This window comes from Mustela nivalis (genome assembly GCF_964662115.1).
Source record: "Mustela nivalis genome assembly, chromosome: 8".
Classification (NCBI taxonomy): Eukaryota; Metazoa; Chordata; class Mammalia; order Carnivora; family Mustelidae; genus Mustela; species Mustela nivalis.
The window spans coordinates 134,585,177-134,729,355 of NC_139027.1; the positions used below are offsets into that span (position 1 = coordinate 134,585,177).

At 45.3% G+C, this 144,179-nt stretch overlaps 1 protein-coding gene and 2 long non-coding RNA genes across 7 annotated transcripts in view; 1 reads left to right on the plus strand and 2 right to left on the minus strand.

Moving 5' to 3' along the window:
* Nucleotides 1-18,130: 18,130 nt before the first annotated feature.
* On the minus strand, nucleotides 18,131-105,551 carry ZFP64 (ZFP64 zinc finger protein). 5 transcript variants are annotated; one of them, XM_082744951.1, is made up of 9 exons: nucleotides 104,817-105,551; nucleotides 100,995-101,228; nucleotides 88,439-88,600; nucleotides 86,736-86,798; nucleotides 83,077-83,328; nucleotides 31,966-32,115; nucleotides 31,691-31,753; nucleotides 22,167-22,418; nucleotides 18,131-19,409 (listed from the first exon to the last, which is right to left on the minus strand). In XM_082744951.1, exons 1-9 carry the CDS (start codon nucleotides 104,860-104,862, stop codon nucleotides 18,700-18,702), a joined length of 1,932 nt encoding a protein of 643 aa, XP_082601077.1. In that variant the 5' UTR covers nucleotides 104,863-105,551; the 3' UTR covers nucleotides 18,131-18,699. The 5 variants fall into 5 exon arrangements, with proteins under 5 accessions (XP_082601077.1, XP_082601076.1, XP_082601078.1 ...); XM_082744950.1 differs by having other exon boundaries at nucleotides 100,995-101,234; nucleotides 104,817-105,544; XM_082744949.1 differs by lacking the exons at nucleotides 18,131-19,409; nucleotides 22,167-22,418; nucleotides 31,691-31,753; nucleotides 31,966-32,115 and adding an exon at nucleotides 75,504-77,358 and having other exon boundaries at nucleotides 104,817-105,515.
* On the plus strand, nucleotides 38,742-43,986 carry LOC309871690. Its single transcript, XR_014315440.1, has 2 exons — nucleotides 38,742-39,532; nucleotides 43,645-43,986. It is a non-coding gene; the product is annotated as an uncharacterized lncRNA (long non-coding RNA).
* Nucleotides 105,552-142,272: 36,721 nt separating the features above from the next.
* LOC309872325 overlaps nucleotides 142,273-144,179 on the minus strand; it is a 3,488-nt gene continuing 1,581 nt past the window's right edge. The window contains exon 2 of the long non-coding RNA XR_014315783.1: nucleotides 142,273-144,179. This exon is cut by the window's right edge and continues 971 nt beyond it. This is a non-coding gene — a long non-coding RNA (uncharacterized lncRNA).

Here is a 144,179-nt window from a genome sequence, read left to right on the forward strand (position 1 = left end):
AGCACCAGCCCCGCAGACGCCACGAGCCAAGGCACTTAGTGACATCTTAAGGGGAGGCGAAGAACTGACAGGGTGTGCGGTCCTAAAACTCACAGGGGCCCCTCCATATCCACAGGTCCTGTCCTTGGAGGGCTTGCCCTGGGGAAATATGAGGAGTCTAGATTTTAAATGGATATTTGAATATACTTCATAAAGACTATATATTTGCTATGCAATTTTACCCAATCCCCATGATTATGTAGTACTTACTATCCATAAGTTTTTATAAATGCGGCGGAGGTGGTCATTCATTTATTCATTTAACAAGTGTTTACTGAATACCTACTACCTTCTAGACACTGTTTTAGGGCTTAGGTATAAGGAATAAATGTTAGAGTCCTAACCCCTTCCCTGAAAGCATGTATATGGATATAGGAAGCAGATCGCTAAACAATCCGACAGTCAACAGGTAAGTGAAATGTTAGTCAATTGTGCTAAGTGCTACTTTCATTTAGTTAAGTATTTGACCACCTTTGTGTGATAGGCACAGTTCTAAATCCTGAAGATGGGAGAGGGAACAAGATAGCGCCAAAGCTTTAAGAAGACAAATTCTAATAAAAGGGAGGGACCCTTAAATAAAGGCATTGGGGAAGGCATCTTCAAGACTGTGTCCTTTAATCTGGGATCTAACAGACAGAAAGAGCTAGACTTGGGCAATGGGAGGAAAGATTATTCCAAGCAAATGGGGCAGCATGTGCAAAGGTCCTGTGGTAGAACAGAGGTTGGCAGATTTGAAGAACTGAGAGGAACACGGTGGAGTATGTAGTGAGCAAGGGGAGAAGGCAGCCACAGTGTGGAGTGAATTTTTGCTCATCAGAAGTTGGAAGCCACTAGGCTAAATTGTCTGTTGCCCTTTGGACATTTCCCAGAATCCTCTTCCCTATGGGTTCCAGGTTAGAGACTGCCGGTGGGAGGCATTGTAAGCCAGTTGGGATCAGGGGTGAGAGTGGGGTGGAAGAGGCTGAGGCAGCTTCCTGGAGAACTTCGTATTAACTGTGGAACTACCTACTGAAAGCTTTCTAAGAGTTCATAGTGCCTTTGGACAAGGTTTTGAAACCACCCGTGAAGGCAGGCCAAATCCACCTCATTGCCCATTTTGTAAATCAAATTTCTGTGGAACATGGCCATGTTCATTTATTTGTACTGTGTTTATATCTGCTTTTGTGCTATAATGGGCAAATCAAAAATAGTGACTTTCTGGTCCTTTATTACAAAAAAAGCTTGTCAACCCTGTACCAAGATGTGGCAGGCCAGTAGTGTTGGCGGCTGGCCATGAGCAAGGCTTCAGTTCCCCATGCTCAAATATGTAGTGATTTCTGTGGTCTCAACCTGACCTTGACATCCACCAAGGTTTTATGCAAAGGGATGATAAGGTCCAAATTATGTTCTAAGATTACGCTTGTTACACCATGGTGGGTGAATGGGAGAAAGGCTTTCTGGGGACCCACAAAGAGGGGATTATTCTGATGACATGTGATGGCTTACCAGGGAGATAGCGGTTGGGGAGGGAGACAGGACAGGGGGTGGGAAGGATGGAGGGAAGATGCAGGGTACGGTTTGGAGACACCCAGTAGCAAAAGGCACACCTAGTGCCCAGACTGATTTCAAATACCCTTTTTCAATAAAAGAAACCTGTGGGTTTTTTTTTTAGAAATGGCTTATTCTACTGCTGGGGCAGGAAATGTACAAGATGAACCTGGAACATCTTGTGAGGCCAGGAAGGAAGTGCTTAAAAAATGATGGGGGTGTTTTGAAAGGACACAGGAGCCAACATGAAGACCTCCCAATGGCCAAAATCTAGACCAAATGAGCAACCAAGTACGTCATGAGAGCAGTGACCGATTCAAGTCGATAGCTGAATACATAAATGGGACGAGAGGACAGTACTTACAGAAAGTCTGTATGATAAATGTGAAAGTAACGACAGAATTTGAAAAATTGTCATTTGGCAAACAACACAGCAATAATCGTGGTGACCACAGTGCATCGATGGACGCTAAAGTGTGGGGCAGGTTGGGGGGCGGTGAAGGGAAACTGATGGCATCAAAGAATCTCCCCACAAGGTCCTTATTAAGGACAAAGGGGAAGAAAGTAACCTTAGAGTGGGCAGACCTTACGGACATGGCCTTAAGACTGCAGTGTAGCAAGTTTGTAGATTATGGGGACTGGATCCTCAGATCTCATGTTTTTTAGCCCTTGTCAACACATGGCATCACCAACTGTAAAAGGTTTGCCAGTCAGATGGTTGGAAACTGTCTTACCATGCCATTTTCCTGAGTCAGGCTCGGACCAGCCGCTTGCCTACAGTACTGACCACATGTCTGTCCCTGTTGGTTGTCTGTCCACAGCCTTTGGCACATTTTTTTCCCTAGTGGGTTGTCTTTTTCCTACTGATTTGAAAGGGCGCTTTGTGGATTCTGGATCCATCATTTGTCTAACACAGTTGGGAAATAGTTCACCTGGTATCCTGTTTGTCTTTAACTTTGCTATGTGCCTTATTATTACTACTACTTGGTATTTTGAATCTGGAGATGTCCAGTGGCTTTGATGGCTTCTGCGTCCTTTAAATATATTTTTTAGGACTTGTTATGTAATTAAAATTTTTGAGGGGGGTACAGAGGAAGAGGGAGAGTAAGAATCTTAAGCAGGCTCCACGCTTAGCACAGAGACCAACAGGGGTTGGGGGTAGGGGAGGGACTTGCTCTCACAGCCTTGATATCATGACCTGAGCTGAAGCCAAGAGTCAGATGTTTAACTGACTGAGCCACTCAGATGCTCCCAGGCTTTGTTATTTAATCAGTGGGGATTTTCTTTTGTAACTGAAGTAAGGAATCCAGGGGCGTCTGGTGGCTCAGTGGGTTAAAGCCTTTGCCTTCAGCTCAGGTCATGATCCCAGGGTTCTGGGATCAAGCCCCACATCAGGCTCTCTGCTCAGCTCAGCAGGGAGCCTGCTTCCCTGTTTTCTCTGCCTGCTTCTCTGCCTATTTGTGGTCTCTGTCAAACAAATAAATAAAATATTAAAAAAAAAAAAAGTAGGGAATCCAAATTGACTTTTCTCCCCTACTCAATAGTCAATTCTACCAACCACATTTATTGAATTGTCCCTCATCTTTTTCTTTTTAAATTAGATGTAAGATTGAAATCTTCTACAAATTATACAGTAATTTTATAATAAAATACCCTAACTTGAAAGAAATAAAATCCTATATCAAGTACTCTCTCTCTCTCATGTCTCTGTCTCACAAACTGCTTAATAAATATTGCAGAACTGGGGTGCCTGGATGGCTCAGTGGGTTAAAGCCTCTGCCTTTGGCTCAGGTCATGATCCCAGGGTCTTGGGATCGAGCCCGGCATCGGGCTCTCTGCTCAGCAGGGAGCCTGCCTGACTCTTCCCTTACTTGTGATCTCTGCCTGTCAAATAAATAAATAACTCTTTATAAATAAATAAATAAATAAATAAATAAATATCACAGAACTGAAGGCGTCCACTTTTGTTTTCTACTTAACATTGTTACGAGTGGTACCCTCTTCGTGTTAGCTATGGCACCATTATGGGCATTTGGGGGTAAGATCATAATCTTTTGTTTTCTTAGTGTTTAGTTTTTCCTCGAGGTTTTACAGAATCTCATTCTATGGCTGTAAGACCAGTGATGCTGGGTGCCAGGAGTCTCAGTTTTATAAAAATGACATCAACAAACCACATATAATCTTCAGGCTCTCTTACGTCCTTTTTCATCGCTGGATTATTCACATCACACATTCTCAGCTATTTTTAAACTGAGCTACTTTGCAGCGACCTTGACTCTTTTCCCGAAGAATTAGACGAAGTCATAGAAATGACTGCATGAGCAGCCCGTAAGAGAGACTAGATAAGTATTTCTCCTCCCTTCTTTTTAAAGACGCTGACTTGAGGGGCTTGCTGGGGTTAGAGTCCCTCTTCCCTCCCCCAAGGCTCCCATTCATCTTCTGAGGTAAGGAGCTTTGTCAACGGCTGCACATTTCCGATTTTTGAGTTGCCCTCAGAGTTACTGAAGATCCGGCACAGCTGTACATTTACTTTATGGTAGCCCCTGCCCCCATACCCTTTCCTTGATCAGTGCTTTGTTCAGCTATCAAAAGTTACATTTAAATACAGGAGTGGAAACTGTCTCTGAGGCTATTAGCAATGAGAGCTAATCAATTGGAAATGGCTCCCTGCTGGACAATTTTCCAGCCGAGTCATCACCAAAACCCAACTCTGCTGGCAGCTTTTGGTCATCATGAACATCACCGTCCAATTAGAAGTTACATTCCAATGACTTATATACAAGCAATATTTCATATTGATTAAGCCAATCAAGACACATGGGAAAAATTCCCAACATGGGGGCAAAAAGTCTGGGTTCCTAATAATTTCCCTTTTTGCTGGTGACTAGAATCATATGCTAAATAAGGTGATGAAATTACAAAAGATTGTATGTCTCTACAGTGTTCATTCTGCTGTCAGATTAAGTGATGGATACATTTTCTATTTGTGTATTGATACCTGGCCATCAAGATACTCATAATCCTTTTTTTTTGTCATTCTTTTATTTACTGTACTACCTATCACTTTATGCAAAAATATGACCATGTATGGATTCTTTTTTTTTTTTTTAAGATTTTATTTATTTATTTGACAGAGATCACAAGTAGGCAGAGAGGCAGGCAGAGAGAGAGGGGGAGGCAGGCTCCCTGCTGAGCAGAGAACCCGATGTGGGGCTCGATCCCAGGACCCTGGGATCATGACCTGAGCCGAAGGCAGAGGCTTTAGCCCACCAGGTGCTCCACCATGTATGGATCCTTAAAAGCTCCTCTACTAACCCCATTAAAAGTTACTAATAAAATAATGATAATCGGCTTATCTAAATTAGTATGGTACTTTGCAAAATAATACCCAATTTTGGAGCAGGGGAAGTAAACTTGGCCTCTCGGTATTGTTAATGAGTATAAACTGGTCCAGCCTTTGTGGAAAGCAATTTGGCAACATTTAGCAAGTGCCTTAAAATGTTAATAACATTTGACCCAGTAATTCAATTTCTGGGAATCTTATCTGGAGAAAATAATCCTATATCGGAAAGAGCTTTATGCGTTAAGATGATAAATACAGCATTCTTTTTTTCTTTCTTTCTTTCCTTCTTTCTTTCTTTCTTTAAGATTTTATTTATATATTTGAGAGAGAGAGAGAACACAGCAGGGGAGAGTGGCAGGCAGAGGAGGAAGCAGGCTCCCCGCTGAGCAGGGAGCTGGATGTGGGGCTCCATCCCAGGACTCTGGGATCATGACCTGAGCTGAAGGCAGAGGCTTTAACCCACTGAGCCACCCAGTACCCCCAGCATCATTTCCAATTATTAAAAATTCGAAGCCTGAATGTTCAACAAGGATGTAATGAAAAGTAACCTATATTTGTAAGCAGGATATAATAACACGGGGGAAAAGTTACATTTTAAAGAAGGGAATAGAAGCATTTCAAATTGTGCATATGGTAATACATTCGGCAATGATGTAAAAACATAACAAGCACATCAAAACGCTACAGAAATAGAGCAAAAATGTCAGGAAATGTTGCCTGCGACTTTAGGACTAAAGGTGATTTTACTTTTCAGTATTATTCTGCATTTTCTGAATCTTCTACAAGCATGAATTTAACTTAGATAATGAAAATGATCACATTGCAAGAGGTTAAAAATGAACATGTTAAAATTTAAACATTTAAAATTTAACATTCAAATATTTAAAACTTAACATTTCCTTCTCATGTGAAATCTCACTAATAAATTGTGTTGTCCCTTGTACAATTCTCCCTGTTTTTAAGAGATGGAGAATATTCTTTAGAAATATTTAATCAGAGGAAAGCATAAGAGTGGGAGGTAAGTTACAAACAGTGAATAGACACACTCTGTGACAGAATTTTTTTTTTTTTTTTGGACAGAATCAAGGTCAGCTGCTGAAACGGCCACTGTACGGAGTAAACTTCTATTTTATCCTGAAGTTAGAATCTCAGAGAATAACAAAGAAACCCATGAAGGTGATCGATTCTTCTAGGCTCACATTTGGAGAGATGAGATTCTGCGCAACTCACAAACTGCCTTAGAACGTTTCCCATTTGTTGTCCAAGCTCTCCAGAGACTGGCAGGAAAGGAGGTTAAAAATGTCCAAAAGTGGGTGGCGAGGGGTGGGGAGACACAGGTGCAGAGGCACCGCAGAGAAGCAAAATACGAGAAGGGAGGTGTTCGTAGGACTCCTAAATTCCAAAGGATTTTACCTGTTTAAATTAATGTATTGTATATATTTACAACGTGGACATCAAAGTGAATAAGTGAGAATGTGGGAGATAAACTTAAAAGCCATTTTTGTTATTTATGTAGTCCTTGCTTGTTGTAAAAAGCCCAACAGAAGGCTATTAAAGTAATAAAATCTCCCCTCTCCTCACACCTGCTTCACGGACCAGAGACAACCACCATTCAAGTTATTTTGTATCCTTCGAGGCAATAGGTGCACACAGAATTTCTCTTTTGAATGCTACAGGGACTACTGTACAGAGAGCTCTGCAACTTGCTGTTGGCTCACTTAATAAAACTGACCTTCAACCATTATCCATATCAGCACACAAGGGTCAAAATTACACCTTTTGAAGAGGGGGAAAAAAAAAAAAAGAACCCATAAGGGTTCATGTGTCAGCCACTGCATGGCTGTGTTATGATTTTGCTTGCGCTCATGGAAGTTTTGGCTGGATGCTGCTAACTGGGCCTACGGACAATGTCACTTCAACCGGCTTAATACACATTCACTTGCACATGTAACCAAATTCATTCCATGGGAGAAACTCCTACAAGGAGCATATCTGGGTCAAGGAGAGTCACCTTTTCTATTTTCTTTTTTTAAGATTTTGTTTATTCATTTGACAGGCAGAGATCACAAGTAGGCAGAGAGGCAGGCAGAGAGAGGAGGAAGCAGGCTCCCTGCTCCCTCGATCCTAAGACCCTGGGATCATGACCTGAGCCGAAGGCAGAGGCTTAACCCACTGAGCCACCCAGGCACCCCTCGCCTTTTCTATGTATGGCTACATTCCTCTTCCGGTGAGTCTCCCTCTAGCAGAGCCCAAGACTCTCTTGCCCCACGTCTGGCCGTGGAATGGAGTTTGTCTGTGATACATAGACGATTTCCATTCTATTGAGTCCCCATATTTGCAAGGGACAAGCATCTTTCATTTGGCCAAAGAGAAGAAAATAAAGGGCAAGATGTGTATACGTTTATTCAAGTCTGAGCACTGGAAATGACCACTGACAAAATAGATAAAATACAAACGTAATAGAATTAATTCCAAAGTCACACATAAATGATTTAAGGAAACTCTTGCACAGCCTCGTAGGCGTGGGTAAAGAACTATGTGCAGTTATTAAGCACTCATTTACAAATACAAATCATAATTAGCCAGCTCGCGGTCTGAGGCTTATCATTATGTGCCAACACCCTCCCCGCTCTCTACACAAATTTATTTAATCTTTGTGACAATTCTGTGAGGTTGGCGCTATGATTATCTTCATTCCGTAGATTTAAAAAAAAAAGGGGGCACAGAAGTCTCAAGTAAGATGACCAAGGTCATGCAGCTAACACAATGACAAAGCCAGAATTCAAAGCAGGCATCCTGACTTCTGCCTCTGGGCTCTAACCCACCATGCTATATTTGAAGTTCACATTCAAGAAATAAGGATGCACTTGACAGTTCTCCACGAAGCTTTTCACTGTAGCATTTCCAACAGGGAAAGTTCCTGACCTGCCTTTGGGTTGCAGGTGCTCCAATATCAAGAAACTAACAATGGCTAGAATACAGGTTTTTCATTTTTATTTTGCTTTTCAACATTTTCCCTGATGACCACATACGGCGGGGTCGTAAGAAAACAAAGTTGCTTAAAAACATCGACAGTTCTTGAGGACAGAACACTTTCCGTAGCAGAAAGTGGTTCATCTTTCAAATGCCTAATTTACCATCCCTACCAACGGCCACCTGGCATCAGGAAGGTTTCAGGACACCAGACCACAAAACCTTGTAGGCACCAGAGGCAGAGTTTCAAAATTCCTGATTATAACATGTCATAGCGGCGTTTCACATACTTGGCATACAAATCTGGAAGATACTGCTTTTCTTTCTTTCTTTCTTTCTTTCTTTCTTTTTTTTTTTAAAGATCTTATTTATCCTGGAGAGAGAGAGATCACAAGCCACAAGCAGGAGGGAGGGGTAGAGGCAGAGGGAGAAGCAGGCTCCCTGCCGAGCAGGGAGCCCCACTCGGGACTCAATTCCAGGATCTGGGACCATAATCCAAGCCAAAGGCAGATGCTTAGCCGACTGGGCCACCCAGGTGCCTGACAATTTAGTATTGACTTGAGCATCCTAGTGTCTGTATCTCCGGTGGAGGGGTATGACGTGGGCAAAACAACCTTACACACAAACCCTAAAAGCAGAATCCGACAAGAGCTATTGTCTGCTTTGGGAAGGGAAAAGGAAGAGGAAGCCCTTCCAGTCCCGCAGGATTAGGAGGCGGCATCTGAAACAGGCTTTCAAGGATGGCAAGAATTCCAACAGAAAATGTGAAGACCAGGCTAATAGCACCGCCCAGGGGTTGCTGGTACTCTCCTCCCTTGGATGCTTTTGTCTGTTCTCACTCTTCGGCACAGCAGGACACAGCACCTAAAATCCACTGTCCCTACTAGCACTTGGATGGAGCAGAAAGACCGAGAACAGCACGGTGGTTAATACTCAGGTTTGGGTTGTGTGGGGTTCTAAGCCGGCTCCGCCACTCATAACCTTTGTGTCCTCGGGCAAGTTCTGCAGCTCTAGTTGAACTCGTGTAAAATGGGGATAAAAGGGGTTTTCTGCCCCCGCACCCCATACAGTTCTTGTGATGATTCCATGACTTCCAGTAGGTAAAGCTTATGAGAGCATCCGGCACGCAGGAATCCCAAAATAAAGGCAGGCTCCTGCCAGTAGAGGGGGTGCCTGCTGTTAGGGGTTGGGCCAGGATGGGCAAGCAAGCCCCTTCCGTAAAGACCACGATCTTTGATGGTTCAGGCTCTGCAGGACACCTGCTCCCTGCCTCTACTAGACCACTGGAACTCAAAAGCAGTCACAGACAAGGCCAATGAATGGCTGTGCTGTGTTCTTTATGGACACACATTTGAATTTCATGTAGTTTTCCCATATTGCAATTTTTTTTTCTTTCAACCATTAAAGAAAATCTGAAAACTATTCTTAGCTTAATGGCTGTACAAATACAACCACTTTGTACCGCGGGTCATCATTGGGGGAAATTGGGTGAACTGTGCAAGCGCGTGCTCTGTATTCTTTCTCATGACTGCAGGTGAATTTATGACGATTTCATCCGCATGTTGAGATTCCAGTAAAAGTATAAAAAGAGGCAGCAGGCCAGATTTAGCTCATGGACTGGAGAACGCTGATTTCTGGATTAGCTTCTAGGTTCCCTGCTCTTTTCGAACAGGATTACACACCCCATCCTTGGCTGAAGAATGCTGTGTTCCTCCCAGTGCATGGAAAATGTATCTCCCTGCCCCTCGGGTGTTGGGCTTGCTATAGCCAATGGGGTATCAGCCAATGGGATGTGAGCCGAGGCTTTATCCAGTTTTGCCATTTTTGCTTTGCCCTGTGCCTTGCTCCCGTGACTGGCCAGGAGGAGATCATGACCATCACTGACCCAAGGAGAATGTGGATATTCAGTGAATAGACCAGAACCCAGCCCGAAACCTGGAGCCTGGTCTGGTTAACCTAAAATTGAGCTGTTAAGACAACAGCTGAGAAAGTAAATGTTTGCTGAGAGTCCCTGTGTTTGGGGGATGGTGGTAGTTTGTGATGCAACATTATATCAGCCATGGTTGATTAATACACCACCTAATGCTCTGAGCCGAGCACTGGGGCCTTGCTTTCTGGCTTGAAAGGTCTTTGTCAGGGTGTAGGTTTTTCTTGCTTCACCATAGTCTCTGTTTTCCAGATGAAGGACTATGGATTTGTAGCTTAACTAAAACATGTAGGCTTCTTTTGATGATTGACCATGCCCACTGGATATAAAAATGCCAGGAAGTCAGCAGGGGGGATGTGTGTCCTGTTAGTTTTTGCCTAATCAAGAGTAATTTTTTGAAACTTGAATACTTGTAGAGAAGAGGAGCGGACGTTTGGTCCAGAGATCCTTATGAGAATGGTCACAGGAAATGTGCCACGACTCGCAGGGAATACATTTCCAAGGTGACCAGATGGCCCTCTGCAATAGCCGAGTAGTGCATGTCTGTCGGGGGTGAGGCTCCCATGCAGACGGGAGAAGTAGAAAAGGAAGAGGGAATGGAGAGAGGTCATTCGCAAGACAGGAGGCCAGGATCACCACTGCTCGGGCCGTGAGGGTAGACGGGCGGCCTTTAGCACCATGCCCAGGTGCTTCCTGTGCAGGCAATGGGGAAAAATGCAAGGAAATGTCTGGGACTGCTACCTGCGAGTGACTAAGGAGTTTTCCAGGAGCTCGATCTGTAAAGTGGGGCCAGCATCACCTATGTTGGAAAGTTGCTGTATGGAGTAGAGGTGTTTGAGGTCTGGAGCACCAGCTGCCACTGGTGGCTACTATAAATTACTGTTGGCGGCTAACCCAACTCAAAAACAGCCGTGACGACAAATTTGAAATCAAAACTTCTAAGGAAACAAAGACACAGCTAATGATGACCGCCTCTTGGAAGGGACGAAGAGGGACCCAGATGAGAGACTTCTCACAGCACATCCTGATGTTTTTCCCCCTAAACCACATGTACATATTACTATTTTAAAATATAAAAAAGACGCTAAGAATGCAAGTTTCATTTACAATAAATGACTTTCCTAATTAGAAAGTTTGACACGTCATCTTTCCTAAATCAGTGAACATCTGACAACGTAAATGCACTGCATCTATCCCTTTGATGCTAGAGAAATGCTAGAGTCTTTGATTATGTGGATCCCTATACGAGATTTTGTATTTTAATTGTATTTTGTATTTTAATTGTATTTTAATTGTAATATAAAGGCAATGTTTGGGAATGGCACACATCAGAAGAAATCGTATTCAAGCATGCTTTTCGTGTCAAAAACAATCTAAGAAACAAGAGCGATTTAAAATTAAATACCACATTTTACAAGTTTTTCTGACCAGCAGTGGTTGTAAACTACAGCTCAGGGGCCAAATCCAGCCAGTTACCTGTTATTTCATAAAACACAAACAAACAAACACCCTTTCTACTGAGAACTGTAGGTCTGTATGCAGTTGTACAAAGTAAGAGAGAGATCCCTTGTACGTTCCGCTCTGGGTTTCCCATGGTAACCCCCCACTTGTTTTTGCACAGTCCATGAGCTAAGAGTAGTTTTTAGATTTTCAAATGCTTGGGAAAAAAATCCAAGTCTTTTGTGACGTGATAAAGTACATGAAACTCATTTCACTGTCCATAAAGATTAACTGAACACAACTATGCATTCCTTTACTTACTGTCTATGGCCACCTTTCTGCTACGGGGTCAGAGTTGAATGGTTGCAACAGAGATGGAATGGCCCACAAAGCCCAGGATATTTACTACCTGCTTTACAAAAAGTTTACCGACCCCTGGGCTAGAAACTGGGCTAGGGGTCAGGGAAGAAATGAGGATCTGGAATAAAGATATTTCTTTCAAAGGCTAAACATTTATCTAAAGGACATCTGTACCATGAATGCCCTCAGATACTGGTATTAGAAAGGTCTTCAACTGGGGATGGGTGGACAATCGGAGAGGCAAATTGTATCTAATTTTTCTCAAAATCCAGAGATGTCTTTTTTTTTTTTTTTTAAAGATTTTATTTATTAGAGAAGGTGTGAGAGAGAGAGAGAGAGAGAGAGAGCGAGCGAGAGCGAGCATGGGGGGTGGGCAAGGGGCAGAGAGAGTAGACTCCTTGCTGAGCAGGGAGCTGATGTGGGACTTGATCTTGGGACTCCGGGATCATGACCTGAGCTGAAAGCAGACACTTAAGGCACCCAGGGGTCCCCAGAGATGTCAGTTTTAAAAGAACTCCACACAGGGAATCAACTTCTCTTACCTATAAAGGGATCATTATAAAAACTAAAAGAAATGGGGAGCCTGGGTGGCTCAGTGGGTTAAAGCCTCTGCCTTGGGCTCAGGTCATGATCCCAGGGTCCTGGGATGGAGCCCCGCATCGAGCTCTCTGCTTAGCGGGGAGCCTGTTTCCCCTGCTCTCTCTGCCTGCCTCTATGCCTGCTTGTGATCTCTGTCAAATGAATAAATAAGAATCTTAAAAAAAAAAAAAAAGAAAAAAGAAAAAAAAAAAAAACCTAAAAGAAATGAAGGTAGGTTGTTTCAAATCCGTAAGTAACCACCAACACGCATGAAACACCATTCCCTCCCCTCCATGCCCACACTTGTGACAAGCGCAAAGGACACCAGGTCTGAATACTAGAATTAACTGTTGTTATTCACCTGTTACCCACCCAGCTTTGGGCAGACGCCTGCCCTTAGCGAAGCCTGTCTTTTGCAACCTTCCAAGAAATATACGGTACAAGGTGAATGGGGGCGGTGGCTCTAGAACTTCAGAGTTGTCCGATAAACCTACAGGGTCTGTTTTCTATGAGTCAAAGTCCGTTAAATTAACATGTGAGGATCGAGCCCCTCATCAGAAAAAGACCGTACACCATGCTACAGAGGGCTCATTTGGTGAAGCCCTCCTACTGCAAGGTTTTTGGGGCAGGGGTGGCGGGAGTGGGTTGTTTTTTTGTTTAAGATTTATTTGAGTGACAGCACAAGGGGGAGAGGGAGAGAGAGAATCTCAAGCAGAATTCTCCCAGAGCCCGGTGGATTGGGGGGCTTCATCCCAGGACCTTGAGATCATCATCTGTGCTGAGACCAAGAGTTAGACACCCAACCGACGGCACCACCCAGGCACCCCAGGCTAAGTTTTCAAATGCTGGTTCTACTTGATCTGGTTATGACAGAAGCAAGTGCAAATTCAAATTTTACAATGGACACCAGATTTGAGAAACTGCATTAGCATTAAAGGTCTCCATAGAAGGTCAAGAGGACCATGGATGGAAGTTAGAGGGTCCAAGGACTTGGGCAGGAAAGAAGAGGAACTCACTGCACAAGCCTTTAACTGAAATCGAGCATTTCTGTTAATTCTGGACATAGGTACCAAACCACGGTGGCATTAGCAAGTCAAAGGAAATCAGGTATATGCATACAACATGTGAAATAGAACTTTTCAGGCTCTAGTTATCTTGAAATACCATCACTTCAAAATAAAAGTAGTTATTAGATCTGCTGCTAGAACTTATTTAAGCACTAATAAGTGTACATAATTCAAAAACTATTTTGATAACTATTTTAATATAACGGTTTCCCTTACAAACAGATGCACTGTTTTCTTCTTTTAAACATCACTCAGGGGGCGCCTGGGTGGCTCAGTTGGCTAAGCATCTGTCTCTGGCTCAGGTTATGATCTCAGGGTCCTGGGATTGAGACCTGCATTGGGCTCTGTGTTCAGCAGAGACCCTGCTTCCCCCTCCCTCTGCTTTTGGGCTCTTGGCTTGCTCTCTCCTCCTCCTCAAATAAAATCTTTAAACATCACTCACAAGGGAGTCATAATTTCATTGGACTGAAAGACGTCTGGGCCTCAAAAAAAGGAACACAGGCCTTTAGCTAAGTCTCCCAACAAGGCAGTACTGGGTATTAGAAGGACTTCCTCCTGCAGGCCTCCGACATGGGTTCAAATCCTAACGCTCTTTAGACACTACAATTATGTAACCTGCCTGCCTTGGAAGGTCATGTCGGTCATTCCTGTAATACTTGCGCCAGCATGCAGTTGGACAGCCTAAGGACATTTCTGTAATCATCTGATAACCATAACTGAGGTTGTTTTTTTTTTTCCCCCAATCGCACCATAGACCTCACCATTCTTGCAGAAAGAGCTTATCCTTTTTCTGCCTTAACACTTGGAACTCAAATGGTTCTACCTCTGATCCCCCCACCTCTGCCAAGGGAAGACTCCCCACCCCAAATACTTGAGTGGAGAATGAGACTGCCAATGCCATGCGGGGACGTGAGCCTGGTACACACGGTGTGACCATCCCGCACTAGCTATATTAACTTTTTCTGAAGATCGGTTCCCTTATTAGGACAAATGCAAATGCCATTCATGGGGGAGTCGGAATGGACTCATGCAGAGGAATGCGTGAACACTATGGTTCCCTGGGCTCGGTCCTCCGATGCAGAGCCCTGCCGGCCAACCATGGTTACAACAGTCTCTGGACCAGCCACACAAGCCGGTGTCCTTCTCAGGCAGATTCTTTTTCTTCCTTCGCAGGACCAGCTACATAATTTGCACGGTCTGATGCCGAATGAAAACGCAGGACTCTTTGTTTAAAAATTAAGAATCTTAGGATGGCAAGAGCACAGCATGAAATTAAGTGGGGGGACCTTTGTGACAGCACAGGTGGCACGCTGGTCCCCGAGGACAGCTCCACTCCTTCAACAGGAGCAGCGGTCTCCGGCTGCATGTTAGAATCACCTGCAGAACTCCAGAAAATACCATTCCTTTCTTGTCCCCCAAGGTAGATTCCATATACCTAAGAGCTTCCCAGGTGACCGTGGCCACTGTTGAGCCCACCAGACTAGAGGGACAGAACACCTTGGACAAGTGCCATGGATGTTAGATGTCAAAAGCAGGCAAAGACAGGCCCAGCAAAGCCCTAGATAAAAGAGTTGTGTGCTGAACACCCTGGGCATTCGGGATCTGAGCCACGTGATTCCCAGGAAAGTCCCCTCCAGTGTTAGGAGGCTGCTCAGGGCAGAGAACACTCGTGACCCAGGGTCTCTTTCCAGGTTTGAACTTGGCACAGGCTACTCCAGAGCCACCATCTCCCAGTCCCCTTCACGACAGCAAGGCTGGAGGACCAGCCAGGTAACCAGGTGAGTCTAGTGAAAGTTTACGTACAGCTTGCTGGCAGTGTTAAGGGGAAGGGGCTTGGCCTTTTCCACCTGGTTGGAGCTTAAGGCGGTGCCACCTTGGGCCACGTGCGGAAGATCTAGAGGGGGAAGACAGAAGCCAGGTTCCCCAACATCAGGTCGCAGTACTAGTTCTTGGTTATTTTCCAATCTGTCTCCCCCAAAATGAAACAAGATACAGGCAAACAGGTAAGCCAGCCTTGGTTTTGCTTTACAGCAACTGATTTGATCATGAAGCCAAATGCCTGCAGTGGTACATTTAGAGGAGCAAACAGAATCCGAGTCTCTGGTTGGATGTCAGCCACAGAGCTGGGGCTTCCCACTTCCTTCCTCCTCAATCCCATTAACTTCTGTCAAAAGGCTTCTTTGGGACTGTCCACACCACACTGCTCAATTTATTACTTCAATAAAATTTTTCTCTGAGACCCAGCCTAGCAGCTACCCTGTCAGGGGCTGAAACCCAAATCTGTTCTAGAAGTTTCTTTACCCTTCACACGGTTTCTGCTTCTGGACAAGAGGCAGGGATCAGGGTGGGGTGGGTGAGACAGTTCCTGCAGGTGCCGAATAGAAAGTGGTTCCCCGAACCTCCCTGATCAAGGTCAGTAGTTTAATGCAATTTTACGTGAAGGTAGGATCCAATTCTGCCCCTGAACAGCTGGCCTCAGTTCCCAGGCCAACTTCTAATGCTACTTTGCAACAACAAAGTGACTGACCTGCGGGCCACAGTTTGCCAATTAAAATATTTCTTGATTATGGAATTTCTGGTGCCCTAGGCAAAGGCCTCCCCTCCCTTGCCCAGTCCCAGCTCTGGATTGCATTGGGAGAAAGCAGTGAACACAGGTTAAGTTCTCAGCATAATGTCTGGCTCCAAGTAGGGACTCCTGTTGCCACGGCAACAGAAAAAGGCTCATCTTCAAGAAAGAAATGAAATGCAAGGACAAAAAAAATCATGCTCTGTAGTGCCTAGACGGCAGCGAGAAACTGTAAGCAGGAAAGAACATAAGGTCATCTTGATTTCTGGACTCTTCCCTGGGATTTTAGAGCCGGGGAATAATGAATAAGGGTCAGAAGGACTCCGTTTTCCCTAATGCCTAACCTTGTTGCATGAAGCAGCCCCCCACCTTGATGAGACCAGGACATTTAGCATCCTCAGTATCTCTTTCCCACATTTTCAGCCCACGATCATTCACCCTGTTGCTTGCACTCAACAGTCCAGCTCAGGGGTCCGCAAACTAGGCCTTTCACATCATGGCCTTTTTCGTAAATAAAGTTTTATCAGCACACGGCTATGCCCATTCGCTTACCTACCATTCCCGGCTACTTTAGTTACAGTGGTAGAGGTGAGTAATTGTGCTACAACAGTAGAGATGAACAGAGCTGAATCATTTCATCAGAGACAAAGGCCAACAAAGCCCAGAATATTTACTATCTGGCCCTTACGATCTGGTCCCGGTGAAGTAAAACTGCTCACACACTCAGTTTCCCCTTTCAGACCCACACTGACCTTGCAAACGGAGGCAAAGAAACTTGGCCTTTCTGGTCTGCACCAGGTCAGCAGCCCCTTAGCCAACCCGGCTGTTCCCCACAGTTCTGTCACTATCTGTATATTTAGAGACTCATTCTAGAAGGGTTTACTCTTCCACTTCCTCAATTGTTTTATAAAGTTTTATTGGAACAGGTAGGTTCATTGTTTCTCTTATAGCCTATGGCTGTTTTTGAGCAAAAGCCAGAGTTTCTCACAAGAGAGATGTTATGGCCCTAGAATGCCTCCAGTATTTACAGAGTGGTCTGGAACTCTTTGCAGACCTTTGCTCTATGGGGAATCCAAATTTGCCAGGTGATACAGAGGGCGGACCAGAGACTCACGAAGTCCATACAGTTGGAGGGGGAAAAAAACCTTCTAAAAAGGCTTTTCCTGTTTATCTGAAGAGCTGTGACAGGAAAAGTTCGAGGGACGTTTATATGATTTCTATCTGTGGGTTCCCACTTGAAAGGTCAACAGCCCACTTGCTACTAGAACAGAAACACGGATAAGAGTCATGACAAACAGAGGTGACAACAGAATCTGTACCATGCCCAGGCATTCAGTCACCAGACACTCCCGGACCTTAGAAAACAGTTCCAGGGGCGCCTGGATGGCTCAGTGGGTTAAAGCCTCTGCCTTCGGCTCAGGTCATGATCCCGGGGTCCTGGGATCGAGCCCCACATCGGGCTCTCTGCTCAGCGGAGAGTCTGCTTCCTCCTCTCTCTGCCTACTTGTGATCTGTCAAATAAATAAAATCTTGAAAAAAAGAAAACAGTTGCAAAGCAAAGATTAATTCTATCATGGGTTTCAGACATCACATTCTCCTTACACCGAGATCTGACAGTGTATCAGTCATTCACCCGCTGCCACCCTCCAATCAGGTATGTTCAAACAACAGAATTCATAACGAAATAAGCTACACACCTCCCATAAGTGAACTACGTATTCCGTCGTGTACAATCTATAGAAGTTTCCTCGTCCTTTTCCTCCCAGTCTACCAAAAACAATGGATTTACACGTTTAATGTGATGAGGGCATGTAAGAATTTCTATTACTTGTACTTGAAGAAAAGATGCCGAACAACAGAACAACCGTGGGTAAGTTACATACCCACTGGCACTCCAGAGCCTCCTACGTTTTGGCCAAAGTAAAACGTCCGCCTATAAGAAGTTTGGATTTTCATTTGTTGGTTCGGCGAACACCAAATGCTGATTGGGATGAAAGACCCTCAGCTCTGCCTGTGTCCTGCATCACATGTCCCGGAACCAAGCCCGGGGCCCATGGGTGCCCCAGGTCTTTTCTATACAAGCACAGAAATGCAGCTTCGCAAGGCACAGGAGTGGGCTCAGCTACTGTTTGCTTGATCTTTGGCGCCACCTTCAGGTCAAACTGCATTTCTCATCTCCGTGGCACTCAAGACCGAGAGAATCCTGCGAGCGTCTAGAACGCGATCTCGAATCGGGTGGCCATGAAGAACCCCACTGCATACCCACTCGAATGGAAGGAAGCAAAGAAAAATGAAGCATTCCCCTTACCTCATTCTACAGCGCAGTCTGCCTTTTTATTATAAGACAATGATAAAAGGAACCACATGAACGCGTAAGGCAAACACTCGTCACCACCACCCAGGTTAAGAAATAGAACTTCCCAGAGGCCCCCAGGTCCTCCACGGAGCGTACCCCCGCGGCCGTCCTAACCATTCCCACTATACACATCAGGTTAGTCCCCCACGTGGTCTAAATAGTTTCGTAATTCCATCGCAGGTGGGTCAGTTTTAGGATCGGCCTCCATCACGAAACCATCCCTACGGGACGGAGGGGTGCGCGACGGACCTCCCCACCCCACCTTGGAACCACGGGGTCAACCTGGGGAGCCGACATTTGGAGGGGAGACAGCAACGGGGAGGGGAGCCTCCACCGAGCTGCTTTGGCGTCAGCTCTCAGGCCGGTGACCGCAGCCCACGACCTCGAGGCCAACTTTATAAAGGTGGAGCATTCCGTCCCCAGAGCTGGGGACACGGAGTCTGGCTCAATGGCGTCCCCTCGGAGGGCTGCACTGCAGCGTCTGTCCGGCGTCCGGCCAGCCCACCAGCCTCTTCGGCTGAACTAGAGGCACCGGCCGGGCTCCAGGGACGTGTCCAGCTGCCCCGCGGAGACCAGGGTGCCCAGCTGCCCCGAGGCACTGCTTTCGGGCGGGAACGTGACCAAGTCCGAGTTCTTGTTCTCGCTCTGCTCGTTGTGCTGCTTCTTATGGCATCTCAGAGAGTCGTCCCTGACGAAGGAGGCACCGCAGGTCTCGCAGCGGAAGGCCCGCTGGGTCACTATTTTGGCCACGTGCTGGGAGCCGCTCCCTCGGGGCCCTTCCTTGCCCTGCGGGGCCTGGTTCTCCGTTTTGGTCTCGTCCCTGTGCACCTTGTCAATGTGCTTGGCCAGGCTGCTGGGCCGCTTGGTGTCGAAGCTGCAGAAATCGCACTTGAACGGGCGGTCCTTGCAGTGCACGCGGCTGTGCACGCGCAGGGCCGCGGCGCTGGAGCACGAGTAGCTGCACTCGGGGCACTTCTCAGGGTGGTCGGCCTGGTGCAACCGGCTGTGCTCCAGGAGGTCGGCCCGGTCCCGGCCCTGGAAGGAGCAGTGCAGGCACTTGAACGTGTGCTTGATGCGGATGTGAGACTTGAGGTTCGCCTTCATGGTGCAGCGGACATCACAGAACTCGCACTTGAAAGGCTTCTCCCCCGAGTGCACGATCATGTGCCTTTTCAAGTCCGAGCTGATTTTGAACTTGGCGCTACAGAGCCAGCACTGGAAGGGGGTGTCCCCTGACAATGGAAGGGGCGTTTCCATTAGAGCAGACAAGGACAAGCAAAGAAGTCCCCTCCCCCCTCCAAACATGCATCAGAACACCAAGTGCAGAGAGAGTTGGGTCTTTGGACTCCAGCGACGGGTAACTCCCTGACACCACCACTTACCATGTACGGTAACTTCTTTTATGCTCACATCAACCTTATGAGTGGGTCCTATGACCCCCACTGAGCAGATGGGAAAATGGAGGCTTCAAGGTCAAATAGGAGGGATTTGAACTCAGGCACCAGGGCATCCTGGCCTCTTCGTGAGGCCACTTTACTTTCGACTCTAGCTCTCATTTAATCTAATACCCCAGAACTGGACATGGAGGAGGTACGGTTTTGTTACAACTGCTGTAAATCAAACCATGACGTATTACCGACTCCAGTGTTTACGCTCTATTACGTCAACTGACTGGCTTGTATTCCTGAAGTCTCATAGTTACACAAGACTGAATTTTATATACAAAATACAGGAATACGGCAGCAGGTGACCAATTCCTGAAAATCCACGGCCTCCTCTGTACTCTGGAGCGCTGTTAAGGACTTTTAGTGCCTTTGGAGGTCACTACCCTAACAACTGTCCTCAGCTGAACATAAGCAAAGATGATCTCTCTTACCCTACACGTCCAGCCTCTCCCCACTGCTGGGTGTGTATTATATTCCTCTAGCATGAACCTTCTACGTTGGGTAAGAGCCTCCTAACTTTTAGTCCATCAGCCTGAGAAGTTTCTTGAGGATTCCCTCGTCTTTACCATACTACCTCTTCCTACTTGTTGGGATTTTGACATTTAAGTTCAAGAGCATTTGCATTCTGGCCAGTGAATTCCCATGCTTTAACGAGTTGTTTTCAGTGTTAGAATCAAACTCTATTTTAGGACTGAGTATAGTTCATTCACTGGAGGCAAATACTTCACCAGAATTCTGCACACTTTAGAGGGTCACGGTCACCCCTGGGCCATTTGACAATGGTGTCAGCATCAAGGTCACATTATTTCTCTTATCTTACATGCTCATTTTGGGTCACGGGTTAGCTTTATTCTTGATGGGACTATGCATTCGGGGGAAAAGAATCTTATCATCATCTCAAAAGTCACCCAGTCTTTTAATTATGGAACATTGTAGATGAGATTTCTTGTGGATTTTGAGTTTTTAATTCACTGAATTTCCTTTTAAGCCTCAACATAGGAATCATCCTCATACTTTCCTTTACTGAAACCTGTTAGCAATATTCAAATGGACATCGGATAGGCCACATTTTGTTTTCTCCCTGGAGAAGAGTTTATCTTCAGTAACTGCCACTAGCGTGACACCTGGAAGTTTGATTTATTATTTTTTTCTTTTTTCTTTTTTGGTTTACTTTCTACTCATACACTTCAGGATACTGGTATACTTCAGTTTAGCTGGGTATAGAATTCTTCATCCGAAATCATTTCCCAGCTTTGAGGGCACTATTCCACTATCCCCCTAGAAGCTAATACCACGGGAGAAGATTTTCTAGGTTTGACTCTGCCCATCCACTCCATCTGTCCTGCTTGGCATCCTTTCCACTCTCATGGCTCTTTAGAATCAAGATATTCTTTCTTATTTGATTTTCTCACTTCTGTTTCCCCCCCCCCCTCCCCAGACCTGGCCAGTGGCCAAAAACTTCCAGTTTCTTATTCTTTCTTAGTTATCCAAATCAGTTTTTTTTTTTTCTCTTCTTCTAGGCTCTGGAAAATTTCTTTGCCTTTGTAGCCAGCAACTTCAGTTTTAATTCATACTTCGTTCTCACTACCTTTTCATGGGACTCTTCTTGGATGCAGCGTTTCTGCTAGTGGGTAGATACCAATTAGAACTGAAGAATTCTTGTTTATGACCCAAGGTATTCTGCTAACTCCAGGATTTGTTAGATTTGGGGCATCTTAGACCACTCGTCTCCTGCCAGTGATTCATAATCCATAGGGGACATTTAGATTTAGAAAGAACAGACCAGATTAAGGACTAGGTAGAGGCGGCCACAGGTTTTACGTGCTACTGGGCAGTGTGGGCCATGTTGCCAACAGGCTTTCGCTTCTCCTCTGAACTCTGTGGCCTTGGCAGTCTACGTGCCAGTTCTGAGTCCAGAGCTCTCAGGGTAGTGAAACATGGGTTCAAGAGGCTGTGAGGGAGCCACAGAGTTGGGAGCCATTTGTCTGCTGGAAGAGTTTTTTTTTAATTTTTTTAAACTTAGTTTCAGATGTCAGCATATCCCATCTGCTTGCCTTCTTCTACGAATTCACTGGACAACCTCATTTTCTGAGCCTTATGAGCCCCCAATCCCCACTTCTCTGTGCCTCGATAAACTGGTTGATTCTATTGTTATTCAGTGGGGTCTTACAACGGAAGAGAAAGCTTTTGGCAAAGTCTGATTTCTAACACTAGAAGCCTGTGATTTGTAGGTCCAGTCAACTAATCCTGCTACATTTCAGAATTCAGCCATGTGATCAGTTTACGTGAAACGACTGAGACACCTCGTTTAGACGTCAGGCTTTTGAGAGACATCCCTTGCTTCCCTGTTGTGGCCTATGTTGTCGAGTTAGGAAAAAACCGAGCTGTCAGACTTTCACGTTTTACGGAACATTGGTTGTCTGGGTGAAAAACCACAGAAATGCCAACTCCTTTACATTTGACCACCAAGTCCTCTCGGTTGCTTGCATTTTAGCGAGATGGAGGTGAAGAAGTAAGGCACAGGTCTCTGGGCCAAGGACCTACCTGTGTGGGACCGCAGGTGGACGGTGAGCTGGCTGGAGTTGCGGCTGGCGTAAGGGCAGAGCTGGCACTTGTAGGGCCGCTCGTCCGAGTGGATCCGCAGGTGCTTCTTGAGGCTGCTGCTGTCTACGGCGGCGTAGTCACACAGGTGACACTTGTGGGGCTTCACGCTGGTGTGGCAACGCATGTGCATGGTCAGGTTGTCTTTCCGGCTGAAGCACTTGTCACAGAACTCACACTTGTGGGGTTTGTCTCCTTCAAACACATAAGGAAGATTCAAGGTTTTAAGGGTTTCTCTGTTAAGGTGACTGCAAAGAGATCGGACCAAGAGGGTAGCCGGGGCCGAGGGGTCTGCCTCTTCCTTCTGTCCCAGTGCCCAGATAGGAAGATACTGGAGTATGTAGTTCAGCGCGTTGGGAAACGAGAAGGTGTGCTAGTAATGGATGGCTCACAAATTATAAAGAATCGTAAGGAACAGGTAAGATCAGGGTGAAGGCCAAAAATCATAGGCCAAACCCTGTCTGGGGAAATGGAGAGTCGTTACAGAAATCCTCAGGATCAGATACAGGGACCTTGGAACAGCTTTCATGGTTCGCACCGAGTGGTCAGGTTGCCTCCTCCCTCAGTTGTACCAAACCATAGCAGCAATGATTTTAGAAAATGAGGGTGCTTACACCACAGAAACAGTGCAAAGCCCTCAAGTAGTTGGAGACACTCCAGAGAACAGAACCCCATGGCCAGAGCATTTCCTCCAGTGTTCTGTCCCTCCCCTACAACCATTCCAGAATAAAAAAGTCTACCCAATAACCAAATGCTTGGGGGAAAGCCAGAACCAGGAAGACACACCCAACTCAAGAAGATGAAGATCTAAAAGCAAATACTTTTCATCCCCCCCCCCTTTTTAAAAAAGATTTTATTTATTTATTTGACAGACAGAGATCATAAGCAGTCAGAGAGGCAGGCAGAGAGAGAGGGGAGGAAGCAGGCTCCCTGCTGAGCAGAGAGCCCGATGCGGGGCTCGATCCCAGGACCCTGAGATCATGACCTGAGCCGAAAGCAGAGGCTTAACCCACTGAGCCACCCAGGCGCCCCTCATTTCCCTTCTTAAAAAGATTTTATTTATTTATTGGACAGAGAGAGACATATAGTGACAGAGGGAACACAAGCAGGGGGAGTGGCAGAGGGAGAAGCAGGCTTCTCGCTGAGCAGGGAGCCCGATGTGGGGCTCGATCCTGGGATCCTGGGATTATGATTTGAGTCAAAGACAGATGCTTAATGACGGAGTCACGGAGGTGCCCTGGTTTTCATTTCCATAGTAATTCTTATTCTCCTGGGACTCTCAAGATTCCAAGTTGATGAGCGGAAAGGATGTCACAAAAAGGACTTTGAAGATGGAGCCCAAGAATCTCCCAGAAGGCTGCCCGAAAGGGAAAGTACAAGACACGAGAGCCAGCTCTAGACGGTCCAAGACAGAACAGAGAAAACAGGTATTTCTCAACACAAACGACAGTCCGGAGTCTTCAGATAGCTTATCTGCAGACAGGGAGATACAATTTCAGGAGCCCACGAAGGAGCTCTTACAGTTTCAGAAAGAAATGCTCAGATCAGCATGTAACTCCTCAGACAAGGGAAGCAGTGTCTGCAAAGTTCTAAAGAAGTTACTTAAATAGAGTCCGATACTTGAATTAGCATTCCGTGGAAAGAGAAGAGAAAGCCAGCTGATGACTCAGAGCAGCACACTTGAACTGTGCACATCAGAGAAAAGGAAGTGGATAAGATGTGGGATATAATCAAGTGGAAACTATTGCTTCCAAGCCACAAGAGAACCATACAGAAAGGCAACAGAACACAAGTAAAAGTCAAGCTATATATAAGTAAGAACAGATTTAGTTTCCCTGTTAAAAGCTTTAACATATTTTAAAAATCAGCGTAATGCTCCTAAGGTACATAAATATTTTAGGAAAATGCTAAAAGATAGGAGAATTGAATACTGGATAAAATAGAGAGCCACTAAAAAATACATACTGAAAAGATAAAAACAAATAGATGTAACTCAAACTTATGAATCTGATATTGTTTCCCAAAAGGTTTTTCAAAAGTCAGGGCATATTTTAAAACAGTTTTTTAAAAAGATTTTATTTATTTGACAGAGAGAGAGAGAGAGATCCTAAGTAGGCAGAGAGGCAGACAGAGAGAGAGAGGAGGAGGCAGGCTCCCCGCTGAGCAGAGAGCCCTATGTGGGGCTCGATCCCAGGACCCTGAGATCATGACCTGAGCCAAAAGCAGAGGCTTAACCCACCATACCACCCAGGCGCCCCTTTAAAACAATTTTTAAGAAAATCAGATTACAAACTCTCTAGAGATGGGCAGGGAAAGCTGTGTGTGTCAAAACTTTTAGCCTACCCCTGTTTTCAGAACAGTGTTTGTAGACATAAGTTCATTTTTAACAAAAGGCTGGAGTGAACTATGCATTTCAATCAATTAGAAGAAATCAAGATATACAGCTGTTGATCCACATAAACAAAATAATGGTTAAGAAGGGAGGTTTGCTCAAGATACCAAAACTCTAGGGTCTTCGAGCTCAGCACCACTGCCCTTTTGGCCAAGTAATCCATAGGCTGTCCTGAGCAGCAGATTCACCACTTCCCACTGGACACCAGTAGCACCTCTAGCCCGAGTTTTAAGAGTCAAAAGGTCTTCTGATTATTGACAAATGTCCCCAGGACCGGGGGGCCGGGGGCTGGGGGACGAGACTACCTGGTTGGGAACCATTCCAAGAGACAGTGGACGAGAGAAAGGGGACCACAAATCCAATCCATTATGGCCTAAGTAGAACTTTGCCCCGATAAATGAGGACTTGATGAAGTGGATAACGTTCTAGGAATATACCCAGTTACCAAGTGGGAACCAGCAGAAAACTGATCAACGACAACTCAGGTTGCTCGGTCAGAGGTACACCCCCCACGTATACTATGTACAGTTGGAGTATTCACTGTCCCCTTTGCAGGGGAACTCTGCCTCCAATCCTAGTGACCACAGGCTTGGGCATGCGACCTGTTCTGCCCAGTGAAACAGGACTGAAATGGAGGAATCACTCTCAGGCTAATCCTTTTAAGAGCCGGTGTGTGGTTCACCATGGTTCTCTTGCCCAGCTGACGTGTAACATTCCAGATCAGGCTTTTTTTTCCCTTTTTTTTTTTTTAGCTTTTGAGAGCGCAAGGTGGGGGGTGGCAAGGGTGGGGGGGATGCAGTGCACGGTGTGCCCATGGGGAGTGGAGAAGGAGAGGGAGAAGCAGTCTCCAGGGACCCAGACCCTGATCCCAGAACCCTGAGATTATGACCCGAGCCAAAGGCAGACACTTAATAGACTGAGCCACTCAGGTGCTTCCCCCGACTCAAGATCAGGGGATTCTTAATTTAGGGTTTGAGGATAAGATGTAGGAGATCCAAGACCTTACATGGGAAATTACATTTTTATTTCTACTACCTCTAACTGGAATTTAGCATCTACCCATCATGTAATCAACAACCCGAGACTCTGGTCAGTACACGGGAGCCACGTTCACACCCACCAAGCACACTTGCGGTTCTGAAGGGTCCTTTACGTTAATCACTACGGCACGATTAAGAGGACCTGGTAGCTGGTCTGCTAACATTAAACTTGGGGTTTTCTTTCTTTTTTTTTAAATATTTTATTTATTTATTTGACAGAGACACACTGAGAGAGGGAACACAAGCAGGGAGTGGGAGAGGGAGAAGCAGGCTTCCCGCCGAGCTGAGAGCCCGATGCGGGGCTCGATCCCAGGATCCTGGGATCATGACCTGAGCTAAAGGCAGACGCTTAACAACTGAGCCAACCAGGTGCCTCAAACTCGGGGTTTTCTTAGTGTTCCTGCATATCCCTATCATTTGGGGCATGAGGGGGGTGGGCTCATTAAAATGGGTTTTTAATGAGATTTGGGATATCACTGACCTGTCATTAAGGTATACAATGTGGTGATTTAATACAAGTATAAGCTGAAAACGGATTACCAACATAAGGTTCATGAACACCGCCTTCACCTCAGATAATCACCGTTTCTTTGTGGTCAGAACACTTAAGATCTACTCTTGTCAGGACAGACTTGGAAGTCGCTACCTGAACAGCTGGCGTGCCGTACATCAGCCTCCTAGAACTCCTTCATTTTCCAGCTGGACGTTGGTACCCTCTGACCAACATTCCCCATTTCTCAAGTTGAACTTACAGAAACCGAGGAAAATGTAGTTCATGTCAGTGCGGCTGGGTTGGCCCGGAGATTCGGGGTTTCTAACAAGCTCTGGGGTGAGGCTGTCTGGTCTTTACCACACTTAAGGTAGCTGGGGTTATATGTATTAAATACCACATGTTTACTACTGATAGAATGTGTACTGAAATAGAGTTTAAGGGGCTTTAATTTAAAAACATCCCAGAAAGGGCCTATAGGGTTCACAAAATTGCCAGGAGTCCACTGCAGGAAAAACCGGTCAAGATTGCCTTTATCTGGCAGGTTCCAGACAGAGGCTGCTCCACTGGCCGGGGGACGTCCCGGACAGAAGACAGCACAAGGCAGAGTGGTGACGGACTCTGGAGGACACTGAAAGGGACTGAGCCGTCTTCATTTGTCCCGGAGATGGACATGGTCCTCACAGCCTAATAATCTACACTGCCTCCATCTGCTGAACAAGTCAGAAGCAGAGAGCAGTGTGGGCGCGCTAAGTCCGCCGGGAACAGTGATTCACGTTCGAGTAATGGTCCACGGCACAGCGGAAGGAAGGCCCCCACTTATGCATGACCAATGAATCCGGATTCCCGGGCTAAATGAGGACAGAGGATAAAAGACAGCAGTAGTGTGAGTCCCTCTCCTTTACTAAGCTAAATACATGCATGAGCATCTTAACACATTTAGAATTCAACTCTTGATTAAAAATTTTCATCCAGGATAAACTGGCATTTGGGATATAGAGAGGAAATGCAGTTTTAGAATAAAGGTAATTAACCCCCCTCTAGGGCCTGGTTTTCCAGGAGGTCTCTAATGTGAGCACACTCCGCTTTCTCACCTTCCCCCCGATAAGCCCGCAGCAAGCCCTCACTCTGGGCACACAGGCCGCATGCCCTCCCCCACACGTAGCCTCCACCTCCACGGTTCTCAAAGTGCAGTCTGTGAGTGCCTGGGGGGTACCCCAGTCTCCTCTGGTCGAGTTTGTAGTCAGAAGATCTTCATTCTATTAAAAAGATGGGGATTTTCCTTTTCCATTTTGACCTCCACTCTGCTGTGGGAACACTTGGGCAGAACCACACATGCCTGAGCATGAACCACTAGCCGCTCCTCCTCCCAATCCCACCAACAGGCGGTGGCACGGAGTTTCCTCCTGGCCATGCCCTCCCAGGGAACCCAAAGCCAGTTTCACGGAGGAACAGCCTTCCCAGCAGCAAAACCTAGACCTTCTATTAAATTTCTCCCTCCTGAAGGGTTTTTTTTTTTTTTTTTTAAACACGGGGTCTTGAAATGGGAAGGGTACAGACCAAAGCACACGGTTGTACCAACAGGCCCTGGTGAGTTTTTCAAATTTGGGATTTGGTGAAAATCTCCTTCAGATTGAGCTATGAGAGCCTGTCATTTCAGGGAAGACTGCCTACAGTGCTGCAGCAGCAACATCTCAGCTCTAATAAAGTTAGGATTTCCGAACCTCTATTCCCTACCCTGTGTGTGCAGCTTTCTTTTCAATTTTTCTGATGAGATTGGGAATATTAATAAGTGATTTTTTTTTTTTCCTATTGTAAGACGGGTCAACGTTAGGAAGGATTATGTACATTGCTAAACCAGTATTTTCCAAGTGGCCAATGTAGGACAAGTTAAAAAAAAAAAAATCAAGCATGATTAAGAGCCATTCAGAAAGTAAACAGAACATTGGATTTTATCAGTTTGAAAAGTTTGTGGATATGGCTCCAGATTCTATATAGCAACTGAGCCTTAAGGAACTAACCTTGGGGCACCTGGGCGGCTCAGTCCTCATCTGACTCTTGGTTTCCGCTTAGGTTGTTTTCTCTCGGGTCCTGGGCTTGAGTCCCGTGTCCAGCCCTGCACTCAGTGGGTAGTCTGCTCGAAGATTCTCTCTCCTTCTGCCCCTCCCCCCGCTTGCACGCTCCTTCTCTAAAATAAATCTTTAAAAAGTTAAAGAATCTTCCCTCTGTTGTGTTTTGGTAGGATATTAAAAATTACCGGAAAAGGCTATCCAAAATATTCCATTCCAACCACACGCAAGGCAACAGATTTTCTTCAGATGCTCAAAACACGGCAATGGACTGTATGCTGGTGGGAGAACCCAGTTGACTTCAGGAGATTTGCAAAGGTCTAGATAATACCACTGGTCACATTTTTGGGGGCAAGTAGTTACTTCTCATGAAGTACTGCTATAAGGAGCTTATTTTTTTTTTTTAATTTTTAATTTTAAGTAATCTCTCCACCCAACGTGGCGCTCAAACTCACAATCGTGAGATTAAGAGTTGCCAACCCTACCGCTTGAGACAGCCGGTCACCTTGGCTTACTGTTATTTGTAAGTGCATACATATTTGAAAGTTCGGTTTTAATTTTTGGCACAGTAACTATACATAAAACACAAACTTGGGGTGGGGGAGATCTCAATTTTTAGATGTAAAAGGATCACAGCAGTGTTTTGAGAACCACCGTGGTATCCGTCTGGCAAAAGTCCAGCCTAAGCCTCAAAAGATGACCTGCATATAGCACCCTCCCCGCCTCTCACAGCTCAGTCCGGGATGCCCTTCAGCCCAGTCGTCCGTGCTTTTTCTTGTAAGCAGAACCTTCGCTCTAGAAGCTGGGCACATGGCCAGAGTCAAGACTTTTCTCCCAGCCTCCATTTCCACAGCTTGGAATGGCCATGTGACTATGTTCCAGGCCAACAGGCATGAACCCAAGTGATGGGTAACTTCTCATACCTTAAATGGGGGGTAGGGGTGTCAGTAAGCCAGCTCAGACCATGCCAGCATGGGCTACACACCTGGGATGTTAAGCAACAACATAACATAAGAGCCAAAGTCCCCAAAACCATGGGCTACCATACCCGACTGGGACTGTGGTTAAGACGGTAATATCTTGGCTTTAAACCACCATAGCTGGGTCTCATTATTAATCACAAGGGATCCTACTCCTGGGTCATGCCCTGAGGGAGAGATGCTTTAAGCCCCCCCCCCCCTTTTTCACCAGTTAAAATATTCAGAGCTAGAGCATTTGCCTTGGACACAGTAAAACAGCCTAAGTAAGTGCTGGAGAAGCCATCTGTCTACACCCCCTTCTGTACCCAGGAATCTGACCCCAAGGACAGGGCCTTGTCTACTTTCTGTCTCCCCATCATGTACTGTATTATTCCAATAAAATATTAATCCACCCCCTATCTTTCTAGGTCCACCACAGCACTGTTCACATTTGGGGATCTGGGAATTTTGTGGTAGGGCCTGACCTGAGCATCCTAGGGATTTGGAGGCACATCTGGCCCCATCCACTAGGTGGCGGCAGCATCGCCCAGCTGAGGGGGGGCGGGACTGAGCCACCGACGGGCTTTGAGGTTGCCTTAGCCAGTCACGATGGTGGGGTCTCCTTTGTTCAGATGGCTTCTGCTGATCTCATCCTGGAAGCCTGGTCTTTCAAGGAGATGATCAACATTCCCTTCACTAGAAGGCCCTTTATGACCTACCCTTTCCTGGCAAAAAGAACCCTTCATTTTCTCATTTGCACAGCACGACACCCATTTCTAGCAGAGACTACTAATCGCCCAGAAGGTGGTCCTCCCATGGGACCTCCGGAGTTTAGTGGTTTCTGGAAACCACTTCCCTGCCCCCCCTTGATGCCCGAGGTTTGTCCAATCCCATGAGGGATGCTGCTGGGGGCGAGGCAGGGCATGGCCTAAGGGAGAGGCCCCCTTTCCTGCTTCTGCTTTCCACTAGTTAACAGAGCCGTTGCCTCGTACCTGGAGACGAAGCTATAGTTTAAGGACGGCAGCCATTCTGCCAGCTCTGGAGTACTCCATAAGTTGTACTCGAGAGAAACTTGGTTATGTTTAAGACACCTGGTTTGGTTTCTGTAAGAGCCAACAGATCGATTTTTTTTTTTTTTTTTTTTAAGATTTTATTTGACACAGAGAGAGAGCACAAGCAGGAGCTGCAGGGAGACGGCGAAGCAGACTCCGGCTGAGAGAGCCCGACCTGGGACTCGAGCCCAGGACTCTGGGATCATGACCTGAGCTGAAGGCAGACACTTAAACTGAGCCACCCTGGTGTCCCTAAATTTTTTTTTTTTTTTAAAGATTTTATTTTAGAGGGAAAGACTGTACACACACAAGTACACATGAGTGGGGGGAAGGGCAGAGGGAGAAGGGACTCCCTGCTGAGCACAGGGCTCCATGCTGGGCTGGATCCCAGCACCCCGAGATCACCACCTGATCACCACCAGATGCTTAACCAACTGAGCTACCCAGGTACCCCTTGATTTTTTATATTTATTTTTTTAGTTCTCTCTATACCCAATGTAGGGCCTGAACTCACAACCCCAAGATCAAGAGGGGCGTCCTCTCTTGACAGAGCCAGTCAGGCGCCCCAGAGACCACAATTTTAACTTCCACAGACTCGTACAGGGTCTACACTTGAGACCAATAGGTAGGCAAGGTTTTTGGAAAGAGCCAGATAGTAACCGCCTTCAGCTTTGTCCATTGCAGTTTTTTCGGGCAACGACTCAATGCCACCGTAAGGGGCCAAAGCAGCCACAGATGACATTTGGCTTGGATTTGGCTGGATTTGGCTTGCAGGCTGTAGTGTGCAGACCCTGATTATACAGCATAGAAATTTCTTTGCTACAGCAAATCTTATTTCTCTTATTCTCAGTAGCTGGCTGCTCAAGGAACGGTTAAGAAGCAACCTTAGTACTTTTATTTTTTTTTAAAGATTTGTGAGAGACAGAGCCTCGGGGAGCAAGCGCACACAAACGGGTAGGGGGCAAAGGGAGAGGGAGAAGTGGACTCCCCAGTGAGCAGGGAGCCCCACTCAGGACTCGATCCCAGGACCCTGGGATCATGACCTGGGCCAAGGCAGACGCTTAACCCACAGAGCCACCCAGACACACAGGACCTTATCTGAGGATTACTAGAGCCACAACGCCTCTTTGTAGCCTGTCCTCACCAATCTCCCCAACTAGCGCACACCTTCCCTGCCTTTGCACCTGCTGTTCCCCCTGCTGGAATGTTCCTGGTCTTGTCTGGTTACTGCTAGCCACCGTTTGCAAGTCAAGGCAAGAACCTTCTTCAGAAGGCCTTTCAGAACAGCCATGAGCCCATCCCCACGACTGATTTTCCCCGGACGCACCCCCTAGCTTCTGACTTTTGAGGCCGCAGCCCACCCCGCAGACCATTTCCATCCTGCGCAGCACGCGAGGCCAGCACGCTCCAACTCCTAGCCACTTCCTTCAACGTTCAAGTTTCCAACAAAGGAATGGAGACCTACCCGTATGGATTCTCAGATGGCGGTCCAAGTCTTTCATGCCGTGGACAGTTTTGAAGTGGCAACCTAGAAGAAAAAAGCCCAGGTTTTCTCAAAATAGAGCCTCAAAAAGGAAGCGCCCATAAACCTGATCAGACGCCACAAGATGCTTAGGATGCATTTGCGCATGTGCAGTGAGTGTGCGGGGGGCGGGGCCAGGACTCCGCAGGTGAGCGGGGCAGAGCTCACGGGCCAGTGCCCGCTGGGGAGGGGTCTGCCCGTCCAAGTTCATGTTTCACCTGGATAGCAACAGTTGAAGGTCCTTTCTCCGAGCGTCACCGTTTGTTCCTTGGACTCTGAGGGAAGTGCCAAGGCAGGGGCTTTCTGGGCATCACTGCTGTCCGTGGAGGGACACGTTGGTTTGGGAACATTATCTTCTAATTCTGAAGCTGAAATGGACACAAAAAGAAGGGTTAATTTCTCAGATACAACCACCATGGTAAGTCTTACAGTAGAAGCAGGACGGTTTTCCCTCCATCACCTCTAAAAAAAACAAAAAAACAAAAAAACAAAAACAAAAACAAACTAAAACCAAAAAAACCCCCAAATTCATTAAAAATAGAAAGCCACGTATGCTCTGGCCTTAAGTCCTTTCTTGAACTACCAACTTCCAGAAAATACAGGGAACCAGGGACATGGAAACAGGACAGACCCAACTGGCAAGACCCAGGCTGCAAAACTTTGCAACAGTGGCTTCTGAGGTGATCTAGCAAAAGCTTAGTTTGTAAAAGATCTTCCAATCCATCAGTGGCTGCTATTTTTATAAAATAGAACACAAATTACAAATGAAATAAGACAAAACAAACACATGCCATTAGAGAGGACAGAAGGCTGGTCCTGCAAGGTTAAGCTATTTTTCAAAGCTTACTCGATTTCTGAATTTGTTTGGTCTCCATTCAGTAGGTCACAGACCACACTTCAAGCACCACTGGTCTCCTGGACAAAATGCCACTGTTTCAGCAAGTCACTTAAAAGATGGAGGGGGAGGGACACCTGAGTGGCTCAATGGGTTAAGCCACTGCCTTCGGCTTAGGTCATGATCCTAGGGTCCTGGGATCGAGTCCCACATCGGGCTCCTAGCTCAGTGGGGAGCCTGTTTCTCTCTCTGCCTCCCCCTGCCACTCTGCCTGCTTCTGGGTGCTGACAAATAAATCTTTAAAAAAAAAAAAAAAAAAAAGGATGTGGGGGGGGGGGGTTTGAAAACCAGACTCTAAGACTTGAGAAGATGACTCGCAGTATCTAGAGGTCACTTGGATCCTGATTTAAACATATTGTAAGAGCCACTGAAGACCACAACAAGCATGAACACTAAAGTGGGTTTTTTTTTTTTTTTTTTTTTTTTTTTGGGTGTGAAGATGAAGCTTCGAATAATCCAGGGCAGGGGAAGAGCTGAACAGAAGAAACAAGCCTGCCTACGTGTGATTAATTGTTGAAGCCCAGCCCCAGGTACACGGGAGTTCATGGCATCATATTCTGTTACTATGGTAGAATCAGGGGACATTTGACGTTTTTGTGGGCCAAAATGGTCAGTTTCATGTGGTTCAATCTAATGTGGAGTTTTAAAAATTACTGTAATAAAAAAGCGTTCCTGAAAGATTACAAAGTGATTTCTCTCCAAACAGATTTAAATCCAAGGAATAAAAAGGTGTTGTTGATATCTAAAGTCTTAAAAAAAGATACTGACTAGTATATAAATTATAAATTAGAGGCCAAAGGCTGGGATGGTTTTCGCTCCAGGTAGGGAAGGTGGATTCCGTTTACAGGGAGAGGTTTTGTCCAGGTAAACCTCTTACTATGAGAAGCTAGTGAACACACTGGCGTGGGCTTTAGCTCTTAGGCACAGGCCTTGCTTAGCTACTTAACTGAAACTTAACCTTTCTGAGCCTCAGTTTACGTGGCAGAGCAGCAGGGTTAGAATGATGTAAATTTTCAGTACGTCAGCCTGTGCCTTGTAAACACTATGAACGAATATAGGATTGCAGAGTTCCCATCTAGGGTTTGAACAAGTGACCTAACCCTGGGGCTCTCAACAAAGGGTCATTTTGCCCCCAGGGGACATTTGGGAATGTTTGGGGACATTTTTGATGGTCCTATGTGCACACACATAAGTGACCATAGCATCTAGAGGGTAAAGGCCAGGGATGTTGCTAAACATCCTACAATGTCCAGGAGAGCCCCCATACCTGTATCCGAGTCACTTGGATTGTGGATTTTAGATGCAGCTTTCCCGTGCTCCCCCCAGATAACTTGGGGTGGGGGGTGGTTAAGGGTAGATCCCAGGAGCCTGCACTTTTGAGGCCCCATGATTCCATCATCTACTCTAAACCCTTGCAATTTGAAGGGTGGTCCCTAGAGCTCTAACATCAGCATAACATGGAAACTTGTTAGAAATGAAGAACTTCAGGTCCCAGTCAACAGCATCAGTCTGCACTGGAACAAGATCCCCAGGTGATTCCTAGGCCAATGCCAAGGCAATGCTTCAACACGTGCATTGGGATTACCTGGCGGGCTTGTGAAGGCGCAGGTGGCTTGGGCTCCACCTTTAGAGTTCCCGATCCAGTGGATCTGGAGTAGAGCTGGTATTTTTCATTTTTAACAAGTTCCCACGGATGCTGATCTGGAAACCACACTTTTGAAACCTTCGGCTCTGAGAAGGGAAACTGGCTCAGAGATGAAGGTTGCAGGGCTAGAAGTTTTGAACGTTTTGTTCATTGATGTGTGTACATGAGCCACTGGGTTCTGCAAGGGAGGGAAATGCACTGTGCCACAAAAAACTTGCAACCAGGCAGAAGAGACTGACGGGTTAAAGTGATAAAAAAAAAAAAAAGCTATCCAGGGGCTCCTGGCACCGTTGGTTAAGCGTCTGCCTTCAGCTCATGATCTCAGGATCCTGGGATCTAGCTCCATGTCCTTGGGCTTCCTGCACAGCAGAGAGCCTGCTTCTCCTTCTCCCTCTGCTCGTGCTCTTGCTATCAAAAACAAGATTGTTTTAGGGTGCCTGGGTGGCTCAGTTGGTTAGGTGACTGCCTTTGGCTCAGGTCATGATCCTGAAATCCTGGGGTCAAGTCCGGGATTAGGCCCCCAGCTCCGCGGGGAGTCTGCTTCTCCCTCTGACTTTCTCCCCTCTCATACTCTCTCTCTCTAATAAATAAATAAAATCTTAAAAAAATTGTTTTAAAATATTTTATTTGACAGAGAGGCAGGCGGGGGTGGGGGGGAGAGCAGGCTCCCTGCTGAGCAGAGAGCCTGACATGGGGCTTGATTCCAGGACCCTGGGATCATGACCTGAGCCCAAGGCAGAGGCCTAATCCACTGAACCACCCAGGCGCCCTCAAAAATAAAATCCTAAAGACAATCCAGTGCTAGGAAGGGTCACCCAGGTTGAACATGGAGGGCCATGAAGGGCCTCCTAAGGAGAGGACCTCCCGCATCTCCCAAGGAGACTTCCTTAGTTCTAAACACCCAGGAAACCAAGCCAGACTGGAGGCCCACTCTTCCCTAAAAACAGGGCAGCTGGGGCAGAGACCCTTCTAGTCTGAAAGAGGGGGTGGGCCACATAGAGAACCCGGTATAGTACAGTGGGCATTTTATCCCTATGAACAACCACTGTACCTTTTATAAGGTTACCTCATTTTTTTTTAAATACAGACAGATCATGACTGAAGTCTACCTGTTGACCCGCTCCCTTTTATTTCTTCCAAAACCTGAGTTGCAAAGCCATCTGCAAGTTAACAGTGGCCCACTCCTGCTAACCTTGGGGGTGGAGGGGAAGCCTAGACAAACTCAAAAGGAGATGGGCCTTTGATCAGCGGGACAGACCTAAAATGCAGGAGGAAAACCCACATCAGATGGTGGGTTGCTTTTTCTCTCCAGGGATGGCTGGTACTGAATTCTGATTGTGTCCTGCTCCCACAGGGGGCACCCCAGTACCTCACAATGGAGAACACCCTAAGCCTTCTAAACCTGGAAGCGTCCTCACAGCCATGTAGACAAGAACAAAAGGAGCCCAGGGCACTGAGTAACAGCCAGGGGTCATTCAGGCTATTGTTTATAATCACATCCCCCCATGATTCAACACCCCTAATTACACTCTCAAGTTCCTCTTCTGCAGAGAATCAGCAGGGACCCTGCCCCCCCATCCCATTTCAACATGTGTCCATTATAGTCCTTGGGGACAAAGGCAGGTCTGGTCTTTTGGTTAATGGTAGTTCCATCCAGCCCAATTTTGGTTTTAGGTACTCTTACTTCTAAAGTAGTTTCATTATACCTCTCCCCTCCACTACCTCCTTGGGTGTGTGGTCATCAAAGCCCAGCGACCTGCACTGCTGGAGATCTGAGGCTTACTGGCAGAGACCCGAGATCCCCCAGGTCCCTTTCTGGGCCGAGGGCAGGCAGGGGAGAGGGAGGAAAAAGTTCACCCAGAACTAGGAGGTTATCACTTAACCGCGGACGTGGGGGAGAGGAAGGGAGAGGAGACCGAGTGGAAACTGAGGTTATCTTTATCTGAAGGCAAGATAATCAGAAGGGAAGCGCCTTAGAGATGCAGATCCACCCCCCCCCCCCACCTCGCCCCAGAAATTCCAACGTGGGCGGTGCCCAGGGTAGACTGAGGAATTTAGCGAGTTCGCGAAGCTGCGTACCTGCAGGCTGTTCAGAAACCGAGGCTCGGCTGACCACAGGGTGAGAAATACTGCCCTCAGGGTTTAGGGTAATCCGGGGCCCCTGGGCGTCACCCGGACCACCTCCACCAGCCCCCTGACGGCCAGGTCAGCCCGCCAAGTCCGACCGTGGCACACTCCTCCCTCCCTAGCCTCATTTAAAGTTAAAGGGAAGTCCTCACCTGGAGCCCTTAGCCCCCCTCCCCCAGGCTGCAGCCTCGCTGACGTCCCCGGCCTCGGCACTTGCTGTTCCCTCTGCGTGGAATGTTCTCCACCACCACCGGCCCCCCTGCCCCCCCCCCCCCCGGCATCTCCAAGCCTTTCCTCCAGAACCTTCGGGTTTTTTATTCAGTGATACCCACCTCCGCGAGGCCCTCCCTGGACGATGCATTCGAAGTGCCCCCTCCCCCCTTGCCGCATCTTTCCCTTCCCAGCTTGGTGAGGTTTTGCTTCCATCGCTCACCCCTAACGCACCTTTACGGCTCCCTCTTCGTTCTCGAGGGCCGTTTTTCTCGACCCCACTCAGCCATAAACTCGAGAAGAACCCGATTCTGTCTGCTTGCTCACCGCTGTTGCCCTCTCCCCAGCACCTAGCTCCAGCGCCCGGCGGAAACTCGGACGTTCTCCCCCCCGCCCGGACGCGGGTCTCCGAACGCCCACCTTCCAGGCGCGCCGCCCCAGGCCAGCACCGAGGAGGTCGGGGACCCGGGCGCCGGCGCGCCGCGAAAAGGGCCCTCCGAAGGGGTCTCGGAGCACCCTCCCAGCGTGTCTGGGTGAAAAACCACGATTTACCAGCGTTTGCGGGGAGCGGCACAGTTTATCCCAAAAGGCAGAATTTACAAGGAGGTGTAACTTACAAAGGCGCTGGGCGAGGGCGCCGAGGTCCCAGCCCCAAGCGCTCGAGGTGGAGGTGGAGGCTTCCCCCGCCCTTCCACGCCCGGAGCCCCGCACCCGCGCGGGTCCCCCCCGAGCGTCCGAGAAACTGCCGGCAGCGGCCAGGCGGGGCGTCCCCGGCGCTACTCACCCGGGACCCCCGCCACCCCGGGGCCAGCCTCTGCGAACTCGCGGCGCGCGGGCTGCGGCTCCTTGGAGTTGAGGTGCTGAGGCTTGGCCTGCTTGCGCCGCGACATGGCGAGAAGAGCGCGGCCCCCGGCGAGTCGCTGCGAGTGGCCTGCCTCCCACAACCGCTTCCCGGAGTTCGGAAATTACCCCCCCGCTCCCCCGGCTGGAGCGCGCATGTCCTGGCAATTCTGCTCCTCAGCCGAGCGGGGCGATTTATCAAGAACCCTGACGGCTGATTGGCCCGGAGCCAAGACCTCGGGGGTCCGGGGGAAGAGTGGTCCGCGCCCCTGCAGCCCACAGCACCTGAGAGCTCGTTAGGAATGCAGACTCTCGGGCTCCACCCCAGACCCGCTGAATCAGAATCTGCATTTTAACAAGCTCCCCAGGTGATTCGCATACACATTAAAGTTTGAGAAACCGTGTCTGCATTTTAACGAGATCCCCAGGTGATTCGTTTGCCCATTAAAATTTCAGAAGCACAGCTCGCCTCCAACTTTCATGTGCGCTCGATTCACTGGGGATCTCGTTAAAATGCAGATTCTGACTCAGTGGGTCTGGGGTGGGGCCTGAGCTTCGGTATTTCTAACGAGCTCCCAGGCGAGGCCACCGCCGCGGCTGCGGCACAGGCCGTGTTTTTAGATTCTGACTTAATTAGTCTGGGCCGAAACCTGGGCATTGGGGTGGTTGTTTTTTTTTTTTTTTTTTTTTTAAAGCTCCCCAGGTTATTCTGATGTGCAGCCAAGGTTGAGAAGCACGACCTCCACCATCTTCGTATTTAAAATTTAAATGAGGCCAGAGAGTCTCCAACCGCAGATGAACCGCTTTGCTGAGGAGCCCATTAAAAACGCAGATTCCGAAAGTTTTGGCTTCACGCGGCAGAGCCCAGTAATCTGTATTTCTGTAAGACGCCCCCCAAACCGCACCCCATCCCTCGCACGCGGTGACTCGGGCGCTCCGGGTCTCGGACCACACGCACGGGAGGCCTCGCCGCCAACAGGGGCGTGGGCCCGCCCAGCAGGTGACTGAGGCGTGGTCCTGGGGGGGAGGTGGTTGAGCTAATCGGCGTTCATGCTCAGACTGGCTGGTACCTTGATGAGACCCGAGGGGGACCCTCCTTGTTCCAGGTGAGCGACATCCAACAGGGAGCAAGGAAGCCACCTACATCCCTCAGGTGTTTACTTTCTACAAACTGGGGAGTTGCTTAAGGCGGAGCTATGCCCTAAGCTTATCCAAACCTGCGAATCACGTGGGGGCCCTTGCTAGAAAAGGCTCAGGTTCCGGTCTGAATCCTTGGGCGGCCCCTTGGGGTTCAACAGCCGCTCTAACTTGCCTTTTGCGGGGCTACCGTTAGCATATGCTAGGGCAAGGCCTGCGAGAAGACAATTTTTACATTTTTCCAAAACCTCAGCTATTTTTCTCCAACTTCCATTTCACATGGTGAATGGATTTTAGGGATGGCTGTGTAATGCCTGGTGATGTCACTTAAGGTTAAGTTATTTAATTATATATTTATGTATTTTACTGACTTTTTAGAAAAGTACTCCCTACCCCACAACGTGGGGCTTGAACTCAGTCCAGGGAGATCAAGAGCCGCAGGCTCTACCCACTGAGCCAGCTAAGTGGCCCTAGGTTAAATTTTAGAGCCCCCCCTTTCTTGTTGTTTTTATTTTTTAAATTTTTTTAAGATTTTATTTATTTATTTGACAGAGAAATCACAAGTAGGCAGAGAGGCAGGCAGAGAAAGAGAGGGAAGCAGGCTCCCTGCTGAGCAGAGAGCCCAATGTGGGGCTTGATTCCAGGACTCTGGGATCATGACCTGAACCAAAAGCAGAGGCTTAACCCACTGAGCCACCCAGGAACCCCTCTTGTTGTTTTTAAAGAAACTTTTAAACTTTTCTTTGGGATGTGCCTGTAAGGTACACATATACAGAAAGCCACTTGAAAACATAGGTCTGTGCTTATGTTTATCCTGTCTTGTGGAAAGTCTCATGAGGATACTGGATAAGCTGGAACAGTGGGTGCCTCTGGGGAAGCGAACCCAGCCAGAAGGATGGGAGATATCGGATATCCCTTTATACCGCCCGAGGTGCGTACGTGTGGCTATATACTTAATAGTTTTATAGTGTTTTGCCAGCTCCGGTGCACACAGTTGGATTAACCCTTGGTACATGACACCTGGTCATTACCGATCCGTTGCTGGCTATGTTTGTTTGGCTGCTTGTTTGCTCCCCGTTTTCTTAGGATCTAATAAATACCGGGGAACCCACCTCCCAAAGCCAGGAGCATACACCTAACCTACGTCTCTCTCCTACAGCCATCAGCCTAAAAACCCCACATACTTCACTCCTTTGCTTCAACTTTTCAGCAAGCCCTTTTGCATCTACATGTAATCTTCAAAAACACAATTTTAGGAGCACCTGGGTGGCTCAGTCAGTTAAGCATCTGCCTTAGGCTCAGGTCATGATCCCAGGATTCTGGGATGGAGCCCCTTATTGGGGTCCCTGATCTGCAGGGAACCCGCTTCTCTTCGTCTGCTGTTCCCCCTGCTTGTACGCTCTGTCTCAAATAAATAAATAAAATCTTAAAAAAAAAACCCCAAATTTAATTTTTAAAGAGCTTTAAAAGGGTATGTAATTTTCTAGGAGTCCCCCCTCATTTATTATATTGCTAAAATCATCCAAATTGCTGTCACTGTCGTTTGTCTGACTGATGTGTTATAGTCTATGGTGTGAAAATAGGAGTTTATTCATCTGTCCTCCTGTCGATGGGCGCCTGAATTGTATCCCGGTCTTTCTGAATCGTGTGGATATGATCTATGATCTTCCTAGAAAGTGTCAGAGGTTAAGTGAATGTACACATTTTTGGATTGTAGGGAACTGTTTAAGAGATTACACCAAAGTGGTGGCACCTATTTACATTCCCACCAGCAAAGTAAGAAATACTGTGCAGCCACATCCTTTCCTATATTCGGTATTATCAGATGTCTTAATATACAGATGTCGAATTAATATACAATGACATTTCACTATGGTCTTGATTTGCATTTTCCCTGCATGTATGGCTTCAGCAAAAAACAAACCAAAAATTGCTTTTCACAAAAGTAAGGACAGCGGGGTGCCTCAGTGGGTTAAGCCTCTGCTTTAGGCTCAGGTCGTGATCCCAGGGTCCTAGGATCAAGCCCCACATCAGGCTCTCTGCTCAGCAGGGAGCCTGCTTCCCTTCCTCTCTCTCTGCCTGCCTCTCTGCATACTTGTGATCTGTCTTTCAAATAAATAAATAAAATCTTAAAAAAAAAAAATATATATATATATATATATAGGGGTGCCTGGCTGGTTCAGTCGGTAGAGAATGAGCCTCTAGGGGCTGTGAATTCAAGCCCCACACTGGGCATGAAGCTTACTAAAAAAAAAAAAAAGAAAGAAATATATATAATATGTAAAAGTTATTTTTATATATTACATGTAATATATAATATATATAAATTTTATATATTACATATAATATATAAAATACATAAAAATTATTTTATATATCATATATATGCGACTCATAGATTAGAGATCTAAGTGAAAGAAAGGTATCATTTACTGGCAATAAGTCACGATTTTCCTCCAATCCCATTCACCAATTACACAAGTTGACTGTTTTTTGAAATCCAGCTCGTAAATTTTCATCTTCCCTGATAATCAACCTGGGGCTTTTGCCAATTAAACTGAAGAGGAGGCATTACTAACATTGTTAACAGATGGATTTCAGATGCACTGTACTTGGACAGTGTTTAAACAGATCAGAAAATTCTGTTGCTAAGTTTAAACATGCAGAATGAGGTTTTTCCAGGTGCCTCCTTTTCATTGTCCTTCAGCAACAAAATCACAGAGCAAGGAAAACCATGGACAAACATGCTTTTCAAAATATTTTCACCACAGGATGTTTCTCTAGAAATAAGTTACTTTCTCATTCTTTCTATATCATCTTCATCCTGATTTTTTAAAAAGATTTTATTTATCCATTTGAGAGAAAGAGAGAGAGAGAGCACAAGCTTGAGACGCTAGAAGTTCAAAGGGAGAAGCAGACTCCCTGCAGAGCTGGGAGCCTGATGGGGAACTTGATCCTGGAACTCCGGGATCATGACCTGAGCCAAAGGCAGTCACTTTACCAACTGAGCCACCCAGGTACCCCTGATTTTTTTTTTTTTTTTAAATGCTTATTAGGTAGTCCCTTTCAAGAGAAGGTCAGATTTTTCAACGCTTGTCCCTTTTTATTTTATTTTTTTATTTTTTAAAGATTTTATTTATTTATTTGACAGAGAGAGATCACAAGTAGGCAGAGAGGCAGGCAGAGAGAGAGAGAGGAGGAAGCAAGCTCCCTGCCGAGCAGAGAGCCTGATGCAGGACTCGATCCCAGGACCCTGAGATCATGACCTGAGCAGAAGGCAGCGGCTTAACCCACTGAGCCACCCAGGCGCCCCCGCTTGTCCCTTTTTAAAGGAAAAATGGAAACTCTCTGTAATTCTGATAACTCAAGTCTTTTGCCAAGAGATACACGGTGCACCTCTGAATTACACAAGATTCTCCTTATCCCTCTAGATCTCTTTATAAAGCATTTAGATTAAAGATTGATTAAAGATTGAGAGGCAGTAAATAACATATACTCTAGGGCCAGTGTGAGTTGGAATCCTGGCTTTGTGACTGTGTGGCCTTGGGAAAGCTGCTGTGTACTCCCGTTTTGTCATTAATAAAATGGCAATGCTAATATAGCTAGGACGGTTACAGGGATAAACAGATTTTCTCTATGCAAAGGACAAAAAGCAATGTCTAGTGCCAAGGCTGTACTCTCTAAGTGTCAACCAAGACTATTTATAATAACAGAGCACATGTATTAGTTTACTATAATAGTTACCATGTATACTAATAGCTCACCCTCATTCAGAATTGGTGGTTCCAATTAACTAGGCACAGATATTGTTGTCTATGGAAATAAACTGGAAGCAAACAAGCCCGTGTTGATTTCACCCAACCCTTCTGAGTTGCAGATTTTCTAGGCTTTCATGCCAGTTTCAGGATACCTGTATTATTTTTTTAGAGAGAGCATGAGTCCAGGGGTGGGGAGGGGTGGGGGGGAGGGGTGTGGAAGAGAAAGGATCTTGGGCAGGCTCCACAGTGCAGAGCCCAAAGTGGGGCTCGATCTCACAACCTTGAGATCATGACCCGGGCAGAAATCAAGAACTGGACGCTTAACCGATTGAGTCATCCAGGAGCACCAACATATGTATATTTAGTGAGAAATTCAAAGGGACTCATTGAATATTGCTCAAGTAATGGCTTTCTTTTTTAAGAGAAAAAGGCATTGCTCATCTGACCTCTGTCCTTTCTGCTAACTTTCTCCGCTATGGATATAGGAATGAATGAATGAATAAATGTTTATCCAGGTATAAATGACTCCCAGAGAGGGTGTAAAGACTTCTTTCTCTGCCAGGAATTTATTTCTTCAACTGGTAGTTTTTTGAGTTCACACTATTGCCTGGCTCGGTACCAGGTGTGCAGTACAGATTGATAATGCGAGACAGACAAGACCCAGCCGGGCAGCCAGAGAACGAATGAAGGAATGAAGAGTGAGGGCATGAGCTCATTTCAGATAAGGATGGATCAATCAAGATGACATGGGGTGATGTGGACTGAGAGTGACCGGGCGGTACAGAGGAGGGTAGCCGAGTTTGGGTAGAAGTGACCTTTGAGCTAAAACCTGATGTAATAATAGGCAGCCATGGGAAGAGCCAGAGAGAGAGCATTTCTGGAGGAGGTAACGAAGCTCAGCTCTGGGGGGCGCCTGGATGGCTCAGTGGGTTAAAGCCTCTGCCTTCAGCTCGGGTCATGATCCCAGGGTCCTGGGATCGAGCCCCACATCGGGCTCTCTGCTCAGCAGGGAGCCTGCTTCCTCCCCTCTCTGCCTGTTTCTCTGCCTGCTCGTGGTCTCTGTCTGTCAAATGAATGAATAAAATCTTAAAAAAAAAAGAAAAAAAAAAAAAGCTCAGCTCTGGGATGTTTGAGGCAAAGTAAGAAGCATCAGTGACCAGCTGGTTCCCAGAAAAAAAAAAAGGCTTGTAAAAGTTGAAAAAATAAAAAAAGTCTGAGTTCACTTATGATGAAAGAAATGCAAGTTAAAATAAATTGAAATACCCTTTTTATCTTGCCTGAACAGGGAAGATGAAACACACCCATATTAGCGAAAAAGCACATAATACTATGCTCCGACTACTCCTCCCCACGCTGCACTTCTCACACTGACTGCTCGTGAGAATCACCTGGGGACCTTGTTAAATGCAGATTCTGACTCCAGCGTGTCTCAAAATTTAACATGAGCGTCTGATCACCTGGGGACCTTGTTAAGGCACGGATTGGGATTTCACTGCCTCTCAGACCTTCACGTGTGGAAGAATGACCTGGCAATGTTGTTAAAAGCAGATTCTGGGCAACCAACCCATGAAGAGGTATTCAGCCTTACTCACTATGAGGGAATGAATATTAAATAACCATAAATTCCCCTCTTTCGACTCTTATCAGATCAATAAAAATTAAGAATGCTGGTAACATCTACCGCTAGCAAGTGCGGGGGGAGTCTGGTCTCCTAATGCATTGCCGGTGGGAGTGCGAGTGTTTACAGCCACGGCAGAGGGCAGTCCGGCAATCCCCTCTTAAATGCGCCCTGCCAGTGATCTATCAATTCTGCTTTCCATCTGTGCTCTAGGGAAACATCTGCCCATGTGCATAAGGGAGCGCATCCAAGGATGTCTGTGGCGACAGCACTGTCATAGTAAACATAACAAAACAAAACCAAACACCATTGAGAAATAGGCGAACAGCCCAACAACAGGGGACTGGCCAGGTTAAACTGTGGTCTAGCCATACCCTGGACTACCAGGCAGCAAACAAAAGCAATCATTCAGACTTATGTACACATGCACGGTTAGAGCTCCAGGTACACTGCACTGAAGAAAAGCCAAGTTCCACACGGTCAGAATTAGACACCTACTCAAATCCATATAGGCTTTCACTGGTGAAAGTGAAAATCCGGAAACTAAAAGGTGCTGGAAGGATACACACTGGCTGTGTGTTGAGCAAGATGGCGGCTGGGTAGTGGCTTGAGGGAGGAAGGACTGGAGAGCCTGGAAAGGTCTGTGTAAGAAGATGTGATCCTTAGTGTTACCTCCTTTTTTAAAAAAAAATGGAGTGAATTCCCACACTGCTTGACAGTTAATAAGTTAAATAGTTTATAAAGCAATAATTAACACAATTATGGTTCTGTCATACAATGGAATACATTCTGTATGACCATAACGGAGAATAATGTATTTCCTTGTGCACTGATATGGAATGTTCTTCAAGATACGTTAAGTGAGGGGCGCCTGGGTGGCTCAGTGGGCTAAGCCTCTGCCTTTGGCTTAGGTCATGATCTCAGGGTCCTGGGATGGAGCCCCAACTTGGGCTCTCAGATCAGTGGGGAACTTGCTTCCCCCACCGCCACCCCCTGCCTGCCTCTCTTGTGCCTATTTGTGATCTCTCTCTCTGTCAAATAAAGAAATAAAATCTTTTTAAAAAATGTTAAGCGAAATATTCAAGGGAAAGAAAGGTATACAAATTATGTTATTGTGGTTATGTATGCGTTTCACATGCATACATACGTACATACATACAATAGCACAGTAAAAACATACATATATAACAGCATCTCTATGAAATTAAACACACACAGACACACACAGGCACACAGATATACAGACACACGTGAATGCAGAGGAGATGGGGGACTGGTGATATGAATTATTCCTGGGGACAGGACAGAAGTCTGAATGGCAGCTTGATAAACACTTTTTGGCACTCTCTTAAGTTAAAAAGCTTCAAATCATAAAATCTGGCACACCCCAAGAGTGTATAAAACCCAAATGTACAATTTATGGACTAAAAAAAAAACACCCTTGTAACCACCAACCACTTAAGGTCTAGAACATTCTTAGTACCAAAGTAACTCTTCACATGTTCCCATGCATTAGGTTCTCCTGCTTTCTGCCACCTTCTTCCACTAGCTCGAATTTTGTGCAATTCTTATTTAAAAACAGTTTGGTGGGGCGCCTGGGTGGCTCAGTGGGTTAAAGCCTCTGCCTTCAGCTCAGGTCATGGTCCCAGAGTCCTGGGATCGAGCCCCATATCGGGCTCTCTGCTCAGCAGGGAGCCTGCTTCCTCCCCTCTCTGTCTCTCTCTCTCTGCCTGCCTCTCTGCCTAATTGTGATCTCTGTCAAATAAATAAATAAAATCTTAAAAAAAAACAACCCAAAACCAAAACAAAACAGTTTGGTCACTGTGCATCAAAGATACTCCAATTAAAAAACAACAACAATAGTAGTTTTGTCGCCTAAATAATGTTGCTTAGTTTTGCCGCTTTTGGAACCACATGGCTAATATTCCTTCTGTCGCTTCTTTAAGTTTGTGAGACGCACCCTGGTGTTGTAGGTAGCTGCCGCGGATTTTCACTCTCGCATAAGCTCCACACGAATTTACCACATTTTATACCTTCACTGCCAAAGGGTAGTTTCCATTTTGGTAATTATGAGCAACATCGCTGTGAACATTCCTACACAGCTTCTGTGGCTCTTGTGAATAAGCTGCTTTACGCCCAGAATCTGCATTTTAACAAGGACCCCCCCCCACCTCTTGTGCAGTAAGTGTGAGACCGTAAGTGTGAGACAAGCAGCGCATGGGGGAGGAGGACTAGATGGGTCATAGCACAGGCTCACCCCCAACTTTCCTAGGGACTCCCCGAACTATTTTCTGATGTGACCGTATCAACTTAGGTTCCATCAGTGTCTGTGACTTTTTAAAATGAGAATGGAAAAAAAAAAGAAAAAAGGAACTCGTTAAAAAGTCACTAGGGCACGATCTTCACTTCCTCTTCTCTCCTTTCTGCTCCCACACCCCAGCCCCTCCCCTTCCAGGATTAGAATAGGAAACGCTGAGAAGAATTCCTGGAGGATACTGTGTGGGCGACAGAACGGATCAACGCCCTTTATTTATAGAGAAAACAGCCTCCCGTCCACTGGCTGGCTCCTACAGGTTTGGTGGTTCCCGAACTCTGAAGGAATGTGGTCCCAGAAGAAGGAACCAAGCTTCTAGACCTGGGGGAGGGGGTGGCAGAACTGGGCTTGTCCGTTGTCTTCCCTCGTCCTAGGAAACGTGAATTTCCAATCCCTTTATGACAATGCCGGAATCACCCGGGCCAACTGTCACCCGTGGGTTCTTTGAGGGTTTCTGTGTCGTGGGCCACACAGTCTCCCTGACTCTGACATTGTCTATTAGGGCTTTTGCTCTTGGGGCCATTCATCTGTTTAGCAAACATGAATTGGGTTCCATCTGGTCGTGAGGTCGCTCACCTCTAGGAGTGCAACAGCAAGCGAGCCTTGAAGGAAGTCACAGAGGGACGAGGAGGGAGCATACGAGGCAGGTACAACACACCGTTTGGGAAAGGGTCGCATGGCGGTCAGGGAAAGCTTCCTGCAGCTTCCACCTTCCCCGGGTGGATGGGACGAGTAGGTCTTGGGCAGCTGGAGAAGTGAGGCGAAGAGGATTTGGGGCAGAAGGGACCCCTGTGCCAAGACCAGGAGGTAAAGAAAGGGATGGCCCTTTTGAGGACCCTCGGTCTGGCTGGAGGTGGGCGGAATGCTGGCAGGAAGGCAGGGGAGGCGTGGGAAGGGGACGCAAGGGTCTTGTATGGCAAGCGGGACCCCGTCAACGCTTTCCTGCTTCTCCTCTCCCCTCTATCCCTGTTCAACCACCGACACATCCAGAGGCAGATCCCAGACTTGGTCTGACCAAGGTGAAGGTTACTTCCCCTCTCCTCACCTGAGACACAGCAACACTGGCCAGGAAGTGACTCTGACAGTGAGAACAGTGGACACTCACCGACGCTCGCCCCATGCGGGGGGTTGGGTTAGAACACATTCTGCGTGGATCTTACCAGAGTCCCGCTCGCCACACACGCGTGCTTTGAGCGAGTCTCTTAACCCGTGGAGCCTCAGTCTGTAAAACGAGGACAATAATCCTACCTACTACCTCAGCTGGTTTGCCTGAGCATTGAAAGGGAATGTCTGTTAAGCGACGGACTCTTGGGTTTGGCTCCAGTCTTGATCTCAGGGTCATGAGATGGAGCCCTGTGGTGGGCTCTGTGCTGAGCATGGGGCCTGCTTGAGAGTCTCTCTCCCTGTCCCTCTGACCCTCCAACCCCCTGCTCGCAAGCTCCTTCTCTCTAAAAAATAAATAAATAAAAATAATAATAATAAAAAAATAAAAGGGAATGTATTAAAGGGATCGACAAACAGTAAACAATGAAGACTGTCACTGATAATCACTATTGAACCGTGACCTACTCCCAGGACACTGCACTAATTTTGAAAACTGTGAAACATGATAAGTTATTTATAAATGTGATCGACTTTAATACCCACGTCGTGCTGGGCATGCTGGGGCCGCATCCGAGAAACAGAGAGGAGGGGGCTGTGTTTGGAACACTCGGTGTTCCGCCGTACTAGAAGGCAGGCCTCGTGTGGTCCTGTGTTTAGTTAGGCTAGTGCTTTGAGATTTTTTTAAGAGAGACCAAATAAAAGTGACAGGTAAAACAGGAGGTTATTTCTGGTGGACGGTGCTCCGAGAGATCATCCAGGAACCCAACTCCTAGCTTCTTCCTCTACTGTCCCCTGGAGCGTGTCTCTCTCAAGGCGAGCACCCACACCTGGGATCCGGTCCACGGGAAGGAGCAAAGAGCGAGAGGAAGGCAAGGGGCTGCCTTTGATAGAGTGACCCAGTGTGTGTGTGTGTGTGTGTGTGTGTGTGTGCGCGCGCGTGCCACTTCTTGGTTAGGTCCCCTTGGACAGACTTTAGTCACGTGGTCCCATGTAGCTGCAAGGGAGTCTGGGACTGTGGCTTCTCACAGGGTGGCTGTGTGCCCGACCAACCCCGGGCGGGCTTCTGGGACCTGACCCTCCCGCGACACAGGCACAGTCACAAAATGACCCCTCGGCAAGATTACTCCCTGCAGCTCTCCGACAGTGCAACAGCCAGGACACACCCCAAGTGTCTGTCTACAGGTCACTTGCTGAATAAACTGTGGTAAAGCCACATAATGGCACACTATGTAAAAGAAAAAACAGAATGAGGAATCTAGATGCTCATATGGTAAGATTTTCTGAATATATTAAGTGAAAAAAGCAAAGGAAGCAAAAGCGAAACATATTTGCTTATGTTTGTATAAAGAGACCCTGGAAGGCTAGAGCGTAGCAATGGCTGCTGGCGCCCCACCTGTATCGCCTCGCCCTTGTCACCTTGGTCCCCGCCGGCCTGGTTTCCGGCTCTCAGTACCTGCATTATTTTCCTGAGGGTTTTCTCTGTTGGCCAGCGTCCCCTTTGCCCACCTGTGCAGTAGCCAGAAAGACGTGGGCTGGTCATCTCTTCCTGTCACCTCAGGAGTGGCTCAATCAGCAAATGCTGGGCATGGGTGAATAAATACCTCAGCTCCCTCGCCCCACAGGGCCTAACTCCGAGGCATTAGTTCCTTCCTGCCTCCCAGGGGCTCCCGGCAGAGGTCAGGGCCAGCTGCCCGGGGTGGTGACTGTGCTGGTAACACGCTCTGTATCTGCTCTTTCTCGACCCGCCCCACTATGGTCCTCTCCAGGGATTACCTCCCAAAGAAGCTGCTTGCTCTCCAATCCTTGTCTCAGGGTCTGCTACTGGGGACACCCCAGTAAGAGCAAAAGAAAACCAAAAAGAAAGAAGAATTGGGAAAGAAAGAATGAAAGGTAGGTAGGAAGGAAAGCAGTTACGCGTACAGACCGGGAAGGGAACTCCACAGGCTGGGAGAGACGTATCTCCATGTATACCATCCTCTATTGTTTTGTTTTGCTATTTGGACATTGTGAATGCGTGAATTATTCATGAAAGCGCTCATAAAAACATTAGGGATTCTAGTCTTAAAAGGAACACATTGGTTGCTGGAGTAGCGTGAATGGGTTTTGGCGGAGCCCTACTCCTGCCGCATTCACTTCTGGGGGATGTCAAACCACTTCCCATATTGGAAAGGTGTGAGGCCCCCCAGCTGCTCTCTCCCTGCTCTGTTAGGGGCATGAGTCCCAGGCTGCAGATGGAACGGGGAAGTTGGATGAGATGGTGACTCTTGGCATTGCCGGATTGGTGGTGGACCTATGACTTTGGACCTCAGATTTACCGCCTAAGAAATTGACAGTAAATATCCATGCTGCTTTCCTCTCAAAGTTGTAAGGAAAATACTGGATCTGGTAAAGTTCACCCACAAGAAGTATGTATGCCTGGGGCGCCTGGGTGGCTCAGTGGGTTAAAGGCTCTGCCTTCAGCTCAGGTCATGATCCTAGGGTCCTGGGATCAAGCCCCGCATCGGGCTCTGCTCAGCGGGGAGCCTGCTTCTCCCTCTCTCTCTCTCTCTGCCTGCCTCTCTGCCTACTTGTGATCTCTGTCAAATAAATAAATAAAATCTTAAAAAAAAAAAGAAGTATGCATGCCTGACAAGCTTATGGATGCTAAATCAATCAATCAATCAATCAACCAATCAATATGATAAATGTATTTAACTTGAGGGGCTGGGCTTATAAAAAGTGTACAAAGAACTAAAAGGTGTGATGTTTTCACCAGAGACACTCATTGAGGAATAAGGCAGCCTAAAGAATATTCAGAAATATCTAAGACAGAACTGGTCAAGTCATAGCTCTACAGCTTGGAACAAATGCTTCTAATATAAGTTTTTAAATTTTTTTAGATTTTATTTATATGAGAGAGAGAGCACATGCCTGGTGGGGGGAGGGACGGAGGGAGAGGCAGACTCCCCGATGAGTGGGGAGCCCCACATGAGGCTTGACCCCAGGGCCCCACGATCATCATGGAAGTCAGACGTTTAACCAACTGAGCCACCAGGTGCCCCCAAGTGATTTACTATTTCTGGGCCTTAGTTTTCTCGTTTGTAAAAAGAGCATTATTGCGTTGTCCACTATTCAGGGCCGCTGTAACATGCTCGGCAGAGTGGGAGCGGAGCAGTCAATGAAAAATGACTCTATCAATTACTAGGGATACCCCAGGCTTCCTCGGACTCCGTTTCCGTCACAGAGGGTCTAATAATCAGGCTTGTATGCTTGCAAGTAACAAAACACCCTTCCTTTTTTTTTTTTTTTTTCCCTTAGGAAAAAAATAATAATTTGTGCCCAAGAACGCAAGGTTAGGAGGACGTTTTCATTTCAGCTCTGGTTCTGTCCAGGGGCTCAACATCCTGCCGGCTTGGTCCTGCTGGGCTCCTCTCAGCACAGCTGTGTTGTGCGTCCACCTGCTCTCAGGCCCCTCTCTCAGGGGCCGGGCAGCTTCTGACCCCGCTCTGGGGGAGCCCCGCCTCCCCATGTCCTTGCTCTTGACTAATTCCCTCCCCCTTGGCTAGACATAGAGACTCACTTCAGCCCTGGTGAGGCTTGGTTGCCTTGTCTTGGGTCATCGGCCCATCCTCTCGACCAGGAGATGACAAACTATGGTCTAAATCGGGCCGCTGCCTGTTTCTCAAAACAGGCTTTGTGGGAACACAGGCTCCTTTGCCAATGTTTATTGTCTAGGGCTGCTTTTATGCTAGAACCGTAACAGAGACTGGATGGCCCCCTACCCCTGAAATCTTTACTATCAGAGATTTCTGTTGAATCAGCAACCATTTCTGTTGCTTTAGAAAGATTTTGCTGACCCTTGCATTGGCCCCATGTCTTTGACCAAGGTCAGGGAGTACTTGGGTTGGCCAAGCATTGGACCATGCCCTTCCCCCTTGAAGGGAGTGTGTCGGCCCCATATTGGAGCAGAGTGAATCCCCAAGGATCATCCAGGAAATGCACAGGGAAGGAGGTATGCAGAGGGAGCAGAGGCTCAAGGCCTCCACAGGGAAGCTTTATGGTTTTGTATGACAACGCGACCCTTCTTCTTTTGGAGAGCTAGTTGTGGTGGGATGGCAGGGTTGGGGGAGGTCATCGAGAGGATATGACCACTGGTTGATCTGTGAGCTGGACCCCAGCAACAGGAGGCTCCTTACTCTCTCCCCAATCCTTGAAATACGGGTTCTGCTTGCCTTCCCGGCTCCCAGAAGCTGCCCCATGGACATAGCCTTGAGATAGTGATGTGGTGCTTAGACCATCTGGGTGGTACATGACTGAACCAGTTATGGCCTAATATGTAGATTTTTAAGGGGCGCCTAGGTGGTGCAGTTGGTTAAGTGTCTAATTCTTGGTTTCGTCTGAGATTGTGATCTCAGGGTCAGAAGACCAAGCCCTGGGCTCCACGCTAAGTGCGGAGTTGGCTTAAGACGGTGTCTCCTTCTGGCCATCCCCACCTCTCATAAATAAATCAATCTTTAAAAAAATTTAAAAAATTAAGCCTTTAAGATTCGGCAGGAAGGTGCGGACATCTGTTCATCTTGTGGCTTTTGCCCAAGACAACCATCATGTGTAAGTTCCCTTGCTTACTAAACCTACCATCTGCCAGTCTGGAGTGGCCTGACTCTTTCTTCCAATACAGAACTGGTTTCAGATGACTCCCAGGAAGCTCCCCAAGAGGTCTTAAACCAACAGCTAATTCTAGAAAGCTGCTGATGGTCAGTGGGCAGGATGGGCTAGTCCTAGCTCACTGAGTTCCCCAGACCACAAAGCTGCTCTAGCACTGGGCACGTGCCTCAGTGGAGAACCATCCCTGGACTATTTCTATACCAGAGCAGAGAAATCCCTCTGGGTTGACTGAATTGGGATGGGGTTAAGCTGGAGTTGCCAGTGACCATATCCTTCTGCCATGTACAGAAAACCCGTCTGCAGGGGCAAAGAACAAAGCCAAGCCAAGATCTGCCACAATGGGCACGATCATGAAAGAAGACACACACAAGACCACCTCCCTGCCGTAGGTCCCCAGGTCTTCAGGTCCCCGGACTAGCTCTGACCCCTGTGTTTCTTTCTCAGGTTCTGGAAACTACCTAGTGTCTGTCCCAGAAGTGTTTTTACTTCTGCTAGTTTTTGTGTGTTTCCTGTTGCTCATAACCAAAAGTGTCGACAATATCTGATCAAGCCGTTGAGAAAGACCAGGGAGGGACTCCCCTTGCCTGGAATCAGGAAAACCCAAAAAGCCTAGGGAGAAGCCTAGGGGTATGTGAAAGATACAGAATAGAGGACGAGGTGCAGAGTCAGAGAAAGAAAATGAAACAAAGGGATAAATGTGGGATATCTGAGTCTTATCTATGGCAGAGAATTCCCAGAACTGATGAACTAGCTCTGGCTTCTGATCTCCTGACGTCTGGTGGCCACGCTTTCACTGCAGATACTTCCCACATTTTTGTTGTCACCCGGGTCTTACAAGCATTTAAGCCTTGGATTAAAAGTACCTCTAAGAAGGAACTAGTTTTGGGGCGCCTGGCTGGCTCAGTCAGTTACGTGTCTTCCTTCAGCTCAGATCATGATCTCAGGGTCCTGGGATCAAGTCCTGCATCAGGCTCTATGAAGTGCCGGCTTGAGATTCTCCCTCTCCCTTTCTCTCTGTGCTTCCCTGCCACTTGCGGGCTTGAGCTCTCTCTCTCAAATAAATAAACCTTAAAAAAAAAAAAAAAAAAAGAACTAGTTTAGAGGTGCCTGGCTAGCTCAGTTGGTAGAGGCTATGATTCCTGATCTTGGGGTTGTGGGTTCCAGCCCCACATTGGGGATACAGATGACTTTAAAACCAAGTCTTAAAAAAAAAAAAAAAAAGGGAATGAACTAGTCACACATGAGCTGCTATGGAATGATGTCTGAATCTTAAGCCCTGGACGGTGGCGTGAAACTATTCCAAACTGTCAGGGTGCTTGCTGTGTAGAGAAAATGCCTGTCACATAGTAGGTGCTTAATAAACTTTGTGGAAAAAGTCCTGAAAGATATAGATAAAGAGAAAAGATATAGAAAAAGAGAAAAGAGAAGACACTATGTAGATTAAAGGTCCATCTTAGTTAATTAACAAAGAAAAGAAACAAAATCTATATATACAAGCATGGGTAAGCACATAATAGCTTTTGGGGAGGGGAGTTGAGAATCTGGTGTGGGAAGGAGAAGAATTGTCCATTAGATACCACACTGAAATGTTTCAATTTTTCTACTTTGTGCACGTATTAAATTTTTCAGTGAAAAATTTACCATAATGTAAAGATATTCGATAAAGCAAATATAATGTCATGGTGATTGAATCTTCATGCACAGAATATGGGTGTTCCCCAGAAAATTCTTTCAACTTCACTGTATGTTTGAAAATTGTTACCAAAAAAATTACTGGGATTTGTTTACTTTCAAGAGTTCTCCCTTATGATGAAATCAAAGGCCAGCCCTGAAGCTGGTTCCCATGCAGCTCTCAGAAGGGAGGACAGTGCCCTTGGCAGTGGGTGGAGGGCTCTTTCTGCATAAAAACACCAAGGTTTACACGACTAGAGTTAAAAACATCTGAGTTGGATTAGGGCAAGGGCTGAGTCTACAGCAAGGACTTCTATGTTGGTATGGCCTCAAATTCTGTCCACTGGAGCCCTCCGTTTTGTTCGGTGACAAAAGATCCAATCAAAGCTGCTCTCTCTGGGAATGCTGGGTTTTGTTGGTGATTCCTAACAGAAACCACTGGCCATTTGAACCAGAACAGGAACTTATGGGCAGCACATGAGTCAGCCAAGTGCCTCAAGGAGTACGGAGACCCCGGCTCAGGTAATGGGCAGAGAGGGGGGCCGGCCAGCTAAGTGTCACCATGAAGGACATACCCATACTGGGGGACTATCTGCTTTGGATGGTGCAGGGAGACAACTCTGGTACTGATGCCGGGAACCTCTAAACTCCACCCCACTCTCCCCAGACCCCTTGCTGCCACCATCACACACTGCTCAGGCCTCTGCCGAAATGCTCTCACTGTGAATGAACTTGGATCTGACCCGTGGTTTCTGCTGCCTGCTCACGCTTGGGTCAGAGCATCTGACTGGCCAAGCCCAGGTCACGTGCTTGTCCTCCAGCTGCAAGGAAGTGGTGGGAGTAGCGGATGTTCACCAGCTTGTACAATGGCAGGCAGGACACTGCCCCCGACCCAGGTGAGCACAATGACATCCCCTCTGCACAGGAAGGAGGTGGCTCCTGAATGGCCCTACTAATGATGAGTTAGTAGGGTTCCCCAAGGATGATGGGTTCCCCAAGGATGAGAAGGCATATCATTAGTTTTGCTAGTGCATGTGGCTACACCAAGTGACGGCCTACGATGTGTCAGGTACTCAATGTGTATTGCTTAATGTAATCCTACTTTACAAGACTCTAAAATAGAGGTAACATTTTTTGCGCTAAAGCAAAAGAAACTGAGGTTCAGAGAGGTTAAGGTCACTTCCTGGGTCATATCTCTGAGAAGATGCAGAACTGGGATTTGAACCCAATTCTTTCTGACTCCAGGACCCCTGTTCCTAATCAGTGCCCTCTACTGCCAGCTGTTCCAGTCCTCCATGGGCCCGCTGAGCAAGCCAGGCAGGAGAATGACTTCCTGACTCACCTCCTCATATAATTTGCTTCCAAATTGTACTTTCTCAACTCGCTTCTGTTGAAAGTGATTTTCAAGTAGTATTGTAGGGGAAACATCATCTCATTCATCCAAATAAATACCGAATACTGGATACGGCAATTCCATAGGCAATAGTAAGCTGGAGGTTTCACTCATAGTCTGCTGTATTGGTCTGATTTTGCTGTGTAACAACCAACCTCAAAATCTCAGTGGCTTTCTACAATGACTGTCTATTTTCTTTTTTATAGGTCTGGGAGTTCACTGTGGCTCTGCTGGGTTTGGCTCTAGGCTGAGGGTTGGCTTGAGGTCAGTTCCATTGGTCTGTCCATTTCTCCTTGGGTTATCAGCCACACGGGCATGTTTTTCTCATGACAAGGTCTCAAGGTTGCTTGAGAACAAGAGGATAAGGCACACCATACAGGCACATTGAAAGCCCCTCTTCCCATCAGGTCTATGAGAATTCCATTAGCCAAAGCAAAAACATGGCTTTGCCCAGAATTAGGGGGGTAGGGAAACGCATTCCACCCACCATGATGCCAATGGACAAGGGAAGATACCTATAATCCCAGACCAGGGAGGGAGTGTTGAGTTGGAAACAACAATCTAGCACAGCTGTTAACATTGAAAACAGGATTCCAGTCACGAGGTGAAGACTGATGAAGACTGACAGATACATTTACACTACTCATATCGAAAGCACTAGGCTGAAAACCCAAACAGTGAGAAGCATTGTGGCATGGGACTTGTACTTTTTCCTGGAAAACTATCCCGTGGGATGTGGCACTCTCTTTGCCTGGGGTTGCAATGCTGCACTCCACCGCTAGGGTGGAGCACTAGTCATTACTTTACAGCTTCTGGCTTCCATCCAGCAGCAACAACAGCAGGTAGAAGCTGATTCACACCTGCTTTCCCAGCATTGTTAATCAATAGTGCCTCTTCGCTCCCAGCGGTGTCCCAGTTCGGATGAGGAACTATATGGCCATCTTAAATTTATGTTATAAATGGGGCGCTCTTTTCTCCTGAAATCAACTTTCCAGGAGCCTAATACACCCCGAGAAACACCAATCCCTACCCCCCCCCGCCCATCCTCCCTCTGGAAAAATGCTCCAGTTACAAATGACCTCTCCCCCTCCAGACCTGTGTGTGCTGCCGTCCACCTTGGAATGCTCATCCCCCATTGCTTGGTTCCTGCTTTTCAGCTGTGCCTCCTACGCCTCACTGACTTTGCACAAGCAGCCTCCCCTGGGCGGTCCAAATCTGGGTCACATGGCTTCCTCGTCATGCTTCCGGGGCCCCCGCTAGAAACCTCAGGTGCCGTGGTAAATATGTATTTGCCTGTCTGCCTTACTTGACTGCGAGTTCCCAGAGGGCAAGGACCCTGACGGCCTCGTGACACCAACACCCTATGTACGCCCCTTTGGACATTGGTATTTGCTGAATGAATGCAACTGCTGTCATTGGTTTAATGAGGATTATAATATACATCAGATACGCACAAAATGTAGAGAATCATTCTCTCATCAACTTCACGGTCTGCCTGCTGCTGTTTCCTGCTCTCCCTTCTTTAGCCACATCAAAGGGTTTTTCCACTGGCTTTTCCCTCTGGAATTCTCTTCCTCTTGATATCCACATGGCTCCCTTCCTTGCTCTCTCCCTCATTCTAGGCTTTGTTCCACTCTTAACTCAGGTCAGGCCTTCCCTGACCACCCTATTTAAAACCTTAAGCCCTCTTCCCTTACCAAATTGCCCCTCGAGCACTCGTCACCTCCTTACACTATAACACATGTATGTGCTCTGTTTATTGTGTGTTGTCTGTTTCCCCATTCTGGAAGGCAGATTCCACAAGGGCGAGGATCATTCTCTGCTCAGTGATAACCCCCATGTTTCCAAAAATGCAGGCAGCACATAGTAGGTGCTCAAAAAACACATATCGAACGAGTGAATGAGTTCAGTGAACATTTACTGAGCGCTTTCTTCTGGGGGGTTAGAGGGGTCAGTCTCAGACCCCCAAACCCACAATTTTGGTAGAGGAAACAATAGCACACTGGACAATAAACCGCTTCAAGGCAGGGGCTCAGGCATATGACCTGGCGTCCTCCTAGCCCCTCGGGCCTGTTACTAGTTCTACACATGTGCCCGGAACGATTCTACCAATGAACTGCCAGTATTATAACGGTTGCTGGTTCCAGAACATTCGCTCTATAGTCTCCCTCAGTCCAATAACTAAACAACATCCAGTTCCACTTTCGGAAATCAGTGAATTAAGTCTTAGGGGAAGAGTAGTACTGGAAAAATATAGCCCAAGGGAACCGACCGTCACCACTGCTCAAGAACCACAAAATCAGCATTAAAAACTTAACTGCTGGGGGCACCTGGGATGGCATCTGACTCTTGGTTTCAGCTCAGGTCATGATCTCAGAGTCGTGAGTTCGAGCCCTGTGGTGGGCTCTGCACTGCACTGATCAGTGCAGAATCTGCCTCTATCTCCCTCTGTCCCTGTCCCCACTCTCTTTCTCTCTCAAAAATAAACAAACAAATCCTTAAAAAACAAAAACCAAAAAACTGCTTCCTAAATTAATTCTTATAAAATGTTATAGTTAATTTTTAAACAGGAAAGAGATTGATTTAAGGAAGAAGAGACACAAGTACCAAGTCTTAACTCTCCTGAGAAACCATGTTTTAAAAATACAAATAAGTAGATCTTTGTTAAAACAAGTAAATATGATCCACGTACAGACGGATGCATTTCCTGGGGGCTAAGTGATGCTAATTTGTGCTGGAAGAAATGATAGGACTTTCCTCTGGTCCATTCTTGACTTTTTTGGGAGTTGGTTGTAGGAGGCAGCAGTTAAATATTTAGCAAGTACCCAGCTCATGGTAAGTGCTCAAAGGACGTTAGCTTAGTAAAAGAACCGAGTAGCTCCTTGGCCAGGCACCTCTACCCTTCCTCCTCACCTGAAAGAAAAATGTGCCATTTCCCTGCCATGTCCTACTATTTTCATGTTGGCCCCTAGGCTAGGATCTACTGCTTTGTCTTCATGTTCATGCAGAGATGGATGGATGTGCCCTGCTTTTTACTGGATTTCCAACATGGGATTCTGGCTCCAGAATAAGATCTTAATCACCGTATGATTCAAATCAAATCAAACTAAGTCAAATCAACTAGCTGTGTGACCCAGGGTCAGCTGCTTATCCATTCCATTGCTCAGCCTCATCAGTCACCAGAGAGGGTGGTGGTAATAATACCTCCTTTAGGGGGCGCTGCTGGGGATGGTCAGTGGGTTAGTGTGACTGACAGAGAGTAATTGCTCAATATGTAGTGGGTATTATCATAAAAATTCCCCAATAATTCTAAAAATTGGATGATGTTATAATATATTGCTATCTTAAAAACTAGGACAAAACTAGGACAAAAACTAGGACACTCTGGACCAAATTTCCATCCAACTGGTGAACAGATAAACAAAAATGTGGTCTGGCCATTCAGTGAAATACTATATGGCCATGAAAAGGAATGGAGCACTACACATTATGATGTGGATGAACCTTGAAAACATTATGTTGAATAAGAGAAATCAGTCACAAAAGATCCTGTACGGTTTGATTCTAATTATGTGACATGCTCAGAATAGGCAAAAGCTAGAGACAGAAAACAGATCTGTGGTTGCCAGAGGCTAAGAAGACGGAGGAATAGGGGGTGTTTGCCAATGGGGACAGGGTTTCTTCCTGGTGTGTTGACAGTGTTCTGCAATTAGATGCTGTTAATGGTTGCACAACTTAGTGAATGTACTAAAAATTATTAAATTATACAGTTGAAAGGGTGAATTATTATAGTATACGAATGATATCTTTTTTAAAAAATATTTTATTTATTTGACAGACAGAGATCACAAGTAGGCAGAGAGGCAGGCAGAGAGAGAGAGGGGGAAGCAGGCTCCTCACTGAGCAGAGAGTCTGATGTAGGGGGTTCAATCCCAGGACCCTGAGATCATGACCTGAGCTGAAGGCAGAGGCTTAACCCATTGAGCTACCCAGGAGCCCCTATATAAATGATATCTTAAGAACTTTTATAAACAGATCATCTAAACAGAAGATCAAGAAGGAAGCAAGGGCTTTGACTGACACACTGGACCAGATGGAATTAACAGATATATTCAGAACATTTCCTCCTAAAGCAATAGAACACACACGTGGAACATTCTCCAGACAGATCATATACTGGGTCACAAATCAGGTCTCAACAGGTACAAAAATACTGAGATTATGCTCTATATATTTTTAGACCACAATCCTTGAAGTCAACCGTAAGAAAAAATTTGGAAGGACCACATGTACATGGAGGTTAAAGAGCATCCTATTAAAGAACGAATGGCCAGACCAGGAAATTAAAGAAGAATTAAAAAAAAATACATGGAAGCAAAAGAAAATGAAAACATGTTCAGAACCTTTGGGATGCAGCAAAGATGGTCCTAAGAGGGAAGGCCTTCTGCAAGGAGCAAGAAAAGTCTCAAATACACATCCTAACCTTACACCTCAAGGGGCAGAAAAAGAACAGCAAATAAAGCCTCAGTACTGAAGGAGAAGAGAAATAATAAAGACTAGAGCAGAAATCAATGACACAAAAATAAAAAACCCCAGTAGAATAGATCAACAAAACTAGGAGCTGGTTCTTTGAAAGAATTAACAAGATTGATATAGCCCTGGCCAGACTAATCAAAAAGAAAAGCAAAATGACCCAAATAAATAAAATCATGAATGGAAGAGAAGAGATGCCAAACAGCACCAAAGAAATACAAGCAATTATAAGAGAATATTATGAGCAATTATATGTCAACAAATTAGCAATCTGGAAGAAATGGATGCATTCCTAGAAATATATAAACTACCAAAACTGAAAGAGGAAGAAATAGGAAACATGAACAGACCAATAACTGGCAGACAAATTGAATCAGGATTCAAGAATCTCCCAACTTGAGTGCTGGGGTGGCTCAGTTGGTTAAGTGTCTACCTTTAGCTCAGGTCGTGATCTCAGGGTCTTGGGATCAAGTCCCACATCAAGCTCCCTGCGGAGTGCTTCTCCCTCTGTCTCTGCCTCTCTCTCTGTCTCTCATGAATAAATAAATAAAATCTCTTAAAAAAATAGAAAATATCTCCCAACAAACAAGGGTCCGGGGCCAGAGGGCTTCCCAGTGGAATTCTGCCAAACATTTAAAGAAGAAATAATACCTATTTTTCTGAAACTGTTCAAAAAAATAGAAATGGAAGGGAAACTTCCAGACTTATTCTGAGGCCAGCATTACCTTGATCCCAAAACCAGACAAACACCCCACTTAAAAAGGAGAACTACAGAGCCATATCCCTGATGAACATGGATGCAAAAATTCTTACGAAGATATTAGCTAACAGGATCCAACAGTACATTAAAAGGATTATTCACCACTATCAAGTGGGATTTACTCCTGGGCCGCGAGGGGGGGGTTTATCATCCATGAATCAATCAATGTGCTACACCACATTAATAAAAGAAAGGATAAGAACCATATGATCCTCTCAACAGATGCAGAAAAAGCATTTGACAAAATACAGCACTCTTTCTTGGTAAAAACTTTCTGCTGTGTAGGGAGAGAGGGAACATACCTCAATATCATAAAAGCCATATACAAAAAACCCACAGCAAATATCATTTTTAACGGGGGGAAACAGCTTTCACCCTAAGGTCAGGAGCAGGACAGAGATGTTCACTCTCACCACTGTTGTCCAACATAGTAACTGGAAGTTCTAGCCTCGGCAATCAGACAACAGAAAAAAAAAATAAAAGGCATCTGAACTGGTTAAACTTTCAGAAGAAGTTTGTCAAAGAAATCAAACTTTCACTCTTTTCAGACAATATGAAAACCCAAAAGACTTCAACAAAAAATTGTTAGAACTGATACAGGAATTCAGCAAAGTTGCAGGATATAAAATCAATGCACAGAAGTCTGTTGTATCCCTATACACTAACAATGAGGCAGAAGAAAGAGAAATCAAAGAATCACTCCCATTTACAATGGCACCAAGCCCCATAAGAGATTTAGGAATAAAACTAACCAAAGAGGTAAAAGATCTGTACTCTGAAAACTATAGAGCACTTAAGAAAGGAATTGAGGAAGACACAAAGAAATAGAAGAACATTCCATGCTCATGGATTGGAAAAACAAATATTGTTAAAATATCTATGCTACCTGAAGTAATCTACGCATTCAATGCAATCCCTATCAAAATGCCATCAACATTTTTCACAGAACTAGAACAAACAATCCTAAAATTTGTAGGAAACCAGAAAAGATCCCAAATAGCCAAAGTAATATTGAAAATGAAAACCAAAACTGGTGGCATCACAATTCTGGACCTCAAGCTCTATTACAAAGCTGTAATCATCAAGACAGTACAGTACTAGCACAAAAACGGACACATAGATCAATGGAATAGAATAGAGACCCCAGAAATGGACCCTCAACTCTGTGGTCAACAAATCTTTGACAAAGCAGGAAAGAATGTCCAATGGAATAAAGACAGTCTCTTCATTAAATGGTGTTGATAAGATTGGACAGCCACGTGCAGAAGAATGAAACTGGACCACATTCTTATACCATATAGAAAAATAGACTCAAAATGGATGAAAGACCTAAATGTGAAGGAATCCACAAAATCCTAGAGATCATATGCAGCCACCTCCTTGAATTTGGCTGCAGCAACTTCCTGCTAGACACATCGCCAAAGGCAAGGGAAACAAAGGCAAAAATAAATTATGGGGACTCTATCAAGACAAAGAGCTTTTGCACAGCAAAGGAAACAGTAGACAAAACCAGAAGGCAGTGGACAGAATGGGAGAAGTTATTTGCAAATGTCAGATAAAGGGCTAGCATTTAGAATCTAGAATGTATAAAGAACTTATCAAACTCAGCACCCAAAAAACAAAAAATCCAGTCAAGAAATGGGCAGAAGACATGAACAGACATTTCTTCTAAGAAGACATACAAATGGCCAACAGACACATGAAAAAGTGCTCAACATCACTTGGCATCGGGGAAAGACAAATCAAAACCACTAGATACCACCTCACACCATTCAGAATGGCTAAAATTAGCAACTCAGGAAGCAACAGATGTTGGCCAGGATGTGGAGAAAGGGGGACCCTCTTAACTGCTGGTGGGAATGCAAGGTGGTACAGCCACTCTGGAAAACAGTATGGAGGTTCCTCAAAAAGTTAAAAATAGAGCTACCCTATGACCTAGAAATTGCACTACTAGGTATTTATCCAAAGGATACAAACATAGTGATTTGAAGGGGCATGTGCACCCCCAATGTTTATAGCAGCAATGTTTACCATAGCCAAACAATGGAAAGAGCTCAGACGTCCATCAACAGATGAATGGATACAGAAGTGAGATATATATATATATATATATATATATAACTCAGCCATCAAAAAGAATGAAATCTTGCTATTTGCAATGACATAGATGGACTTAGAGGGTATTATGCTAAGTGAACTAAATCAGAGAAAGACAAATACCATATGGTTTCACTCATATGTGGAACTTAAGAAACAAATCAGATGAACATAGGGGAAAGGCAAACCATAGAGATTGCTGAACTCTGGGGAACAAACTGAGGGTTGCTGGAGGGGGGTGAGGGGGATGACGTAACTGGATGATGGGCACGAAGGAGAGCACTTGATGGAAAGAGCACTGGGTGTTGTTTGCAACTGACGAATCACTGAATTCTACCTCTGGAACTAATAATACAGTGCATGTTAACTAAAGAGAATTTTTATTTATTTATTTATTTATTTATTTAAAGATCTTTATCTATTTATTTGACAGACAGAGATCATAAGTAGGAGAGAGGCAGACAGAAAGAGAGGGCGAAGCAGCCTCCCTGCTGAGCAGAGAACCCGATGCGGGGCTCGATCCCAGGACCCCGGGACCACGACCTGAGCTTAAGGCAGAGGCTTCAACCCACTGAGTCACCCAGGTGCCCGTACTTGTTTATTTATTTTTAAAAAAGATTTTATTTATTTATTTGAGAGAGAGGGAGAGCATGAACGGTGGGGAGGGGCAAAGGGAGAGGGAGAAGCAGGCTCCCTACTGAGCTGGGAGCCTGACATGGGGGCTCGATCCTCCATCCCAGGACTCCGGGATCATGACCTGAGCTGATCATGACCTGAGCTGAAGGCAGATGCCTAACCCACGGAGCCACCCAGACACCCTAAACCGAATTTAAATAAAGAATACAAAAATAAAAAATGGAAAGCGTTTGTAAAAAAATTTACCTAGGGCAAAACAAAGATAAGTACATTATCCGTCCGCCCAACCTCTCTCTTCTCCCTGTAGAACGAATCTTCTCTTGCATTCCTCATGCTGATCACCATCTCCCAGCCCCATTTTCCATTAGGCTCAGCAGGCATCATGCTTGGCGAGGAGTCCGTGAAAGTGCTTTCATTTCTTTTGACATTAAAAGAAAAACAATGGAATGGGATCCCTTCTGGATTACCCATCTCTGTACCCCCATGGTTGCAAAATATAATTTTAAATGTTTATGTGTGTGTGTGTGTGTGTGTGTAGGGAGGGGACTTATGCACGGAAAAGCACCCACAGTCCAGGACATGGCACTGTGACCCTGTTGGCTCCTAATAACTCAAGATTAAACTGTAACCTTCCTTGAAGCTTATGTTCTCTGGTTTGGGGACTTACAGGGGTGGGGCGCCCTGTTGCTCTCACAGCAGGATGAAGTCAGAGGCACCGAGCAAAATTAGAAAGCTAAACCAAACAGGGGGCAAAAGGGACTCTTCCCCACCGGGGAGACACGCAGTGCTGGGGAAGGAAGTAACAAGGTGTGGAGGGCGCTGGCTGGGCTCAAGTGCCATCCGGCCAGTCACCAGCAGAGTGACCTTGCATAGGTCACGTGCCTGCGGAAAGCACAGAACTAGGTAGTGAAACAGCGTTTTAAAGAGTGAAGGGTCAGTTTCCGCAAGAGTCACCCTCTGCAGCCTGAGCTCCTTGAACCTGCAGTTCCTGTGTAAGATCAGGAAGTCCCCTGGCGGAAAGGAGAACTCTTCTGAAGCCCAAACCCAAAATGGGTGAATTCAAGAAAGAAAAAGCATCAGTAGCGAGGATGCCAGCAGGGACCGTGATTCAGGACACAGCCCTTGAGTTCTTGGTCTCCTCAAAAGGACCCGTGGGAAAGTCAACCGCAGCCTGTGGACACCAGCTCCGCGGGCTGGAGCATGGCCGAGCAACGGTGAGCACAGAGCGGAGGCTTCCTGGCGTGCACAAGCTCACAGCAAAGACACGAACGTGAACTCCCCAAACTATACTGTAAACTAAGGTGCCCCAGAATTGGGTCTGTCATTCACAATGGGGTGGGTTCGCAGGAGAGAAAGAAACGGCCGCCCAGTCCGACTTAGTATCCCACCGAGATCCCTGGGGAGAAGGGCAGAGAAGTCCTGCACATAAGCCATTTAGCAAGTTGGCTGAAGGTCATGACTCCCGAAAACATGCTGGTGAGAACACAGGCAGGTGGGGGCCTGGTGCGTCAGGAGGTTAAGTGTCTGCCTGTGGCTCAGGTCACGGTCTCAGGGTCCTCTGATGGAGCCCCGCATCAGACTCGCTGTTCAGCAGAGAGTCTGCTTCTCCCTCTCCCTCTGTCCCTCCTCCCCTTTCTCTGTCTCTATCAAATAAATGAATAAAATCTTAAAAAAAAAAAAAAAAAGAACAAGGCAGGTGGTTTGATGCTGACTTTAGGTTTAGACCTCTTACTGCTAAGAGCTGTGTGACCCTGAGCAGAGCTCTCCTTTTTTTTTTTTTTTTTAAATTTTAAATTTTTAAATTTTTAATTTTTTCCTAAGCAGGTCTCTTACCTTCTCTGAGCTTCTGGTTCAATATTTTAGTATTTCTTAACTGCCTGGATCAGAAAAATCTCCAGAGGCTCTAGATTTCAAACACTGATTATCAGGCCCCCGGCCAGAGGCACTGTACTGGAATTTCCAGAGCTGGGCTGTGGCTGTGGGCATTTTAACACATTTTCCAGGTGATTCTTACACTAGGCAAGATGGGAAACATATCCTTCTCAGCACAATGCGAGTGATAACAGCACTTCCCTCATGGGCTATTGGGGGCATTAAACGAGTTTACTGTGTATAGCACTCAGCACTGTGTTGGCACATCGGGAGCCAGTAAGTACTAGCTTTTATCACTGAAAATCATTACTGCCATTTATTTAATAAATATTTATTGTGCACCTACCGCGTGCAGGGTCCAGATCAAGAGCTGGCAAACTATCACCTAGCACTTGTCTTTGTACGATCTGTAAGCTAAGAATGGTTTTCACGTTTTTTTTGGAATGGTTGCAAAAAAAAAACCAACAAAAGAAAAATAATATTTCCTGACATGTGAGTATTTTAAGAGATTAAGATTTTGATGCCCATAAATAAAGTTTTATTGGAACATGGCCACACCCACTCCTTTACATACTACCTATGGCTTCCATGTTCCACAGCGGAGTGCACAGTTGCAACAGAGACCATGTGGCCCGCAGAGCCGAACATATTTACTATCCGGCTCTTTACACCGGAAGCTGAACCACTGCTCTAAGACAAGGGACTTCCATTAAGATTCTTGTATTTTGGCCACGTGCAAATATTTTTTAAGGGCGTGCTTAAAGAAATCAATTATCAGGTTCTCGTTTTTTGTATGCACTTTTTCCTAAAATTGATCATTTAAGAACATACCAGAAGGTGGCTCCCCTTGAATAATCTGCACCAAATCAATGCATGGAGCTATAAAATCTCTGGGACAAAAAAAAAAAAAAAAAAAAAAAGGACAAAATGTTGGAAATCATGGGTCAGTGTTGAGAAAGTGTTCCCTACCCAGGGAGAGAAATCCCAGGTGACTTTCAGTTCTTTGCTTTTCACAAAATTGACCCAGTTAGTTATGATTGATCATTATGTGATTTTCTAGCACATCATTTGGAAGGAATTAAAATAATTGAGAAGCATCACTGTAACAATACAATTTCTCTCTCCATATCCTTATTTATATGGAAGAGACTTCTCAGACTTTACATCAAGAAGAAAGAAAATAACTGAAGATTACCTGTATCTTCTTCTAGCAGTTGGTAAAAAAAAAAAGAATTTGTTCTTAGGTAATGTTCATCAAGGATATGTAAATAAGCCGATTCAAAAGTAGGCCTATCTATCTCATCAACACATTTATTGCCAGTAAAATTTTCCTTATATTTAATAATTATCAAAATGCATAATATATTTATGTTATTTACAGCATACCAACCAAAAAGTTGTTTCCTTCTTTTTTTAATAGTTTATTTATTTAACTAATCTCTACACCCAATGTGGGGCTCAAACTCATGACCCCAAGATGAAACTCATGTGGTTCTCTGACTGAGTCTGCCAGGCGCCCCCAGAAATGGTTTCTAATGATGAGCTGGTATGGAAAACATGTTTAAAGCTTGGAGCTCTATATAAATTCTTGCAACCATTATGGAAAACACTGAGGAGTTTCCTTAAAAAAACTGAAAATAGAACTATCATATTATCTAGCAGTTCCACTTCTGGGTATTTACCCAAAGAAAATAAAAACACGAGTTCAAAAAGACACTGGCACCCGTGTGTTCACTGAGCATGATTTACAACAGCCAAGATACGGACGCAACCTCAGTGTCCATCCACAGATGAACGGATAAAGATTTGGTACAATATATAGGTGATGTGTATGCATTACTCAGCCACAAAAAATGAAATCTTGCTTTTTGTGACCACATGGATGGACCTAGAGGGAATTATGTTGAATGAAATGAGTCAGGAAGGGAAAGACAAATATCATATGATCTCACATGTTAAACTCAAAAAGCAAAACAAATGAACAAACAAAATAGACTCACAAATACAGAGAACAAACTGATGGTTGCCAGATGGCAGCGGGGTGGGGGACTGGATGAACTAGGTGGAGGGTATTCAGAGATGCCCCCTCCCAATTATAAAATAAATAAGACATGGGGATCTACTGTGCGGCACCGACAGTAACTAAACTTACGGTGGTGATCATTTTGTAATATATATATGTAACAAATCACTATGCTGTACACCTGAAACTAATATAATATTCTATGTCAATTACACTTCAATTAGAAAAAAAATAAAAAAGCTTGGCGCTGTATGGTCATAAGGAATAAAAAATGTAAACTTCAAATGACAGAATCATAATTTTTTTGCTGAGAATTAGGAGGAGATGAACAACAAAATAATTTTCTACATTCTAACATTCAAGCCCCATGTTCAAGACCCTCTCCCTATTCTGGAAGCTTCAGAATCTGGTTCTCTCATTCTGCCTGGCTGAGGTGAGTGAGGTGAGTCCCCACTTGTTTTTCTAGCAACACTGACAGTTTGTCTCAACATGGCGGGTCACCAGCTCTAAGGCACCTCAGAACTGGATGAGATGGGTATTACACCTTCCATCTCCGCTAGAACAGAATTTGAAGATTACGAATCCTACGCCCAAAGGTATCATTCATCTGCCGGATGAAAGAAACGCCAACCGAGGTGCCCGTTCTAAGCGGTATACTCAAGAACTCACTCTCACAGAATGACGGTAAGATCAGAGTAAAGACACGAAACAGGGAAGAGGAAGAATATATAAGAAACGATGTCAGACAATGACCGTTGTCATCTTTGGCCAGATCTAAGTGGGTGAAGGTAACACAGGAATTATGAGACAAACCACAGGACAAAACTTAGCGGAAGCTTGGAAAGAAGCCCATGAACTGTCTTAGCAAAATTTGGGATTTGGGGAGAAGGGGGTTGCAGCAAGAGATGAGGTTCAAAGGCCTCCTGTCATGGGGGAACGAGACTTTTCAGTAGGAGGTGGGGGCATGGTCACTATTTATATTTGAGACGGCACTAGAGAAAAGTGAACTTACAAATAATTGGTAAAGTTTGGAAAGTAACTGTTAGCAGAATGGAGACACAGGCAGGAACTTTCAAGAGAAGAGGAAATAGCTAGAAAGAAAAAGAGAGAAAAAAATCATGAAGTTTAATAAACAGTAAATATTCGGTAAGACAGAAGTGAATGTACAAAGTCTATGTGACTATGATAAAAGCAAACAGTGTGACTTCTCCTATCCAAGACAAAGGGAAGCTGATAAAAGAAATATCTTAAATAACAGTGTAGGCAACAGTAAATAAATAAATGTAATAAATATAAATGTATAAATGTATAAAAATAATGTATAAAATGTATAAAAATAAATGTAAATAAATATAAAGCAGGGCTTAGAATGTTATCAAGAGATAAAGTATAATGTAAGGTCAAAAGCTACTGAATGGAAAGAATAGGTATAGAAAAAAGGAAAAAAAGGTAAAATCGACAAAGAACATATAATAACCACGAACTCATACACCTCAAACAACATGGGGCAAGGTATAATAAAACAAAACACCCTAGTAGATATAAGAAAAGCTTGGTTTAAAAGAAAGATAACCATGCTGAGAGGTTTACAAATACTTCTTTCAAACTTTATCAGACAGAAAAGATGAGAAGTGAATAATTAAGTCAATGTGCTTCTTCTTTTTCTTATAAAAGATTTTATTTATTTGAGAGACAGAGTGCGCATGAGTTATGGGGGCGGGCGGGGGAGAGCAGAGGGAGAAAGAGAAGCAGACTCCCCGCTGAGCAGTGACCTGGATGGATGATGCTGGGCTCAGTTCCTGGATGCTGACGGAGACCATGACCTAAGCCGAAGGCAGGCCCTTAATGGACGGAGCCACCCAGGCGCCCCACCCCACTGCCTCTTTAAACAAGATTTTATTTATTTATTAAATATTTTATTTATTTATTTGAGAGTGAGAGAGAGTGAATGAGTAGAGGAGGGGCAGAGGGAGAGGGAGAATCAGACTCCCACTCAGCAGGGAAGTCCCATGTGGGGCTCGATCCCAGGACCCAGGGATCATGATCCGAGCCAAAGGCAGATGTTTAACTGACTAAGCCACACAGGTGCCCTTAAAGATTTTATTTAGAATGTTAATTTTTTTCCTTAACATGCTTATTTCATAGATACCTGTCAATCATAGCAAAAACTGGTCACATGCATTGTCATTGAAAGAACTAATAAATTACAGGGGCACCCAGGCTCCCTGCTCCGCAGAGAGACTGCTTCTCCTTCTCCTTCTGCCCCTCCCCACCAAGGGTTCTCTCTCTCTCTCTCTCTCTCTCGAATAAATAAATAAAATCTTACTAAAAAATAAACTAATAAATAACAAAGTGTATGTATTTTCATAGATCACATCCTCAGGCCTATGAGTATCAGAAACTACAATTCCAAATACAGTTTTCCACATCGTGACTATTTGAAAAATAAGAAACGTCCTTTTCTATAACCCACCAAACCAAGCAACCCACTCTGAAACGAAATAGCAAAGCATCTAGAACTTACAAAAGAAGAATACTTCATATATAAATCTATAGGAATATGGATTTTGTGAACTTTTTAAAAATTAAAAAAAATTTTTTTAGATTTTATTTATGTGACAGCCCGATGCGGGGCTTGATCCCACGACCCTGAGATCATGACCTGAGCTGAAGGCAGAGGCTTAACCCACTGAGCCACCCAGGAGCCCCTATTGTGAACATTTTTGAAAGACCCCAAAATAGGCAAAAGAGAAAGATGGGGTGTCCTATGTCTTCCCTGCTCTGGGTTATCTAATTCTTTGGACATTCGTGCCTTTCATTGTTTTTGAGATAGTTTACAACCTTCTGAGGCACAGAAACATGTAATAAGGCAAACAACTCATCCACAGAAACGTGAATGCACTTTGTCCCGACGGAAAGTCCGGAGGTTGCCATGGAGACACCTGAGCCGCTCTGTATGCGTGTGAATTTCTGGCTGCCTATGCAACTGAACATGCGCTGAATTCTCCTGTGAGCCTGTTGGAGCCTGTTGGAGCCTGCTGAAACCAATGCACTCATTAATATCTTCATGACAGTTCACCCATTAACATTTTACATTTGTAGGACACTCATGATTGGAACTTTTAAAAAAATGATTTCTAACATTGGGTTAAGTCACCGTGGAAAATACGTAGCTTTAAATGCTTTCATCATGAAAGCCTCAAAATCATCGAACTTAGAGGAACTTAGAATAACAAAATAAACAGAAAGAAAAGCAGGAAGAAGATTAATTAAAAAGAGAAAAGCCGAAATGAATAAAATGGAGGAGGAAAAACTGAGTAACTAACAGCAAAAGCTTCCACATGAATAGTTTTGCTTTTACTTTAATACAAATGAAAAATAGACAAACCCTTTGACAAACTAAGGAGAAGACTGACAATACAAGAAAACAAAAACAGAAACCCTGCCCGGATCTGAGACCACTACCGTCCGAAACCAACAGCCATAAGAAAGCCGACAGACACCTCAAAATGCCAAAGATTTAAAACTCACTTTAAGAGGATATTAAACGGAATGTAAAATTCAGAGCAAAGTGAGTAATTTTTCATTTTGCAAAATAAAAATGACCAATATCGAGCCACATGGGCTGTAAAATGCAGACTGGTCGTTGTGGAAAAAGTAGGAAAGTTTTTTTTTTAAGCATGGGCCACAAAAGAGGGACGAAGACTACATCATAAATGGATCATTCCCGACATGGCGAAGCTATTGCTAAATGGCTGAAAAAGAAGGGAAGAGCCCCAATTTATTTTCAGAGTAGCATCACCTACAACAAACAAGCAAAAATCAGAGCCTGAAAAAGAATCCCAGAGATCAACTGCACTTATGGATAGAGTCGTACAACTTTCAAGCGAAATACCATAATTGCAAACCGAGCAGTGTGTTTGTTAGAAGAATAAGCCAACACGACCCACGGCTTGTTCAGGAATGCAAGGTGATTCGTACCAGCTATACAAATTCACTACATCCACAGACTTCAGTCCCAAACCCAAGGACTTGTCAAAAGATACTGAAAAGGTATTTGATACAATTCAGCAACTTACCCTGATACAAACTCTAAGTGAAAATGGCCGTAGAAGAAAAAGACCCAGGTCCTAGAAAAACCACCACTCAAAGGGTCAGTGCATTTATATTAACCCAGGAAATTCTAAAGACGTTCATATTAAAACTGGAGACACAAAAGGATGTCCGCTGTATCAGCTTTGTTTGAAGGCTGAGGCTAATTACAATGGGACAAGGAAACAATTGAAATAGTATAAATATTACAAGAAAAAACAACTTGGAAATGAGATGACTGTATCATAACCATTATAAGTTATATTTGTCAGAGACCAGGAGTTTCTAATAAATAAGTATTGTTAATTAATAAGAAAAATTTTTTAAAGATTTTGTTTTTAAGTAATTGCTACATCCAATATGGGACTTGAACTTACAACCCCAAGATCAAGAGTCTCACACTCTACCAATTGAGCCAGCCAGGCGCCCCAATTAATGTTTGCTAAGGGAACTCAATATAGACAAATACACCAAATACAGCTTTTCATTATATGTTTGCAACTATTTTAACATGGAAAAATCCTATTTATAATTATAATAAAATGATAGAATAATAAGGAAATATAGGCCTCATATTGTAAGAACAGATTGTATATGAAGAAAACTATATGAATAATGGTTACCCCAGGATTTGAATAAAGGTTTTTGGGCATAAGATTTAACATATTTTAAAAAGTCATTCTTTGTATAAGTTCAACATCACATGGATCCATTTCTAATAAAAATTCTCAAAAGGTTTTTTGGGGGGGCCCTTGAGAACTACTGGATAAAATGATAGCTCATTTGAAAATGAATATCTAGGAATTGCTATGAAAATTCTGGAAAAGAATAGCTAGAGGGAGGCTTTGTGATCCTAAAAGACAGTCAGGCTCGTCTTAATGCTATTATAATAAAAAGTGTGCTGCTGGCAAACCAGAGAAGATATAGATCAGTGAGATACAGCAGAGCTTCCAGAAACAGAACTAAGTATATTCGAGAACTTCCATTTATAGGTGAAATTAGGATTTCCATGGAAAGGAAAATAATATTTTATTTAAAAAATGGTCCTGGCATAGGTGGGCTCCCAAATTCCCATGTCATATGGGCATGGAGTTTTTGCTGCAGTAAGTTGCTAACTAAAAACAAACAACACATATATTAAAGAAAAAACAAAGCTTTTTTTTCATCTCAGGGGAAGAGGTGATCATCCTAGAAAAAAAACAAGAGCTCTAAGTGATGCACCCGAAGGCTGACTGTAGGAAAAGAGAGTTCTTTCTATGAGGTGACAGCACCACAGGAACAGTCAGAAGACAAAGGACAGGAGGGAAGAAATTGTGACAGACATGGGGTTTGTGTTCCCAGTGTACAACAATCCAAGGAGAAACACGATGGAGAATGTGTTTTAGGTTCACAGACAAGAAAAATGCCAATGATCAACAAGTCTATATAGAGATGTCACAGAAATGCAGATCCAAAAGCCAGCGGGGGAAATGGACAGAGCCCAGATGGCGTATTTTATTAGTCAGACTGACTGACAAAACTTGGAAAGACTGCTAACAGCCAGGACTGGTGAGAGCTGGGGCCCGCATCACGGAGGAGGCAACATTTTGAAAAAAGCAATCTGAATCCATACGCAAGTACGAACTACAGACACTCACTGTAACTCCAAAAGCACAACTGAATGTGGGCAATTGTGCAGGAGAGTGATTGCTACTGTTTTTAACCTGAGTATCCATGAGCAGGGAGTTGAATAATGCACGGTATGTCTCCACTACTACCTTTTGCTTAGAAAAACATTAGAGACAGATGTATTCACCCACAGTCGTGTGCATACATGGATAGTAAGAGCAGAAGCAGTATGGTACAATAACTAGAAAAATAGGGAAAAACCTTTTCTACATGATTGTTTTGAGTCTGTGTAAGTCAGTATGTACATGGAGAAAACTTAACATTACGAACCTTGGGTAGAAGGATAATAGGAATGGCGCTGGAGATGACTGGCTTGGTTTTTGTACAATTCTGCATAGAGTTCCTTTATTATAAGGAACAAATTTTGCCGTTGTGGTTTGTTAAAAAATATCCAACTCTGTGTGTGTGAGTGTATGTGGAAGCATGTATAGGTGTGCATGGAGGGAAGCAGCTAGCTGGGGATATAAATATACAAAAGGAAATATATAAACAGAAAATAGTATGCTTGATTCAAACCCAACTCTGTCACCGGAGTAGAAAACATACATACATAACATAGAAACAAAGGAAGTCCATTAAAAAAGGAAATCCATCAACATGGTCACAGTTTTGATGTCTGGATAGTAAGATTACTAGTAACTTTAATTTCAAATTTTTTAATTTTTTATTTTTTGAAAGAAAGATTTTATTTATTTATAGAGAGAGGGTGTGCACGGGGTGGGGGGAAGGGAAAGGGGGAGAGAGAGTTTCAAGTGGACTTGACAATGAGTGCAGAGCCCGAGGTGGGGCTTGGCCCCTTGACCCCAAGATCGTGACCTGAGCAGAAACCAAGAGTCAGATGCTTAACCAACTAAGCCACCCAAGTGCCCCAACTTTAATTTTTTAAAATAATATAATGTGTTTTTCATCTTGAAATGCACATTACATTTCTAATCAGGAAGAAAAAGTCCTTTAAAATTTGAAGAAAGGGGCATTCTGGAAAGAAAGATCTAGAAAGTAGGTTCACGACAATAGAAATTTCCTGGCTAAAACTGAACAGCTAAATAGTTTCTTAAAGAGCTGTAGGCAGGGGGCGCCTGGGTGGCTCAGTGGGTTAAAGCCTCTGCTTTTGGCTCAGGTCATGATCCCAGAGTTCTGGGATGGAGCCCCACATCAGGCTCTCTGCTCGACGGGGAGCCTGCTTCCTCCTCTCTCTCTGCCTGCCTCTCTGCCTACTTGTGATCTCTGTCAGATAAATAAATAAAATCTTAAAAAAAGGGGGGGGGGCTGTAGGCAGGACACCTGGGTGGTGCAGTCAGTTAAGCATCTGACTCTTGGTTTTGGCTCAGGTCATGATCTCAGGGTCCTGAGATAGAGCCTCGTGTCAGGCTCTGCGCTGGTGTTGGAGCCTGCTTAAGTTTCTCTCTCCCTTACCTTCTGCCCCTCCACACACCCCCAGTTAGTGCTCTCCTTCTCAGTTAAGAAAAAAAAAGAGCTGTAGCAATAATTCTAAAGCAGTGAAATTATTAAAATATTAACCAGCAAGCTGCAAGCTTTTTCATTTTCTTGCCAAACCAGTTAATGACTCATTATTACCATCGCTAATATGAAAATAAATTGTGGCAATCCCCCCGCCCCGTGTTCAAATACTGAGGATCAAAGAAAGGAGACAACTCTAACTTTACAGCTATTTCCTAAGGGAAGCTGATTTTCCTATTCCAATAGGCAAACCCTGAAGGTTTCTGCATCATAGCCTTTTGTGTATTTCCTTAGTTTGTTATTACCAAAGAAAAGGGGAGAGAGGATGGGTAATATCTTTATGTAAAAGTGAGCTAATCTGCACGAGAATTTTAATGTTTGTGTGCTAGGAAAGTCAAAGTGATGAGGGGTCTGGTAAAAATGTAAGGGTTTTCTGGGTACCTGGGTGGCTCATTTAGTTAAGGGACTGCCTTAGGCTCAGGGCATGATCCTAGGGTCCTGGCACTAAGCACCCCCTGGGGCTCCTTGCTCAGTGGGACGCCTGCTTCTCTCTCTCCCTCTGCCTACTGCTCCCTCTGCTTGTGCTCTCTCCTCCGGTGTCAAATAAATAAATAAAATCTTTAAAAAATAATGCAAGGTTTCTTGTAACATTTAAATGCGCTGTCCTCACCTATCCTTGCTGACACTCTGTGAGAGCATGTTTCAGTCATTCAATATGTATTAAGAGCCCACGGTGAGTTGAAGATCCTGGTAGAGGCTGGAAATCAGAGATAACTGGTTCAGGGCTTTGGGCAATTCACAAGCGTGGGTAATTCTAGCTTGCTCTCTGGCGCCACCTACTGATCAAACAGCATTTTAATTCTAAAACAGTAATATTTGAATTCCCCTTTCCTCAATAGAGCCTAGGCTTTTGAAAAACGCAGGTGCTTTTCCAGTCCCGTTCGTCTTGTCCCTGGGATGGCACACATACTGATACTTAAAACAACAGTATCCTAGAAAGCCATCCTAAATGTTAATAGGAACTCACATCATATTTGCATCTAAACAGAAATCTCAAGTTTCAAAATGGAAATGGTATCACGGGGTCACTTGAGCACGAGGCATACTTAAGTCGAGTGTGAAGGTGGTAAGACATTTGCATCCTATCGCTCAGAGGACTAAAAGCCTTTGCTTCTTCAAATTCCCTTTAATTATAGGATAATTCACACCCCGCTATGCTCCAGGCATACTGTGACTCTAAAAAAATCATTAACATTCTGTATATTTTACTCACATATCAATTTATTAGGAAACCATTCCTTTTTTTCTCATTAGCACTAGACATTTTTTGGGGGGGTGGGGGTCAAGTATCCATGTAACATTATGTAGAAAATGGTCCTCATGCCGATCGATTTGTATCCATGTACTAAAACAGTAATAGCCCAGACTTGGAGGGAGGATGTTTCAGCATGATGACTTCAGAGAGGCTGGGAAGTCTCCCATCTCCCACACAACTTTAATGAGATTGGAAAAAACCCTTCTCAGAACTGGGAAATCAAGCCGGACAAAAAAACGTATTCACTACTCACTGCCTTGAATTCCAACCCCTGACTGGAATCATCTCCGCGACAGCCAACAGTCAGAACACTCCGAACACGGCGACTCAGAGGTGGTCTCAACGTGATCACAAGCATTTAAAAAATTATAGTAAGCAGTATAAAATTACAATTTATTACGAGGGGAGGGGTTTCACAACAACCCTTAAAAACATTAAGAGCAAACCTCTCACAGAACTCTATTTAGGACTTCGTGTTTTTGTCACTCCATTTCCCCCTTTCTTTTGGTTTTTAGGTACTAATCTGGTATGGAGTCCGCCGGACAGAGCAAGGCCGGGTGGGCTCCCCCTTGAATGATGGAGTAAGTCTGCTTGGGCAGTTCTTGTTGGGAGGAGGAGGAGAAGATCGGCGGCGCCGTGGTGGCCACCGCGATGTTCTGCCCTCCGTCGCTCACCACGGTCACTTCAGCCGTCCCCTCCTGAATCAAGGCATTAAGGCCTTCAAAGTCCGTGCACGTGATTCCCGAACTAGTGATGAAAGTCTGGTTGCCGGAGCCTTCCTGGGGGCTGCCCGGGGTGGTGGGGATGAGAGTCTGGTGCAGAGTGGCGCCGTCGGCCTGGTCGTGAGTGGTCAGCAGGACCGCGGGCTGGCTCATCGCGCCCGCCTCGCTGGCACACCCCGAGGGCTGAGGAGGGGCGATCAGATTGACCTGGCGCAGGATCTGCAGCCGGCTGTTCCCGGGGAGCTCCTCGGCGTTCTGCGCCACCAAGGCGGGGGGTACGATGTTCACCGCGGTGGCCGCCGCCTGGATGATGGTGTTGGCCTGCGGCACTTGGTGCCCCACGATGATTTTGACTCGGCCCTCGCTGAACGGGGGCACTTGGCTGGGCTGGAGGGGCACCTGCAGGTGGCCCACGGTGAGGGGCGCGGCCGGCTGCTTGCTGGGGTCTATCTGGAACTGCAGGACCGTCACGTCCGAGTTCTTATTCTCATTGTACTCACTGTGCTGCCTCTTGTGGCTGCGGAGCGAGTCCTCGCGCATGAACGAGGCGTCGCATATGTCACAGTGGAAAGTCTTCTTGGCGTCCAGCTTGGCCACCTGCCGGCCGCTCTGTCGGCCCGCGTCTTTCCTCTCCGCGGCCTCGCTCTTCACCATGTCCCCGTGGAACTTCTTCATGTGCTTGCTGAGGTTGCTGGGTTGCTTGGTGTCGAAGCTGCAGTAGTGACACTTGAAGGGGCGGTCGGTGCAGTGGATGCGCTCGTGCACGCGCAGCGCGGCCTTGCTGGAGCACGAGTAGCTGCACTCGGAGCACTTCTCGGGATGCTCCGACTGGTGCGCCCGGCTGTGCTTCCGGAGGGTGGCTTTGCTGTCACCCAGGAAGTCGCAGTGCGGACACTTGAAGTTATTCCCGCTGTGCTTGATGCGGATGTGCGACTTGAGGTTGCCCTTCATGGTGCAGCGGACATTGCAGAACTCGCACTTGAAAGGCTTCTCCCCCGAGTGCACGCGCATGTGCCTTTTCAAGTCCGAGCTGATTTTGAACTTGGCGCTACAGAGCCAGCACTGGAAGGGGGCGTCCCCTGTCAACACAAGGTGAGTTTCGATAAGAACAGGCAGGCAACAACCACAGCGGATCCCCCCGAAGCACACACCAGACAATCGCTTATACCAAGGCAGGCGAGTGGAGCCTTTCCCACCGCAGCTGCTAGCAGCCCCTGGGAGAAAAAAAAAGGGGGGGGGGTGGCGTGGGGGGCGGGGCTTCTTTTCTTTCCCCAAACCTAAACCACCAGCACCCTTATAAAAACCCACAAGAAAAAGGGGAGATTGAAAAGAGCTATTTAATGGTCCCAAATAAAATAGTGTTTGTGAACACACTTATGTTCTTTAAAACGACCAAGCTATGGTTCAATTTTGCTACTGTGCCTGCTCTGCTAGTTAATGGTTCCCAGTTGTGTAAATTCTGCATAATCCGTTGATTCTGATTGAGTTACATGTTGTAACAGACTCGAGGACACATTTTGGAAACCGTCCGCTCCATGCTCCCTCATCAGAACAGTCTTTTATAAAGCGATTGAAACGCCCAGCTTACGCTTCATGCAGATTTTTATTAATAAAGACGTGTTTATTGCGCAAAATTTATTTATCCCACATTGCCAGCTGCGTTCTTGTGAAGTTACGAAATCCAGCTGCTTGATTTTTTTTTTTTTTAATTCATGGTCGCTGAAAGATGAGCAGAGAAAGTGAAATTGCAAACATCTGAATGCACACGACACTCCAAATTTGTTTCCTCAATGAATGGCAAATCCGAATCACCTACGGCACTGAGAGTTCAAGCAAATTGGTGACCCTGCCCATTCCAGTATTGCTGAAGCAAACAAAGTAGCAGCTAACATTCTTCCGTTGTTTCCAAGATGGTAGGTGCTCTGCTGAGCACGTTACAAGGTCACAAGAGTGGTCTCATTTGATGATCCCAACATTCCCACGAGATGGGTACTATTATTGGTATTCTTCTTCTTCTTTTTTTTTTTTTTAAGATTTTATTTATTTGTTTGACAGACAGAGATCACAAATAGGCAGAGAGGCAGACAGAGAAAGGGGGAAGCAGGCTCCCTGCCAAGCAGAGAGCCCAATGTGGGGCTCGATCCCAGGACCCTGAGATCATGACCTGAGCCGAAGGCAGAGGTTTTAACCCACTGAGCCACCCAGGTGCCCTTATTATCGGTATTATTCTTAGCACTACTGCACAAATGAGGCCTAGAGAGACTACATCAGCTTGTTCATGGTCACCCAGTAGTGCGTAGCAGGGCTTGGATTCCTTCCAACCCAGGCTGGCTCCAAAGCTGGTATTCCTAGATGCTGGGTAATTATCTGTGCATGTGACTGATGTTTGCTTTCTTAGGCCATAAGCTCAAAGATGGGCTCGTGTTCCGGCCTTTTTGGCATAAGGTCTAAAACATCATCATAAGCTGCTTAATAAATGCAAGTAAGTAAAGATGGCAGGGAGCAAATTTGACAAACTTCTAGAAGACTGAGAAGCTCAAACCTAAACCATGCTTTGTATGACTAAAGACCACCAAGATCATGCACAGGAAGTTCTAGAACAAGGAATGGTAAGCTATAGCCTGTGGGCCAGATGTGGTCCACTGCCTGTTGTTTTATAAATAAAGTTTTATTGGAATCTAGCCACACACCAACATGTTCACATGTTGCTTATGGTTGTTTTGTGCTACAAAGGTGGAGGTGAGCAATTGTGACAGAGACTGTATTGCTTGTAAAGGCCAAACCCTTTGCTATTTGGCCTTTTACAGAAAGTTCACTGACTCTTGGCCTTGGAATCTTTTTCTTAACCTCTTTGACTCCAGCAATTCCTTTTTGGCAGTGTAGAGAAGCCCATGGACCCTTTCTTAGAATAATGTTTAAATACAAAAAGCAAACTAAATAAAAATCAATACGAATGCAAAAGAAACCAAGCCTAATGAAAGAATTATATAGAAAATTAAAGGAAAAAATTCACAATATAACAATGTGTGTGTTTTACTAAAGTCTTTTTTTTTTTTTTTTAAAGTAATCTCTACACCCAACATGGGGCTCGAACTTATGATCATAAGATCAAGAGTTGGATGCTCCACCCAGTAACTGAGGCAGCCCCGTGCCCCTCGGTGTGCTTTATGAATGCGTTAAATAAGATCTAGTGGAGGATCTGTAACTATAATGATTTCTAACTAGAAAAGAGCATAAATGATATATTGATCGATCTCTAACAACTGTTACGAAAAGATCTGTGATTTCTGCTGGCAGCAAGTTCATATGCACTACTCATAGATCAGCTGCCAATTTTCGTAATGGAAGGACACGCCCAATTTAAATACAGGCTAGTGAAAATGAAGATGTAATTTTTTTTCCTATCCAAGTTCCTGGACCATCTAAAGTCTATTCATGGATCCCTGCATGGAGGAATCTGTGGAAGGCGGAATCCCTGCTCTAGGATGTCCTACTAGGTTTTCCCATTACATCCCTGCCCAAATAAGTGACAGTCTTTTTACCTTTTTTTCTTTTAAGCCATAGTAGAGGTGGAACCCAGACATACCGGATAATGAAATCTCACAGCTGAGCTGCAGAGTTAACATTTTTGATATGAAAGCAAAGGTTTCAAATCCCTTTGTCATCTTTTTTTTTTTTTTTTTTTTTTCAAATCACAGATTTCTTAACTGAGGCATACCGGTCAATAATAGTTCCTGGGACCATGAGCTCTCCAAAGCTAATGACTACGTCTGTTCCTGCCCTCCACCTGGTCCTTACAGTGTCCAGTACCGTGTGGGGACTTAATGAATGTTGTTGAATGAATAAGCAATTGATATATGTAAGCTGACAGATCTTTCTTGAGTTTAGCTTGCTATGAAAACCACTGATGATGAAAATCTAAGCAATGAAAAAATCAAAGCAAAATCCTATTTATTTTACGATTTGTAAACTTTTCTAAGTGCCATGGATTCCTAAAAGGGAAATGAACAGTCTACGGAGACATCGCATAAGCACACGTTTAAATTTTTGAAAATTCACCTTTTCTAGATCAACTTGACGATGCTACTATCAATGGTAAGTCTATCCTCATAAAATCAAAATGAATCAGAACCACTTGGATAAATGAGTGCTTCAGCCCCTCTAACAAAGGCGGGGGAGATTTCTGGAGAAAATCAGTTGGCCATCGGTGATGTCTATGTCTTAACTTGCTTTTGCAGATTATAAAGATGTTCTCAAATCTCACCATCTCTCCTCCCTCCCTGTAGCCATGGCCTCTGCCCCGTGTGCAATTCTGCATGGTCTCCAGACAGGGGCGGGATGCCCTGCTATGAGCCTTGACAATCACGTGACTGGATCTGGCTGATGGTATTTTCAGTAGACTTGATCCAAGTAATGGCTTGAGCACTGGGTTTTGCTCGCTTGCTCCTCTGTCAGTCATTCCCATGAGACAATCGAGGCTGGCTTAGCGTGCTGGTCCCAGGAGGAGGGTGACAGAAATGTGGAGCAGCACTGGATTTCCGCAGCCGAGACCAGTGGATAGACGGCTCACAGCCAGCAGATTCCCAGATGTGTGAGTCCAGCCAAGATCAGAACCGCCGAGGTGACCCCCAGCGGATCCCCCGAACACCAATAGGAAAGACATGTCATTAGGTCCACTGAGGTTTTGTGGGAGAATTTGTTACGCTGCACTAGCGTGCCAACAGAGAGCTAATACAGAGACTGGTATCTAGAAACAAGAGTGTTGCCATAACAGAAAATTAAAATATGCAGCATTGGCTTTGGGACCGGGTGGCAAGAAAAGACCAAAGAAGTGGCAGGGTGCACTATTTAATGGCAAACATTTGGTCCAACTGTCGTGTGCCGTTAAGTTAGAAGATAAAGATTGTTACACACCTGTTCAATCTGGGACTTGAGCAAAGAGATTAATTCTGGGCAAACAGTGAAAGAGCCTGATGAGGTCGTATAAGGTCGTATAAGGAAGAGCCAAACTCATACAAGAACTGGCCATTTCTCTAAATGGAATTTAGAGAGAATAGAGCAAACCACAGACGTGATTTCCCATCTCCAACTAGCAAAGGGTATTCACCATAAGACAGAAGCCGGGGACAAAGGTCATATCCGGGGATGTGATCTCAGGGGTAAGACCAACGAGAAATGAGAGATGTGAAGGTCAAAGTTCTTCATGAATGTCTCCAAAAGAATTAAGTTGGCGCCAGGTAGGTTCTCCAGCCGGACAAGGATTCCTAGGAACATCAACCTTCAGCCACAGAAGGTTATCTGCTAAAGTGCCCGCAGTGGGGTTCAGAAGGAAGGAGAGTTTCTGAGAGAATCATGGGCGTGGCTTCTGGCACACGGACACACAGGAAACTCACAAAATTTTGCACGTGTCTCTACCAGCAAACCCGTCATTCCCGTCGACTAAAAAGAGCCCTACTTGTGGTAGGCAGGAAGCAGGCTGAGAATGTTTCGCAAAGGTACTTCTTCCACAACTTTTTGGAAGTGGCTCAGGCGGCTGATGGGAAGATGCTTCGACGGGCAGAGTCAGGAACCAGGGGACATGCGCCCAGAGGGATTTTGGAAATCCATGGAGCTGGGACAGCAGGGTTCCTGGAATTACCCTGGCTCCGTGTCACCACTGGACATCAGGAATGGAGGAGCAGACTTCTCTTTTTACTTCAAAGGAACTCTAGGTCAAGAGAAGCCATACCCAGAACTGGTGGAGATCAAGGGATCCTGGGGTTTGAGCCTGACCCCGTGATGAGGTGTGACTTATGTGGGTCTTAGGAAGGTGTGATTGTATCCACCTGTCCGAGTTGTGTGTGACAGCATGGTGGACTGTGGTGGTTTGCAAAAATGGTCATAATTCTTTACCCTCCCTATCTCTGGCTTTTGCCCTGTAACCGCATGGTGACCTCCCACGGTAGGTGAGCCCGGCCCCATCCCTGATATCTGGCCCCACCACATAGCCTGCTTCAGCCAATGGGATGCAACCAGAACCTGGAAATGGGCCTACCCACCGGATGTGCTTGCCACTGTCACGAGAAGGACAAGCCTCGGGTAGCCCACTGGTCCAAAAGGAGGGTGAGAGGCAAGTGGAGCAGAGCCAGACCACCCCAGCTACGGCAAGTGGACAGACAGCTAACCCAGAGGCAGCCGATCCCCAGCCAAGGTCAGTGGACACCCAGCCTTTTGCCCCACATGTGACTGAGCCCAGTCAAGACCAACAGAGTGTCTGGCCAACTGGCTACACCTGAAGTATGTGAGCGATACTCGATTACAATCTGCCATTGAGGTTTTGTAGTGATTGTTACACAGCATCACCGTATCCAGAGCTAACTGATACACTTGCCCAAAGGAAATGTCAATGACTCGTTAAGTGACCTCCCCTGCTGCGTTTTCCCACGAAGCTGTCCCAGGCTGAACTCATCTGAGTATACTTCAAAAATGACCGGAATGCAGACACTATGCAGAAATTTATTAAAAAATGCGTTGTTGACATTTCTCTCATGATTTCATGGAGCTCACCTTCTCATCGAATACTTTACTAGTGAATAAGTTATAGAGTGGCATAAAGATAGCGATGAGGTTATAAGCTCAATGATTTTTTTCTCCCTCATCGAGAAAGGCTCTTCCAGGTGGACGCAAAGCGAACCCGCGAACCGTGCAATGAGCAGACGTTCCCCGTGTGTGTACTGAGATGGTGCCTCAGTGCTTTAAGGTGCTTTTCAGCAGCTGGCGGTGAGGAGCCCAGCGTGCGAGCAGCAGGAGGGACCTACCTGTGTGGGACCGCAGGTGGACGGTGAGCTGGCTGGAGTTGCGGCTGGCGTAGGGGCAGATCTGGCACTTGAAGGGCCGCTCGTCCGAGTGGATCCGCAGGTGTTTGTTGAGGCTGCTGCTGTCGGCCGCGGCGTAGTCACACGTCTTACACTTGTAGGGCTTCACGCCCGTGTGACACCGCATGTGGGTCTTCAGCTTGTCTTTCCGGCTGAAGCACTTGCCACAGACCTCACACTTGTGGGGCTTGTCTCCTTCAAACACACACACAGAAGGTATCAGAAAACAACACTGAAGAAGATAAAGGCTGATTCCCCGCTCCGGCCCACTGGTCCAAAAGGAGGATGAGAGGCAAGTGGAGCAGAGCCGGACCACCCCAGCTACGGCAAGTGGACAGACAGCTAACCCACAGGCAGCCGATCCCCAGCCAAGGTCAGTGGACACCCAGCCTTTCACCCCACCTGTGACTGAGCTTTATGGTGAGAAGAGTACGCGGTCACTGAAGGATATTCAGGTCACTTCAAAAGCTAGATAGAAAAATTTGCCAAGAGCTAACATCTTTGGCGGGTGGGGGGGGTTCTTCTATTTTGCCTCTTGCCATTTCTTGGTTTTTCCTGCATCAAATATGAATTCCTTACCCATTAAAAATAGGGGACTCACATGTCTGAAGTAGAACTAAGGAGAATAAGGAACTTTTCATTGTCTCCTTCCGTTCTCTCCTTTTCCTTTTTTTCCACAGATACACCCTAACGTGCAGACACTCTAAGTTTTCAGAGAGCTCGGGGCTGAGCAGCTCCTGGCTCCCTTCCCCAGCCCGGCCCGCAGCCACGAATCCTTCTGCAGCGCGGTCCTCGACAATGAAATGGCAGGGAGGGTCAATGCGTCCCTTCTGCGAAGGGACACTGCTTGCCTTTTACTTTCCACTTTCTGCCCTTCCCTGCCGTTTCCGAGACATGGGGTGAACGCGCAGGTGAGGGCACCTTGCCTGCAGACGGCTGATCCTGTGACGTGATGTGCTTTAATGACGCAGAAGCAACTTAAGTCCCTGGCTGATCTCGTAGGACAGAGCCACCTACCTGCTCTAGACCTCGTGCCTAGCTCCGGACAGTGACGTGAGAGAGGCATAAAGCCCTCCGGCATGGGAGCTGGGGTGGGGCTCTCTGTCACGGCAGCTTCATCTATACCCACTAACATACCTACTACCCATGAATGACTGCTGATTGTTTTACGGGCATCTCTCTAATTATTTGTGTGTGATTCTCCTCAATCCTCCTAACCACTGGGACTAGAACCCACGATGGTCTTGCTTTCTGAGCCCAAATGCAACAAGGCCTCCCCACTGACTACTCCCTTGCACATTAAATCATCCCGATTGCCTTGTCACATCATTCCATCTCTGCAACATGATGTGTAAAGTGGAAGGATTTCACTGGATGGCGGCACCACTGATAACTGAACCAGTGCCCTACCTGGCCACCGAAAAGAATGAAGCCGACATGTACTACTTATGTGGAAAGATGACCAATAGTGACAGCAATTTGCAGGGATGGTATATATAATATTAACTTCATAAGAGATGGAAAAAGTAGATTCTGTGTATTTTTAGGGTGAAGATTGGTCTTCTAGAATGAGACACAGTAGTTGACTAAGACTGGTGACTTTGGGCTTATACTGCATAAGGAGGTGGGCTCCGAGTCAGGATTTTCCCTTTTTACTTAACATATTAAATATGTCTTTTGGCTAAATCCTAAATGCCAAGTGCTAAAATGAATGGTCAGCCAAAGCTGATCACTACCGTCAGAGAGCAAACGTCTGGGATTTAAGAATATATCTCAAAGTGTATGAAAGATTCTAATTTTATTAATAAAAAATGTTAGTAGTCAAATTTAAAAATCCATGAACAAGAATTTCTCAGTGATGGTCAGCAGCTGATTAGCTCCTGCGGTCGCCAGGCTGTGTATGTGTCACCGTGGGCGGCCGCCGGATGCGGGAGCAGAAGGATGATTTGGGGCCAGCTCGCTAGGGCTGCTCCTGGCCACACCCTCCTCTTGGAAAGTAACAAAGGTAAGGACACTTTGTCAACTCTCTAGCTGTAAGACATTATTGGAGTTGCTGCTGTCATGCAGAAACCATCCCAGGACCTAAGCTGGGCTACCGGCACGTATAAGGTGCTTCCTGAAGTGCAGAAACGGACTCAAGGTCACTGCTTCACTTATGCATCTCGAGTGTTCCCTGGGTCCTCGTGAACAACGACCACACTCCACTCTGGCAAGGATACATGGGCTACGCTTCACTCGACTGATGGGATCCACGTCCAAGCCGCGTGGAGAGATTCTTTCTTTGTGACCTCGAGAAGGCTTACCAACACTTGAAACTTAATATTCTAATAATCAGAGTAAGTCCAAAGGACGTGACACTGTGAGGTTGGTTAGAAGGGGATGGGGACCCCAGCGTGGCCAGGCCATCACTAGCCATGGCCAAGAAATTTCAGAAATCACAGCTGGAGATTTCATCTTCCAAAGGTGAGGCCGACGTTGGGCAATTACTGACATCTCAGCCACATGTCAGAGGACGCCTGCCTTATACACTTCTATCCTCTCTACATTCGCACTCTCTCATTTGAATTATGAGTATCCAATGCTTTGTTAAAAATAGTCTAAATGCAGCTCCTTCTCCATTCAGAAAATCCGGGAGACATAACCATAGTATATTAAAGAAAATTAAAGTCACCAGAAATAAGTACATTTTTCTTCTCCATGGACCAATCTTTTCCTCTCCTTTTACTGTTTTCTTTAATTCATTCATTCATTCTTTCATTCTTTCTTTCTTTCTCTTTCTTTCTTTCTTTGTCTTTCTTTCTTAGTAATCTCTACACCCCACATAGGGCTTGAACCCATGACCCCAAGATCAAGAGTCACATGTTCCACCAACTGAGCCATTCAGGCATACCGTCAATCTTTCACTTTCCTTTTATTATTTATTATTTTTTAAAAGATTTTATTTATTTATTAGAGAGAACACAGGAGCAGGTGGGGAAAGAGAGGGAAGAGAGGGTAGCAGACTCCCTGCTGAGCAGGGAACCCGACACGGGATTCAATCCCAGGACCTTGGGATCATGACCTGAGCTGAAGGCAGACACCCAGAACCTCCCAGGCACCCATTTTCTTCACCTTTTACAAAAAATATTTATTTATTAAATTTTACTTTCAAAATGGCAAAAATAACATACACACACACACTCTGTATCCAGTGATACAGTAAAGATACTTTTAAAAAAAAAAGGAGTCTTCTTCCCCTTCTTTCTTCCTTTATCAATTGTTACACATACACACATTCACAAGACCATCGCCTCAAAATAAGAATACGTACCTTTAAATTTTAATTAATTCTGGCAGATTAATTGTCAAAATGGTTGGAGCTGTTTACACTTCTACTAGCTAAGTTTGCTCCTATCTGTCCCAGCACTGGATTTTATTGTTTTATATATTTTCTGCCAAAATCATGTATGGAAATAGTATCTTATTTTTATTGAATTTGTGTGTGTGGTCCTGTGACAACCTGCGAGGTTCCATGGCCTATCACATGTCTGACTTGTCCGGATCCCCGGCTCCTAGCATAGAGTAGAAGCTCTGGGCACACGTGCCACAGAAATGCCACTTACCAGTGTGAATTTTTAAATGACGCTCCATGTCCTTCATACCATAGGCAGTCTTGAACTGGCAACCTTAAAAAGGCAAGAAAAGATTAATTACAGAGGGAAACATCATAACCTAAGGATGGAGAAACCTGGAAGAAACGTCCTTAACCAAGTGACAAGAGTAAACCCCATGGTGAGTGGGACAAAGGGGTATCACGTGCCTCCTGATACGAGGCCCTCAGAAGGACAGACATCACATCTGTGCTTCCTGCCCACACTGCAGAGCCTAAATCTCATTGTGAGGAAATAACAGACAAACCCAAACTGAGCAACACTTTACAAAATAAGTAGCCTGTACTTTGCAAAAATGTCTAGGTCGTGAAAGACAAAAGCTTAGGATTCAAGGAAACCGAAGAGACGGGAAAATTCAAAGAAACGTGCAGTCATGAACTGGATCCCAATTCAGGGGAAAGCGCTATTGTTTTGCTACAGAGAACAAGAGTGAGAAGCTAATAAAATCTGAATAAGGCCAGTGGTTTGATAAAGTGTGTGTAAATGTTAATTTCCTTTTTTTTTTAAGTAAACTCTCTGCCCAACGTTGGGGCTTGAACTCACGACCCCAAGACTGAGACGCATGCTCCTCCCTCTGAGTCAGCCATGTGTTCCTAAACGTTAATTTCCTGATTTTTGAGGATTGTGTTGTGGGTTATAAAAGAACTTCTTTGATTCTAGGAAATATACATTGAGGTATTTAGGGATACAGGGACATCACGTCTGCAACTTACTCTAAAATGGCTTTGGGGACCATAAAGACTCTTAATCTCACAAAACAAACTGAGGGTGACCGGGGGGAGGGGGGTAGGGAGAGGGTGGTGGGGTTATGGACACTGGGGAGGGCATGTGCTATGGTGAGTGCTGTGAAGTGTGTAAACGTGGCGATTCACAGACCTGTACCCCTGGGGCCAATAATACATTATATGTTTATAAAAATAAATAAATAAATAAATAAATAAATAAAATGGCTTTTGGGGAAAAGTATATATATATATATACAGAAAGAATGATAAAGCAAATACAGTATGTTAACATTTAAGAAATCCAGGTGAAGGGCATACATAAGTTTCTGTGCTATTTTTGCAGCTTTTCTGTGAGTTTGAAATTATTTCCAAATAAAGTTTTTTTTTTCTTTTTCTTTCTTTTTTTTTTTAAAGGAAACAGCAATCTTTCTGGGTATCTTCCTAAGCCATAGCACAGAAAGAAAAATTCACAGGAACTTGGATCCTCATGAGTCCCATGTTTGTAAAAAGTCTTTTTTTTTTTTTTCTTCAAGATTTTATTTATTTATTTGACAGAGAGAGAGGGGAAGAGCACAAGCAGGGGGAGGGGCAGGCAGAGGGAGAGGGAGAAGCAGGCTCCCCACTGAGCAGGGAGCCCGGTGAGGGGCTCGATCCCAGGACCCCGGGATCATGACCCGAGGCCAATGCTTAACCAACCGAGTCACCCAGGCGCCCCTATAAAAAATCTTAGAGTCCAAGTGCACGGTGACCAGAGACAGCGAGATAGGTCATATGTGATGATGGAAATGCGGGGGGAGGGGGTGCTCTGATTTTTAAGCCAAGCAGTTTAGAGCATGTCTATATCCAGTTGTCGGGAATTCACAAGTTAGAGTCCCGAGATTTGTTACGTGTCACATCCTCTAGACAAGCAAGTCCCAATGCCACTTTTACCTGGATAGCAACAGTTAAGCCTTTTCTGAGCAGGTGGTGCTGTGGGCTTTTTGGCACGGGACTTGGCAGGGAGAGAGATGACAGTGGCTGTCTGGTTTTCATTGCTTTCCGTGGGCAGATAAGTTTGATAGCCATGTTCGAAAACGAATTCTGGAGCTGAAACTAAAAGATGAGATGATGATTAGTTTTCATAAGATGAACACCCAACAGCTATTCCCTTTGCCTATCTTCCTTTCTAGAGAACAAACAGGCTAAATTACTTCCCCAGTCTCCTTTGCTGCTTCAGGGTAATCCTGTAACCCTGTTTTAGTCAGTGAGACACTAGAGAACATCTGTTGGGGGGGCTTCTGGAAAAGATTCTCTCTCTAATTAAAAAAAAAGAAAGGGAGGCAGTTGAGGAAAAACTCATTCTTGCTGTCCTGGTTGCCCATTTCCTGTCTTTCCTGGAAGGAGGATGTGATGCCTGGATCTGTGGCAGCTATTCTGTAACGATAAGGGAAAAAAGAAAATCTGATGTTGAGCCAGAGCTCTGAAACTATCCAGACTTATTAAATCTAGACTTAGTAAATAAACAAGAAATGTCCCTGTCATCTACACCAGGCAAGCTGTCTACTAGCTCTAGCCAAATGCATTTGGTATTCATAAGCTTTATCAAAATAGCCTAACAAACAGTGGGAAAGAAACTGATGAAAGGAATTGTGGCCCAAACTACAAGTAATCTCTAAAAACACAAATATTACTAAAAGAAATCCTTGCTTTTGCAGATTTTTTCTTTTAAATGTTTTATTTATTCATTAGGGAAAGAGACAGAGGGAGAAAGAGAAAGAGAAAGAGCATGAACAGGGGGGCGAGGCACAGGGGAAGCCGACTCCTGGCTGAACCAGGAACCCAATGTGGAGCTTGATTCCAGGACTTGGAGATCACGACCTGAGCCACAGGCAGATGCACAACCACCTGAGCCACCCAGGTGCACCAGGTATATTCTTACTGAAATTTTCAGGGGGACAAAAAGAAAGGCCAAACATCCTTACCATTTTTATCTTTACATTTATCATTATAAAAGATAAAATAGGCAGTCTCAAACTTCTTTTTCTGCTTATAAAATTTTTGTGATGACTTTGTTAACTCAATTTATGGTTTTGGGTTTAGAAATAGTTCCATCCTTTACTACACATGATTTGTCTCATGCAGATCTGGTTTCACAGGGGGAGTCAATCTGACTAGCGGGGTTCTGTTCATTGGGTGAGTTTGTCAGGCTGAGAGGCCCTAATGATGACTTTGAAAGTCACTGGATATTCGGTTTCCCAAACTTCGGTCCCTGAGGCACCATTTTTGGCATTTCTGCCACTGCATTTACAGAATATCCTTACTGAAATTGGCGCAGGCCTAACATCATGACCTACTTTGGCTTTGCCTCCAGCAGTAAATATCCACGTAACAGGCTGGTGGTGCTAGTTTTATTTTCTCTTAAAACAAACACCATCTTTCTTCGAATATTAGATCTTACAGACTGTCAGATGTGTTATTATTTGAAGTACAATACATTTAAAAGTTGCTGATTATTACGAAGCAATGCTTTTATATTCCTTACTTTTTATTTAATGAAATTCCTTAGAAAGTGTGTATTTATGGAATGAACTAGGTTCATTTTCTCTGGGCATCGGCCAGGAAACCCTGTTTCCTTATCTCCCCCTCTCGAGTGCCTCAGGCAATGACAGCACCACTGATGTGGGTCCAAGAGCACCTGGTCCACTAGCATTTGCTATTTGGGTAAATGGTTTCAGGGTTTCAGTTGCAACGTGCACGGGGAAGTTAAGTGGCTTTTGCTTAAAGTTGGCTGGAAGATTCTGACAAATGGATGTTCTGTCTTCACGCCAAGTCCCCTGGATGCCTGGATCAACCACACCTGCTTCTTGCTGAAATGTTTCATCCGGGCTGTGGGGTTTGGCTTTTGCTCTGGCTTCCATTGCTCTGCTCTGTTCTCAAAGTGGGGTTCCCAGCCAGCATCACGGGACCTACGGAGGAACTGCCTACAAAGACAGATCCTCAGGCCCCTCCCCAGCGCACTGAATGGGAACCTCTGGGGTGGACCCAGCCCAGCAACCTGTGTTCTCACACGCCACCCAGGCTGTTCTTCCGGTACGTGGTCAAGTTTGAGAACCACCGGCGTACGCTATTCTCTTCCATGTACCTCGCCGTGAAACGTAACCCAACTCTGTCTAGTGGAGGGAAGCCCTCTTTCCAGTTGTTGCTTTTCAAGAACTGCAGCTGCTCCTCCAACCACCACTGTGGACCCCTGCTACCGCCCGCGGCGTTTCTAGGAACTCGGTTACTGCTCATCTGTAACCAGAATCATTGCCCAGTCTTGGAAGGTGTTTCATCGATGGAGCTCGATACACGGAGTTCCAAGAAAGGCACCCTGCTCTGCCATCAGACAGAATGTGGTCAACAAGGTTCAGGTTTGTTCACGGGCTCCCAAAAACGTGTTTCTTTTTTCTTTTTTTTCTTCTGGTGACTGCCTTTTGGTTGGCAGGAATCTCACGGACTCTGGCGCACACCTCCGTGTCAGATGTGTTAAAATCCATCTTCTAACCAGTATAAGTCTGGGTCTGGCCACTTACTGGGTGTGTGACCAGGCCAGGTGTAGGCCAGGTACCTAACCTCTCTCTTTTTAAAGGAGTTATTTATTTATTTGAGAGAGAGAGAAAGAGAGAATTTCAAGCAGACTCTGGAGCGTGCACAGAGCCCAACTCAGGGCTTGATCTCACAACTCTGAGACCATGTCCTGAAGTAACACCAAGAGTCAGATGCCAAACCGACTGAGCCACTCAGGCGTCCCTACGTAACCTCTTTGTGCCGCACTTTCTTCACCTGGGAGATGGAGGACAATTTTTATCCCTCTCTCTTAGGGCTGTCGTACAGATTAAAAAATTAGGCACGTAACACTGTTGGTGCTGTTGTCATTATTCACGGACTTATCCAGCAGGTACTGCCGAGGTACCTACTGTGTGCCAGGCACTGTTCTAAGCACTGGAAACACACCAGTGAGCCAAAGGGACAACGATCCCTCTCTTCGTGGAGCTGCCACTAGTGGGGCGTGGTACAGGCAATAAATGATTTAAACACACACTATACAGCTACTATAGATACAGAGCTAATGGCTATGGAGAGAAATAAAGCCGAGAAGGGACACAGGGAGTGCTGGAGGCAGTATTAAGTAGGGTGAGGCACGAAGGCCACAGGGAGAAGGTGACATTTCGGGATGTGGAAGCACGTAATTATTAATGGTTTCTGTGGCAGGCGGCTAGAAATCAACAGCCAACAAGGGGACCTTGGGGCAGCTGGTCACCAGGTCTTGCTGGAGCCTCTTGGCTGGCTTTACAGAGGGCCCATCGGTCCCCCACACCTGGCTTCGTTCCAGGATGCCCTGGGAACAGCAGGGCCTACAGATACCCCAGGGAAAGGCTTCAAGTAGCCTTGGTCACCAGGGGGCTGGCTGCCTCAGCCCTTTAGGGTTTGGGTGGGATTGGGTGTCGCAGTCGCACTCATTGAGTCCCACTGACCTGAGGGCAACTCTTTGCAAGAGCTCAGAGTGCGCGCACCTCCTCTGGTGTGGCTACGAAAATCAGGTCCCACGTCTAGTGAGATCAGCCCCCTTTGCCCTCCAGGAGCTCACGGCCTCCCACACCTGCTGTGGGCTTTCGCTGCGTTTCTTTGCCTCCCCGGGGAATTCCCTTGCTGCGTCGCATGTCCCGGTGTCGAAGTGAGTCCTGGTCTGGAGCAGGAGCCCCTCAGGGGTCTAGCGACACGGTTATGATGCTGCTTAAGATGTAAGACTGTTGTATGAATGTCTCAGAGAACCAAAATTTTCCTCTCTGAGGTTGTACGCATCAGTGTCTGAACCCGCCGGGGTCACGTGGACCGGCAGTATAGCTCCTTTCCCCAAAGCTGTCCTTCGGATAGCTGAAGGCAGTCATCACACCTCCCAGCCCAGTTTGCTTCTCTTCTTCCGTTGAAAAACTCCACTTTGTTTCCCTTTCTTTTTTAAAAAGAAAATATATATATATATATACATTATATATATATATACATGCATATATATCTGTGTGTGTATATATATATTTAAGATTTTATTTTTAAGTCATCTCTACAACCAAAGTGGGGCTCGAACTCACAACCCTGAGATCAAGAGATCAAGAGTCACATGTTCTTCAGATTGAGCCACAGGTGCCAAATATTTATATATATATAAACATATCTATCTATCTATCTATCTATCTATTTTTTTAAATAAAAGGAAACAGTAACTGTAGAAAATCTAGGGAGTATAGAGTAAGTGTAGAGAAGAAAAGAAAAGCTGCCCAAAGCGACCAAGGCAATATATCGCGTGACGATACACACCCCTTCATTATACGCTCATTATACACTGTACGTTTTCTCTAAAGCACTTATCTCTACTGTGATCAAATGATGACTTGGGAAATTACTTAATGGCCATCCTCCTCCCTTTGGCTGGACGAACCACCTGAGGCCACGCCTGTCCTTTCCATCACTGTCTCCCAGCACCTAACGCAGAACTTGACAAAGGACAGGGGCTTAGAGGACCTTTGTGAATTAATGATCAACCTAATGGCGAAGAAGACATTTCTTTGTATGGAGATTTCTAAAAGCATAAAACTGGCATTGTGGCTTAAATCCTTTATACTCTTTTTTGTTAAAAAATTTCACCATTTGAAGCCATTTGCCACCCTATCATTGATCCAAAACACAGTCTCAAATGGCTACATACTCTTGCTTCATTTTGGTTGTGGCATGGTTAAATGATCTAGTCCCCCGTCTTTGACACTGAGCTGGTTTCTAAGTACTACTTTTATAAATAACACCTACCCCAATTTTTTAACGGACCTCTAGGTTCTTTGGATACGTTCTTCTAAATGTTGAAGGATTGGTCGGAATGGTATGGTCATTTAATTGCTTGCTGATAAATAATTACAAGATCTTTCCCAAAAATCTGTATCAGTTTACATTTTTCCCTTTACTTTCACTAGCTCTTCCCAGCTACGTGATAGGACAAAATGAGATCAGGTTAGTTTCATGGGCATTTCCTTTATAATTGGTGAGGATGAATCCCTTTCAACATTTTTTATCCAGCCCCATTCCTTCTACACTGAATTCCCTGTTGATGCTATGAGCTCCTTTTTTTTTTTTTTTTCCTTTCCTATTGAATTTCACTTTCTTTCTCATTGACTTGTACATAGCTTTACAGATCAAGGGTATTACTACTCTGTCATATATTCAAATCTATGGCTCTTTTCTTCCTACGTTGACTGGGCTTAGGATTCACATTTAGGGTTCTGGATCCAACTGCAAACTCAGAATTCATCTCCTGTGAGTAAAGGGTTTTCACACACGTGATGCACAGGGACCCCACCAGCCAGGAGGCACCCCCCCCACCCCACCTCGCCCCGCCCCACCCCGTGCACCCTCCTCCAGGCTCCCGTCTCTGACTTCGCGCCCTCTCTCTGCCACAGCTGATTGGTCCAGCAGCAGATACCTGACAGGAGCCTAGCCAATGGGAACTGCTTGCCCTGAAGGTAGGAACTGGGACTAAGATACTGCGCTTTGGTGTGAACTTTCCTTGGGTGGGGGATGCGGGGGGGGGGGCATTAAGCTTGGGGGCAGTCAGGCAGACAAACTTCTTAGGATCTTGAGATCCATCTGGAGATTGATTGATTGATTGATTTGACAGACAGAGATCACAAGTAGACAGAGAGACAGGCAGAGAGTGAGGAGAAAGCAGGCTCCCTGCCGAGCAGAGAGCCCAATGCAGGGCTCGATCCCAGGACCCTGGGATCATGACCTGAGCCAAAGGAAGAGCTTTTAACCCACTGAGCCACCCTGGCGCCCCTGGGGATCTCTTTATAACGCAGACTCGATTCAGTACTTCAAACCAAGCCCTCACTGGCTGGCTTAAATTCCAGACCCTGCTCAGAGCCACGGAGATGTTACCCCAAGGGGAGGGGGTTCTGGGTATCTGCGCGGTTCACCAGAGCTTTGGGTTGGGGGCGGTTCTGAGGTATGAACAAGTGTGAGAAACAGTCATGAAGACTCTTCCGAGGGGTGGTCAAGAGCAAAGATTCTGCCCCCCAGGAAGTTCAGATTTGCCACTTTCTGCCTTTGGCATCTTGGACAAGCTTTTCACCCTTTTGTGCCTGAGTCGGTTATTGGTAAAATGGGGATGTAAGTCTTAATACCTGACTTGTGGTTCATACAGAGTGCTGAGGAAAGAGATGGCCAATAAGCACTACATCAGAGTCAGCTGTTCCTCCTACCGTCAGATCCTCCAAGCCAGTCATCAGTCTGACTTACTCAATTGCTCACCTGCTCAACAACCTTCGGTGGCTCCCCAGCTCCTTTGGAATGAAGGCCAGAGCTGAAGCATGGCTCGTACCACACATACTCTGTCCTCTCTAGTCACCGTTACCACACCTTACCCTGAGCTTCCCCACTTCTCAACCACCATCAGGAAATGCCCCCTTCCCACCATCTTCCCCCCAAAGGCCAGGGAGTCTTTCAAGGCCAAGTATACCTTTGATCTCACTCACAATCTTCCCTCTGGCTTTCCCCACGGGGACCAATCTACTCCATTAACCCTCTGCACCAGGCTCTGCTTGTCACAGATGGCCGGGCTTGGGGGTCTTACCACCAAATTCTCCTCCCCGACGGGCTTGGAATTCTCCAAGGGTGAGCATCCCCGCTGCCTTGGCTCCAGCATCTGGCACACGACAGTCCCAACGCTGCCCTTGCTGGACCCTCCCAATGGGGCCCACCCCACGCCACAGGCCACATGCACACTCATTTAATTTAACGCTCCCAGCTGCCCTTTCCTTAGCTCATTGCATTAACTGGTTTATTGAGTGTCTATGGTGTCCCAGGCCCAGTGCTGGGGCTGGGGGTGGGGGAGGGCAGGAAAACAAGATGGATTAGGTCCCTGCTGGCGGGAAGGTTTACAATCCAGTAAATTAGAAATTAAACCATTCACTGGGGGCCCACAGGCCAAACTGAGCCTTCAGATTCTCTTTCAAGGTTTTCAAAATCAGTGAGGCGGCTGGGTCTTCCCAGGTCAATGTCCTCTGGCCAGAGACCACCAGGGACATGGCTGTGGTTGAAGTCTGTGGCTCAGTGGCACAAGGGAAACCTCAGACCATGTCACACAGTATCTCCGAGACAGGGCTGCTACGAAGGACTCACTCCTGATTGGGGATTCATGTTCGGGAGGTGCAGGGAGGGTGGAGGCCCGCCTGGGAGCTGTCAGGAAGTGGGGAAGACCCTAGGGTTTGGTATCTTAATACTGAGCAGAGAAGGCGCATCTGGCATAGGGAGAGACGCAACCGTCACTCAGATCAGCGAGGGAAGGGATGTTTGGTATCTTGTGGCTCAGACAGGAGGAGGTGCCTTGTTCCACGACGGTTCCCTGCTCATGCTGATGTTCTGTCAACTGTTTGTTCACCAGGAGAACAGCACGGCCCACCTGTGAAAGCCAGCCCAGCCCCTGATGGTTCCTGGCTGTCGGGCTGCTTTCCTTTCCCAGCTGGGTGTCCATAGGCCCTCCCACTTCCCATGGCGGCGTATATGTTGCCGCAGTCACTGCTGCTGCCTGGCTTCTGACAGCATCTGAATCCACATCTCTAGTCAACTAAAGATTGTGTCACCAAATTACTGGTTAATAACAAGTGAGATAAATAAATGCTGGGGCGGGGTAGTCGGGGGAGTGGTGAAACACCTAACCTCGGTGGGAGGGAGGGAGAGGAGAAATCATGGCTAGCTTCTAGGTGGAGGTGACTTTTAGTTCAGGACCAAACGAGTAGGAATTAACCAGAAGGGAAGAGAAAGACCCTTCTGGGTCAAGAGATCAATTCGAGTACTACTGGCTGGGGGTTGGTCGCGAGCGAGGTTCTGCAGTCACATTTTTCCTGTGCTGTTTCATTTCGTTTTCAGAGCCCCCTGATTTGGTAAGTCAGGAGAGCTAACCCTGACAGCTCTACGTGTCTCGCATTTAGGGGACTACTGTCATGTTCCATTTGGGGCAGCAGACAGAGATCCTGTTATGTGCCCAAGGTTAGCCACCTCGTCAGCAAATGCTGCCCCTGGGAACTCAGCTCAGGTAACTGGGCCGAGACCCTTTAACTACCAAGCCCTGTGGTCTTCCTATTTATTCTTGTCCCCTCTTGAAAGATGAGACACCAGGAGCTCTTATAATTGGCCACAGTCATGAGGCTCCTAAGTCCCTATGTGGCCAAGATGCCAACTCGGGGGCCTCACTCCTATGCCCCAAGGTTTGCAGAACTTAGAAAACACAAGTGGGAGGCTAACTGTTTCCACCGGCATCAATATCCAATGTTACCGCACCTGTAGGAAAGTTCTTAAACCAAGTGCCAAACACAAGGCGGTTTTCAAGGTTAACAGGCAGCGAATACATTTTACTTAAATGTAAATTAAAGTAATTTAATTACTTACTTTGACCAGACAGTGATGGGGGACAGAGATGAGCCGAGTGAGGAAGGGTTTGGCTTTCATCACACAGCCCAAGAGGCACAGACAAGTTTGGGCAATGTCTGGGTGAGAGTATCTGGAGAGATCTGCTAGTGTCGGGGGGTCCCACTCTGGCCTTGGGCAGTGAGAGATTTCCACGCTGGCTGGGACTTGGATTCCCTGAGGAGCTTGTCAGAAGCACAGATGCCTGGGGGGCTCCCCCGTTAAGTGTCTGCCTCTGGTTCAGGTCATGATCCCACGGTGCTGAGCTCGAGCCCCGCATCGGGCTCCCTGCTCGGCGGGGAGCCTGCTTCTCCCTCTCCCGCTCCCCCTACCTGTGTTCCCCCTTTTGCTGAGTTTCTCTGTCAAATAAATAAAATCTTTAAAAAAACCACCACCAACAGATGCCTGAAGCTCAGCTCCAGAGCTTCGATGAAGCTGAGCCTGGGCCCCAGCATCTTTAACAAGCTCTCAGGGGACCTGGGTCCACAGGCGAACGGGGAACAGCCCCTGTAGGGAGCACTGAAGCCCGTGCAGGTGGGGAGTTGGGCCCAGAAAACCAAATGAAAACAGTGTGAAAGGGGGGAAAGCAGGCTGCTGCTTGTTTTGAGGGAGAGGTGCTGGAAGGAGGAGGCAGAGCCGCGGAGTCAGCCGGAGACGGAACAGCCTGCAAATCTCGCCGCCTGCTCATTAATCTCGACGTTAATAAAAGCGGTTGTTTACTGAGCCCAATTATTCCATCCCAGACCGTTTATGTGGATTATTACAGAGTCCTCCAATAACACAATGACGATTAGGTAATAGGCACCTAATTCTATTACCTAATAGTATTAGGTGCCACTTGAACCCCTTTCTACAGATGAGAACTATTAAGAAGAGAGCAGAGGGCAACTTGCCCACAGTGTGGGGTGGAGGGTGGCAGGCAGGAATGCAAGCCCAGGAGCCAGTCTCTGGACCGTGCAGCTCCCCGCACCTCCGTTCCAGGGGTGCCACCGTGAGCTAGGTGCACCGACGTCTCCAGGCCCGGCTTGAGCATACAGGGTAGCCAGCGAAGCGCAGGCATGCCCCCCCGTAAGTGGCACAGGGCAGTGGAAATGCCAAGGGGAGGGTGAGAGTCTTTGAGCAGACCTAGAAGGAGGAGCCAGTACGTGGGTGTGGGGTCAGCTTTACTGATGGATGGGAGACTGGGGCAGCCGCTCATTCTCCCAGCAAGGACCGGTGCCGGAGATCCAGCGGTGGGCAGGAGGGGTGCAGCCCCTGACCTCATGGCACTTACGGCTCAGGGATGGTTTAATGACAGGGACCTAATCTGGTCTGGGGGAAACAGAGGAGGGGTCTCTGATGAGATGCCTTTAAGCTCAGCTTGGACGTATGCCCAAGAGTCAGTTTTAGGCAGGGGGTACAACACATACTCAGGCTCTGAGGCAAAGAAACGTGGCTCAGTTGGAAAAGAGAGGACTTCATCTTGGCTGCTGCCGTACAGAGTGAAGGGGAGTGTCCTAAGATGAAACAAGATCCGCCGTCGGGAAAAGTATTTTGGGCAGAGGGAACAGCATAAGCGAAGCCTCAGAATCTGGAAAGGTGCAGTGGCCAAAAATAAAGTGTGGGCCTTGACGCCTCCTGACGTTTTATGGGTTTCACACCCCCATGTGCAGGGTTATTGGGAGTTTGATTCTGAGGACGGCGAACAGGGGGAAGACCACAAGGGTAAAAGCCAAAATACCCAAGTCCTGGGACTGTCTTGAACTGGTGGTCCTCTCCCACCTGTAGCTTTATGTCCAGCCATAAAATAAGAAAACCCACTGCTAAGGTGGTTTTTAGCTTTAACACTTTCTTAGTGACTTCCTCTGGGATGATAATTAAGATAAGCTTGGGAAAAAGTGGGACAACCTCAAGGTGCTTTTGTTAAGGCTTGTGAGGTGATCAGGTAATTATAGTTCAGCATTTTAAAGACTCAGGAGACAACCCCAAAACTTTGCTTATTGGCAAAAAAAATCCAACCACCACACCAATACCAAGGTGGTGAAAGTCGGTGCGCCCCCACCATGTTCTTTCACCCCCCCCCCCAGATCCAGATTAACTATCTGCTAAACACTGTCGGAGAAGAGTCTAGAAAAAGCCTGTGGGCTCAGTCAGGCTGATGGATATATTTCGTTTGGCCAACAAAGTTTTAAAATTTCAGAAATTTTACATTTTTCAGCTTCTCTGAAAAACCCAAATATCTAACTGACTGGATCCAAAGGGCAGCTGTCCCTTCGGATGATCATATGTACTCATTCTACTTAAACCACAGTCCCCACCAGTCCCCATTACCTTTTGCACAGTTTGCTTCTTTCCTTAACATTACCTGCCTCATTCCTGTTCTAGAAGCTTGCCTCGAATATAATACTAGGTATGCATCCATATGTGTGTTTTTATACTCCCCCCCCCCCCCAAGAATCTTTGTATCTCTACAAAGCTCTAGCTCCCCTTTTCAAGGTTAAGTCATATTTCACTGTCCGAATCTCTGATGTTTATTTATCTGATTTTCTCTTGATGTATACATACAAAGGTACCACTTTCTTTATAGCCTATATAGTAAATGAACACCCTTATACATCTGTTTATGAAATTTTAGGGGATAAGTGGACTTACTAGGTAAATGTGTTTATGTACATTTTAAAATTTGGAACATTTTAAATTTAAGATGTTAAATTTAAAAGACATCACAAAATTGTCCAAGTTATATGAATTTACACTGAAAGCAGTATCTGTCCCAGCCCTTCTTTTGACTCACATTAATTTAATTACTAAGGTGACAGAGCATCCTTCTATGTTCAGTGGTCTCTTGTATATTAGCTGCTGCCCTTTGCTGACATTTTCATTTGCTTCTTTTTCTCTACTCTTATTGATTTTAGGAGTTCTTTATATATGAAGGACATTAAGCCTTAGTCATCTGTGCTGCAGTTTGTTCCCCCAGTTGTTGGTCTTTAGTTTTATACATTGTTTTTACTTTGGGAAAATTTTAACTTTATTTGTAGCCACATTCCTGATGCTTTTTCTTTTGCCAGAGGACTCCAGCTTGTCTTTTAGTAGGCAGAGTATTGATATATATACCATATCTATATCTATATATATATATGATTATTTTTTAAAGACTTTATTTTTAAGTCTCTACACCCAACGTGGGGCTCAAACTCACAACCCTGAGATCAAGAGTGACATGTTCCACCAACTGAGTCAGCCAGAAGTCCCATATACTTTCATTTAAAAATCTGAATGCCTTTAGCTACAGAATACATTCTCTGTTACCCCGCAGGATCTGACAGCATCTCTGCTATCTATTTCATAAATGGGTGACTTCACATTTTTAAACTTATCCGTCTAGTCCCTTGAGACAGACCCTAGAGGTGTAAGTACAGGTAATGTTAGTGCGACTGTGTGTCTGTGTGTGTGTGTGTGTATTTACTCTACAATTTTATGGTTTCACTGTGCACATTTAAATTTTAGATCCATCTGTAATTTATTTTTGGTGGAGTAAATGAACACAACCAAGAACTAGGATGAACTTTTCTATTTTCCTAGCTGGCAGCAAGGGAGGGGAGAGTGGGGAGGCATCAAAACCTACTGGTAAATTAAAACACACAACAAAACAAACAAAACATGTTTTTTGTCCCTTTATAAAAATAATGCAAATTTTAAGATCAAACCCACACTACCACCACCCAAAATAACTACTTTTTTTTCATGCATTTCCTATAAGTATTTTTTTTTTCTTGGTGTATACAGGTTTTTGTTTTAGAAATCTGTTTTTTGTCTGTTTTAACACATGACAACATCTATAACTGCTAACAGTTAATGTTGCCACCCAGCAGTTCCCAAACCTGGCTGGGCAGCTGGCTTCCCAGTGGAGCTTGTTAAAAATAATGAATCAGCCTGCCTACAGGGTGGACCCTGGGAATCTATATTTTTAATAAGTTCCACGGAGGTGTTTGGGACATAACGGGGCCAACTCTAACAGTCTCTCCCACTGTCGCGACCGTACCTGTGATCGTCTGTGTCTCGGAGGTGATGGTTCTGGTGGTGGTCTGAGTCTGGGCGGCAGGCACTGTTTCTTCGGATACAAACTGGACTGCGCTGGGGGCTGCCCCGGACGTGCCGGTCAGTTGGCAGCCGCTCTGCTTGTGAGCTACAAAGGCATCCAGGTTGTTAAACTGCTGCTTGCAAATACCGCAGATGTGGATGTCCGGAGTGAGCTCAACCAGCACTGTGGTGCCACCTGGGACTCCATGGGACAAAGGGAAAGCCACAGGTTAATTAATTAATTAACGAATTTCAAACAGCCTGAAATTATAACACCAACCAGATTCATGGTAGAAAAAAGGGTACTGTGGCAGAGATGGCTAGAGGCTAACCTGATGTCCCTTCTACTTCCGTCTTCTCCCTTAGTAGCAATGTTCCCAGATCCAAGTGACTGCTGCCCGCAGGGGCACTAGTGGTATTTTATGCAAGAAAGTTCTCTGAGGGATGCCTGGGTGGCCCAGTCAGTTAAGCATCTACCTTCGGCTCAGGTCATGATCCCAGGGTCCTGGGATCTAGTCCCACATCGGGCTCCTTGCTCAGCAGGGAGCCTGCTTTTCCCTTGTCTGCTGCTCCCCCTGCTTATGCTCTCTTTCTCTGACAAATAAATAAATAAAATCTTAAAAAAAAAAAAGTTAGTTCTTTGATGTGCAGGACTGCTGCACTTTGAAGGAGCAGTAGCCATGTCCCATCCCAATGAAAGGTAGTTTTATTCCCCATTCGTTATGAAAATCAATCCCTCTGCTTGTACCTGCTTCTTGCCCCGGACGCTGCCAAGAGAACTACTAAATGATCTTGGTCCCTCACATGCTTGGGAACTTCTGGGAAGTTTGGCCTTTCATGATAAAAAGGGGTCAGACATGAATGGCACTGGTTCCCTCTAATTTTGGTGTTAAGTGCAGATGTGATGCCAGGAGCTTCTGCAACCCTATTTTCACTATGAGGAAAATGCTCAGATCGCTACAGATGCTGATCCCTTGATCCCCTGCATCAACTAATTTCAGACTTCTCATTAGGCTGGTAGAGTTCAGTTGGTTACTTGTAGCCAAAATTCATTCCTAACTGATAGGGACATTGTTTCTCAATAGTAATGATGCCAAGAGTTAATACTTGTGTTACTATATTAGAAAGTGTGATGGAAAGGTTGGTTAAATGAAGAAATACAACCAATTAGTAAGTCTCTAATATGACAACCTTCATTTTTATTTTTAAAGATTTTCCTGCTTCATTATAAGGAAACTCATGTTTGTAACAGAAAATTTGGAACAGAAGAAGCAGGGGGAAAATCAGTCACAATCTTTCCACCTATGTGTACCATGAACACTACAAATTATTTTGTTCCATTTATTTTCTTTATGCTTAAAAATTAAGATCATAATGTACTATAAAATTAGTCTTCTCCCCACATAATATCACATAAGCACTGTGGCTAGATCACTAAAATTTTTATAAGTATAATTATTTAACAGGTGCCTGGGTGGCTCAGTAGATTAAGCGCTCAACTCTTGGTTTCGGCTCAGGTCATGTCATGGATGGTAGGATGGAGCCTTGCCGTGGGCTCTGTGCTCAGTGGGGAGCCTGCCTGAGATTCTCTCCCTCTGCCCCCTCCCCACTCTCTCTTTCTTTCTCTCTCCCTCTCTCAAATAAATAAATCTTTAAAAATATATATAATCATCTAATAACACACTATTTCATGTTATCTATGCATCATAATCTTAGTACTTATAAGGTCTTTATTATTTCTAAATTTCCTGAAATCTAAATCACATGAGAACTACCTTTGTGTATATACGGTTGGTATAAATGAATCATAACTTTCTGAAAATTTATAAATATTTATATTATGTTCAATTTTCTCAAGTTGAGCTGACAAAAAAAATCTCTGTGTAGAAATACAATTTGGTTGACTTGCTAAGGAGAGCTGGTCTGGGCTGTGTCATAATATTTTCTTTTTTTTCCTTTTAATATTATTTATTTATTTATTTGACAGACAGAGATCACATGTAGGCAGGGAGGCAGGCAGAGAGAGAGAGGAGGAAGCAGGCTCCCCACCGAGCAGAGAGCCCGATGCGGGGCTCAATCCCAGGACGCTGAGATCATGACCCGAGCCGAAGGCAGAGGCTTAACCCACTGAGCCACCCAGGCGCCCTGCGTCATAGTATTTTCTAAACCGTTTTGCAGAGTGCTTGTGCACTTAAATACACCGAATCAATGGGTGAAAGGAATGAAGCCTTTTCTATTCCTCTGGAACACGACCTCCTCCCGGCAGCTAAGATGCCCATGAGACTAAAAGGAAAACGAACCAAAAGACGAGGTGACTGGCATTGATGAGGATTCCTTAATGATCCAACAAGATTGATGCCTAGTATGAAAGGGTTTTAATGACAATGTCTCCAGTGTGTGGCAAGCACATAAACAATGACCTAGACTTTCCTTACAATCTTGACGTTACAATTTACAAACAGTGACTTGGGCTTGGTCTCTCTCATCCGTAAGATGGGTAAAAGTTTCTGTTCTATAGGGTAGGTAAGAGGATTAAATAAGGTGGTGCTTGTAAAGGGCCAGGCCAGGGCTCCCCATGCCCGTGTATGATACCTGGTGGTGTTATTCCTGAGATACCCTGTTAGAAGTGACAGTATCCCTCTCTGAACATTTGGAATGATAAAATATACCTAACCTCCTGCATTTGCAGTGAGAATTAACAGACCAAACAGAAAACACTGGGTACAGGTTGGTGCTCAACAGCAACAAGAATTCCTTTATCTCCACTACGTTCTCCAAACTTGTAATGGCATCACAACAAATGGGTTTTGTGTGTGTGTGTGTGTTAAACATGGACTTATCTGTGCTCCACTTGGGAGATACTGAGTCCTAACGGAGGTAGGGTGCAGGAGGGGCTGGTGTTCAGAGAAATCTGTGCTTCTCACAAGTTACGCCAAGTTTGGGAGGCAGTGTCTGCACAACAGCTAACAAGCTAAGCGCTTCCTATGTGCTAGGTGTCTGCAAAACCCTGTGCCAGGGTAGGGGGTCGTTCTCAAACTCTGCAACCGAACCACTCGGGGTCTGGCCACAGATTCTCTCCCCCACGACCCCATCTAATGGGTGGGGCCCAGGGAGCTTTTTTCTTTTTTTTAAAGAAGCGCTCCCGCTCTCAGGTGGCTGGTTTGCGCTCGGTCTCTGGACCCCACTTTGGAAAACAATGCCGCCGGCGAAATCAGGTACTTGAATAAGGCTGCTGACCCCATCAGGAAAATTAAAATGAATCCCAAACTCAAAGCGACCACCGCCCCATTCCCCATTCAGATCTTCACCTTTAATATGTAAAAGGATTCCCAGTGTGCCGGCAAGCCCAGCCCGCCAGACCTCACGAAACCCTCGGATCCCCAGACTTCAAGGATTTGGAGCCACCGAGGCAGAAGTTTTCCCATCAGCGTAATGGCAGTTACCCCCAAATCCCCCCAAACTCCGCCGGGGAGGGGGCGGGGAATGCCCCGAGGGGGTGGCGATTGTCTGAACGGCATGCCCTCCCCCACCGTTCCCTTACAAGGGGTCTTGCGAGGCTGGAGAGCGCCCCCCGCCTTGCACTGGGTTGGGTGCCCCCATCCCAAGCCCACTCCGGCGCCCCCTGCACAGCGCGCCCGCCGCGGTGCCCGAGACGCCGGCTCGGGGCCGTCACCCCGATTTCGGGGCCCCGGGCCTGCTCGCTGCGTCGCAGACGTGCTTGGGCCCGGGCCCCGGAGCGCGCACTGGGCCCCGGAGCGCGCACTGCGTCCGGAAAAGCACTTACTTTGCACCGAGCCCGGGAAGCTCTCGCCCTCGCTGCTCGCGTTCATGGCCACAGACTGGGAGGTCCCCGGCCGGCCGGGGTGCCAGGGTGGGGGGCGCTGATCTACATGGTGCAGGGACTTTTCCTTTTATTTTTCCACACCCCCCAGCCTTCCTTCTCCCAACTCCGCCGGGCGGGGAGGACGGATGTAAAGCAAGCTCCACTTCCGCTGCCTAGAGGGCGCTGGCCGGGCCCGGCCGCCCCAGCCTGGCTTTGCCTCCGCGGCTCCCCGGGGAAGCTGCGGGCCAATCCCGATGCCCGGGCCCCCCGGGCCGGGACCGCGGAATCCCCCGGGATCTGGACCGCGCGCAAACGTCCCTGCGGGTTGGGCAGCCGCGGGCGGCTCGGGATGCGCCCCCACCCCCGGCCGCGGCCGCCGGCGCCGGGCCCGCACCCCTGCGGTCGTGGCGGACGCGTTTGGCCTCCCCGGCTCGGGCGCCTTTGCACCTGCCGCCCTGGGCGTCTGGTCCCCAAGGCGTCGCTCCCGGGTCGCCGGGATGCTCGAGCAGAGGGGACCGCGTCGAGCTGCGGTTGGGGGTTGGGTGCGCCGGGCGCGGCGAGCTTGGGGAGAAACCCCAGCTGAGCATCAGCGGCGGGCAGATCGGCAGAGCGCTGGGCGGGTCCCCTGCCCGGCTAGTGAAATAAAGGGGACAGTGATCACGTGGATCCTAAGAGCAACAACTAGGATCAAGAGCCAGAGGCCCCCTGCGCCAGGGTTCTGCCCCCTTTATCGGGCACTGTCACCTGGAGGGCTCGCTAGAACACAGACGGCCGGTCCGCCCCAGAGTTTCGGACTCAGTAAGGCTGGGGCGAGGCCCAAGAACGAGCATTTCCAAGTTTCCTGCTGTTGGAGTCCCAGCTGTTGGTCCATACTGTCCTCTCTGATCTGTGTCCCCTTGGCCGACCCCATCTCCTACAGCTCTCTCCTTTACTTCGGCTTCAGCACCAAGCCCTCTCCAGCCTCAGGTCGCCGCGCTAATGCTCCCTCTATTCACCCGCCCGCCTCTCTGCTGTCTTCCGGAGAGTCACACTCACAGTCACGGCGAGGCCAGTGCTGGCTAGTCCATTCTAATATGGACGCTCCCTCCTCCCCCACCCAGCAGCTCCCTGTCTCTCGCTGGTCTGCCTTTTCTTTCTTCTTAGAACCTATTACATTTAACATTATGTACCTGGAATATATCTATCCAGCGATAGATAATTTACTTGTGTATTACCTGTCCGCCGGCCCGCCCCCCACACATTCAAAAGTTCCCGAGAAAGTGGGATTAAAAAAAACAAAAAATCTCTTTGCTTCACTGATCTATCTATCCCCAGCCACTTGGCCTAGTGCCTGGACCGTAGTAGGCGCTCCCTGAATAGGACTGTAGAGCTTATGGAATTTTCTCTGCTGCTTCCTTTAAGGGATTGTTCATGCCTCCACCAGTTACTTATAGGTAAGTGCTGCAATGTGCCAGACACTGTGCTAGGCCCTGGAGGTCCAAGGGTGATCCAAATGATTGGGTACCTGCTCTAAGAGAACTCGGCTAGCGGCTAGTGATGCGGTCAATGCTGAATAGTGAAATCAGCCGTGTGATTTCTTTCTTTCTTTCTCTCTCTTTTTAAAAAGATTTTATTTATTTATTTATTGAGAGAGAGAGAGCACACTAGCAGGGGGAGGGGCAGAGGGAGAGAGAGAGAGTTCCCCGCTGAACTGGGAACCCGAAGTGGGGCTCCATCCTAGGACCCTGAGATCTTAACCTGAGCGAAGTCAGATGCTTAACGGACTGAGCCACTCAGGTGCCCCACAGTGTGATTGCTTAATAGTGATAAGGCCTTGGAAGACAGAAAACAAGGTTGTAATCATGACTGCTGGAATGGTCAAGGAAGGCTCATTTGAGTAGGTAGTAATGAGAGAGCAGGCACTATTTGCAGGTGGGGGTGGGGAGGCGGAGTCCAACCTGTGGGATGGGCAGGACTTGGGGCCATGAGGCAGGAATGAGCTAGATCTGAGCCGGCTGTTCCCCACTGGTCCTATGCCATATCTTTGCTCTCTTGCTTTTTACCCAGGCCAGCTTCACATGCCTTCTTGCCCCTGCCCCAGGAGCTGTGCATTCGCTCCTCCCTCTGCCTGGATGGCTTTTCCCTGGTCTTCTGCAGGCCTGGCTTCTTTCTGTCACCAAATGGAATGTCCCTTTCCCAGGGCAATTTTTCCTGTCCCACATCTAAAGCACCTGCTCCTCTTGGCACTCTGCCACACCACCTTCATTATACCTGTCCCTAGCGAACGTGACCCACACAGGTCCTGCAGCTTAGGGTCATGCTTGCTCTTGAATGCTTGGTCCATGTTCACGGATGTGCACACCTGGGCAGGCTCCACCTGGATCAAGACACAGAACATTTCCAGCCTTCTGACCCTTCCCAGCCAGTGCTACTGCAGCTCCCAAGCCCGGAGAGGTAAGCCCCACTCTGACTTCCTTGTGCTGAGCGCAGAATTCTTCGTATTAGCTTGAAGAGAAGAAACATCTAGAGGGCTTGGGAAAAACCAAATTCTCAAGTCCTAACCGAGACCTACTGCAGAATTTCCTAGGCCAAGACCTGGTAATTTGCATATATTTCCCAAGTGCCTCGGGTAATTCTTAGTGAGCTATGAGCCTGGACCTTACCAATGGGTGGTTAGGTCTGTAGGTTCTCACCACCATATAAATCCTTGAGTTACTTGGGTGACCTTGGGAAGCTGCTCTATGTCTCAATTTTCTGTAAGTTGAGATAATGGTAGTAGCTACTTCATTACATTTTTTTTTCCCCCAGAGGAAGTCAGTCATTATGTATAATGTGCTTACAGTAGTGCCTAGCTCATATAACTGGGCAAGAAATCCCTGTTATTCTTATTTTTTATTTACACGAGGCCATTATCTATTTTCCCAGACTGTGAGCTCCAGGAGAGGGTATCTGGCTTGCTTTATTAACCCTGTATCCCTAGAGACTAGGATAGGGTCTGGTACACAGAGGGTTCAATACAGTTTTTGATGTTGAATGAATTTATATGTTTCCATCGACTCCATTTTTAAACATTTGCTACTATGCACAGCCATACTTTCTCTGGTATGTGTAGATCACTGCAATGGTTTTTGTTTTTGTTTTTGTTTTTTTTTTGGTCTTAAAATTTCTTTTCTTTTCTTTTTTTTAATCTTCCTATATTTGTTTTTCTTATTGTATAAGTATTACAAGTTCACTGTTAGAAATTTGGGAAGAAATACAGAAAAATATAAAGAAAATAAGAGCCATTTATAATCCCCTACCCAGAAATAACATTTTTTAAAAAAGTGAGCTCTACCCCCAATGTGAGGCTTGAATTTACAACTTCAAGATCAAGAATTGCGTGTTCTAGTGACTGAGCCAGCCACATAGCCCCAGAAATAATATTTTGATTGACATATATACTGAAAATCTTTTTTTTCTTTGTGTCTGTGTGTATATATATGATAGATAAATGTACAAGTTGTTTTCATATATTTTATTAAAATATGATTTTAATTTACATGCTGTTTTTAATCTCCCTTTTTGGGTATATATTATGATCATTATTTTTAAAGATTATACAAATGATACATGGCCACCTGAGATCCCACCATCCAGAGATAACCAGTATTCACAAATGTGCTACATATCTTTTTAGATTTTTCCATAGAAATATAATAGAACTAATCAAATAAATTGCTGATATTTGTCTATTTTAACGTAAAAATGTTAATTTCATATGGTTCAAATCAACATGACCCACCATATTAATATTATACTTCCGGTAGAGATTGCTTTTTGTGTACCTAATATTGGTTATCTCAAATTCTCTTAGTGGCAGAGTTTCTGATTTGCAGCTGAGTGTATGGCCTCCAAGAAGAAGGCCTTTTCCAGCCTCCTTTGTTGCTGGACATGGTTATATGACTACATTCTTGCGATGTAAATGAAATGTTGTGAGGTAACTTCCGGAAAGTCTCCTAAATTTATGAGTTGACATAGCCATTTGCTGCTTCTTTTCCACTCCCTCCTTTCCTTGCTTGGAAAGAAGATGTGATGGGTGGAGCCCTAGCTGCCATTTTGGAGTATGAGAGTGAAGTTATACTCTGGGTATGGTCAGGTGGTGAGCTGGAAGTAGCCCAAGTCCCTAACTTCTTTGTAGACCTGTCAATTGGACTGCCTACTCCTGGGCTTTATTTACATGAGAAATGCCTTTTATTTTGTTTCAGCTACTGTTACTTGTGTGTGTGTGTGTGTGTGTGTGTGTATGCATTCTTTCATGCAGTGAATCAGATCCCCATCAAACACAATACTATATATACTGTTTCATAATTGGCTTTGATTTTGAAGAGTTTTCCCAGTTAGGTTGGTGCATTTGAATCACCTGGGATGTTGTCCCAGCTCCATGGGTGGACACTCTGCTTCTTATGCACTGGTATGAAGCCTAGGGATCTGTACATTAGACAAGAGCCCTGGGTGATTGTGATGCATTTGGTGTTTGCAAGCTTCTGCTCCTCACTGTGAATTTTAATGGTTGCATAATATTTTATTATAAGACTGCATCATAATTTATTTGATATGCCATTGAATGTTGTTAATTTTTTAAATAGATATCCTAAGTAATATACTTGGTGGCTTTTTTTATTAGCCCATGTGAACCCATTCTCTCTCTATGCCAGCCATCCTGAAGAGAGCTGCTGGAGAACCTGTTTCAACACCATTTGGAAGGGCTTTTCCTCTCCTTTTCTTTTCAGATCATTTTCTCAATATGGGTTCCTTCCAGATGAACTTCTCAGTAAGAATTACATTTCTTCTTTTTCAAGATTTTATTTTTTAATATTTAATATTTTATTTTTATATACAAAATATATTTTATATATTATATATAAATTATATATATTTAATATATTTATATATTTATATTTTATTATTTATTTATTTATTTGGCAGAGAGATAGAGAGCACAAGTAGACCGAGCAGCAGGCAGGGGTAGAGGCAGAGGGAGAAGCAGGCTCCCTGCTGAGCAGAGAGCCCGATGTGGGGCTCAATCCAAGGACCCTGAGATCATGACCTGAGCCAAAGGCAGATGCTTAACCCACTGAGCCACCCAGGCGCCCCCAAAATTACATTTCTTAAAAAGGCTTTGCCATAAACACTAGAATGTTTATGGTTCCTTTTGTTCTTAAGATTTTGACTACTTCTCAGTTAATAGAAAGAACACAATTTAGCAAAGGCCAACTTCCTGTAAGTTACAAATATAATCCTACTACGTTTTGGAAATCTAGACTGTAGAATAAATTCAGATCTGTTGCCAATGCTTAAAAGACGGTACATTTCTCATAAAAATGGGGATTTAAAAGCTTTAATACCTTTTAAGTATCCCAATATATCCAAATTATTAACATTTCAACATGCAATCAATATTAAAATATTGTGTATATTTTGTTTAATTTATTTTTAAAAGATTTTATTTATTTATTTGAGGGAGAGCGAGCAAGAGCAAGAGAGCAAGAGAGAGAGGGAGAGAGAGAGAGAGGGAGAGAGCGCATGAGCAGGGGCAGTGGCAGAGGAAGAGGGAGAAGCAAACTCTCTGCTGAGCAGGGAGACCAATGCAGGACTTGATCCCAGGACCCTGGGATCATGACCTGAGCTGGAGACAGACACTTATCTGACTGAGCCACCCAGGCACCCCTAAAACATTATCATATTTTAGTATTATTATTAACAGTTTACAATCCAAAACTAAGTCTCTGGTGTGTAGCTGACACAAGACATCTTCCCCGAGACCAGGCCCATTTCAGGAGCTCAGGAGCTACGTGTTAGTTGCTACTGTCTTGGGTAGCACAGTTTTATGCCAGCATTGGGACATTATTCCAAAAAAAAAGCTCCATTTTAGTGAGTAGCTCACGTCTGCATCTCTATATTTGATAAATTTGGATTTAAAGTTTTTGTGGTTTTTTTTTTCAATGGAAAGATCTGGAAATCCAGGACTGCATTATCATATGTGTATGGTAGCATTTGCCTGGATCTGAGAAATTTCTTCAGATCTAATGAACTGCTTGTAGCCTCTATAATTTACCCCAGTCCCCATTCCTCCCTGTTGCTTCTTGGTATCAAGATTGAGTTTTGGGGCACCTGGGTGGCTCAGTTGGTTAAGCCTCTGTCTTTAGCTCAGGTTCTGATCCTGGGGTCCTGGGATGGAGCCTCATGTTGGGCTCCCTGCTCAGCGGGGAGTCTGCTTCTCCTTCTCCATCTCCCTTCCCCCCGCTCGTTCTCTCTCTTGCAAATAAAGAAATAAAATCTTAGGGGGAAAAAAAAAGATGGAGTTACTTCCCTAGATCATTGCCCATTTGAATTTATTCAAAATTTCTACCATGTTTCTGATAGAAAAAGGATTTGTCCCTCCCTATGGTTTAAATATTTTTATTTATTTATTTGTTTTTATTAACACACAATGTACAGGGGTACAGGTCTGAGATTCATCAGTCTTACACAATTCACAGCACTCACCAAGGGACATACCCTCCCCAGTGTCCATCACCCAGCCACTCCGTCCCTCCCAACCCTTTCTTTTGACTAAAAATCTCTGCCAAGGAATTACCTGCCTTACCTGTACTTTGCCATTCAATCTCCCGAAGGGTAGGCACGATTATCACTATTTTACAGATGTAGAAACGGAGTCTCATAAAGGTTAAATGGATTTCTTCTGGTCGGAAGGCCAATGAAGGATGAACTCAGGTAAGAGTCTTTAAGGACAGGTCGCACAGACTGTAGAAGGACAGAGATTTGCCTAAATCAACCTATCAGAATTATTTTCTTACTTAAATGATTTCTGGAAGGAGATTTTTAGACAGTTTCTTAAATTATTAAAAGAATACACATTTTTATTTTTTTACTTATTTTTAAAATATTATTTAATTTATTAATTTATTTGTAAAGATTTTACATATTCATTTGCCAGAGAGAGAGGGCACAAGCAGGGGGAGCAGCAGAGGGAGGAGAAGCAGGTTCCCCGCTGAGCAGGGAGCCCGATGTGGGACTCGATCCCGAACCCTGGGATAGTGACCCAGGCTGCAGGCAGCTGCTTAGCCAACTGAGCCACCCAGGTGTCCCCAGAATACACATTTTTTTTTTTAAAGATTTTATTTATTTGACAGAAAGAGAAAGATCAGAAGTAGGCAGAGAGAGGGAGAAGCAAGCTCCTGGTCCCAGGACCCAGAGATCATGACCTGAGCCGAAGGCAGAGGCTTAACCTACTGAGCCACTCAGGTGCCCCTAGAACACACATTTTAAAATTCTGGTAATATTAATCATAACAAGAATCATAAGATCATAATCACTGGGTTCATTGTCTTAAGTTTTGGGAGGAAAGATCCCCTTCTCTTAACAAGATAGTTCATAATTTCAAGTAACCAATTTTTTTCCATAGTAAACATTTTTTTTTTTTTTTCTTGAGTAAGCTCCATGCCCGGGTAGAGCCCAGTGGGGGGTTCGAACTCACGACCCTGAGATCAAGGCCTGAGTCAAAACCAAATGTCAGATGCTTAACCAACTGAGCCACCCAGACACCCCTTCCATATTAAACATTTTAACAAATGTAGCTTCCTATAGCAGTCATGCACAGTGCACTAAAAAGTAAGGTCTCAGGGCAGGAACTTTTGTTTATCTTCTTGTTGTACACCAGCGTCTATAATGAGGCCTGGCGTATGAAAAGTGATGAATGCAGAGATGGTATCAAAGTTCCTTTGGAAGGTCACTGTTACAGCAAACCTTTGGCTATTTCAAGAAAGCATTTTCCCCCCATGTTAGTTAAACATACAGACATAAGTGTGATACGATGACAGAATCCAGAAAAATGATACCTTCCATTGAAATTGTATGGTAGCTGGTGTGCAAACACTTCTAAACCTCTCTTATTTTTCGAGACAAAGGCTAGAAAGAACGGCGAACCCAGAGCTTTGCACTTTCAAAGGCATTTGTATCCACCACCTCTCCACTCAAAGTTCGTCAAAATTACACAGAAAATTGTGGTGCAAGCTTTCCACCATATATTTAACCAAAGGGCCGGGGAGGGGGGCAGGCCCGGAGTGAGCTCAGCTCACCTGTCAGGGCAGCTGACCCGCATCTGTGATTTTGAGGCTTTGGGGGGGCTTTTGGCTTCCTGCCAGGTTTGGTTAAGGAAAAGCCACATGGAAGGGAAAAGCCAGAACATTTCTTCCCCTCCTTCTTGACCTTGGTGGCTGTGGCTGTGTCTGCTCTATGGCCCCAGATCCCAGCTGGACCACTGTGGCCTCATCTCAACCACGTGATACCAGTCCCTTGTCTCTGAAAACACCCCTTCTCCCTTTGGTCCCAGCTGCATCCCTGGGGAGCGGGGATGGGGATGGGGGTGGGTAGGGCCTTCCAGCTGTTACGAATCTCTCAGTTGCCTGACCACGCCCATTTGGCTTTTCAGCCCCCTTACGCTGCGTGTATCAAATTCCCTGCATTAAATGTACGCGTAAATTCTCAGTGTTGCTTCTCTTTTTCTGGTTGAGCCCTGACTGACATGATGGCCATAAGGTTTATAGGGTTTACGGTTTTATTCTCGCTTTTCTGGACACAGCAGGTGAATCATAACTGGGGAGCACCTCGGACTCTTCACGGGCACCTGCTGGGAACCCACACGCTCGGGCCCCACCCAGACGCCCTGGAACAGACTCTCCGGGCATGTGGTCTCAGCACGCAGCATGGAGACACACCTTGGGTGACTCCAGCGCCCACCTCCTGACTTCGTCCGTGAAAGCTGATCCAGAGTCTTTGAAGGGGACCGGGGAAAAACTTACTCCAAAACTGATTCACTAACAATATTCAGCAACTCCCTGCGATCCCTGTATAAACATAGAAGTCAACAAAGAAAAACTTGAAAGCTCAAAGAGGCGCAAAACCCCTCGGTAATAGGGCATCATCAAGACTCAACCCGTTGTGCGTTGAGACCTGATTACTCAACCAATTATTCTGATGGGAGTTGGCGTTGGGTCTTGCCTGGCACCAAACCCAGGGTGGCACACCTGTGTTTTAATAGTTACATTGATTTAGAAAATTTCATGGGAACAAGCAGACACAGGTCTTGCTTTTTTCACTCTTTTACATAGTTAATGCAAGAGCATGGAAATACTTCCAACAGTATAAAAGAGTATACGGAGAAAAGAGGGTGCCCTTCAACTTCCCCTGAGCTCCCCCCCAAATTTCCTTTTTAGGAAGCAACTGCTATTACCAGTTTCTTGTGTGTCTTTCAGATGTTCCCTACATCTGTACAGGAAAGGATGTGTTTACCCATCCGTTTCTTTTGTCCAAAGTACACTATAAAGCAAAACAACCTTCTACATCCCAATTTTTTCGCCTAACAATGTATCTTGGAAAATATTGGTTAGAGGTGGTCTAACCCTCCTTGCTTCAGGAAGTGTTCAGTTTTCCAGTGTGCACACACATACACTAAAATGTACTGACACAATTCCCGTTAATGGACATTAAGTTTGTTTCCAGTTTTTTTTTTTTACTACAAAGCTGCAACAAATATCTATGTCTGTCTTTTTATCTGTATGGGAGAGAGAGTATCTGTAGAATGATTTCCAAACATAGAATTGCTAGGTCAAAGGGCATTTAAAGTTTTGATGCATTCCAACCGGGTTGTGCCACTCGGAGCTCCCGTCAGTAACTTGTTAGAGCCCCGGTGTCACACTCACTCCCAAGGTGTTCTCACGTTTCTGATCTTTGTCAATCTGATGGGTAAAAACATGCTCAGTTGTAGACTTAATTTGCATTTCTCTAATTAGAGTACAGGCCTAAATTTGAGCAAACTAAAGCAAATTTTTAATGCCCATCTCTAAGAAACCAAAGCAATATAGTTACAATCTAGGTAATTATTGACTCCGAGGAGGTTCAAATATAATGCATAGATGGTAAAGGAGACACACTGTTCCAAAGTTTGAACGTCAAAGAGGGAATCTGAAAGTGAACCTCTCGGGGTCCTCAGTGTGTGAAAAGGTAGCATGTAACAAGTTTTGGGTGTGTATTATCAAGTTGTGTTAATTATATGTTAAAGGTGAAATTCAAATCAGATATTTGCTGAGTGTTCCTAAGGGAACACCCTTAGGAGCCCTGTGCTTGGAACAGCACTGATCTAGTTCTCATTTGACAGAAGGGGAAACTGAGACCCTTCCTTTCTTATGGGAATCCAGAGCTGTTGGCAGAAGTTTGAAAAAAATATTAAGCCTTTTTTGGATATCTTTTTATACCCTTTTATTTTGAGATAGTTTGACCCACAAGAAGTTGCAAAAATAGTACAGGGAGTTCTCATGTACCCTTCACCCAGATCCCGCCAACGATATCCCGCCAACGATAACATCATACTCTTTCTAAGCGGCAAAAAAATCTTGAAATGTGGATTACTTTTAAATGCTCTTTAACCCATCCTCATTCACGGCCAATTCTAAAGAGAGTCATATCACAATTGTACTGATAGTCCAGATTTCATTATAATGTCCTGGAAAGTATTTTAGTTAGGGCCACATTTGCTCCTGAAATCAATTACCCCCCCCCCCCCACCATAAATACAAAGCTTTGAAGTCACAGAAACTGACTGCTTATTCTCAAGTCTGAGATGGAAGGTCTCCTTCAAGGTCCTGGACCCCCTCCATCCTTTGGCTCTGTCATCCCCCACAGCTGCACCTGAAGAAAGTGCACTCATGTCCTAGAATCCTTTGCTCTAAAAGACACACACCTACATCTGGCTAATGTGCCATTGGTAGAGCCTAGTCACACAGCCTTGAGTGACTGAAGGAGGCCAGCCTGAAAAGCGTCATGCCCGGATGGGCAGTCCTTTGTAAACTACAACTCTAGGCTGCAGGTGGGGCAAATTTTGATGGACAGACAGCTGTTTTCCACAGAAAGTTCTATACTTTGGCTCAGATGATACAGCACCAAGGAGATCTATGAACCCAGGTTTTACTTCAGCTTATTATTATTTAGCTAATTCTAATGGATTTTGGTGGTTTTGTTTTGGAGTCTGCCTGGTATCTTCTGATAATGGGATGACCTCCTTCCATGTTTTCCTTTTGGCAAAGGTTCCCTGGGCTCCACATTGAGTTAGTCACATTCTCCGGTCCCAGGAGTCACAAAGGTGTCCTGGAACCTAGACACAGCCCATACCTTCCACGGGGCTGACTTATCTGGAGCCCCTCCAAGCTTCTGTACGAGGTCCACTCTGTTCTATTTCCCATTGGAAATTCTGTTTCCCACCATATGTTCAGCAGTGGACATGGTTTCTGGAGCTTCGGGAGCCATCTTGTGGACCTCAGCTGGTGAGCTTGGGTGGGGAAGTCGGGGTGCTGAGAGCAAAGTTAGAAGGAACCTGGCTCCTGCTGAGATTACTGAGCCATTGACATGGCTTTGACACTGCCTCCCTTCTCACTTTCCATTAACATAATAATAAATATCCTTCTGATTTCAGCCAGTTCTTCCCAACTTTTTTCGCGTCAGAGTACATGCCTGAAAAGCTATTGGTATGGAAGCTAGGAGAAAATGAATCATATTTCTTTTTTCTTTAATTTAAGATTTTATTTTTTTATTTGAGATAGAGAGAGAGAGAGTGAGCGCACAAGTGGCGAGAAGGGTAGAGGGTTCCCTACTCAGCAGGGAACCTGACTCGGGGCTCCATCCCAGGACCCTGGGATCATAACCTGGGCTGAAGGCAGATGCTTAACTGACTGAGCCACCCAGGCACCCCTGAAAATGAATTATATTTCTTTATGTTAGTTCCTTAAAAATGAAAAAAATAAGACAGGAAGTTTTCAGAAATAATTAAGTATTATAATTTTCCAAAAGTTCTTGTAAAATGTCAGATTTTTATTTTTATTATTTTTATTTCTTTAAAGATTTTATTTACTTATTTGAGTTAAAGAGAGAGCCTGAGCAGGGGAGAGGCAGAGACAGAGGGAGAAGCAGACTCCCTGCTGAACAGGGACCTGCCGCAGGAGCTTGATCCCGGGACCCAAAGATCATGACCTGAGCCGAAGGCAGATGCTTACTTGACTGAGCCACCCAGGCACCCCAAGTGCCTGATTTTTATACAAGAGACTTGAGTTTGTTCCACAGACACAATTTTTGTGTGTCAGACTTTATGATTCAAGTGGGTATATGCAATTCCTGCTCAAATATTTTTTTTATTTATTTTAAAAGATTTTTATTTACTTATTTGACAGAGAGAGATCACAAGTAGGCAGAGAGGCAGGCGGTGGGGGGGGGAGCAAGCTCCCTGCTGAGGATCCAGCTCGATCCCAGGACCCTGAGATCATGACCCATGCCAAAGGCAGAGGCTTAACCCACTGAGCCACCCAGGCACCCATCTGCTTAAATATTTTTAATCATGATCTTATCACATATTTGATAGGTACTGTCAATAAAAATGTTGTTAGCACAAGGTTAAATAAAAATATAAAACTGTTTTTTAAAATAACCTTTCAGAAATTTCCAATACTAATGTATATTTTTAAGGCTCTAATGGAAAATATCTTCTTTCCTGTCCCTGATGAATGTTGGCATTGCTTGTGGCCTTCCAGTCCAACCAGACACGTAGATGAAATACCGTGTTTCAACAGTAGCTTCCACAAGCAGACCTCATGGGCATGGTTTGAGCAACCGCCCATGGCTCACCGAAATTCACCAGAAGGGAACAGCTGGGAAAGCAGAGCAGTAACCATGTTTTAAAAAGACGGAGATAGGGATCACTTACCTGGAAATGGATCAAGTGTTGTTCTGGCCAGACCGTCCCCCAGCCCACCAACCAACTCCACGCTGGTTGGCTTGGCTAACATGTTCCTTGGGCGTCTGGAACACCAGCTCCTCCAGGAGCTGCATGGCACCTTGGCTGGTGGTTGGAGGGCATGTCCAGCTCCTGACATGAAGGTGGCTCCTGGGCCACCTTCAGCAAATCAAGCACCAATCCATTATTTTAGTAGTTGTCAGTTCTCTGTTGGTTACAATGACAGAGATCCAAGTTTGAATTGGCTTTAAACAAAGGAGAGAATTTATGACTCTAGCTTCAAGGCTGATATTATCAGAAATGGCTGTCTTTCTCTTGGCCTGGATTTAGGGAAAAAAAAATAGATTTCTATTTTTCTTTTCTTTCCCCACATGATTTCTTCATGTGGGGTCTTAAAATTTAGTTTTAATTTTTATCTGTGTGATACAGGCATGCAGTTTAAAGAGTTAAATTACTCTCCAAGGCTCGTTATAGAGAAGAGTGATCTCCCTGCCACTATTTCCTGGGCCCCAGAGGAATTACAGTGTAATTATGTTTAGACAAATATTCCATGTTTACATTGTGTAAATACTAGTTTGCAGCCGAACCATAGTATATTCTGATTATGCTGTTCTGCACAACTTTTTGTTTTCATTTGAGTTAAAAAAAAAATGTCCCTTTCTGTTCGTCTGCTTACTCTTCGGTGTATTAACTCATCTGAATTAGTTCCTACCCATTGGGTGAATCTCTTCTCAAGGTATTCAAACACACACCAGTTTCTCAGATGTGATTTCATCTTTTGAAGAGGATTCTTCAATGTGGAGAAGAGCCACTGGGCACTGATGGTCTTGAGATGGTGTCTTCCTCATCCCTCAGGATTTCTTTTCTTTTTTTTTTTTTTTAAGATTTTCTTTCTTTATTTGACAGACAAAGGTCACAGGTAGGCAGAGAGGCAGGCAGAGAGAGAGGAAGGGAAGCAGACTCCCCGCTGATCAGAGAGCCAGATGTGGGGCTCGATCCCAGGACCCTGGGATCATGACTTGGGCTGAAGGCAGAGGCTTTAACCCACTGAGCCACCCAGGCGCCCCTCCCCCAGGATTTCTTACATTTCTTCCTCATGGCAGACTGTCTTGTTCTTCTACCTCTCTTCCTTCTTGGCGTTTCCCCTTTTTTGGTGTGCTAGATTCCTGTGGCGAAGTACAAGGGAGGTACATTTTAAGAATTAACCTGTATATCCTCCTCCTTAATTGATGATTTGCATTGAAAATTCTAGGCTAGGTAGAATATTACTCAACAGTCAAAAGAAATAAACTACTGATAGACGTAAAAACTTAGATGAATCCCAAAGGCATTGTGTTGAGTGAGAGAAGTTACTGTCAAAATGTTACGTACTGTGATCCCATTTATGTGACATTCTCTAAAAGATAAAATGATAGTGATGGAGAATAGATCAGTGCTTACCAGGGCTTAAAAGGAGAGGGGAGGGTTTGACGACATGGGGGCAACAGGAGGGGATATTTTTGGGTGCTGGAAATGGTCTGTGTCCTGATTGTACCCATGGTCACCCAAATCTATACATGTGTTACAATTCATAGAACTATCCACTGCAAGAAAAAAAATCTCATTATATTGGACTATAAAAAACCCATTCTAGGGTGCCTGGGCAGCTCAGACAGTTAAGCATCCAACTCTGGGTTTTGGCTCAGGTCATGATCTTGGGGTCCTGGGACTGAGCCCCGTGTGGGGCTCCCCACTCAGTGGAGCTCTGCTTGTCTTCCTCTCCCCCTGCTCTCTCTCTCTGAAATAAATAAATAAATCTTAAAAAACCCCATTCTATGTTAAAATTATAGTTGTTTCTTATTATTGGCTACCATTGTGTTCTACAGGTACCATGATGCTGAATTAGGGAATAGTGTTGCTAGGCGAAATAGACGTGGGTCCCTTTGAGCCTCTGATCACGACATTTTCATCAGTCCATCAGTCCGTCAGTCCATAGCTTTATGCACGTCTCTGTTTAAAGACACTTAATTTAATATATATTGTTGATTCACTAGGACTGAACTCTGCCAACAGCACTGTTTACTTATGCCTGAACAAACCTGATCTAACACACCAACATTTTCTGTAAACACCTCCCAGCTTTCCTGCATGTAGGAGCACTAGACAGCACTTCATTCCATTTAATTATTATTATTATTATTGTTATTATTATTATTTTAATTAAGTAAGTAACCTCTACACTCAACATGGGGCTCGACCTCATGACCCTAAGGTCAAGAATCACATGTTCCACTGACTGAGCCAGCCAGGTGCCCCTGCTTGGGGCCATTTTAAACAGTCTGAAATCATGAATAAAAACCCACAAAAAATGCGTAAAATGGGGCACTAAGCCGACTGACGAGGACACTAGCTCAGCTGACGTGAGGAGGTAGAATGTCACCTTGGCTGACCTCCGCTGGGTGTCCTTCTTGGCCCCTCTCTGACATGTCCCTGACCAGCCAGGAAAACTTCTCCATGATTGGTTTCAGTGTTAAAGGAAATTTGAGCCGGTAGGTAAATTCCAAATACTGAATCTGGCCATGAAAGCGATCAACTGGAATTGTCCTTGAGAAATTTGAAGGTGTGGGGCGCCTGGGTGGCTCAGTGGGTTAAAGCCTCTGCCTTCGGCTTGGGTCATGGTCCCGGGGTCCTGGGATCGAGCCCCGCATCGGGCTCTCTGCTCAGCGGGGAGCCTGCTTCCTCCTCTCTCTCCGCCTGCTTGTGATCTCTCTCTGTCAAATAAATAAATAAAAATCTTAAAAAAAAAAAAAATTTGAAGGTGTTGTTCCAAGGTTCCTGAGTTTTCCGTGTCCCGGATGACCTAAGTCTGACGCCATTCTGATCGTTGTGCTTTTGGATGAAAACTTGTTTTTTTTTACTAGCGTTTAGCTGCATTTCCTTGTCCCTGAGTTAATCTGGAATTTATGATGCTGTTTACTGGTGGGGTTGATTCCCGCCCATTGCATGGGGTGCCCAGGGGAGCCTTATCTTCTAATAACCAGTGTCCTTTGCTGTCAGTTCTGAGACATTGTATAGTTTTTTTTTCTTCCCCTGTTTTCTCTGTCCTCTTGCTAGAATTTCCAGCATTTGGAACTGGACCTCCTGCCCTGCTTCTATCATTACATATCATTTCTCTCCAATTTCGTGTCTTGGTCTTTTTGCTCTACCTTCTGGGACGTTTCCTCTACGGTACCTTTCAGGTTTTCTGTGTGGTGTTCCTTTCACGCTCTCCTATTTTTAACTTCCCAGAACTCTTTTCTGGTTATTGGAATTTTTTAAAGAAAGGCACCTGATCCTTGTTTTGTGGGTGTGGCATTTTTTCTTGTCTCTCTGGTGATGTTGCTACTTTGGGGAGGCGCTTTCTTCCTCCGACATAATTATGGTTTCCTCCAAGTGGCTTGATGCTTCTCTCTGCTTCACTGTTTCTGCCTTTGTCTTTGGGGTTTCCTCAAAGGTCTTACACTTCTTGGCTCTCCAGTCTTATTCTAGGAAGAGGGACAAAAATGCTGACCGGCAGCTCCGAGGGCAGGGGATGGGGTAGGCGGTTTGCCAAGCCTGAGCATCCGCGTAGGGTGACCTGGCTGGGCTGTGTCACTGCTTGTGCCCACGGGTTTCCCTTTTCTACACTTGGCAAATTTCCCAAAGAATACGTACCACTCAGCTGCTGGGAGGCTATCCGCCTTCTTGGCTGTGGTCTTGGATGGTGGTGGGGAGCGGAGTGGAGGGAACAGTGGGGAAGGAAGGTCAGGGGGTTCTGCCATCAGTTTGTAGCCCTTCTCTGGTCCTCTCTGTTTTCAGTTTAGTTCCACTGCCTGGAGCTCCTTGTCCAGAGACCTTATGTATCAAAAGGCACTTTGCAGGGGCACCTGGGTGGCTCAGTGGATTAAAGCCTCTGCCTTCGGCTCAGATCATGGTCTCAGGGTTCTGGGATTGAGCCCTTACATCAGGCTCTCTGCTCAGCAGGGAGCCTGCTTCCCCCTCTCTCTCTGCCAACCTCTCTGCCTACTTGTGATCTCTGTCAAATAAATAAAATTTAAGAAAAAAAAAGAAAAAAGGCACTTTGCAGATGTGATTAAATGAAAAGTTCTGATCTGGGGAGATGGTCCTAAATTGTCTGGGTGAGCCCAACACAACGACAAGTGTCCTCACAAAGGGGAGACGAAGGTCAGAGTCACAGAAGATGTGGTAATGAAAGAAGAGGTCAGAGAAGGAGAGATTTGGAGAGGCTAGACTGCTGGCTTTGAAGATGGCGGAAGGGGCCATGAGCCAAGGAATGTGGGCAGCAACTTCTAGAAGCTGGAATACACAGGAGATGGGTTCTCCCCTAGAGCTTCCAGAAGGAACCAGCCCTGCCAACGTTTTGGTTTTCAGACTTCTGACTTCTAGAACTGTAAGATAATAAGCCATTTGGTGTTTTAAACCAGTGCATCTGTGGCAGCTTGTTACGGAAGCAGCAGGAGACGACTACACCTCTGTTTGCACACTCATTTCAATGTTCCTCAACTGGGAAATGTCTGTTCTTTGAATGGGTTCTTTGAAATGTTTCCTTTGAATGGGTTCTAACACTTCCAAAAGGAAACCAGCCCTGCTCACCCCTCGAATTCAGCCTAGTGAGACCGAGTTTGGACTTCTGGGCACCTGGGCTGTAAGATAATGAATCTGTATTGTTTCAAGCCACTAAGTTTGTGGCAATGAGGAGAGCAGGAGAAGACGCTGAGACATTTCCCTCAGCTTTGGCGCACAGAGGGCCGCCTAGAGCCGGTGCCCGAGATGGAAATGTTGGTGTGTGGAAATACCCGAACAACTCACTAACTTAATAAATAACTCAAAAGGGAGCCTGCAGCCTAAAATAAAGTTGGCTTTTATCATATCAGAATCACTTACATGGTTTTTGAAAGGCACGCAAGTCCCCAAACTTTTATTCATGTGGCAGAAATTGAACTGCAAGTGTGAGAAACCGAGATCCTGTTGGCTCAGCATGAATGTCTGTCCGCGAGGCATGAAGGGCTCCTGAGACCTCCCATCGCCCTAGGACAGAAAGTCGGCTTAACAGCCACGTCCAGGAGGTGTCAAGAGTAGCAGGAGGGGGTGCAGGAACAGTCGCTGACATTAATCTCTCCACCCACATTGCAAAGGTGACTTTATGGTTGAAACATCACGACTGACTTCCTTTTTGATTTTTACCAGAGCTTTCGCTCTCCTCTTCATTTTTTTTTTTTTTCCTGCTGGCAGATGTGTGACATTTTTTTCCCCAAAAATCTTACTCAGCACTTCAAAGTGTCATTACTCTTTAGTCCTGTGTCCTAACATATTTGGCTCAAGTTAAAAAGAAAAAGGAAAAAAAGCTTGGCTTTGGTCTGTGCCCTTGGCTGACCAGGCCTAGAATGAAGAAGAAGAGGAAAAAAAAAAAAAAATGAACAGAACTGACTAAAAGATTCAGGCAGGTCTCCCAGTGGCTCATTTTTGATATAAGTTCCACATATTTATTCCTTGTCTTTTTCTTAGTGGACTCCTACGTGGGAACTGCTTAAAAGACACATGAGTAACTTAGTTTAGGCCCTGGCTTCTGTTGTGGGTAGAATTGAATCCCCCCCCCAAAATGTGTTGAAGACTACCGCTGGTCTTTGTGAAGCTAACCTTATATGGTCCTTGGGGATCCTGCTGGAAGAGGACTTCTGGCTGCCATCTTGAATTTGAACTTCTGGCCTCTGGAACCGTGAGAGACACATTTCTGTGATTTTAAGCCACCCAGTTTGTGAGGCTTTGTTATAGTAGCCACAGGAAACGAATATGGCCTAACAGTCACGGCACTATTGACACCTGGGGCTGGAGAATTCTTTGTCACGGGGCCTGTCCTGTGTATCAGAGGATGTTTAATCGAATCCCTGGCCTTCACCCACTAGATGCCAATAGGACCTGCCCACTTGTGGCCACCAACAGTATCTACAGTTACTGTCCCACGTCCTCTGGGGACAAAATCAGCCCTGTGATTGTGGTTGAGAGCCACTGGTTTAGAGTTTAGGAATCTTCTGTCCATTACCACTATAGGGGGGTAGCCAGAAGCACTGATTATAATGAACCTCGTTCCGTCTTTTGACCAATAATCCACTTCTAGTTGTTGACTACTCTTGGTGGAGGGTTTCTTCCCCCAAGTTCTGCACTCGCTCCTGCATGTTTCCCCTCTCTGGGCAGCGGGCAGACCTGGGTTTTCTGTTGCCTTCCCTGGGCTACGCTTGAATGCTTAGCACAGCACCCACCCCTGTGTGGTACCAGATTACCAGACTCACACCATCCATCCCAGGGGCACAGCCTGGTACAAACGCAGATTTCTGGGCAGAGAATAGTGACTCTGACTATATGAGGTTGGGAGCCCAGGACAGCTATTTTCACCAGCCTCCTCCGCTGAGGGCCACGGGAGCCAGACTAAGTTCCTGAGCTACTGGCTTAGGGAGCAGAAAACACGCCATGAATCGAAACATGCTTGTTTCTGCCCTTCATGTACACGAAAGAGGAAGTTTTGGGTCGCAGCTGTGCTATACAGCCCCCTCAGACAGTGTGTAGACGTTTGTTCAGGATTTAGGTCGAGGGTGGCAGAGGGCTGGAGGGGAGGAAGGCCCAGGAGAGCAGTCGCTGGAGGGATTCAAAGCCGCGCGTTCGCTCGGATCCCGCGGGCCACGTGAGTCATGGTGGACCAAAGTGCGAGGGTAGCTGTGGCCGGTGACAGAGACGTCTGGGTGCAGGGAGCCTGTTCTAGGCATCGGCCGCTTCCTGTGGCCCCAGAGACCAGGCTGGACACATCAGCTCGCTCAGTGCAAGGCTTAGACATTTCTCAGCGGACCCTTCCTCACATCTTACTGCACAGGGTCCGCTGGCTCCTCCTCGCTGGAGGGCAGGTGGGGGAAGTATTTGCACCCCCAGTCTCTCTCTCTCTTTTTTTTTTTTTTAAAGATTTTATTTATTTATTTGACAGACAGAGATCACAAGTAGGCAGAGAGGCAGGCAGAGAGAGAGAGAAGGAAGCAGGCTCCCGGCTGAGCAGAGAGCCTGATGCGGGGCTCGATCCCAGGACCCTGAGATCATGACCCGAGCCAAAGGCAGTGGCTTAACCCACTGAGCCACCCAGGCGCCCCGTCCCCCAGTCTCCTGAGTGGGAGGTGATCAGTGGAGGAGAGGGAAGGCAAAGACTAGGAGGCGACTCAGCGAGGCTGCCGGAGCTCCCTGCTTCCCTCTGGGTCCGGGAGCTGTGGTGGCGCCCCAGGAGCCTCTCCTCTCCTCACACGGCCAGTGAGCCTGATCTCCCGGCACAGGTGGGCACCCAGGTCCTTGCTCCTCTAGCCAATCCCGCCTGAAGTGTTTCTGGTGAAATATGAGATAAAAGAGATGTAAGTGAAAAGAAATAATTTGGGGCTTCTTGGTGAAAACGTTTTTGGAAAAGTCTAGATTTTATGCCGGCGAGGACTTATCTACCACTTATTTTCCATCTTCCCAGAGTGCCGCACATTGTGTTCTGAGCTGAAACAGAATGGACAGGGGGGGGCCGGACTGAAACGAGGCAAAACAAAGCAAAATCTACCAACCTTAAAGAAAGCATGAAAAATAGCCCAGTAATTAAGGACATAAACATAAAGACAACGAAGTAATTATAAAGCTTACAGGAACCTTACGGATCTTTTTTTTTTCTTTTTTTTTAAAGATTTTATTCATTCACTAGAGAGAGCACAAGCAGGGGGAGAGGCAGAGGCAGAGGGAGAGGCAGGCTCCCCACTGAGCGAGGAGCTCAACGTGGGGCTCGATCCCAGGACCCTGGCATCATGACCTGAGCTGAAGGCAGCAGCTTAACCATCTGAGCCACCCAGGTACCACTTTAGGGATCCTTTTATTATTTTATTTATTTATTTATTTTAGAGAAAGAGCCTGTGCAAGAGTCGGGGGAGGGACAGAGGAAGAAGGAGAGAGAAAATCAAGCGGACCCCGCACTGAGCTCAGAGCCCCATACTGCACTCAGTACCAGGCTGGATCTCACGACTCTGAGATCATGACCAGAGCTGAAATCAAGAGTCAGATGCTTAACTGATGGAGGTGCCCAGGTGCCCATTAGGGATCCTTTTAAAAAGAGATTTTTGATTCTGTGTGTGTGTTTGTGTACTTTTAGGAAAGTTTTATCAGTATATTGGAGAAGAAGGTGTAGAGAAGGTATACATTGGTGGAGAATATTTATGATTTTCTTGCTGCCCAGAATATATTCCCATTTTAATGGTATAAACACTCCTTTTTCTATTGGAGAAATTGAATCTCCTGTGTTATAGGAAGTCTTGGTAGGATCATCAATGAAGATACCTTCCCTTGCAAGCCGAGTGACTAATCAGACACCCATTTCCTCCTTGTCTTGGTGGAGACCAAGGATGGAACTCCTTCTTTCCAGGGGGTGGACTCTCAGCAGCCTGTCAAGTCATCTCTGTGACCGGTCCTTCGGGAGAGAGCCCTCTTCCTGGTTTGCAAAGAGCTGCCTCTTGCTGTATTTTCTCATGGTGTGGAGATTGAGAGGGAGGAAGAGAGAGAGAGAGAATGCCCCAGTAACAGGAGACATCCAGAAACAAAGAGGTAGACAGGACAGAGAGAGAAGCAGAGACAGAGAGAGAAAGAGAGAAACAGAAAGAGAGAGGATTTCTCTTGTGTCTCTTCCTCTAAGGGCACTAATCCCATTCACGAGAGCTCCTCCTCATAACCTAATGACCTCCCGAAGGCCCCGCCTTCAAACTCTATCATGCTATCATTGAATTAGGATTCCAACGTATAAATTTGGGTGGTGGTGGTGGTAGGGAGAGACATGAACATTCAGTCCATAGCATCTGTCTAGAACTGCTGTGTTTAAGATGGCAGCCCCGAGCCACGTGTGGCCAAGTCCTTGAAATGTGGCTAGGCCAAACAGAAATATTCTATAACTGTGAAATAACACACCAGGTTTTGAAAACCCAGTCCAAAAAAAAAAAAAAAAAAAAAAAAAAAAGAAAAGGAAAGAAAAAAAAAGTGAAAGAGCTCATTAGTAATTTTTAATATGGATTACATATCGAAATGGTTTGACTATAACAGATTAAATAAAACGTCTGATCAAAATTATTTCATGTGTTCATTTTTGCCTTTGTAGAAATGTAGCTACTAGAAAACTTCAGATGACACCGATGGATGGCATTCCAGTTTGACTGGACAGAACTGCTTTGCACTCTTGCACTCGTGAGTTAAGGACATCGGGTAAAGCTTTTCTGGTTCTACTCGATCCCAGGCAAAACTGGCATCAGAAGCTTGAGGAGGATAAAGAACCCAAGTGCTTGGCTGGCGGGAGTAGGAGCCTCCTGGGAGTCTCTGTGTGCAGGAGAGGGAGCCCCAGGGTATGGTGGTCTACTGATGTCGTCTGATCAAATCCGTGTAATACTTGTCCCAGGAGTTAGTTATGTTCTCATTTATGTAAGCCTTATTTATTTATTAAGTGGGCTTCACCCCAGCACGGAACCCAACACAGGGCTTGAACTCATGACCCTGAGATCAAGACCTGAGCTGAGATCGGGAGTCCCACACTCCACTGACGGAGCCCCCCCAGGCACTTCTGTATAAGCTTCTTTTAAAGCAAAAGTTCATCATAAGCTGTGTAATATTGTGGCATCTCAGGCTTGGTACACTAGTAATATTTATTTCCAAGACACATTAAAATAAACACAAAGCTATTAACGTAGACTCAAATTTACCTCCTGTCCCACCGATGGTGCACATTTTGGAACATTCTGGCAACGATCAATGTTTGTTAATCTTCAGCAAAGGAATTCTTTCAAAAGAGGAGTCAATCATTCTCTGATATGTGTAATTATGACTTTCCTTCTCTTCGATTTTATGAAGCCATTTGAATTCCTCCAATGTGTTACTTTGACACTTAATGCAATGTTTATGCAACAATCGTAAAAATTAATTGTCTTCCTTCTTGAAACTATTTAAAACCCTCATCCTTGGCCCGCCTTATTGACATGTGCATATTAAAGTATGACTATGTGACAATAATAATTTTACAACAATGAATAAATGTCAAATTAATTACATTAAAATAGTAATTTGTCTGTTTCCTTTCAGATAGATATAATTATTAATTTGGGGAAAATGTGCAGAAACTGTTAAGTGTATTATCAGAGCTGAGGTTCCTTCTCTGAAGTGATGTTTATTTTTTTCTTCTGAACTGTATTATTGGGGAGTTTCCTTTTTGTCAGAATCTGTTACTGGTGGTCAGTAAGTTTTAGGGAAATTCCACACTTTTCAAGCCAGGGGCTAGGAGGTGGTAATGGCCATATTACCAGAACTTTCTGTTTGTGAAAACTTTGTGGATTTTCTTTGGTGGTTGGGGGGGGGGGTTTCCTGTCCTGAAAAGGAGTGTACCATCTTCCAGTTTCGTTTGTTTGCCAGAATATCTATGCAGCTAAAAATAGAAGCCTGGGTGGTGTTTTTCTTTTTCTTTTTCTTTTTCTTGGTTCTTCACATATTGTCTTAAATAGACAACCGTGGAGAATCCCAATTTAGGCTTAACGTTTTCGGTAGTGTTCTCTGTCTTCCTCTCAGGTGGTGTAAAGAGATGAACTGAATCTCTGTTTTTTATTTTTGTAATTATCCTTAGCTTATGCCTTTCACACAGATCCTACCTCATTATGTATTTTCACAGTACTCGGTAAGTGGATTCGGTGAACAGCGCTGTGGGTATTGTGGGGTTTATGGACATAAGTGGGGGATCTGGCAGGTTGAGGGTTAGCTCTCCAACACCTCTCTAGTGTAGTATGGTCGTATTGCAAAACTTCTTATTTTATTTATTTATTTATTTATTTATTTATATTGCAAAATTTCTTACTAGAAATGATAGGGTGTAATGTTCCGCATCCTTTTCCTAAAGGCCTGGGGAACACGAGAGACCATGAGAGCTGTTCCGTGTGGCTCTTGGCAGAGCAGAGAGACCCCAGCCTGTTCCCGGGGTCCCTCACGAATCCCTAGGGAGCCTGCAGCCCACCTCCCTCCTTTGGGGCCGGCTCACCTCCCATCCTCTGGGTGTGCTTTGGCTCTTCTGTCTCCTAGGCCAGCACTTGCCTCTGAGCAATGAGCCTCCCCTCTCCCTCCCTTCTCTTCTTTTCTTTCATTTGCTTTTTTAGAAGGTGGGCTTGGGACTAAGGTGACTCTTGAAAGTGGTTGGGGGGATCCTCTCGTTCCTTAAATTTTTGATAGGTGTTCATCGCAGTTTCTTGCATTAACTTTGATTTTAGAACTATTGCATTAAAGTATTAAAATTTATCTTGATGGTGGAGCTTTTTGGTGCCACCTTAAATTTTCCACCTGAGGGGAGGTGGTGGAGCTTTTTGGTGCCACCTTAAATTTTCCACCAGAGGGGAGGGTCTCGCTTGCCTCACCTTAATCCCCTGCCCCGCCTTTGAACTCTTTCTGGAGAAAGTACTTGCCTCCTGAAAATCCTTGATTATTACTGATCTGGGTAATGGGTATATGAGGCCTCAGGCTGTCTGTGTATGTTTGTATTTTTCCAATAAAAAATTTATATATAGTAGAGAACCTGTGTTATATTGCTTTACAGATACATTATGTGTAAATGTAAGTATTAGCAATAACTTTTTTCCTCGATTAAGAATTTCATATTTACACTGTAAAATTTTGGAAAACATTTCTCCAGGTATGATGAAAAAGATGAAAGTTACTCTTAAATCCCACATTCAGAGGATTATCGATAATATTTTTATATAGCTCTGTCTCATCTTTTGCCTTTGTGTGTCTTTGTGTCCATCTGTGAGACACCCATCAGCCAGGGGCAGGGGGGACATCAATTGAAAAGGCCCATTAGCATGGCAATTTAGGACTCCAAAATTTGAGAGCACTATTTTCCAATATACGCAACTAGCACCTTTCATTCTTGCTTACTATGTCATTAAGCATTCATAAAGGGATTAAAAATAAGTTCTTTAAGGTCTAATTCTCATTACAAAAGTGATACATGTTAATCTTAGAAAATGCTGTGTTTTTCTATGATTACATACTACCAAAGTATCATTATACTGTACGTACTGTGCTGATTTATATATTTTTACACAACAAGAAATCGCAAATATTTTTCCTTTTCAGTTATATTCCGTTATTTTTCATGGCTAAACTTATTGTAAAGTTTTTTCCGGCAAGATAAACACAACACCCGGCAAAGTGGGTGCAAGGCAAGATTGATTAAAAACGCTCTCCAGCGAACTTTCAGGGCTCAGGAGAAGGGGAGCCAGGAAAGTTGCGCCGGGAGGAGGTGGGCACCCTCGGGGGAGGTTCTGCGACTCGCGCCCAAGGCAGGGAGGAGGGGGCTTTTAAGGGGTCTCGGAGGAAGCTCAGGGGTCTTTTGGAAGTTTCCCTTATTTGGATATTTCGCCTGCTCGTCGGGGTCCCATTGGTCCACAGGAGCCCGGGGCAGGGGTCTCAGATTCCTGCTTGTCAGAGTCCCATTGGTCTATGGGAACCCGGAGCTGGAGGGTCTCAGATTCCTGCTTGGGCCTTTGTTCTCCTGTCTGAGCTTAGGTCTTGTGGCTGGTACTTTCGCCATCTTAAGTAGCCCTTTTTTGCCAGCCCAACACTTACATGCCATCAAATTGATACAGATTAGTGTGTTGCCTAAGATTGTGGGCTTTATTCTTCCTTTAAAAAAATTTTTTTTTAAGATTTTACTTATTTGTTTGTCAGAAAGAGAACAGGAGGCAGAGGGAGGAGCAGGCTCCCTGCTGAGCAGGGAACCCTAGGCGGGGCTCGGTCCCAGGACCCTGAGATCATGACCTGAGCCAAAGGTAGAGGCTTAACGGACTGAACTCCCCAGGGCCTCCCTGCTCTCTTTCTTACTAGCTGTGGATCTGGGGCAAGTTATTGGAATGATTCATGCCTCTGTTTCCTTGCCCGTAAAGGTAGAAAGTTACAGTACATACCTCACAGGTTGTTAAGAAGAGTACAGGAACCAATGTCCATTAAGCCCTTAGTAGAACAATGACTAGCATATTGTAAGTCATCAATCAATAGGGTTTAAGAAATAATTTAATTACCTAATCCTCTCTGACTAGATGCTTAGGTTGTTTTTTAAGGTAAGGCTGCGAGCATCATCTCTCTCTTAGGCTAAGTTCTTAGAAGTGGAAATACTGAGCTCCAGGGATGTTTGTGACGATGTTCGTGACACATCGTAGCTCTGGAAAGGCTGCACCAACTTCCGTTCTTGGCATCCGCTGAAATATTTCCAATACCCTTTTGCCAAGTTAGATAGTATTATTATTGTCATTATTATTTTACATTTCTTTCACTAGATAATTTGTCTTTTCCTTTCCTAGTCCCTGATATGCACCCCTGTTTTTGAATGATCCCTCTATATCTCAAGGAAAGGACATTTTTCGTTCATTGCTGAATCTGTGTATAGACAAAGGGAGTGTTCTTTAAAGGGATGTGTCTTTTGTTTCAGCAGACACAGGGAAGAGTGAGTGTTTTTTCCCTCATTTCCTGTTCACCCCAATAATCATTAACAGATTGTTTGGTATTCTTCTGGACCCTTCAAATAATCATTTAAAAATAATAGAGTGATGCGGGCACCTGTCTGGGGCTCAGTCATTTAAGCGTCTGCTTTGGGCTCAGGTCATGATCTTGGGGTCCTGGGATAAGAGCCACATATCAGGCTTCCTGCTCAGCAGGGAGTCTGCTTCTCCCTCTGTCTGCTGCTCCCCTTGCTTGTGCTTTCTCTCTCGCCCTCAAATAAATAAATACGATCTTTAAAAAAATAATAATATAGTAACTCCTATATTCTTGTGGCAAAAATGCAGACAATGTTCAAATACACTTATGAGTACCTATTCCGAGATGACATCTTAGGATTCTTACTGAATGCAGAATGCTCTTGTGTTTCCCGTCACGTCACGGATGTTTCTACGTGGGCATACGTGTATCTGCTCATTTTTTCAAAATATCTCCAAAGCATTCTGTATCCTGCTTACCTGACTCAAGTTGAAATTGTCCCTATCGATGGACAATGGCCTCCACTTTGTTAATACTATAACTTGACATAGTCAACATCTTTGCACCTATATTTTTGCCTATTCGTATGTGGAAGAATATCTCAATGTTCCCTTGTTGGGGTGATTCTTTTAAAAATGCTAATGCAGTCAGTATACAAGGACAGCTGAAGTTAACCTTTGAGACAATACAGCTGTAATCTTTCTTCCTCCCCCCGTGGTTGTGTGTGGTATTCCAGCATCAATAATAAATGTGCTTGATTAAAAACGAAAGTGAACCCAACAAACGGAAACAGATCTCAGTTTTAAATTCTTATTTACAAACATGAATGTGTTTTTTTCCCCCCCTTGCCTTCACCGTGAACTTTAATTTTTAACGGTAACCCAAACCACCTTTAAAACAAATCATTTATCCCAAAGGTTTGCGATGTCATAATTGCCTGGTTATTTGGATGATGGATGTGTCATATCTAAAAACAAACTAGTTATCTTGTGAAATTTATTGCAACATGTGTTATCTGAACCCAAAGATGAGGACACTGCATAGATAAATATGATACAAATTATGATGGATTTAGAAGTTTGGTGCTCAGCTTTGTTATTTCGTCGTTTTTATTATATCGTTGGGTCAAAAATGTAAAAGGAGGCCAGCAAAGGAAATGTTAATGTGTCTTGTGGAGTGGTGCCCCCCTACACCCCCCAGTTTGGGAAGCAGGTCATTCTAGCCCAGGAGCTCTTGAATGCTTTACAAGTAATAGGAACCAAGTGGGAAAAGCATGTTTTATATTTCAATGCCGAGATCCTCATAGAAAAAAAAAAAATTAAAGATTCAGAAACCTTGGCTGTGATTCAGTACCTAAACACTTCCTGGTGATTTTCACAATCCCCCGAGACCCGTAAATGCTTCTGTGCTGGGGGTACCCACTGTCCCCGTCACTTAGGCCATTCATCAAACTAACGAGCTCAAGAGTGATGCTATTTCATGTTCAATTCCGTGAAGGAGGGGCAGAGAGAAAACAAAACCGAAATTCAGGCAAAAGAGGAATCCTAAGGGCCAACCTGACAAAAAATTTATTAACTCATACACCCCGAATCTTACCCAGAGTGATACTCTTTGCGGAGATTTGACTCTACAAATCTTACGCTAGTTCCTCACCCAAGCCTCACAGATGAAGCACGATGGTTCTCACACGGGCTGATGCTTATGGGTCCAGACTTAAAAAACAGTATTGTGTGGCTTTCTCCACCAACAGAAGGCTTGCGCATCCCTGGGGAAGAGAGAGAACGTCGTTTTCTCTTGTCAGGTGCCTAAGGCTTCCTCTCTCAATTAACACAAGGGGGAGGTGGCGCTAAAACTCATTTAGATGAACTTTTCCTTTACTTTGGAATTTGAATCACAGGTCAGGTTGGGGGGGGAAGGGTGAGTTTCTGTGTTATGTGTGTCATCGAAACAAACATTATATTAGAACATGAGATAATCCACAGGTAATGAGAAAAAAAAACAAAACAGAGCTTATGTAATTGCGTATTTCTGGGGCACCTGGGTGGTTCAGTTGGTTAACTGTCTGCCTTCGGCTCAGGTCATGATCTTAGGCTCCTGGGATTGAGCCCAGAGAGCATTGGGCTCCCTGCTCAGTGGGGAACCTACTTCTCCATTTCCCTCTGCCTGCTTCTCCCCCTGCTTGTGCTCTCTCTTTCTGTCAAATAAATTTTTTTTAAAAAGATTTTATTTATTTATTTGATAGACAGAGATCACAAGCAGGCAGAGAGGCAGGCAGAGAGAGAGGGGGAAGCAGGCTCCCCGCTGAGCAGAGCCCCGATGCGGGGCTCGATCCCAGGACCCTGAGATCATGACCTGAGCCGAAGGCAGAGGCTTAATGCACTGAGCCACCCAGGTGCCCCTAAACTTTTCTTTGGGTTACATTTTCCATGTAAAATGAGGCATGAAACAATTTTAATTAGTCCTCTACTTTTTTCTTGTTTTATGGTAGAAAAACTAAAGAAACATAAACAAATAAAATCTGCTAATATTTCTTACCCTCTATGTCTGTGCTCAAGAGAAGACATTTTTCCTAGAATGGCATTTAAAAAAAAAGAAAGGCAAGTATAATGTACATAACTCTTGCTTTCTTGGTTATATTTCTTTGAACTTTAAGACATTATTATTTACATTAATGTTTGAAGCTTTTTCTCTTGAGAATCTACCTATGTGGGGTTTTTTTTTTTGTCTGTTTATTTGTTTTTCTTTCTTCCTTTTTTTTTTTTTTTTCATACTGGCCTTATTTTCAATAGTCGTATTTTGTAACTGATGATGGTAAAATTTATGTTCTTAGAACTTCAGGCCATGATTCATTCTATTTTGAACCTAAACAAGAATATTTCTTTCCCAGTGGAATGGCCATGCCTCACATTTACCCTAGCTACATGATCGACGATTTTTGCCTTAAAAAGGCATGATTGTCTGATCATGTTTTTATCATCAGTAATTTCATGCACAAGTCATGAGGCCCACGGATTTCCTCATGCTCAGCATACACTTACTTCTCTTTTGCTGTATGTGCTTGATACTTTTGGGAAGAAGACTTTGGATTTAGGATAAACTTAAAACCTAGGTTTGCAATGAAGTATATGTTTTTTCCTATAATGCTGGAAGCCAAGACTGTGAAAAGGCCCTTCGGGGAAGCAAATGCTGTTTACTTGAAATGTGTAGAGCAGGGTTTCTTGCTAAAGGATAAGAAAAATGGTCCTATTACCACCACTTTACATTTGTGTGACCTTTTATATTAGAGTCAACATTTGTCTCTGTTCCCCACCCCTCAACATTTGCCTGCCCCTCCTCTCGCTGTATCCGGATTTCTTTTTCGAAGTCCTTTTTTCTCCATGAGCATGGTCAGAGTGTTCTGACTTTCCACTGTAGAGACCAAGGAGGTTCCTTCCCAGAACTACTTCTTTTTTTAAAAGACTTTATTTGACAGAGGGAGACACAGACAAAGAGGGAACACAAGCAGTGGGAGTGGGAGAGGGAGAAGCAGGTTTCCTGCCGGGCAGGGAACCCAATGTGAGCCTCAGTCCCAGGACCCTGGGATCGTGACCTGAGCCAAAGGCAGATGCTTAATGACTGAGACACCCAGGTGCCCTTTTTCCGGAACTTCTTAATCCAGGACAGCCAAGGGTGCACAGGTGGCTCAAGGCCAGCCAACCAGATTTCTCTCCCAGGACTTTGAGTAGTGAGCTTGGCTCAGAGATGGAAAGATGGTCCGAGGGCAGTGGCCCCTGATGGGCGTGCTGTGTTAGGTCCTTCCTTGTTCCTGATCTTTGTTCATGCCTGATTTCACAGCTTTCCCATAAATCCTGGAGGCTTCTAAATATCCTTCCGGTGAATTTACTTTTTGCTTTTGCTAGCCAAACTACAGTGGCCACACAGTTTCTGTTTCTTGCCACCAAAGAACTCTAAGTGGTAGAACATGGGTCTCTAATTCACCGGATTGGAGTGGTGAGCAGGTATCACCATCCCCATTTTATATATTGGAAACGGTGGGTTCAGAGAGGCTGAACGACTTGCCCCAAATCTCCCAGCGAGTAAATGACAGAGCTGTGATCTGTTCTCACAGTTTTGACCTCTGCTTTGGTGGTTCACCTGTAAAGGCAATTTCAATTTCCTTTGGTAGCAAAGCATGACTTCAATACCAGACAGCCTCATGTTTGCATCCTGGCCTATCACTGAAACTCTGAGCTTCATGAATGGGGGATAAAAATACCTATGAATAGGGGATGACAGCATCTATTCCAAAGGACTGTTGTGAGGACCATGTAAGATAATGATCTTGGGAAGCAAGTAGTATAGGGCTTGGCATGCAGTATGTGCTCAATAAACTTAATTCCCAAATGAGAAGTTACAACATTAAGATTCAGGCTCTCTTGATATTGTATGGGCAAATTTATTAGAAATAAAGTCCCTTAGTACTAGAAAAGCTTGTACAATGGAGAAGACTTCTCAGAACAATGGTCCTAGGGGCACCTGGGTGGTTCAGCGGGTTGGGCCTCTGCCTTCAGCTCAGGTCATAACCTCAGGGTCCTGGGATTGAGCCCCACATTGGGCTCTCTGATTTGTGGGGAGCCCGCTCTTCCCCCACCCCTCACTTGCTGCTCTGCCTACTTGTGATCTCTCAAAGAACAATGGCCCCAGCTGGGTTTATCTGGGATGTACAGCCCAACCTTCCTGGGCCTTTCCTGTAATAGGTGCCTGCTTCTCCTGACCACTTTGGGAACCACTGGGTATACACATCTCTCTCTCTTTGTATTGTGGGTCGTGAGGACCAAGGACAGATTAGCACAGCTGTTCCCCTACGAAGATTTTTGCAAGACTTTGTTGAGTCTTAAGCAAGAAAATGTATTGCACTGCCAAGTGCATGAGGCAGTGGAATGGGGTGAACGGAGGTCTCAGATCTGAATCCCGATTCCACCCTTCATTGGCTCTGTGGCTTTAGGCCAGCAGCGTAAACTTCTGAGCAACAATTTCCTCTAGTGCCAGGGTTTATAGGTGTCCAGCTTCCCCTTCAATACTTTTGTGAATCTCTGCGGGACTTTGATCTGGATACCATCTGCTGGACAAGGAGTGAGGAGAAGTCTTGGAAAATGAAGTTTACTCAAAAGGTTCTTTTGAATAGCGAGAGATTATCTTAACACTAGAAGAGCTTGAGATACCTTAATGGTAAGTTTGTTTGCTTTTCCCTACTGTGGGCTGCAGCCTGGGCTGTCCAGTGGAACCATCTGTGGTGACGGACATGGGGTCTCTGTCGGCACTGTCCAATATGGTAGCCACTAGCCACATGGACTGTTTGGTGTGGAGGTACTTTAATGGATGTGTTTGTTTGCTTTTCCCTACTGTGGGTTCCAGACCTGGGCTGTCCAGTGGAACCATCTGTGATAATGGACATGGCGGTCTATGTCTGCACTGTCCAATATGGTAGCCACTAGCCACATGGGATGCTGGGTGCTTGCAATGTGAATACATGTGTCTGAGAAACTGAATTTATAATTTTACTTACATTCAATTAATTACTATTAAATTGAATTAGTCATGTGTGGCTCACGGCTATTATGTTGAAAAGCTAAGCTCTAGAGGAAAAATAATGCAGTTAGAGAAAACAGGGACGCTCTGCTGACTTTGAATGGGAAAGTTTACATTAGTGACTCTGCAACATATGAGTATGACCTGATTTTGAGACTCTGGTGGAAGGGCGTACATTCAGCCCATGGACCAGGAGCCTGGCACAGTGATTATGAATAGAGAAAGATGGAGGGTAGTCCCCAAAAACAAGAAATGAAGGGCCAGGCAGAGTAATCATTAAGGTCTGCTATAGACTGAGGGTTTGTGTCCTCCTACAATCCTTAACCCCAGTAAGATGGTATTTGGAGATGGTGGCTTTGGGAGGTCTTTAGGTCATGAGGTGGAGCTCTCAGGATGGGGTTAGTACCCTTCTGGAAGACACAGGAGAGAGCTTGCTTCTTTTCACTCTCTTAGCCACGTGAGGACCCGTGGAGAAGGCAGCAAGCCAGGAAGCAGGTTCTTCCCAGACACCAGATCTATTGACACCTTGATCTTGGATCTCCCGTCCTCCAGAACTGTGAGAAATACACGTGTCTTGTTTAAGCTCCCCAACCTATGGTTATTTGTTATAGCAGCCTGGAGAGACTAACACAGGTTTCCTTCCTGGGTTGTTAATTTCTTAAAGCTCCAAATCCCTTTACAGAGAGGAAATTGATCTTCTAGGGCAGGTGTGGGAAACACCCAGAAGAAAGCAACGTTTAGCCAGAAGAGATGGAAACCTACTGTTGTAAACCAAAAGAGCCTGGGTCTAAATCAGAAAGGACTGAAATGCCATAGTTTGCTAGTTTTAAGTTCCATTTCTTTGCGCAGGCAGGATTGACTCAGGGTTTGGAGAGGAGGACTCAATCAGTTATAGAAAATAAAGGTACATTTTCCCCGCATGTCTGAACATAACATGCTAAAATATATGTTTTACCTCACTTACAGTAATTACATATTTATTTGTGTGATTATTCAATTCCTCTCTGTCTCACCTTCTTGACCCTAAGCCCCCCAAGGGCAGGGGTTGTGTTTGCGTCTCTCACCGCTGGATTCAGCCCCAGATGGTGAACTTGGCATAGTTCTTTGATTGTTCAGTGCCCCGCAACCAGCAGCGACACGGGAATTTAATATTTTTATCCCCCTGTAGCAAGGGCCTCCCAAATAGGGTAGTTGCATTATGCTTTCTGTTATATGCCACCTAACGGAGATTCTTGGATCCACCTGTCGGCTATCCAGACAAATAGGAATTCTGACCTTTGATAGGTTACGGAGAATAGTTACTGAAGGACAGTTAGTTAGAGATCTATTTAGCAGATTAAATCACTGAATTTAATTTACCTAAAAAACTAGAAATATACGATTTCTAGTGTTGTTCGTATAGCTCAGTTTCCCCCCAATTACAAGATATTGCCATGGATATATAAAATATGTGCCATTATTTATTTATTTTTATTAAATGAACTCATTTAAGAAACTAAGCTGAGGGGCACCTGGGTGGCTTAGTGTGTTAAGGCTCTGCTTTCGGCTCAGTTCATGATCCCAGGGTCCTGGGATGGAGCCCCGAGTGGTGGTGGTGGGGGTCTCTGCTCAGCAGGGAGCCTGCTTCCCCCCACCTCCCGCCTGCCTCTCTGCCTACTTGTGATCTCTCTCTCTCTGTCAAATAAATAAATAAAATCTTTAAGAAAAAAAGAAAAGAAAAGAAGCTAAAATGCCCTAGCGTCCTCTTGGACTCGAACATCTATAAAAGCAGATTTGCTGTGCTAAACTTTCCCTCACACAGTAAATGTGTAACCAGTGGTGTAGAGATTTGTCCTTTATGACCCTTGACTACGTAGCACAGTTTGGGGAACCCCAGATGCTTCACTGTTGGAGTGATGTCTTACAGAGTATACCTGTTTGTTACAGAGGTCAGGGTCTCTGTACCCAGAGCTGTGTGGCCCCCTCCACAGAGGAAAGATGGATGGCCAACTGGTCCCCCTTTGCTCTAGACTTTTCCCTGCAAGTCCCACCTTCTGGGAACCCCCTCAGTCTTGGGCAAGCCAGAATGATCGGTCTTCCACTAGACGGCACCCTCGTAACTTGGTCACCATCTTTTTAGAGACAACTCCCTTGGTCCTAAGACCTTGGGACTAGGTTACCTTGGGGAGGAGGAGACAGATAAAAACCATCCAAGACGTGGAGGTAGGAAAATTGGGTTTGAGAAATGGACTCAATGGCTCATTGGGCACTTAATTGTCCTAATATAGGGTTTCTCCAAGTCGCAGGTCCTCAGATGCGGATTCGAGTGAGGAAGATCATTCAAGAAGCCACTCCAGGAGACACCTGTAAAGGAAGGAAGCGCTGAGATTAGGATTGAGAACAGTCAACCGAAGATGCACTATCACGCCAGTTACCATCGTGAGTACCTGCAGCCTCATTCCTTGTGGGAACCCCGGGACCCAGGACGGACACGGGCCTCCTCCCCGGGGTTGGGGAGAGGGAGCCGAGGTGTTTATACACCAATTAATCATCTGTCCTTGGCTGAGAACTGCTCCCGGGGATGTGAATTCTCCAGGATCTGGCCTGCTCTGAGTGGAGCAGTTGAGTGGGTTCCCACCGCCAGAAAGAGCCTGTAAGCCAAGAGATAGGCGCTTCCCTGGAGACACAGCAGTGGAAACACCTGAGGGGCCGAGGGCGGACCCAACCACGTCACCTGCAATAGCCCTGGGCAGGCACTTTCCCTGGAATTTTATTGTCTCCAATCTTGTGAGAAGCTGGGGTTTGGTGAGGCCTTCCCAAACTGGAAACAAACACTAGATTCGTTCGTTCCTTCTTTCTTTCTTTTGAAAGCATCTTAAGAAATTTTTTTAAAAATTTAAATTCGATTTAGTTAACACATAGAGTATTATTAGTTGCAGGGGTAGATTTTGGTGATTCATCGGTTACATATGACACCCCATGCTCATTCCCTCAAGCGCGCTTCTTAATGCCCATCCCCCAGTCACCCCTTCCCCGAACCCACCTCTCCTCCAGCAACCAGTCTAGTCATGATTTACCTCCCTCTCTCTTTTTATCTTACTATATTTTTCCTTCCCTTCCCCTGTGTTCATCTGATTTGTTTCTTAATTTCCACATATGAGTGAAGTCATATGGTATTTTTCTTTCTGTGACTGACATATTTCACTTAGCGTAATACACCCTAGTTCCATCCATGTTGTGATGAAACGGCAAGATTTCATTCTTTTTGATGGCTGAGTAATATTCCATTGTATCTATATGCCACATCTTCTTTATCTACTCATCTGTCGGTGGATATCTGGGCTCTTTCCATAGTTTGGCTATTGTGGACATTGCTGTTATGAACATTGGGGTACACATGCCCCTTCAAGTCACTATGTTTGCATCCTTTGGGTAAATACCCAGTAGCACAATTGCTAGGTCATAGGGTAGCGCTATCTTTAGCTTTTTGGAGAAACCTCCACACTGTTTTCCAGAGTGGCTGCACCAGCTTGCATTCCCACCAACAGTGTAGGAGGCTTCCCCTTTCTCCACATCCTCGCCAACATCTATTGTTTCCTGAGTTCTTAATTTTAGCCATTCTGACCAGCTGGACATTAATTTCAGAGGACATTGAATCACTTAAGAAGGTGGTTTCTGATTCCTGTCCTATCCTTCCAGAAACATGGACAAGAAAGTCTCTCCTGAGTACTTTCTCCTGAACATCTCTGATACTTCACAACCTTTCCTTTTTAGCAGGTCTCAGCCTGAGTACAAATCCCAGTGCCTAGAATGTAATAATACTGCTTTAAATTATGAATTTATTTATTTTAAAAGAATTTATTTATTTATTTGAGAGAGAGAGAGACACGGGGCTCGATCCCAGGGCCCTGGGATCATGACCTGAGCCGAAGGCAGACGCTTAACTGATGGAAACCCCCCAGGTGCCCCAATAATACTCTTTTTAAAAATTTTATTTACCTTCATGGTTAGTTTCTAACTGTAGTGTGTGATCTTCATCGTCCTTTAAACAAAAGTCCTCCTAAAAGATAAACCTTAAGTAAAGGACAGATGGGTTGTTACTATGGTAAAAATGAAGGTGATAGATTGTGTGAAATAACCTTGAAACTCTCTCTTGCTTCACAAGTTTATTGTTCCTGGATTTCTTTGAGAACCTTGTTGTTTTAGGGAAACTCCTCTTGTTGACCTTTTTGATTATTAAACTGCTTAGTGTGCTAGGCTTTTCAAGTCTTTCCCCTTTCACTTGAGTGTGGCACCAAATAGAGATGAACTATGATTAGTGGTTGTATAGAGATCGCTGGTCCTGGGCACTTTTCTGAAATCTGCTGTGGCAAGTTTCCTCAGCACCTCTTGCTTCTGCCTTAAGAGGGATTTTAATTTGGTCTCCATCATTGTCTGCATCAAACCACAAGGAGGCATCAGCGGATTTGTGCTTGAGGCCAAAGAAGAGAAGTTTTTAAAAGGGACAGGTGTGTCCCCATCTCCTAGTCATTTGCAGTCATGTTTGCATTCAAAGATTCTTAAACAAAGAAGGGCATTTTGATCAGAAAAATTGATTGCCGTTTCAAGCCTTGATGTGCTGCGAGAAGAAAAAGCTATTTTCAAGACTAATCAACTACATTTAATTTAATAGCTGAAAAGCAGAAAAATAAAATAATGCGGTGGCTTTAATAAAGAGTGCTGTGGTTCGAAGCAGTCTATTTTATCCACAGCAACTCTGAGAGGCAACATTTTCGGGAAATAGGTCAAATTCTGAGTTCCCACTGTGTCCCACTAGAGGGCGCTCTTTAGCCGTATATTTAACATGGTCCTCCTTTTTGTAAAAATAATAAAAAAAAAATGAGTGTAGGGGTATGAATTCTGATACAATTCTTGTTGAGCATGTTATGAAATTTTCTCCCAGACATTGTTTTATTTTCGGCTTATATGTGTGAAATTCCACTTTAAGAAGTATAACATGATTCTGAATCTTTCAATATGTATAAAATCCCTGCGGTATTACGGTACAATAGAAGCAAAAGACATAAGTTTAAATTATTGTAATCCCATAGGTATCTTGGCTATTGTTTCTCTATATATGTTACTGCACAAAGAAAATTTATTGTAAATATTAATACCGTCTGCTTAGATCTTTTGTGGAATGACTAAGGGAGACAGTGTGGTCTAGGTGGACGAGGGGAGGTATTCTGCTGGCTTTTCCGGAGCGATTTTCGTTATCTATCAGGACGTTCTTTTAATTTGTTTTTCAGGATTTCAGTCTGTTTGGATCGTTTTGTCTTACACCCATGAAATCATGGCCTGCTTTTTCTTTGATTCCTGTTCTCACAGATCCTTTACCTTTCTCCTTGGATCTGGGCTTCTCACACTACACTGTATGAGACGCTGCTGTTTTTGTAACAGGGGGATGCCACCTTTAGAAATAAATTATGACTTTCCCCTGTTTTCAGAAAAGAAAAGTAAATCAATCAATAGGGTTTTCTCAATTTATTTCACTGCATTACATTTTCCTTAAGCTGCTACAGTTTAAGGCTATAGTTTAATAAGATATTGACATAAAGCAGACATGCAAAATTTTGTTATTTCAAGTTTAATAAATGGGTTTCCACGGTGTTCTCCAGAAGTCTTCATCTAAACATGTTTGTGAATTCTAACGTTGGCCTGAAATTACAAATCTTTTAAAAAAAATGTTTATAATGACACATTAACATAGAAATGTAGGCTCTAATAAGGATTCAAACAACTAATATTTCGTGATTTAATTTGTAACGTGGAGGTAAACATGTCCCTTTTTATCCCTTCTAGAAAATCCTCTTCATTCTCCAGAAGTCACCACTGTTCACATGTCAATGTGTATACTTTAGACATTTCCTATGTACATGGGAAATTTAAAAAGAAACCATTAGCTTTTATTACTTTTACCTAATGGAATCATAATCTATGTATTGATATGTTGCTTTTTCCAGTTAGCAATTGCCATAGTGATCTTTCCATTTCAATACCTATAGATCTACCTCATTCTTTATAACCACCGGAGAATGTTCCATTGTTTACATGGATGTACTGTCCTTTATTTATCCAGAGAATGAGGTTGTATCCAGTTTTTAAAGTCTTTGAAGCAACCTTGCAGAAGACACCTTTGCTTATATATCCTTAGTGCCCATGTGGGCAGATCCATAGAATGCATCTCTAGGGGGGTCTCTGGGTCACAGAGCAAACTTACATTTTTTTATAGTCAGCATTTCTACTGTCAGAATCATATTCTCCCACTTCTCGCCCCCCAGTTATCACCTAATAAAACTCTGATCTGGAAGAGCGTCATGGAAGTTTCTGCGAGGATTACCCCGAAGCTTGCGAGAATGGGGCCCTCCAGGGGTGGAGTTTGGGAAAAATTTCGGCCTCCATTTCCTCAAGGATATGCCAAGTCCCAACTGATTTAATTTCCTAGCAACAAGTGGCAGTGGAGACCATTATTCTGATAAGGTAAGTCTTCCTTGGTTAAAGAAAATAAAAAATGAGAATTCAGTTGTGTGAACATTGGTTGAGTACCTAACCTGTGTGAGCCGCTGACTGGTCACGGCTTGAAATAAGAGAGTTCAACAGAGGATGGGCGCACAACCAAGGGTGGCCCTGGCAGGGTGTAATAAGGTAAAACATTAACTAAATGTAATCCCAGGTGGGACAAGCGAGGGACAGAAAAATTTTAAAAACACAAAGCACTTACGATAGCCCATGACTCCAACCTCCCAAGGGCAACCACTAATAAGTGTTGACACATTTTTTTGGGTTATTTTTTCCAGGGTATATTTTGTAATGGAGGGGACCACTCAGGCCAGTTTTGGAAGTTTTCAGGGTGATTGGCCCAACTGAAGAGAGTAGAAGCAGAAGCCCCTCCCTACCTGCCTTGAGGTGGGGCTCGGCCGCCTGTTGAAAGGACTTGGCAATTGCCAACACTAGGAAATGATGTCTTCCCTCCTCCAGCTCTGTTCCTGGGATACACAACCGTCTGATCACCATTTCTGGGAGGCGCCACCCAGTGTAGCAAAGACAAAGTCAAACAAGTTGAGTGTACCTATCAAAACATGTTCACATCTTTCTACACTTGTCAAGACATCAATCAACACCATTAGGCGATTTTTCTCCACAGGGCTCCATCATTCAGGTGCAGGAAAAGTAGCTGAGGGATGGCTGGAAGAATTCTCGGTTAAGGAAGAAGTTTCTATTCATTCCCGAAGCAAACATTTTCTTAAGATTCTAAGCACCAGGAAGACAGCGAATGCGTCTGTTTTAGGATATTTGTCTTCCGTCCTGGTGAAAGTCATCCTTCCTAGGAGAATGGGCCAAATGTCTCCTTCTAAATCTAGCAAGAAAGAAGCAGA

Excerpts from the sequence above, each read along its gene's own strand:
- ZFP64 (XM_082744948.1), bottom strand. The coding sequence starts at position 104,862 with ATGAACGCGAGCAGCGAGGGCGAGAGCTTCCCGGGCTCGGTGCAAA. Across the intron at positions 101,235-104,816 it reads CTTCCCGGGCTCGGTGCAAA|TCCCAGGTGGCACCACAGTG; the intron begins GTAAGTGCTTTT and ends TGTCCCATGGAG. Across the intron at positions 83,329-86,735 it reads TCATTTAAAAATTCACACTG|GAGACAAGCCCCACAAGTGT; the intron begins GTAAGTGGCATT and ends GTGTGTTTGAAG.